Below are 144,179 nucleotides of genomic sequence, written 5' to 3'. Positions count from 1 at the left end.
GAGTTCAAGAGGATGCAGTCATGGTGAGCAAGAAATGACAGCAGTAAGTCAAGATGGCTGAATACACTGTCCTCACAGTCACAAAATAGAGTGCCACTGCTAAATTTACATACATGTTATTTTTAGTAAATAGATTAGTTACCATTATTAATGTTTTTTTTTAATCTCTGTGTTACTATTTTCTAGGACTTTATTTTCTCATATTGCATCTTTTTAAAAAAACTTGTGTATGTGCCTGGTGGCACTCAGAGGAAGGATAGCTGGCTACCAAGAAGAGACTTTATACCCTATGATCATATACAGGGGAAGAGGTTCCCCTCAGTCACAGTCATGGGGGAGAGGAGTAAAGGGAAAATGGGAGGGAGGGAAGAATGGGAGGATACAAGGGATGGGATAACAACTGAGATGTAATATGAATAAATTAATAAATATTTTTTTAAAAAAGAAACTTTAACATTGTCAGCCTCTGCAGCACTTTTTCACTAAAGTTTAGTCATTGATATACGAAATATTTTTTGTGTCGTTACTTTAGAAAAACCCTGATAACAGAAAGATACAAATTGGCAATAATGGGAGCAAGCAGTAAAAATGCCCAAGAGTAGTTAATGATTGCACTTTTGATATAATCTGTTCTTAGAATGTTCCCTTTCTGATCTCATGGTAGGATGATAATGATGATAGTCATGAGAACTGAGATCAACTAATTAATTATGATTTTTGTTTTTAGGACAAGAAGTACAAATCATACTTGAAAGACTATGTTTTGTCCTGAACATCACAGTAATGAAAGATTTTTTTCAGCAAAACAAATTGATAAATTCAGCCATTCAACTAATGGCTGAATCTATCTTTGTACATAAGAGAGAGGTTGTGATTTTCCATTTAAATATTTTCATTGAAAAAGTTAAAAATAATGAAGTAATTTTTAAAAATTACACTTTATTTTTTATATTATCCATTATAATATCCATTTTATATTATAATTTTTAGAGAGAACACACATATGTGGGGATTGCAGTATCATGCATTTAGTCTTATATCATTTTATCATATGTATTTAAGGTATAAGTCATGTTCTTAAATGAACATGCATAGAAAAATAAATTGAAAGATTACACACCAACCACTCTATGTGGTTACATGCATGTGAAAGAATACTTACGATCCATTTTCTTAACCAATTTTCAGTATTAATACTAAATTATCACCACAGTCCACATGGAAAATAGATCCTTAGGACTTATTCATCCACACAAGCAAAATCAGAACCCTTTGATTTCCTTTCTTCCAAAATTTCTTGAAGCATTTTCTACCATCTGTTTCCATTTCATTGGCTTTTCTTAAGAATCCATTTATATATTTAATCCAATCCATATTTCATCTGCTTATTAATAAACCTTTTATGTGGTTTAAAGCAAATTAAAGGCATCAGTGCCTATGCATGTCACAGTTAAGACCATTAAATGTTTATATTAACATAATAACCATGAATCCTGATAAGTGTATACATCCCTTTAACCCAAATATTTACATTTTGATTGCTAATGTTTGATTGCCTTTCCCTCTAAGAAATATAGCTTCTTATCTTATATATATATATATATTTCTATCCTTAAATATAGTTTAGAACTGGGCTGTAAATATTATTTTTCCTACTTGCAGATACAGCCCATGAAATAAGCCTTAGGATATAGGATAGAATTATGATACATGTTAAAGAAATAATCCAGTTTAAAAACAGGGTATAGAGCTAAAAAGAAAATTCTCAATGGAGCCGTCACAAGTGGCTGAGAAGGACTTAAAGAAATGCTTAACCAACATCCTTAGTCATCAGGAAAATGCAAGTCAAAACAATTCTGATAATCCATCTTATACCGATCAGAATGGCTAAGATCAAAACCTCAAATGACAGCACAAGCTGTGAGGATGTGGAGAAAGAGGAACACTCCTCCATTGCTGTTGGGAATGTAAACTTGTATAACCAATTTTGGAAATCAATCTGGATGTTTCTCAGGAAACTGGGAATAGCTCTACCTTAAGACCCAGCTATACCACTCCTGAGCATATACCCAAAAGTTGCTCCACCACACAACAAGAACATTTGCTTAATTATGTTCATAGCAGCTTTATTTGTAATAGTCAGAAACTGGAAACAACTTAGATGTCCCTCAACCAAAGAATGGATAAAGAAGCAGTGGTGCATTTTCACAATGGAATACTTCTTAACTACTAAGAACCAAGGAATCATTACATTTGCAGGCAATGGATAAAACTAGAAAAGATCATCCTGAGTGAGATGACCCAGTCCCAGAAAGATACACATGCTATGCACTCAGTTATAAGCAAATATAGCCATATAGTACAGGATAACCATACTATAATTCAGAGACCCAAAGAAGCTAAGTAACCCGGAGGGCTCAAGGGAGGATGCTTCAGTCTCACTGAGAAGGGGAAATAGAATAGACAGAGTATGAGCTCAAAGAGAGGGAACAGGATGAGAGAAGGGGTGCTGAGGGAAATGATGATGGGAACCAGATGTGGAGAGGGCTTGGGCAGGAGGACAGAGGGCTTGAAGAGAGAAGATAAACTGTGGTCAGGGACATCTCTGAGACAATATGGAGACCTGGGACAGGGTAGGGTGCTGGGAGAATATGGGGGTGACTTTAGCTGACATCCTTAATAGTGGGGGACAACATGGAGACTAAAGATGCCACCTTCTAACTAGACAGGACTCCTAGTGGAAGGAGGAAAACACCAACCCATTCACAAAAACTTAGGCCCCATATTGACCTTATCTACAAGATATGCAATGATAAATATAGAGCAGAGATTGAGGAAATGTCCACCAAATGCCTGGCCATACCATGAGAGACAGCAAACCCCTCACACTACTGACTGTATGCTCGCAGACAGGAGCCTTACATCGCTGTCCTCTGAGAGGCCACACTCGGCAATACATTGAAAAGCTGAGACTTTCAGCCAAATATTGGCCAGAGTGCAGAAAGTCTTGTAGAAGAGTCAGGGGAAGGATAGAAGGACCCTGAAGGGACAGGAGTTCCACTAGACCAATAGAATCATCTAACTAGAGTTGGGGGAGATGTGTGGATACTGAAGCACCAAGGATCATGCATGTACTGGACCTAGGCCCCCTACACATATGTAACCAATGGGCAGCTTGGTATTCATGTGGGTCCCCTAGTAAAGGGAACAGGGGCTGTCTCTGACAAGGACTTTCTTGAATGATTTTCAAGCATTTCCTTCTGCCAGGGCTCCCTTGTCAGGCCACTGTAGTAGAAGTTGTGCTCAGTCCTGATATGACTTGAAATATTGAGAAAGGTAGGTGGGATGGGGGGGGTCTCACCTTTTCTGAGGGATAAGGGAAGATACGAGGAAGAGGGAGGGAGGGTGGGACCAGGAGGGGAGGATAGAGGGGGTTATGATTGGGATGTAAAGTGAATGAATGAATTAATTAAACAAAAATCAGGACAAAATTACAAAATAAAGAGAAGGAAGCTAAAATGATTTGTCCAAGTCTAACCTGGAGTTTGACTAAATTTAGAAGTTCATGCCTATAATCCTAGCATTTTGGAGATTGAAAGCACATCAAAAAATAGACACATAACTTTATAATTTTACTTAAGTGTCATGATTCACATTGTGCTGCATTGACTGAAGGTTCACACAACTTTCACTGTATCACAAACTACATTTTATGTAGTTATATTTTATTTTCCAAGGGGATAATCTTTAGATATGGAATCACATACCTATATGCTTTTCTAGCATAACCTAAATAAATTCTTGGATCTTTATCTAGTCACTCATAACACTTTAGTCTGTCTACGTTTTCTTTGATTATTTTCATAATATCTTCCCTACACAAATATATTTGAGATCTTAATTGCACTCATGTATATACTTATTTAGTGGTTCTGGAAATAAACACAGGGCCTTGTACATGTCAGACTAGTGGTCTACCACTGAGTTAAAACTTCTGATCTTTAAGTCATACCAGTGACATTAACATTCATACTTAAAAACATATCTCGTACATCAAGGTCAAAGCCAAAGCCTGAACAATAACCACCATGCCATACAATTTGGGCTTATTACCTTCTCCCTGAGCAACCTGTTCTTTGTCTACTCAACAAAAATCTTTCTTAGCTCCAATGTATCAACTAGACAAACTAGGCACTCTTCAACCTCAAGGATTGTGACCTAGCATCTACCTTTGCTCTTCTTCAGGATGATTGCTAGAGTAATTCTCTCATCTCCATAATGTTCCACTGGCTACCACTCTTCCCTAAGAATTTTCATCCATATTAACAGATTCTACTTAATATCTTCCCTGTAGCATATATCACATTCCATCTTACTATATTTTTACTTACCATATTTATTGCTTGTACTTTTTATTTTATTTTTCCATTATTAAATGTCAATCCAATTAGCTATTGAAGAATTATTGCTTCTTCTTACCTCCATCCACAGATGTTATTGTAAGCAACTAGAACAAGGTCTAGTCCAGATTGGACACCCATGTCAAGGTTTTTAACAGAGTCAAAGTCCTTGCATTTAAGGAAATCTTGATATGTGTTAACTGAGATTTTCCTCAAGAAGGCATTATTTGTAAAAATCACATTCTAGTGCACATAAGTATTCAAGTGATTGGTTCCCAAGACTTCTGCACCAGTTTCTTAGACTGAAATGAACTTCTACATGGAGATGGTGGCCTCTTATAGAGCAGAGCTGCTATGCAGATTATAACTAAATTGCTGCAAGTCTTTGGATTCCTAACACTCGATACAGTTTTTCTATCCTACAATGAGATTCTCTTTTCCTTAAGAGATTTTTCACATATTTTTACTGAATAATCAGTATTTGTTAAATATTCACTGTTCAGTTTGAGCATTTCTTTACTTCAGAATGTCTCATGATGTTTCCAAAAAAATCAAATACCGTGTGTGCTTAAATATTATATAGTCCAAATACACTATTTCAAAGAGAGGTGAAAACAGTCTTCACAAAGAATGCAGGCTTCATTTTCTTTAAAGATTTATTTACTTAGTATACAATGTTCTGCCTGCATGTAACACCTGCAGGCCAGAAGAGGGCACCAGATTTCACTGTAGATGGTTGTGAACCATCAATGTGGTTGCTGGGAATTGAACTCAGGACGTTTGGAAGAGCAGGTAGTACTCTTAACCTCTGAGCCATCTCTCCAGCCCCACATTTCATTTTTATGTAAATTAACTTTCCTGAAATCAAGAAGCACCAACATCTTGTGGTCTAATATTTAAATAACATATTTTAGAATAACTTTAATATTCGCTTTATTATTGTCATGCAAATTCCAAAAGTGAAAAAGAGAGACACTTTTTGTAGGACTTCATTGTGGTGTATGGTGTATTTTAATAAGGAAAGCAAGATTTTGATTCAAATTAATGACTCCCATTCATTGTTCTTGGTTGTATCAGTTTGTTTTATTAATCTCAGACAAAAATGTAATCAATTCTGCAGAATTTGCTTTATTGACAGTCAAAAGAAATAGACATATTGACCTATGTAGGATACACATAGAATAAAAGTTGTGTTCTATTTTTTATGAATTTATGGTATTGCCAAAGAAAAGTAAAAGCAGAAATCAAAAATATAAGGATGAGAAGACAGGCAAGCTGGAACAAAACATTGGCTATAATTCAGCATTTCCCATGATGCTTCAGGTTGATCTTCCCAGAACTTTTCCTATTAAAAAGACAAATAAACATATACTTATTGCACTATCTTCAGTGCTTTTCAAAGGGTCAAGAGCAGTTTTAAATATGGTACCACCTATCCGGTTACTGGTTTTCTTGATATCTTTACTGCTACTCAGCAGAAGCTCATTGAATGCCCTCATCTATCTGTGAAGGGAGCAAATCTTAAACCAATCTCTGCTCTTAGTCCTTAGAGTTTTCAATACCTGTTACTCATTGTCAAATAGATTAAAGTAGATGGGAAGAATAATAGTGCCAATAAACGATAAGTCATAGTCCTGTTCTGGCAGGAAAATGGGCCAATCCTTCCATTCATTAAAATTTCATACTACTCCCTGGACTTCTGCTGAGAAAAAATGGCAATGAGCTGCATAGATAGGTCACGCATTAACATGTTGGTTACACATTAAAATCAGTATTGACACAATAAACTATTTTTTTACATAAGAGAAAGAGCTAGAAAGAGGGCTCAGTGTTTGAGCTGGCTGCTCTGAGCCCTCTTTCTAGCCCCAGAACCCATATGGCAGCTTTCAACCATCTGTAACTCCAGTGTCGGGTGGTCTGACACCCTTTCCTGAACTCCCTGGGCACCAGGCATGTACATGATGCCCAGAAATACACGCAGGCAAAACTCTTAAAGACACAGAATAAAAGTGAATAAATATTTAAGTAAAATAAAATGATGAAAAGTGTAAGAATTATTAAAGGTAAATTGTTCTATGCAAAATGCATTACAAAGAAATCCCCAAATGCATTATAATAGTTACAAAGTAGTTTAAATCTCTTGAAATAATTTCTATGCAATTTTATTTGCTTTTGAGACATTTATTTTTAATTCATTTTCTGAAGACTTTTTTCCCAGTCTCTGTAGGAGATATAGATAAAACATTCTAGGCTACCTCTTGAAAATATTAGTTTAACTTTGGAAGTTTATTCTCACAAGACACAGGTGTAGTAAGAACAAGACTTACGCCAATGCCTTGCAAAAGGCACATTTATTCCCATATGTCTGGCCATCAGAGCCACAGAGTGGGTCAGATTCCCGAGTGCAGAAGACCTTGGGGTCTTTGAACTCACCACAATTAATCTACAATGGAAAAAGAACATCATTAATATCCTGTCTAATAGACTAGTAATGTGAACAGGAGCTTAGCATAATGCCACGTAGCACATATTGTTTCACTGAGACCTTTTATTAAGATGTGTGAACTTGAGAAAAACATTATTACACTTACAGGTAAATTAATAAGGTCAAATGTTATAAGTTAAACTTTTTGCTCCAACATTAAATTGATCGTGTTGAGAGTAATTTTAGGTAATAGATGCCATTCTCTTATCACATGTACCATGTTAATATATTCTAGTAGAACTGCATACTGTCAAAACTTGGAATACAGGGGAGTTTCTAGACATTACATGGAGCTTGTTAGTTTTTTCTGTAGATGCAAAATTGTATATTTATTATATATTGAAAATGAAATTCTAATGTTTTTTACACTGACTTGCTCTAAGAATCTTTTTTTAGAATTTGGACTTTGATGAGTACTGCAGTAATTTATTCATGACCTCCTAAGCTGCTCTATTGAGAAGGATCCTAAAATTTCATTCAGTCTCATGAGAACAGTTGTTATGTCTAATTAAGAAGTCCTGTCACAGAAAATCAATGTAACACATCCTACTAATTACACTAATAAAAATAATTTGATTAGTAGCAGTAAAATCTTTGTCAATTTAAAAGTAATAGAATTGATATTTGGTGTACCTTTAGTTCCAGGATATTAATAATATGAAATCTTTGAACAAAACTCCTCCAAATATCAGCAAGGAATAATGGGGTGTTATTTTTATGTTAATAAAGAAAACTAGCTTTGATCTTGTTCTAGTTCCATTAAAGTAATATGCTCATGCTTTTCAATGTCTCCATAAAAGTTAATCACTTTCAAAGAGATTGTTTCAGCTGACCTAGTAATATCACTGAGAAGTATATTGACTTGTATTCGGCTGCAGGGATAAAAAAAAAAACTAGCTCACATCTGCAATTGAGTACCTCACCTGTGCTTGACACCTTACTTCTTAATTTTGGGTCCTGAATTTCCAATGATCTACTATAGTTGGATGATAATACATCTTTATTGACAGAATCATACTCAGTATCACTTTGAATCCTTGACTATACTTATAATCAGGACAAATTTCATTAACATAGCTTATCAATTCGAATGTTCAACATAAATACTATAGGTTCTACAATTGTATTGTATTGAGAATTCCAGATAACAGATTAAGTTGAACTGTTTATTACTACAAAACAAGCAATGCCTAACTGTGGGGTAATGAGTATATCAACTCTACTATGGTAACATTTTATTATATTTTATCTACATTACCCTATAAAACTGTGTTATATACCTTATACACAAATCTATAATTTTGAAATAGGATAGTAGTGAAATGTATGGGCCTTGGCAAGAGAAATCCCTTGTTTAAGATGACAGACACCATTATATGCTGACAAACTTGTACAGGTTTTGATTGGGAAAACCTTCAGTCATACAATTGTGTTTGAAAAATAAGCATGCACATGTTTAAGGCACCTAGGAGCATTAATTGTACATTATTGTTGAAATTTGGCATCTTACATTGTTGGGGTGAGGAAGTGCGGTGATGACCCCCTCTCTCTGTGCTAAAATATAAACTCATCCTCTATGCTTCTCCCATATAAATAATCTCTCTTTTAAGTTTTCAAATGGAGTTAAACCTAGAAAATCTGCAGGACAATATACATTCTGAACATGTTTTCCTCAGAACTTTATGCAATTTAATTCATTAATCATACATGTTCATAGATAGATCCTTGAGACCCAAAGGAATGTGAACTGCAGTGTTGTCTTTGATCTTTCATTTATTTGCCAAATGCTCAACGAGAAACAGAAACATAGAAGGCACAGCGATAGATGCTGCTCAGCCCGGGACCTGGTAGTGAACAGCATCTCAGGACGCATACCATCGCATCTTCATCAGAGAGGAGAGAAGAGCGAGGAGATGATGTAGTGGCAGCACGATGCATGACAAATGCTACAGCTGTGTGCAAGCTGCGCAAAAGGCACCTGGGTCTATAATCTCAGACACTGAGGGAAGTAAACAAGAAAGTCTCTTACTTGAAAGAGACGATGCCTTAAGACACCTTTCCCTCGCAATCGACCCTCTGATCTTGGGATCCAGCCTCTTCTGTCCTTTGGAAAGCAGATATAAAGACAGGCACTTGGGGAGAGCATTCACTGCCAGTGTTCTCATCCCCTCAGCCCTCCTCAAGCTCACTTCTCACCTTTTTCTGATCACTGGGAAAAAATTAGGAAGAACCAAGGGTTTTTAATAAACAAATTCACACTGATTAGCTAATATGCGAACAACAACAAGCCGCTTCAAACCAGCTTGCTGTTGAACCCATAAGGAATCTATTCTGAGTAATAGTGGGCTGCTTAAAGACCCCTGCAGAGAGCTGAGAATCCTGGTCTAGAACTTTCCCATTGTTGGTTTATTATCATAGGTGAAGCAATTCCTGTTTTTGTTTATTTTAATGAAGAAAGCACCGCTGAAACATCTGCTGTGCTTTGTTCTCAGGCCCAATGTGGAGACCAAATGTAGCATAGGATTTGCATAGGCATTGTGGAGTGTTTGAAATGGTCCTGGATTGGACTATAGAAAGAAGCTTCCTTATTGGAGGCCATTTCTCCTCCCCCCCACCAATATAATATTTTTATTAATTATTTGGGAATTTTGTATAATACACCTCGTTCACACCTGCTTTCCATCTATCCCAGGTCCACCCTCCCAACCTTTTGCCCTCCCCGCAAAACAAAACAAACAAACAAACAACCCAAAAAAACAGAAGTCAGACAACCCTCCAAGTCCAATTTGTGTTGCCCATATACACACTGGAGTATGGTAAAATTCCCAGTGGCTAGCCCCTTAAAACAAAACTAGGTCCCTGCTGTTTCCACTTATAGTCTTTCCCATGCAATAGGTACTTTCTAGTGCCTTTCTAGCTTGGATGGCCTGAGAAGTAACAATGACTTCTTTTGTTGAAATGGCTTAAATAAAGCATTTCTGTCTTTAGTTCTTCGGCTGGATGGGATATGTGGTCCTTCTTGCCTCAGTGCTTCTTCTATGTGTAGAAGAACCTCTGCATTAAACTGAAAAATCTGAGCAAGATCACAGCAGTCAGAAGACGAACCTGGGTGTTGCAGAGGCACAAAATGCCAGTGTAGTTACCAAACCAAACCAAACCAAACCCAACCCAACCAAACCTAACCAAACCCAACCAAACCAAACCCAACCCAACCAAACCAAACCAAACCAAACCAAAACAAAACAAAAGAACAGCTCCTTCTATAAGGCAGCTCGAGGGATAAAAGGATAGCTCCTACCACATGAAGAAAAATATTAAGTACTATTACTGGCATGGCTTTCAATCTGCCTGAATTTCTTCTTATATTTTGTAGACTCTTGAACGACATCCAAATAATGGGCTTCTTAGCGGAGTCAAAGCAGATCAAGACAGGGGGAGACAATAGGAGAATGGAAATGCCCTCTAATGAAGATGTCTCAAAAGAGCCATTTCAAGCTCCACATGGAAGAATGGGACCATAAACACCAGCCAGGTAAATTGTATCCCATCCCAGGATTTTGGTAATTTTAATAAGATTTATTTTTAATGCTGTTTGGGTTGTTTTCAGATTTAACAAGAAATTTAATTTTCTTTGATAGTCAAGACTTCTTTCAGGATCTTGAGTAGCAAACAGAGTATTGTCCTGAATCCTTGTGGTTCTTCAAAAACCTGTTGTCTCCTAAAATATTCCTAGAATGGCATGGCATTTAAGTCCTCAGATTAGTCGTATTTATTAATGAAGACAATAGAACCATCTACTTATACTGAAATTTGAGCACAAATGTACTTAAACTCAACTAAAAATGCAGGATGGTTAACATTTCAAGTTTATAAATCAAGCCGATGAAAATGTGCACATTCGCATACAAAGCACATGGACTCAAGATGGAAGATATCTTTTCCCCTGGTTAAAAAAAAATTCCCAGTCAATTCCAACTCCATCCTTTATCAATTCCAGTCTTCTCAATCCATCTCTGTTCTAGACTAGTGGTTCTCACGGCCCCTTTGGAGACTGAATGACCCTTTCACAGGAGTTGTCTCAGACTACCGGAAAACATACATATTTACATAACAGTAGGAAAATTACAGTTATGAAGTAGAAATGAAAGTAATTTTATGTTTGGGGATTACACAGCAGAAGGAACTTTGTAAATCATTGCAGCATTAGGAAGGTTGAGAACCACTGGTCTGGATTAGCCTCCCCTTTCATGTGCCTCTGTTCTCCTGGCAGTGCTCTCCAAAAATGATGCCTATGAGAATCAACATACCGGTTACCAATAAAACTTTTGCCAGCTTCTTATGATATATGCAACTCTTGATCACGCACATCGTTTAAAACTCCCAAATTGATAATGTGTCAGTTACCTTCTTCAGTTTTTGATTCTCCCCTCTTTAATAGTTGTTACTTTCAAAGTAGTTTTAAATATTTGACTTTCCTTAAGAATATGCAATTTCTCAAATAATCCTGTTCCATCCCAATATCAGTAACTCAGTCTGTAATTTTCATGTCAGAGGACGAGAAACCTGCAACCACCAGTTTAAGTCATAGCTAAGAATTACTTATTTCCCAAGCACATGCCCCTCTTTCCTCTGAACTAGCCTTCTAATCATTCCTTTTCATGGCAGCTCCACTCTTCAAATCCTCAGCCTGCTCTCTACTGACCTGGCCACTTCCTCCTTTGAACTGTTCTCTTTTCTTTCTTTTTTAACTTCACTTCTTTGCTAATTCCAATTTACTACCTGTAAAAGTCTTTAGTATTTCTTGTCTGGACCAATACCATAATTTCACTTCTATGTAAGAGATTTCCTACTGGTAGCAACCGTTCTACGTTTGGAGAAAGGTTATTTTCAACAATTGTTTTCATCATATTCTTTGCATAAGACAGGAAGACAGTAATCACCACATCCAATTTGTTAGAAAACTACTTCCTGAAACCTTTTACAGAGACAGCACTACAGCTGATTACAGCTAAGGCCATAGGGACTCAGCAGTCTACTCACTTTCTGCAGCGGGGGACTAGCTGCGTCCTATTCAGCAGTCTTTTGGGTTTTGTTCCATCTGGAGTTACACTGTGGATGCTGTCTAACACCTCCAAGCTGTCTAAATACTGTCAGTACATTAATTTTATGTAAAACCTAGGTAATTGTGAAGATCCAAGAATTTCAAACTCACCTTAGTACTGAGACACTGTTTTACAAATGTATTAAAATGAATCAGTCTTTATTTTTAAAAAACAATAGTTATACCAAAATGTTCTGCAGAAGAACCAGCTGCCGGGACCTTACATTTAAACTACCCTTCAAAGGGTATCACACCCAAACTTCAAGCCCTAGAAAGTGGCGATTAGGAAAGCAGAAAACACTCATTCTGTCTGGAGCCTAGGCTTGTCTGGTCTGGAATTCATTACGTCAACCAGGTTAGCCTTAACATTAAATGCTCCTCCTGCCTCAGCCTTCCCAGAGACAAGGTTATATGTGTGGGTGTGACCAAACACACCCGATACCTTGAAGAATGGTTGTAAAAGAATGTGAAATTTGAAAAAGGCCTATAATTAGGAACACACACTATAATCTCCAGGAAGATGTGTCACGGACAAAATTCCTGGCCTGAGAAGAATGACTTGATTGCTGGAATGCTGGAGGAAGCCTGACTTCCTTTTGTCTTGACTGGGTCTGACTTGAACTAGCATGTACATAACTTCAGTAATTCCTTCTGCCCCACTCTCCCTCTGACCAAGAAGAAGAAAGAGTAAGGCCGCTTGGGTGTGGTCTGGGAGGGCAAAACCTTTCTAGTACTTTATAGTTCCTAGGCGGCAGCTTTGGCAGTGCAGGCTTGGTTCATAACAATTCAAATATTTCGAGCAGGAAGAGGTGTTAGATCTCAGTGGACCTCAGCCTTCATCTTAAAGATGTGGAAACAAGGGTAATGAGAAGAGAAAAGGCACATGGCAAGTAACTGTGAATTAGATTTCCTTCACATTGTCTGACTTCAGAACCGATCAGTCCTTCACTGTCGAGTTTGGTTGCTGTTATTTTTTTTTAATTGCTAGATTTTGTTTTGTGTGGGTATCATCTGTGCAGTTGTTTAGAATGCAGATTCAAACTCCTTAACACTTCAACTTTTGCTCAACATCCTATACGAGGAACAGCGTATTTAGAAAATGTGTCAGCTGACCCTAAAACGAGCTGACCGTAAGACTTCAACCAATGTAAAGGAACAGGATAAACACATGATAGATAATACATGATCGATATGAAACAGAATTAAACTCTCAGAAATGAAAAAAAATCCCAAGAAAGGAAGTGACTTGTGTGGTTAAATTTCAAATCTTTTAGAATTATGTAGGTTTGTATGCAATGGTTCCATCATCTTATTTTACAATCTAATGGAGTATGAAACATTGCCTGAGTCGTAGGTCCTTTTGATTTGCTTCTAAATTTAGTATAAACTGTAGTATAAGACTTATTTGCAAAAACATACACATCTAGACAAGTTACAAGACACCATCAGTTTTAAGATACATCTTAATTTATGATATATTAAAATTAAAAACATAAACTTATGAATAATGCATACACAAGAATCGAAAAGTAGTTTTTAACTTTGTATGCCCAATCAGTTAGCAATACTGTCTGGGAATTTTGATGACAAGAGTTCTTGGACACTCTAAGATTTAAAAAGCTAGTATTCAGATCAACCTCAAATGCCCAACATAATAAGCATGACCAGCAAGGAAATTAGCTCTTGTTTATAAAAGTTTTCAATAGTTACATAAAAAAATAATACAGAAAAATGTTGCTGAATAAACCAAAGAACAACAACAAAAACAAAACAAACAAAAAACAAAACAAAACTCTTAATGAGTAAAATCTGAAGCTATTCTGATTTTATCCCCAACTTGCATTACATTTGGGTGTTGTAAACTCTGTTTCCTCCATACACAACATTTTGTTCATTTCTTACTTTTGTAAAAACAAACAAACAAACAAACGAATGAAACCAAAGACCTCTCTTCTAGCTCTATCAGAGGGAGTGAATTACATATTAGTAACTAATCCACATAAAATATTTACAGTTTTCCAAATGATTTTTCCTTGTTTGTGAATTTAATGATAAGTGCCAGTTCTACAGAGTCAACATTAGTACCTAGTTTAACAGCTGTGGCATTTTCAATCTTGAGGACGAAGTAATTTTTAGTTCAATAGCCTGGTTAAGTTAAGGCTAGGACACAAACTTTATTTCATATCCATCCTATATTTGTGTGTAATCACAAGACTCTGACAATATATAACAATGTAGGCTTGGACTCCTTTAAACTTAAAATTGTATAAAAGGAGAAACTGTAGTTTAAAAGCTGATTCTTTCCATTGATTTCTTGATTTGGCCTTTCTGTTCACACCCTGCCCCCCTTTTGTAGCATAGACAAACCTACTAGCCAAGGAAAAGCAGCCATATGCCACCTAGGCAGAAAAACAGAGACAAATCGGTACTAACCTGCCCTCCTTGACTGAAGACACCTGAAAAAAAAAAAAAAAAAAGCACAAATTCCAAACACTGTAATTTCTGAATGTGCAAAAAGTAAGACCTTCAAAATTGGCAGAAACATGCACACCTCCTCTGTTGGCCCTGCAGTGAAGCCTCAGAATGCCTCTTTTTTTATGTCTGCTCACTTCTTAGGGAGCAGTAGACCATGAAGGGATACTTTTGTTGAGGATTAACGATCAAGGTTCAAGATCTAGAGATTCATGTCACAGCCTTGGTCTCCCTTTTTGTTCATTATGGGAGTGGAGTTGGAAAGACTCTAACTAGAACCACAAGGTGCAGCCTTTGCCTTTTCCACGAAAAGCACAGGTGGTGGGCAGTGGGGAAACTTGCTGTTTACTGAACTCAGGATTGCTTTTCTGTCCTTTCTACGGAATCTCATTTTTAAAGATAGGATCCAAATATACATCCTTAGAGATCGATTCCTCCTCTTTCCAATGCCTCATTTTCTGTGTCCTTTCTATTTCTCTAAATGCCTGAAGATGGGTCCCTATGCAGTCTTACTTCTCTCATCCTCTTCTTTATTCTTAAAATTAACATTTGTGGTTTTTGATGTGGAGTGTGTTTTGTGCAGCTGTGAATGCACCAATAGCTTTCATGCATGTAAGCCCAAGGCTTCTTCAGCTGGGAAGTACAGATTGATGCTGCTTCCAATGTGGGCACTTTCAAGTGCAATGTATCAATGGATGTAGGAAAATTCTACAATTTTAATTTTCATAGGGGTCTTGTCATCTCTTCCAGAAGCTTTCCCAGCATCACTGACTCATAACTGACAGAAGAGGTGATTATGAGTACAGAGGCTTCTGCCATCTTCCTTGAAAGTCACACATTATGAAACTAGACAGTGCTGGGGAGTCTGTGTTTTTGTAAATACTCTCAATGATTTAATTATTTTAATTATAGCATTACTAGAAGACATTTTTTAAACAGGTATTGTGCCCTATCTACTATATTGGGCTCTTTATATGCATTTTTCTATATAATTGCCAATGTAGAAAACTTAAAAGGGTCATAGAGCTGAATGATGGAAATGCTAGGACTTAAATTCTTTTTTTTTTTTTTTTCAGTTTCAGCATTAACTACCTTGAGCACAACACTGCCATGAATGATATCTGATGCATTTATCTTGTTAATATAAAGCCATCTTACAAGGAAAAGCTACAAAGGATAACAACTGACCTCAGGGACTAAGTTTTAACATAAGTCTAACTTTATGCTATCTCAGGAAAAGATTTTGGAATAGTTTGTTTTTAACAGTCAAACTTACTTGACAACATTACAGGAATCTTTCATCTAATTTTAATGTGTATTTTAAAAGAATTGTTTCAGTAAATATGACTAACTATAGTGAAATTTCTCTATCAATTTAATGTCTAAGGTTTTTTTTAGATATGTCCATAATTTAAAAACCTTGAAACCAAAATGTTTGTCATCTACTGTTTCAGAAATTGATACAACACCCATGGAAGCACCTCCAGCTCCCTCAAGCTTAGTTTCGTCGCTCAACATTTACACGTGGAAAAAGTATCAAAAAAGATTGAGAAATTTCCTTAGGTGATTCAGGATTTTAGTTGGAAAGATGGAACTGTGCCGTGGGTCTATTTACTTCAGTGGACACGCTGCCCACCAACCAAAGGACTAAAAAAAAAAAAAAAAAAAAAAAAGACAGTAAATAGAAAAGGCTCTATTCATCAGGGGCTCCTTTGGCTTAGAAATGCAGCCTTTTCTTCTCCAGATGGATATTACTTTACATTGTGACTTTGAACCACCTTGGTTGAAGGATGTGTGCCTATTGCTCATTTAGAGTAAGTGGTCCAAGATATTGCCCATCTGAAGAATAATTTAACTTGTCTTTCTGGATATGCTTCTTCATTCTAAGGCTTAACTTCTTTTCAAAGCTCGACATTGAGTTTCTATCTCTCTTCCTGTTTCACTTTTGATTACTTCGGTCTCTTTGAAATAATAAAAAAGGGGACAGGAAAGTCTTTTTCCCCCTGAAAAGCCAAGATTAGTTGTAAGGCCAATTATTTGCCTTCTAGACTTGTTCTTACAAGTAAGCACAAACCTCAGTACAAATTCTAAATTCCACCCACTTCTTATAAGTAAGTTAGTGATTTTATTCTATGTATCTCAGTTTCATATATGAAGAGCAGGGATGCAAACCCCTTTCAAAAAACCGTGGATGATCTAAGACAACCCTTGGTACAAGCCTAGAGCAGAACACATGCTCAGTGAGTGACATTTCTTATCATCCTTACCAGCATCGTTGTCATCATCAGCACTACCATTGTCATGATGCATAATCTTTCCTAACTGCTCTTCACATAAAAATCATTAGAAGCTTTGAAAAGTGATGAAGATCTGCTCTTCTCCTCCTTTCCGATGTAACTATGGGAATACTAAGTTTAAGGGAAAACTCACCTGAGGAAAAGCATAGAAGAGCCAGGGAGAGGAGCAGAAAGACACCTGCTATTTTCATGGTGCCAGCTAGCTCACTCAGATCAGGCTGCTTTGCTCAGCTTAGGTGCTCTGTCAAGACACTTCCCAGAAACCCTAGAAAACACACACAGACACATATATATATAGAAGAGAGACATCATGAAGGTTGCTGGGATCTCCACCTTCTTTATAAAAATCTCCTTCTAAAACCATATGTAGCCCTATACACTTTGGGCATTTATGAGGATGTCACCAGCTTAAAGAAATGCCTCACGTGCCCCATCAGTCTTAAGAAGGAAAACAATTATGTGAGTCGCACCTTAAACCTTATTAATGGAGGATGTTATTTTCTTCTAGTAACCTACATTTTCCTAACAACCAATGCATCCCCTACTTTTTTCCCTCTAAGGCTCCACAACATAAAAGGGATGACTCACAGGTGGAGCTCTACTTTTCTGTATGTCTCTTTCAGACAAGCCCAACATGGCTGTGGTCCAGATGAGTAAGCACAGGAAAATGGAACTTCTGGGTGTACCTTGGATTGTCCAAGTCATCCAGAAGTACCTGAGGTAGAGCAGTGTTCTTCATTTTCACCAGAACTTCATCAGAATGAACATTTCAGGGCAAGAATGAGCTTTTTATTCATGCTGCAAATCTGTCACATATGTGTGTAGGGGGTCTTTATCCAGTTCATGTAGGCTTTTTGGTTAGTGGACCAGTCTCTGCTTTTAAAAATCACTAATGCAGTCAAAGGACAGTGATTTCTAACTTTTAAATAAAAAACAAGCTAATGTATTATTTTTATTTTGTTAAAAAATGAAAAGTCACTGAATTGAGAATTTGAAATATAGGATATTGAATAATTCCTTAATTCTACAAGCTAAAACTAAAGCTATACTACATAGTCTAAGTTTTAAATCTGGGAATATATCTTTGTATAAGTTAAATGAACCTACTAAGTATCGCGGGCAGTTTAAATGTAAGACACATCAAAGAGTGACATGTCATAGCTCATTGCATAGAACAGAAATAAGAACAAAGGGAAAGCTACAGTCATAGTAGGAAATTCTGTCTTGAAACATAATGTGGTATTTAAAGTGTACTGAAATAAACTGTAGCAAGTTAAAATAGAAGAAATCTGTGTCAAATATGCCCAATTAAACACAAGAGGTTAGTGTAATCACTTCATACGGTATGTGTTATATGCAAAATAAGTTGTTTTCTCTTCATCATTAAAAATGTATGTTCCAAATGTTTCATTTACCTCAAGACATTTGAATTCCTTTTGGAAATTACTTAAACTTTTAAATTGATTTACTTTAATAACTAGGATGATTTTATGTCTTTTAAAATGGTTGATGAGCTCTATTGGATTTGATAATCAGAATGTCATCATTTTGATCAAAAGGAATCATAATGTGACAAAAGTATTTAATTTAATAGATTTTCTGACAATTATAAGAAAAGAACAATGATGATGAAAAAATTAATATTTGGGCACAAATATTACCTTATATAAGCTTGACCTAAGTTATGTATTAGTGCTTCATCAAAAATGAAATAAAGCTGCTTGAATTATTTTTATTTTGAGACAAGGTCTCACTATGTAGTACTGGCTGGATGGGAACTCACTATGTAGATCAGGCTGGCCTCAACTCACAGAAATTCTCTGCCTCCTGAGTGTTAGGATTAAACTCACTATCATAAATTTCAATTTCTCCATTTTCCACTCAAAACAACCACACAGTGCTTTGCTTCTAGGTTGACCTGATTATGCACTCCTTTTCTGCTACCTCACTAAAAAGTCTCAAATTCATGATGCACCTTCCTCAGTCTCCTGAGGGCAAGGACACCAAGTGTACATTACAACACCTAGTCATACTCTTAATAACAGTGGGTTCCTGAGTCACATTCACGTGTCTTATGTTTCTTTATTGACTGACGTCAAAAGTGCCTGTAGGTGATTTTTTTTCTCTATTTTTTCATTTGGTCTCTTAATTTGTTTAGACTTGATCATAAGAAGTGATATTTCCTGTCTTTGTTTGAATTATTTATAGACACAACATCTTGGCCTTCATAAATGTCACTTCAGAAATATTGAATAATGACGGCTCCAGCAACCAATCTTCCAAATTACAGCATTGATATCAATATTCAATTTTTCTGGCATAGCAATAAGATTCTCACCTTTGATAAACAGAGTGAAGAGATATCTTTAATAAACAGTGCATGGATTGCCTAAGCTGCTGTGGTCATCGTTCTCAAGTGTCATAATGTCTTAGACTGCACACACTGCCCAAAATAAATGGCTTATTTCTCTTTCATTTCCATTACACTCTTATTCACCAACTTTGACTTTTAATCCTATTTTTCTGAGAATATTCTCAAGATATTTTTCTTTTCTTTTTTTTATTTATTTTTTTTTATTAATTTATTCTTGTTACATCTCAATGTTTATCCCATCCCTTGTAACCTCCCATTCCTCCCCCTCCCCCATTTTCCGATTATTCCCCTCTCCTATGACTGTTCCTGAGGGGGATTACGTCCCCTATATATTCTCATAGGGTATCAAGTCTCTTCTTGGCTACTTGCTGTCCTTCCTCTGAGTGCCACCAGGTCTCCCCCTCCAGGGGACATGGTCAAATGTGTGGCACCAGAGTACGTGAGAAAGTCGTATCACACTCTCCACTCAACTGTGGAGAATATTCTGACCATTGGCTAGATCTGGGAAGGGGTTTAAAGTTTACCTCCTGTATTGTCCTTGGCTGGTGCCTTAGTTTGAGCGGGACCCCTGGGCCCAAATCTGCCTATCATATTGTTCTACTTGTAGATTTCTAGGACCCTCTGTATCCTTTTATTTTGCTGTTCTCCCATTCGTCTCTCATTTAGAGTCCCAATAGGATGCCTTCCCCTCTGTCCCAGTTTCCTGGTAAGTGAAGGCTTTTGTGGCAAATCAAAACAACTCTGAGATTCCATCTTACACCCATCAGAATGGCTAAGATCAAAAATTCAAGCGACACCACATGCTGGCGAGGATGTGGGGAGAGAGGAACACTCCTTCATTGCTGGGGGGGAATGCAAACTAGTACAGCCACTTTGGAAATCTATCTGGTGCTATCTCAGAAAAATGGGAATAGGGCTTCCTCAAGACCCAGCTATTCTACTCCTTGGAATATACCCAGAAGATGCTACAGCACACAACAAGAAAATTTGCTCAACCATGTTCATAGCAGCATTATTCATAATAGCCAGAACATGGAAACAGCCTGTGTCCCTCAGTAGAAGATATTTTTCAAGACAGATTAAGTGACTCATTATATAGAAGAGTTAAATGACTTGCCACTGCTAAAGTGGTCAGATACCATCACAAGTGCTTACATAGTCAGATGAGAGCATTCTCAGTGGAGGTAAGAGAATTCAGCAGTATCTATCTATCTGTCTATCTATCTATCTATCTATCTATCTATCTATCTATCTATCTATCTAGACTACCTTCAATATATGTGTGTACATATACGTATATGTATATAATTCTTTGAGAATTCATACATTGCTTATTGTTCATGTTCAAACCCCTCTTCAAGCCTTTTCCAGCTCTACCTTCCCATTTCCAAGCAACCTAGCTTTGTGTCTTCATTAAAAAACAAAAACCAAAAAACATTAAGTTCAATTAGTGCTGCCTACATACTCTTGGGTGTGTGATCTGTCACTGATGGTGTTTGATGGGTTTGGGTCAAACCCTTATAAAAAACTAACTCTCTGCCAGCAGTTATCAATTACAAATAGCTCCTCAGCTAGAGGTGGGACTTGTCACCTTTGCACTCATGCTGAGATTTTGCCTAATTTGAGCTTGCCCAAGTCTTGTGACTGCTGCCACAGACTCTGTGCATTCGTATGTACAAGTTTCCTGTTGTGGCCGGAATACACTCGTTGTGCTCATCTCCTACCCCTGGCTCTTAGAGTATTTTTGTCAGCTCTTCCACAATGTTTCTGAAGGCTTTGGAGAAGTAGTGTGATGCAGAGGCTCCAGCCAGGACTGAGAATTCCACAGTCTATTATTGTTTGGCCCTTGGCTAGTTATGAGCCTCTGTGTTAATCTACATTAACTTCCAAAAGAAGTTTCTCTGAAGAGGTGTGAGAGATGCACGAATTTAAGAGCATAATCATGTTAATAAGAGGAAAAGTGACAGAAATGCTGATATGGATTTGAAGGAAAGAGAACAATTATTTATAAATGGTAGGGTTATAAACTCATGGAGCCACTGGGGAAATCAGTTTAGTGGTTCCTTAAATGTTAGAAATAGATCTATCACACAATCCCACTATCTGGTTTCTCAGCATACACTCCAAAGGCTCTATGTCCTACCATAGAGATACTTTCTCATGTCTATTCACTGTTACTCTATTTAAAATATCCACAAAGTGAAAACAGCTTAGATGCCCATAAATAGATGAGTAGATAATATAAATTTTGATATATTTTCATAATAGAATATTATTCAGCTGTTAAGAAAAACAAAATTATGAAATACACTGGTTAATGGATGGAGTGTGAAACTCAGAATTCATTAGTGTGTGTTAGCTTTGAGTATTTAGAGGTTAGGAAACCAGTAAGAGGCCATAATGGCAAAATTCAAGGGAAGGAAGATAGAAAAGAAAGACATGAGATGGTAAGAGGAGATAACGGAACGGGAGGGGTTCAGTGGGATGGGATGGGATAGCAGAGTGCTGGAGAGAAACCAAAGAGGGGTAAACAACACTAAGAGCCTTCAGAAAATGCCATGTGAAAAACATCTATGCAGAAACTTCCTAAACTATAAACCCAATACATGTATAAAATAAGTTGAACTGGAGTTACTCTAAGATAGGGAAACAATGTTACAACTAAACACCATAGGATCACAGATAAAGAGCCCAGTGCCAGTAACAGTAAACTGTATGGGGGTTATGGCCAGTGAGGTCCATCCCATAGATCCCCAAATATTCTTGGCTATAGCCATTGTTCTTGATTACTTTCCACAACTGATGGTAAGACCCTCATGTTGAACACATCACGTACCTGAGTCATAGAACAAGGGTTTCATTGCTACTGGCTAGGTTTCGTAGCTGCAATGTGCTATTCACACTTTCATAGGATAAAAGTAATCATCATTCTTATTCTGTGAGCTACAATAATGATTGGCCTAGCAAGATACACCCACTGATGCAACAGTAGCATGAATGTCAAGAGAATTAAACACCTTTTGATTGAAATTGAAACCCTCTCTAGAAGATGAAGCCCACACCCGGCACCATTATAGGGGCTGAGGTACTATTATTACATCATATGCCTAGGATTAAATCAATTGGCTGTACTATTCTTTACTTTAACCAATATGTGCCTAAGTTTCACACACTAAACAAACAGAAGTCCCTATTACAATACTTTCCTTAGAACCTTTATTTTCAAAGGCAAATATTCTAAGATGGTATCATGAAGCCTAACATTGGCTCAATATATCTCATTTTGCAACAAAATAGTTTTAAATGATTTTAAAGTGCTCTTTATTCTAGCACTTGGGAGGCAGAAACAAGCAGCTCTCTGGGAGTCTGAGGTCAGATAGGTTTACATAGCATGTTCCAAGACAGACAAGATTACAGAGTAAGACCTTGTTTTAAAGAGTATAGACCATGACTTAAAACTATATATATATATCACCTACAAATAAAACATAAGCATTTCTGAAACTACTGGCTTCTTTAACTGCAATAGCAATTCAGCTGGTTGTCCGGGCAACCTGCTGCACCTAAATCTGCTTTCATTCTGCTTGCTTGCCTTGTGTGTTGCAGGCTGCAGAAAGAGATTGAATTGACAACACCCACAAAAATGTGACTGATTCTAATGTGTGAATATGTAGACAATAAACGCCAAACTTGAAGGTCAGCTTTTTGCAATTCCCAGACTATCAAAGGACATTCTTTCCAAATCCAATTCATGTAACCTGTAGCGTTCATTTCCTTTCCTCTCCCACCTATCTTCTCTTTGGTCCTATCTCATAAAGATCAAGGTAGCTTATAGTCCATTATATTGCCTTAGCCTCAGTAAAAATCATATTACATCCTTCAGTTTTCTTTTTTTTTTTTTTTTACTGTTTTTATTATTTAATTGATTTATTTAGAGTACATCTCAATTGTTATCTCCTCACTTGTATCCTCCCATTCCTCCCTCTGTCCCTCTTCCACCTTGTTCCCCTCTCCTAGGTCTGTGACAGAAGGGGATCTCCTGCCCCACCATATGGTCACAGCCTGTTAAGTCTCATCCTGGTAGCCTGCTTATCCTTTTTCTGAGTGCCACCAGGCCTTCCCACCAAGGGGAAGTGGTCAAATATGGGGCACCAGAGTTCATGTCAGAGTCAGTCCCCGCTCTCCACTCAACTGTGGAAAATGTCCTGTCCATTGGCTAGTCTGAATAGGGGTTCAGTGTTTACTACATGTATTGTCCTTGGTTGGTGCAGTAGGTTGAGCAGACTCCACTGGGTCCAGATCTACCCATCATGAAGTTTTCCTTGTGGGTTTCTAGGACCCTCTGGATCCTTCTATTTCCCCATTCTCCCATATTTCCCTCACCTAGAGTCCCAATAGGAAGTCCCCACATCTATCCCAATCTCCTGGTAAGTAAAGACTTTCATGGGACATCCCTTTTGGGCTAGTGTCCAATTATAAGTTAGTATACACCATGTGAATCTTTCTGGGTCTGGGTTAGCTCACTCAGGAAGATAATTTCTAGTCCATTCATTTGCTCATAAACTTCAGGATTTCTTTTTTTTAAATAATTGAGTAGCATTCCATTGTGTAAATGTACCACAGTTTCTTTATCCATTATTCAACTGAGGGACATTTCGGTTGTTTCTAGGTTCTGGCTATTATGAATAATTGGCTGCTATGAACATAGTTGAGCATATGTCTTTGTTGTGTGGTGGAGCATCTTTTGGGTATACTCCAAGGAGTGGAATAGCAGGGTCTTGAGGAAGCCCTATTCCAAGTTTTCTGAGAAAGCACCAGATTGATTTCCAAAGTGGTTGTACAAGTTTGCACTCCCTCAGCAATGAAGGAGTGTTCCCCTTTCTCCCTATCTTCACCAGCATGTGCTGTCATTTGAGTTTTTGATCTTAGCCATTCTGATGGGTGTAATATGGAATCTCAGAGCCATTTTGATTTGCATTTCTCTGATGACTTAAGATGTTGAGCATTTCTTTAAGTGTTTCTCATCCATTTGCTATTCTTCTGTTGAGAATTCTCTGTTTAATTCTGAGCCTCATTTCTTAATTGGGTTATTGGGTTTGGCAGAGTTTAATTTCTTGAGCTCTTTATGTATTTTGGATATTAGACCTTTATCAGACGTAGGGTTGGTGAAGATCTTTTCCTAGTATGTAGGCTGTCACCTTGTTCTGTTGATAGTGATTTAAGAAGACATCAGAAGATGGAAAGATCTCCCTTGTTCATGGATCAGGAGAATTAACATAGTAAAAATGGCTATCTTACCAAAGGCAATTTACAGAGTCAATGCAATCCCTATCAAAATACCTACACAATGTTTTAAAGACATTGAAAGATCAATTTTCAATTCCATATGAAAAAACAAAAAACCCAGAATAGCTATAGCAATCCTGTACAATAAAATGTCCTCCTGGGCAATCTCTATTCCTGATGTCAAGCAACTATAGAGCAACAGTAATTAAAACAGCATGGTATTGGCATAGCAACAGGCTGGTTGACCAATGGAATTGAATTGAGGACACAGAAATAAATCCACACACTTTTGGACACTTGAGTTTTGATAAAGAAGCCAAATCTATTCAATGGAAAAAAGATAGCATCTTCAAGAAATGGTGATGGTCTAACAGGATGTCTACATGTAAAAAAATGCAAGTAGATCTAAATTTATCACCATGCAAAAATCTCAAGTCCAAGTGGATTAAAGATCCCTAAATAAAACCAGACACACTAAATCTGTTAGAAGAAAAAGTGGGGAAGAGCCTTGAACTCATTGGCACAGGAGACAACTTCCTGAACAGAACTCCAACAGCCAGGCTTTAAGGTCAATGATTAATAAATTGGACCTCATGAGCCTGAGAAGCTTCTGTAAGACATCCTGCAGTTTTCTACGTAGAAATTCTAGAAATTACTCAGTGACTTGAACTTGGTATAACATAAGAAAAAACATTCTATTTCATCAAAAACCATATTTTTGGGTCTCAACTTGATTTATACTTAAAATTTTTCTATTTATTCTTGAATTTGTTTATTTATTTACATAATTGAGAAAGAATTTCATTTAAGATTCATACCATGTAATAAAGCTTTATTTTATTTTCTCTATTCCTGTTTGTGGTTTTTGGAATCAAAAGTAGTATATTGTGCTCATCAGGCAAGCACTCAAGACTAAACTGTGTCTTCCACTTCTTTAGAATTTAAATTTTGTTTCATTGTTATTATTTTGCTTTACTGGGCATTGAACTCATGGTTTGAACGGGATAAACATATGCTCTATCATCATACTAAACCTCAGAGCATTTATTTATTTACTTATTTTTGACATATTAGGAATTGAATCTAGGACTTGTACATGCTATCCAGACACTCTATTTCCAAGCTACCAATTTATTTTTAGAAGTTTAATTTTATATGTGTTGTTCTATAGTAAAATATCCTTACATTTTTAGTTTTTAAATTCAAATATTTAAGTTTGGCATTAATTCAGAATCTATACAAAAATTTTGTTAGTATAGGCTTAAAAACATTACAAAAGAATTTCACAATCCTTAGCTATACTTAAAAAATACAGTAGTTCAACTCCTTCATTGCTGGTGGGAATGCAAACTAGTACAGCCACTTTGGAAATCTATCTGGTGCTATCTCAGAAAAATGGGAATAGGGCTTCCTCAAGACCCATCTATTCCACTCCTTGGAATATACCCAGAAGATGCTCCAGCACACAACAAGAAACTTTGCTCAACCATGTTCATAGCAGCCTTATTCATAATAGCCAGAACATGGAAACAGCCTAAGTGTCCATCAGTAGAAGAGTGGATAAAGAAACTGTGGTACATATACACTATGGAATACTACTCAGCTATTAAAAACAAGGAATTCCCGAAATTTGTGGATAAATGGATTGAGCTAGAAATTATCATCCTGAGTGAGTTAACCCAGACCCAGAAAGACTCAAATGGTATATACTCACTTATATCTGCCTACTAGCCCAAGAGGCATGTCCTACAAAAGCCTTCACTTACCAGGAAACTGGAACAGAGGGGAGGACATCCTATTGGGACTCTAAATGAGAGAAGCATGGGAGAATAGCAAAGTAGAAAGATCCAGAAGGTCCTAGAAACCTACAAGTAGAACATTATGATAGGCAGATTTGGGCCCAGGGGTCCCGCTCAAAGTAAGGCACCAGCCAAGGACAATACAGGAGGTAAACTTTAAACCCCTTCCCAGATCTAGCCAATGGTCAGAATATTCTCCACAGTTGAGTGGAGAGTGGGATATGACTTTCTCACGTACTCTGGTGCCTCACATTTGACCATGTCCCCTGGAGGGGGAGACGTGGTGGCACTCAGAGGAAGGACAGCAAGTTACCAAGAAAATACTTGATAACCTATGAGCATATACAGGGGGAGGTAATCCCCCTCAGGAACAGTCATAGGGGAGGGGAATAAGGGGAAAATGGGGGGGGGGGAGAATGGGAGGATACAAGGGATGGGATAAACATTGAGATGTAACAAGAATAAATTAATAAAAAAGATTAAAAAATACAGTAGTTCAAACTAAATTTCCCTCCCCCCCCCTTTTTTTTAGGTGAGCTAACTAGACAGGTCGACTTGTACAATATAATAGTTACAGTCTGGGCTTGACCGTGTGAAAGATTCCCATGATATAATTGTGAATGAGTAAAGATACACAAGGTAGCTGCCAGGAACACTGGGGGAATTACTCTATTCTTTACTGGAATAATGAATGAAACCTGAAGGAATAAACTTGTGAGGCAAGCAAATCTTTCATCATAGACCTTAATGAAGACATAAAGCACACATTAAAATCTGAGGGCATATCTCTACTTTTTCTTCTTTAAAAGTTTATTTCATTGACTTGCATGCATAGATCTTAGTTAAGATTTTTTTCTTCTTTTCGGGCAAACTCAGTACACAAAGGTCTTTTGTACTTGACATATAATCATACTTTTGAAGTTTCCATAAAATTTATCAATGAAATTATTCACGAACATGGAGGCAATGTCATCCACAAAGCTATAAAACAGTGGAGGTGGTCTTCTGGGAGCACACACAAGATTTGAAAATAGGATCTCACATATATATTTACACAACCATGCTCATGGCAGATTTAGTCACAAGTGTTCTTCAATGGATGAGTGGGTTAACAAACTGTATTGCATATCCTCCCCCCACACACTCACAAAGGACAAAAAGAAGCTATGCTATAATCCCACCTTATAAAGCATTTATAATACTCAAAGTATGAGTGATTTTCAGGCCTTGAGGAAAAAATGTCATGTCTTTCTGTTTGATGGGTATAGGATTTCAACTGTGAAATGTGGAATCTTTCCAGAGGTATGCTGTAGCAATGGCTATCCACACTACAAATATCTGTAATGACAGTGAACTGTTGAACTATACACTTAAAATGGTTAAGATGGTGTATTACATGTTAAAAATGTTTTTTTTTTTGCAGTCTTTTAAAAGTCCGTGTTGGGAGGTAAAGGTAATGTTCATGAGGATGTGGGGGTCTTATGGACACTGGGACTCCAACCAGGGCCCTGGGTGTCCTATGGAGACTGGGACTCCAGCCAGTGTCCATGCATGGACTGGACCTGCGTCTCCAGCACAGTTGTAGATGATGGGTAGCTCCATCATCGTGTGGGTACCCTAGTGAGGGAAGTAGGGACGTGCTCTGACATGGACTCTATTGCGTGCTTTTTAAAAATATAACATTCCCCTGGCAAGGCTGCCTTGGTGGGCCACAGGGGAAGGGCATGCCCTCAGTCCTGATGCTACTTGATATGCTAAGGTAGGGGGGTTTCCCTTTTCTGGAAAGTAGGTGGGGGGAAGACATGGGAAACAAGGAGAGAGGGTGGGACAGGGGAAGAGGAAGTAGGCGGTATGACCAGGATATAAAATGAATAGTAAATAAATAATTATATAACTACATAAATAGAATTAAAATTAAAAAGAGAATGTAACTGGTTCCACCTCCATGATCTTTCATTCACCTCTTCCTTTCTAGACCTTCCATCCCTGGTATCTGTAGAGGTTAGGACTGAACCACTGTTGCACTGTTTACTGCCTGTTTGGTAGCTTCACTCATACTAAGATTATACTAACATTTACAGTGAATTATGAGCTTATATTATTTTCTCTTAACTTCTATCAATATATCACGATAAGTTTATAACCATCATTGTTGTTGAAGCAACATGCAGTAGTTTACTATGTAGTAATTTGTTAATCTTTTGGTGAATGAATCTAAAATGTTCCTTAATTAAATATGCTTTTCTTTGAACGCTGAATGGTTTTATAGATTGGTCTGGGTTCTTTTCTTCAGTTTCATCACACCAGTTTGCACATATTTTGGTTGTTCTACTTATAACATTGAGCTATACTGTACTCAAGGATCTCATAGATTAGCAAATCAGGTATAGACAATATATACCAATAACAAGTGATGCTTTTCAGAAAAAATATTTTTAAAGATGTTATGCAGGCATAAAGAACTAATTATTTACTGTTAAAATTGGTGTCTGGATAGGAAGTTCTATTAGGAAATAAGTAAAACACACAGTGACACAATTGCCATTCTTGAAAGATATAAAGGTACCTTGGTGAAATGAGACTGGGGTAAGCAGTGGTGATAGGTGACACTGAAGAGAAGGGCAAACATGCAGGGGTAAGACTTAGCTAGAACCATGAGGAGGCGTTCAGATGTGTGAAGACTCTGGTTATGTGAACACCAAGTAGTTCAGTAGACTGGAATGTAAAATACTCAGCAACAATGGTTGAAAATTAAGCTGAAACCAGCCAGGATACATAGATAGATTCAGCATGCCATGTCATTCCCAGAGTGGGATATGGGCCCACAGTAAAAAACGAGAGACCTCATGTTACCTGACAACACTGGGAACTCCTGCTGGCATCCTGACCTGCCATCCTGAGCTGTAATAGCGAGTCAGTCTTTGGAAAGTTTGATGAGGACAAAGAAGAGTAAATTGCCATAGGTAACAATGGGGAGGGGGCGGGAAGGCAGCAGCCCATTTAAGTGGCTGGCTTTGCCCATTCCCTTTGAAGCTTAATTATAACCATCAGAGGAAGCCTCTTAAATGCTTGCTAGGACACAGCAATGTGAGGGGAAAGTTTGCCAAAGGATTTTAAAATCTACCTAAAGCAATGCTTCCCACGTCAGGTGATTCAGTTCAAACAACTTGTTATGAGGTTCTCCTTTCCTTCAGAAAAGAAAAAGAAGACACTATAAGAATTTTTATAGGTAAGATTTTCTAAATCCCATTATATTTTCCACACAAATATTCTCCTAAGTACATCAACGCTGGTCCAGCCCAGCTACCCCAGGGGACAGTGAGTGGGAATGCCTCTTTATGGCTTAGCAGAACAAGACGATGCGATGATGAGAGTTCCTACTTGAGAGTCAAGGCTGCACACTTTGAACCCAACCTCAGCCCACATTTCCTTCCAACACAGAGGCTCAAATAGGAGAATCCTGAGTAACCTGCATTTTTCTCTTCAGAAACTTTTACCCATTTAATATTTTTGCTCATCTAAAGTATACTTTATAATCCCTAACTGCCAGATTCTGACTCAGTTTCCTGTGTACATTATGCAAGGTGGGGAGAATCAACAACCTTGTGGACCTAACACACATTATAATTAACAGCAAATAGGAACTCTTAAGTTATTAGGTACAGTTAATCAATGGCGGTTGAGAGAGAGAGAGAGAGAGAGAGAGAGAGAGAGAGAGAGAGAGAGAGAGAGAGAGAGAGAGAGAGAGAGAGAGAGAGAAGATAGAGACAGAGAAAGAGAATATCAGGTCTCCCTAACCCCAATAATAAGTTTCCTAATAGGTTATCCAGCCCTTAACACATAGACATATGAGCAACATTAAATGAACTCAGTAGGTCTTACGTATATATATTTATGTATATGAGTGTGCATGTGTACGTGGAAACTCAAGTTTAATGTATAATGCAAAAGTAAGTGAAATATAACATAAGTATATGTAAATAATAATTAAAGACAACATCATGCATTTGAGAGGAAGTGGACGGCATTGGAGGAATTAGAATGGGGAAAGGGATTGAAATGATGTAAACACAATATTCATGTACGAAATTCTCAAGAAACAAACATATTAAGTAAAAATATTAAAAATAATTTAGATATGACTTCCAAAACAGTATTAGCAAATAGAATTAAATTGCAGGCAGAGATAGGAAGGGTTTGAGAAGAGTATATGCCATTCACAACCTTGGTTATACACAAACAAAAAACTAGGTTGCTCCCAGGAAATATACTAAGATTAAAAAAATGCATGCATAGAACTACCAACTCCTTATAAACTTCAGACAGATTTACTATCCTTCCTCAAAGACTTTTAGGACATAGAAAAGCATCTAAGCATTCTGAGAATGACATATAATCACTTTCTATCTAAAGAACTGGACATTTTATACCATGGCACCTGTTTGTGTTTTATTCTTTAAAAAAAGAGGAGGGAAATCATGCAAGCTACTGAACAAAGCTATTCAAAAACTGAAGAGTCAGACGGAGTCTTTGTTAAATTATCAGTATCATGGATGCAATCTTGAGAAGGCAACTGTTTTATTTTTTAAGAAAATAAATATGTGAGGACTTATAACAACTGGTTAATTTAATAATTTTACCGAATTGTAACAGGTATGCATTGCTTCTTAAAAAAAACTATATGCATTTTCTGAAGACTACAATGAAAAGTTTAATACAAACACACCTTATTTTGCACTTGTCACTGAATCTCTCGACCTGGCTAAATTTGCTTACTGACTTCCTTTTTAAAAATAGATTTCATCATATTTCATGCCTAGAACACCACGCTATCTTCAAGTAGAATTCTTACTACTATTTTTCTATTTTTACTACCTTTTTTCTTTTAAGACATTTTTTTTCTGTTCTCTTTTCTTCCTAGTCTCCTTGCTTTGGCTAGAATTTTTAGTCCAGTAATGAATGAAAACATGTACAAAGTGCTCAATTTACTGCTTTAGCCATCCTTATTAGTATTTTATATCTTTGTCTTATTTATGGTTGTTGAGACTAGATGGTTTTCAATTTCGCACCATTAAGTTTTATTTTATTGTATTTTTAAAAATATTTATTTTCTTTCCTATGTTTATTTTGGATTCATTTCCTCTTTCTTTTCCAGTTTCTTAAAATGAGATGTATGATCATGGGTTTGAGATTTTTCTTTCTTCTTACTCTATAATTTATTTAGAGATTTTTCTTTCTTCTTACTTTATAATTTATTTAGAATTGTTTTAGGGGGAATATTGTGTATCCAGACAGTCCTCTGACATCTTGAGGCTGGTCCTCAACTCCCAATTCTCCTATCTCTGCCTTTACGTGCGCTCCATAATGCCTGGTTGCATTTTGTTTTATTTTATTGTCTTATAGTCTCATGCCTGTGTGTAGCTCAGGCTGGAACTCATTATGTAGCCTAGGCTGCCCTGAAAGTTAAGGCAGTCACCTTCCCTTTGACTCCCAATTGCTTATGTTGTAGGTATAATCTACCAAGCCAAGCCAGGGGATCTTCTCCCTATTAACAAATGAAGACCTATTTGTCCTTAGTAGAAAGACAGAAATACTCTTCATAGTAATAGTGCATAATTAGATGTGGTGTGGGAGCCTACTACTGATCTTTCATGATTTATCCTCATGTCTCTTTTAAATAAGAAGTGTGTTTGAGAATGAGGGCTCTAAGTATTCTCTAACTTGAATCCAACTCTATAAGTAATGTTGAAGATCTCCACTTTGTTTCCCTTGTCCACTGGTGCATATTATTCTATATTCTGTTTTTTTATTTAACACTTTTAAAAAGTCATAGTATAGCTTTTGAGTAGTTCTCATTTTTTTGTAACAGGAGAGATTATAATGCTGTTTATTATGATGTTCATTGTGAGGGTAATAGCCGTTTTCTATGGGGAATTATTTAACCAGAAAATTTAGTTTATTTAGTTATTTATTCTCAGTTATCACAGAATAAAGCTTTGGATTTAATTTCTCATACAAGAGTTTTGTTTCAGTTCTCAGCCATCCCTTGGAGCACTCATGGGAAGGGGAGAAAGTAGAGCACCTGAATTCTTGCCCCTTTGTAAGTTGGCCCCCACCTCTTTATATGACTGTGTCTTTTGAGAACTACATTTGTTCTGGTATTTCTTGAATGTTAAATTAAGTGAGTGTTTATAAAGTAGCATTTCATTTTACATGTGAGAAAACTGATGCTGAGCAAGATAAATGAATCCTCAACAACTGTGCAGCAGTGGATCTAAGGAGCTAGAATAGGGTTCTGGTTCTGTATTATAAAGTAGTTGACTCTCACCTTTATAAATTGCTAATAAATAGGTATAAAATACATACTAGAATCAGTCCAAAGGGCGCCAAGATGACACAAGATCAGCAAGCAAAGAATTTACACTCCTATGTGGGAGACTAAGGATTAGTTACCTAATCAAATAGTTTCAGATGTGTCAGGGAGGTGGAGTACAATGTCTTCTCAGAGTACCAGGCAGTGATTTCTTCTCTTAGTCACAGGTCGTATTGTAACAGTGAGGTCTACGGGGGTTTGACTGAAAAGTGTCAAAGGTTTTGCTTCCAAGTTCAGATGCTATTCTGCAGTATGGACATTTCTTCTCTTAAAACTTGTCATGATGATAGCATGCCTTAATTTCCACTGAAACACTGAAGTGAGAATATTGAGTTAGTTTGCCTTCATAGCAGCTGTTATTATAATACACAATGCTTGCTTTTGACATACTCATTTCTCCTTCAGTAGCCTTCCATGTCCCATTCTCCTTGCTGAAAATTGTTCAGCAAGCTGAGGGTAATGAGCAGAGAAGTTGACAGTTCTGACTTAATTGTGTGCACATATATACACTGTCCATTTGATAGGTGTAGTGGATCCTCTTCCATACATTTACCTATTAATTGCTGCTGCTGCTGCTGTTACTTACTGATGATGATAATGAAGATGCTATTTTGGATATGACATAGTCCGCAAAGTGCTTGGTCCACATGCATGAGAACCTGAGTTCATATATCCAGCACCAAAGGAAAAAGCCAGGGTGTGCCAGGAAGGACCAGCAATCCCAGCCTCGGTAGAAAGAGACAGGAGAATCCTGGAGAGTTGCTAGCTATCCGATGCAGTCAATTCATGAGCTTTAAATTCAAGAGAGACCTGAGAACAACATTGTCCTCCACACATTCATACAGGTCCATGGACCCCCCTCCCCAAATAAACACATGTGCATGCAGCACACACACACATTCACATGCACACACACACACTCACACAAACAAAAATAATGTCATTATAGATCAATGCTCTTTATCGCTGAGTTCTATTAAATTAATATCTCTATAATTAATAGCCATTGCTAAGGCATAATCTTTCTTAGAAATACCTTAGATAAGGAACAATATTTATAAGATTGTTTTTGACAAACTCTGATGACCGTAATGAGATGTTTATTTATGAGGTCACAAAATATAGAATTAAAAATATATAATTTTTGATAGGATGTTTGCATGGAGTGTAAGATAAACTTCTGTTTCACCCTTTTTACTTTACTAAATCCAGTTTTGTCAGCTCAAAGAATAGGCTGTGATTCTCCATTTGGTTTTGGACTCTAGATCTGCCCTTTAAATATCATGATTTTCATGCCAGTGAAATACTGTTTGATAAAATAGCTTTGTAATATTACTTAAAGCCAATGTTACTTTATTCTTCTTGAAATTTCTTGACTCTCCAGAGTTTTTTTTTGTTTTCAAATTATATTCCTGTGAAGAATGCCACAGGGAGTTTTAAAATGTATTGAATCTTTACATTTGTTTGGGTATCTGGGCATGTTAACATAATTTTGTGATCCATAAACAATGTGGAACTTTCTCTTTATTTCAGTCTTTGATCTTTTTCTTGTTATTTGTTGTTGTTGTTTGACATTTTTACACATTCATCTAAACTTTAGTTGTTTGTTCTACCGACCCATTCTCATGCCCTTCTTTCCAACAACACATACTGCTTCTTTCAGGATATCTTTCTTATGTGACCCAGTGAGTTTCACGAGAGCTTCTTGCCCGAGTGAGGGTGGCAAGTTATTTACTGGAGCAAATTCAACTGATCAGTGCAGCACCAGTGAAGACAAGACATGTTCCCCCAACTCTCCGTTAAATGCCAGCAGTCCTTTTTAGGTTTTGATTTTTTCCATGGATACTATAGTTTTCACTGCAGAGATTATTTACCTCATTGGTTAATTTAATTTGAAATATTTTATTTTAATGACTTAACATTTTCTTTTCCAGTTTGTCTTTCAAAGGTTGTTGTTTTTGCAACCGAGTTTTCTATGTTGATTCTATATTCTGAAACATTACTGACTTCATTATTTATCTGGTTGTTTTTATGAGTGTTGGAGAGCCTTGTGCACAAGGGCATCAGAAGAGGGTGGTAGATTCTCTGGAACTGGGGTCACAGATGACTGTGATCACAATGTGGATGCTGGAAAGAAAACCCAGTTCAGTTGCAAGACAGCAAGTGCTCCTAGGCAACGAGCCCATTCAGGCAGCATTTTGTGGGATGTCATAGGTTTCGGGCATATAGACTATTTTACTTCTTCCTTCCTGATTTTCAACACCCCCCGTTTTTTAGATTGCCATTGCTAGTGTTTCTGGTGTGATGATGCTATGGTGACAATAAAAGCCTGCATTTTTGTCTTGTTCTGGATTAAGAAGGAAAGGCTCAGTATTTCTTTTCTTTTTTATACATTTATTTTAGTACAGATGGATAAAACAAACTACATACAGCAGGGAGAACCATGTGACAATCATGAGAATAATGAGTTCTCTACATGTTACATTCATAGTGACTTGGCCATCTGCATTCGTCCAGTTTGAAGTAAATGTGTTTCCTGTCTTGTTGGGTCTAAATATCCAAATGAAATTCAGTATCTATCCCATCTCAACTCTAATTAATAGCTTAACTTTTTTTTTTATCTTATTCTAAAATGATCTTATCCTCTAACCAACTAAACTTGGTTGTAAAACTATACTATCTTGTCTTCAGTATTTCTTTGCTGATTATGATGTTAGCTGTCAATTTTCTATAAATGGTATTTTTATGATAAACAACTTTTTGACTATTATTAAAATGTACTGAGATTTTTTTACAGAAAGAATGTTATGATTTGAAAATGCTTTTATTGCATCAGTGTACACATTTATTTGTAGTTTTTTCTTAGTATGGGAAATACAGTGGTGTAACAGTAAAGGCTTACTATAGGAGAAAAACAGCCATTTAGTCACAATGTATAATTTTTTGACATTTTGTTGAATTCTCTTCTTGTATTTTATTCAGTTCTTTTGCATCAATGTCAATCAGAGTTATTAACCTGTAATTTTTGTGTCTTTGGTCTCTGCCTGGATTTATTGTTACTTTACTATACTAATCTTCTATAATGTACTTAGGAACAACTCTTCTAGTTCTATTTGGGGAGAAGAATTTGAGAAGTATTAGTATTAACTGTTTTTGAATATTTGGTAGACTTCTGATTCGAAATGAGCTTTTCCTCTTAAGGAACCTTAATTCCTAATTTAACTTTTGCTTATTGGCTGAACTTTTCTAGGCCTTCATAGTTCAATATTGAAAGGTTGCATTTTTCTGTGAGTTTCATTGTATTTTAAATTTTTGTTGAATGGATATATTTTAGGTATTTTTGCCACACAAAAGTAATGAGTCATTCTGATTTGTTTTCCTTGCTTTTGTTTTGAACTGTGCCTTTTGACTCGTGATCTGTTCTGGGCATGCAGTCAAAGACTGAAATTGCTAACTCTTCAAGATACGTACTCCCATGCTTATTGTGATTTTTTAAAAATCCAAGTTATGAAAACAATCTAAGTGTCCACCCAATGACATAGCTAAGCAAACTATGTTAGAAATAAAATGGCATTCACAGTTCGCAACATGTATGATCTTGGAAGACACATATGCCAAGTGAAACAAGCCAGTAATTTAAGGAAAATATTGTACTGTCGGACATATAGGTGATTTAAAACAAAAGAAATTTCAAACATTAGAGCCAGAGAGACAATATACCAGTTGCCATGAGTAGGAGCGGGTGAAGGAAGTAAGAAGATGCAGACCAGAATAGCGGATACTGTAAAGCTTATTGCTGTGCACACCACACACTTGGGGCAGGAGACATGAGAAATTGAGCTGATGTTTACCTGGATGCTTCATTTCTACTGGCTAGCATTCATACTGCCAGAGGTTCTAGCCTTTGCTACTGATGGCAGAAAAGTCATCAAACATCTTACCTAGCTACGAGCACTATGAGCTACAACATGGCCTTGGAAGGATTATAAGCACAATGCATTGTATGTACATAGGGGATTCTCAAAGAAATTAAAGGAGACAAAATGTGGTACACATACACAATATACTACTCAACAATAAAAGTAAGATATCATCATTTAATATGCCAGTTCACCCAGGACTCATTACATTAGCTGTAACAATTCAGGCATAGAAAGAAATACTGCATGATACCCTGCAGATGTAGAGCTGACACACTAGAAAGGCTGATTCCGTGGGTGTTAGATAGGAAGAAAACATTCTCCTGCTTTCTATATAAATAGGCTAAATAGTTGCCCATGAGACTTGAACATGGAAACACAGAAAAATCACAGGAAAAGAGCTTCATGCTATTGATCTGGGCCATGATGCTTTTGAATGGGAGCTGAAAACACAGGTGGCAAAGCCAAATGAGAAGGGAAGATCTCGAGGGCTCCACAGTGACAAGGAAATACTCTGAATGGAGTAGTGCAGATGTGGATATATACTGAACACGCAGTGTCTAAGACTTACAAGAATGCTAGCTGTCTAAGGAGATAGAAGCAATCCTGTTGCTATATCATTAGTTAAAAGGGACACAGATGAAATCAACCTGAGAGCTTGTTCCCTGATGGACAAGTAAGCACTAAGCAATGGGCTATTGGTTTGCCTTTAAAAGGAATTTATTTTTTGCCATTGGCAACAGCATGAATAAGGCTATAGAAACGAGTAGGATTAGTTAGATAAAGACAAACAAAAGCTGCCAGATCTCACTTGTATGTCGAATTTAAGCAGGTCATACTCACAGAGGAAGAGAATAATATTTATGCTGGAGTTTAGAGGAAACATACATTAGTCAGAAGACACTCATTTTTAATTCCACAGGAAAAGAGTAAGTTTCTGAGATCAGTTGTACAGCAGCATAATTTCAATTACTGTCCCTTGAAACATAGGAGAATGGAATCCAAATATCTCACCACAAAACAGTAGTGTATACAATCATGAACTCTCAAAATGGTATGCGATAATATATAAGATACAGGAAATTAACTTCTGTGGTCATTTTTCTTGTGTCTTGTATGCTGCTTTAGCAACCGTGGATGCTTTTGTCTGTTTAAATTAGCCCAGGCTCTGTTATTCCTCAATCAAGTTTGGGAAATGCATGGGAAACTCAGGTCTGTGTCTGGAAATCAGCTTTCTAAACTTCTTGCTCACAGGCACCTAAAACTAAAAGGAACATCACAGAACTGAGGGAACAATATTGAGATTACTCACGCAAGTGCCATTTGTTAGAACATTCATATGTTAGAATAGTCTACTACAAATATTTCCCCAGTGCCTGATCCCCATTGCGAGACCTTGATGAAAGCTAAGCCTGATATATATCTGACACTCACTCCCTCCTGTGAGGAACTGGTCTGTGAAGTCATGAGAAGTCTGTAGATTATGGAGTGTGGACAACACTACCTGCTCCAAGCCACCTGTATTGGAATCAAGCAGATCCACTCCAAGTTGTCGGTCTGCAATGCAGTACTTCCCTGCCACCTGGTGGCCAAGTGGAGGTTGTTTCACATCCTTCAGTTGAAGGCTTTGATGGCTACCACACCAGAGCAAGTAATGTGTCTTACATGCTAGACAGCGATGCTAGTATGTGTTGTAATTCACAATGGGTAACGATTTATGCAATGTTAAAAGAATGATGGTTTGAAGAATAAGGCAGAGGCTGATATGCATAAGGATACCGTCAAAACTTAATAAAAGCACATTGGGTTGGATTAAATAAATGCTTGTAAGTAAAATTCTTGAAAGTTCATACCTATGATGATGTAAGAATATGGGGAAGTTTAGTTTTATTACTATGGATTTAGAAAGAATACTTAAATTAACTTCTATCATGTGAAATCAAGAAGATAAAATGACTTGTATGAAATGATTAAAGATTCCATATCTCAAAGAAATTAAGAAGTCTAGTGTCTGGTGCTTGGGTGATGGTGAGTTCTCATGATGTATATATTTAAGGCACATAAATGGTAGGATTACTATCAGTCAGAGGTTCTGGGATGGGCAATATTAGAATGGGAAAATCTGGAAGTAACTAGGAACTACTGTCCTACGCCTTTAATCCCAGATCTCAGGTAGGCAGAGGCAGGCAGATCTCTGTGAGTTTGAGGCCAGAGTGGTCTACGAAGCAAGTCCATGACTGCAAGGCTACACAGAAAAATCCTGTTTCAAAGAAAGAAGGGTTTGTTTCAAGCCCAGTAGTAGTGGCACACACCTTTAATCAAGCACTAAGAAGAGGCTGGTAAATCTCTGAGTTCAAGGCCAGCTTGGTCTACAGAATGAGGGCCAGGACATCCAAGGTTGAGACAGAAAAAATAAAAGAAAGAAAGAAAGAAAGAAGAAAGGAAGAAAGGAAAGGCTGTATTACTTAATAAAACACTTGGTCTCAGCCAAAAGATTGAGAAGTGATATATTTAAAGATTTCAAAAATGGTACCAAAAACGAAAGGTATTGTGGGCCCTTGTCTGCAGGCCGAGGAGATGCTCCCTCCTAGTAAGCTTCGTGCTGGGACATAGATGAGTGGAAACCACTGTTGATAACAACCCACCAGACCCAAATGTGTTAAAAAGATAGTTCCTTTATAGACCCTAACCCACACAAAAGGTGTCAAAAGCTGGCTCTTTGAAGAAAAATGTATAAAAGGTACCCTGGAGACAAGGCCCTGGAAGTTATCTTGGGGAATGTCTCCTCCTATTCAAGTACGCTTAGTCTAAAAACCCAGGGACTAGAAAGTTTGGCAGCACACTCCCCATTTCTCCCCCACAGGGCTCTCTCTCTCTCTCTCTCTCTCTCTCTCTCTCTCTCTCTCTCTCTCTCTCTCTCTCTCTCTCTCTCTCTCCTTTGTCTTTCTTTTATTATTAAGCTTAGTGAATTAAAATATAGTTTTTGGACTCTTGACTGTTTTTATTTTAATCAAGTGTGGTCTGGCCTTTCACAAGCCAGAGGCTCCCTTCCCCCTCTTGAAGGGATGCAGATTTCTATTTGCTGCCCTGCGCTCCCTACCTGCCCAGAAGGCCTTCTTCGTGACCCGGTTCTCAGGACGGAGCCTTCTTCAGCTAGCCTCCAGAAGGCTGAAGAAAACTCTGTGACCAGATTCTCAGCCCAATCTCTCAGAGAAAGGAACCCACAATTTATCATCTTAGCATAAGATGAGAGACAAGAAAGAACATGAGAAATGAAGGAGTGGCAGGGGGTGGGGCACGGGAAGACAAGAGGAGAAGGAAAAGAAAGGAGTAAATGTGAGAGGAGTGAAGAAAAGGCAGAGGGAGTGACTACTGGAGTTAATTCTAAAGACAGATTGCTTTCCGTGTTTCAAGGGTGAGGGATGTAGAGAGATCGTCTGTACGAATCACAAAAGACTGTATCACATTTAGGTGTGTGCTGGTCTCTCTTCCCTCTTCAGAAATGTCTACAGTCAAGTTCCAGAAAAAAATACTATCAAAGCCTTTTACCAGTTGAGTGTACCATATTTTATGTAAGTGTGTTACTGTTTTATAAAGTCACCTGTATTTTTATTTTTAAAAAGTCTTGTACTTTGGAATTTTTTTTTAATTTGTTTTTTTTTTAATTAATTTATTCTTGTTACATCTCAATGTTTATCCCATCCCTTGTATCCTCCCATTCCTCCCCCCCCCATTTTCCCATTATTCCCCTCCCCTATGACTGTGCCTGAGGGGCATTACCTCCCCCTGTATATTCTCATAGGGTATCAAGTCTCTTCTTGGTAACCTGCTGTCCTTCCTCTGAGTGCCACCAGGTCTCCCCCTCCAGGGGGACATGGTCAAATGTGAGGCACCAGAGTACGTGAGAAAGTGTACTTTGGAATTTTTAAGAAAAAGAATAATGTGTTCTAGTACAAACTTTAGTAGAGTATAGAGCAAAAGTAAGCACCGAGGCCCAATAAGGACATAATAGTAAAGTAATAGGAACTGTGGCATGAAAAGACACTTTCTTTTCATCTCTGACAATGTGTCCCAGAGAAACTATCTATGATGTGGTGTCTAAACAATTAACAAAGCATTAGACAAAGCCACACGAGACATCGAAGGATATTGGTTTTGGGTTTCAAGTGACCTGCATGGTTGGCCTGTGCCTGTACATAATGGGAGGTTCTAGGACTAAGAAAGAGTAACCGACACGGAAAAACCCTGAACTGAGATCACAGAGCTAAGAGGAAGGAGAGATTAAAATGGAACCATGATATGGAAATGTCTCAGTAGATTGCAGATTGCTCCCCGTGGAGGGGAGAAGCACACAAGCGGAAAGATAACAGAGCCCAGGTCTTACACAGACTTCTAATAGTGCCCGCTGAAGATTAAAATAAATTCACCATGTGACATTAATGTGAGATGAATATTTTTTACAAAAACAGATTCATGAATGTGATGTAAAATCAGTGGCATTTGGAAACAAACCCTCTCGCTCCCCAGAGTTCTCAGTGTTCCTGAACCAAGAACTTGAAGTAATGGGATTTGGCAGCTCTGAAGGCAGAATGGCTCCTTACCCCCAAGGCTCTCTGCTTTCAAATTCTAAAGATGAAAGATCCAAGGTGATTTCCTTTTCGTTAAAGCCCTTCATACCCCATCAACCCATCCCAGGCTCACAGAGCACTGACAAGTAAAAAAGTCACTTTTCCCCTAGACCAGATGCAACCATGGTACTGAAAGAAGACGGCACACATGATTGCATGTCAGTCTGCCGATCATATTAGAAAATACATTACAAGAGCATATGTAGATATAAGTGCACACAAATGAGGTGCTATAACAGGGAAAAACATATATTCCTATATGCTCTAGAGGATAAAATGTGTCTTTAGAATTTAAGAAGAATTACCAATGGTACATTCATATGTATGAACAAAGCAAGCTTCTTCTATGATAAAAGTAAGGCCAGTGAAGACACAGGGCCATGTTAGACTTGTATAGACGCCTCTGTATCAAGGCTCAGATCAGGAGGGTATACTGGGAACAGTGGCACACTCTGTTTATTGCAACTACTTGGGAGGCTAAGGCAGAAGGATTTCAAGTTTGAGGGCAGTTTGGACACACGGCTGACTGGGGCAATTCAGTAAGACTGCATATCAAAAAGATATACATAATCAAAGTACAAACATTTAACAAGAAACTTGCAAAAGCCAAGCCACAGGGATTTATCAGGAGGATCACAGTGTTCTACAATTTGATTATTATTATTATTATTATTTTTAAGGTCAGTCTATTCCTTTCTTTTTTTTGTTTGTTTTTTTCCTTTTTGTTATTAATTTATCCAAATTACATCTCAGTTGTTAGCCCATCCCTTGTATCCTCCCATTCCTCCCTCCCTCCCGCTTCCCCCCCTATCCCCTCCCCTATGTCTGTGACTGAGGGGGACCTCCTCCCCCTTTATATGCTCATAGGGTATCGAGTCTCTTCTTGGTGACCTATTATCCTTCCTCTGAGTGCCACCAGGCATCCTCATCCAAGGGACATGGTCAAATATGGGGCACCAGAGTTTGTGTGAAAGTCAAATCTCCTTCTCCACTTAATGGTGAAGAATGTCCTGTCCATTGGCTAGTCTGGGTAGGGGTTCGAAGTTTACTGCCTATATTTTCCTTGGCTGGTGCCATAGTTTGAGGAGGACCCCAGGGCCCAGACCCGCCTGTAGTTTTCCAGGACTCTCTGGATCCTTCTATTTCCTCATTCTCCCAGGCTTCTCACACCTAAAGTCTCAATAGGATGTCCTCCGCTCTGACCCACTTCCCTGGTAGGTAAAGGTTTTCATGGGGACGTACCCCTTGGACTAGTGTCTCGATATAAGTGAGTATATACCATTTAACTCTTTTTGCTTCTGGGTGAACTCACTCATTATGATAATTTCTAGTTCAATCCATTTGTCCACACATTTCGGGAATTCCTTGTTTTTAATAGCTGAGTAGTATTCCATAGTGTATATGTACCACAGTTTCTTTATCCATTTTTCTACTGAGGGACACATAGGCTGTTTCCATGTCCTGGCTATTATGAAGAAGGTAGCTATGAACATGGTTGAGCATATGTCCCTGTTGTGTGGTAGTGCATCTTCTGGGTATATTCCAAGTAGTGGAATAGCTGGGTCTTGAGGAAGCCCTATTGCCATTTTTCTGAGAAAGTGCCAGATAGCTTTCCAAAGTGGTTGTTCTAGTTTGCATTCCCACCAGCAATGAAGGAGTGTTCCTCTTTCTCCACATCCTCGCCAGCCTGTGGTGTCAGTTGAGTTATTGATCTTAGCCATTCTGATGGGTGTATTTTTTTTTAAATACCAAGGAAATAAAGAAGAATTTGAACTTGGGAAGCCATAGATGTTTACATAAATAAGGCCACTGTTGATAATGTTAGCGAGCTGATAAAATGTGCTGTTTGTCTTTGGCCTGTGGTTCAAACATTCAATTGGCTGTACTGCAAAGATATGAGACACAAGTCAAGATATTCAGAAAAGTTTCTTTATTTGTAGTGATCAAGATTCATCCCAAGTTCCTTCAACCTGAGGGATGGTGCTTTTCAAATGAGCTACATCTCCAGGCCAGAATAGTTTATATATTAAGGAAAACATAGAAGACCCCTCAAGCCATCAGCTTCTAATGGGCCTTTGTCACCAAGAATCTACAAGAGAAAAGGTAAAAGGAGAGAAAAGGCATAATAAGGAAGTGGCTGTGCTGGAAAGAATTGGAAGATATCTTCTTACACATCCAAATTTACTTACCTAGCACCTTCCATCGTGGTAAAACCGAATTCTTCCACGAGATTTCCTGCACGAAGGCATAATAAGTATCTCATTAAGACATTTTTCTTGGGGGAAATTAAGATACAGACTATAAAGCTATCTGCTTAGAGCAAAGGCCAGGCCATTTGCCACTGAAAATACCTATTATCTTTTTGGAAATAAAATCTCTCTGATTGGGCCTGAGTGTGTGATGTGTGGGGTTTAAGCACCATGAGCTATTCAGCCAACACTCTCCCTCTATGGCTGAATTAGTGATTAGAGGATAGACTCGGGGTTTATGCAGCCTCCTCTTTGCTCCTTGCACAAAATTACCAAAGGATTGCTAGAATAAGGCTTCCAATTTGACACCATGAGGGATGGTTTTCTTCATGTGAAATATAGTGCCTTGCATAGATAAAAGCTAAAATCACTGTGGCATTGCAATCTGGGTATCTAATGACTGATTTACTGTCACATAAAGCCAAAGGTCTGAGTGATCAATTGCAGGCCATGGACCAACATCTGTTATTACGGTGGCATAGGTCGAGGTTGTAGACCCAGAGACATCAGAAAATATCTAAGAGAAGATAAAAGTAAAATTTGTATTAAAAATCAAAGTGGTGGGGATTAAAAGTGTCTTAGAACTCCTTTGGGGATCCATTCACTTCATGGAATATTAGGACTAAGAGAAAGGACATAAGGGTCACCTGTCATGCTAATGAGTCTACCCTATATGCCAGTAGAACCTTCTGTTACTATGGCTCGTCTAAGGAGAGACTGATTGATTGCTGTCTCCACCAATGGGAGAGCAAGACTCATCTCATGGCTGCTGGGCTTGGCTAGGGTGTAGTGGACAGAAATCATAACCAAGAAGGTTAGTCTTAGCCTTCTTCTATCCCTCCCCCACACCCCAGAAGACTCACAAGCTCTCAAGACACAAAATGCAGGGATTCGCGTAGGTCACAAAATTGGTGCCACAGATGGGCTGTTTTACATTAGGGCAGGGGTCCACCGTTTTATTGAACCAACTCAAATATACTTTCTTATAAGGACATTTGATCTGAAATTGAGCAGAAAAAAATAAAGAGATAATTAGAACCATCCTCAAACAAAAGGTCACTTATGGATTGTATTAGAGGAATCTAAGCAAGACAAAATCATATTCCAGTATCCAAGGCTCTTCTAGTGTATCTAAATATAGAGCAATGGCACTAGAATCTATCTACACTGTTTGATAAGCATCATTTCCTGTGGTGAGGACCACTCAGAGTCCTGGTAAGCAACAGTGAGGGAAAAGAAAAAAAAATTAAAATTTTGAATTAAGCAAAGCTAAAGTCACAACACTTCTAAAACAAAAGAATTCTATGCAGTGAATCTATAAAAGCACAAAAGAAATAACCTGTAATTTATCCTTTATTTCACTCATCACATGTGTTGACCCCACAATATACACAAAGCTGAGCAGAATAAGAAAAAAAATCCCTCTGTTTTACTCACACAGGAATTGAACACATAAGTTGAGCCTCTGCTCAAAGATTCCTCCTTCCTTTACATTTTCCTGCTTCCAGAATCCAAGAGATTTCTGCTTTTCATATTTTCAACCTACAAGATTGTGTTCTGTCCACTCTCTCTACAAAAGTACAACTCCTTGAGAGCAGGAACTTTTTGAAGGCTCAAGGCTGTGGGTCCCTAAGAACCCCTCACACCTGTCAAATGCAAACTGTCATCATTCAGAAATGTAGTTTCCAAACAATAGTGTGTGTGTGTGTGTGTGTGTGTGTGTGTGTGTGTGTGTGTTCCCAGGTTCTATCACTCTATTGTAGACCCTAACCAACTGTGGGCTGTGTAACCCTCATGTGAATAGACCTTGGAGAATTTCATAAATTTTCTTGTTGTGGTAAACTTTTGAAATCATAAGTTTAAAAAACAATAAGACTCATTGGAGCATGAGTGCTCCATGTACATATGGGCAGCTAGTTTGAGTCTGTGGGTTCTGAAAAGAAAAAAATGAAGAAGATAGGAAATTGTTAGGGGAACATAGAGGAGTCTAATAGAAGTCAGAGAGGGGATAAGAATAGATGAAATGAAGATACTCCTGTATGAAATTCTCAAAGAAAAGATAAATAAAAAATTAAAATATTAGAATTAGAGCCTGGTGAGATGGCTTGATGCCTAAAAGCACTTGTTACTTTTGCAGAGGACCAGAGTTCTGTTCCCAGCACCCTCATGGAAGCTTGTAACAATTGGTCCCTCCAGTTCTAGAAAGATCAGCATTCTTTTCTGTCCTCCATGAGCACTCAGCACATATGTAGTATACTTACATACAAGCAGGCAATACACTCATACAATTTAAAAAAAGTCCTTTAGAAATTGGATTCAAATTGAGTACTGGAAAATGCAGTTGGCAGTTACCTTAATAATTCCATATGGTGGCCACCACTCTCGAGCATCTGGAACTGGAGAGTGCACAAATATGTTACAAAACTTAATTCCCGATAAACCTTAACCTAATCGTCTGACAAAAATCACAAAATCCTTAGTAAGTAACCTTGAAGTAATTGAAAACATTATTTCATTTATATATTTGTTCATCCCTTTAATAAATGTGAACCAACACTCCTGCCCCTCTAAATAATCAGCAGAGGGAATTTGTATCACCTCTAGGAGGCTGCCAGCCCAGAGTACCAAATGCTTCTGTTGATTAATAATGGCCAAGCTGGAAAGGATTCAGGGCTGATACCATAGGCCATAGGAAAGATGGGGGAAATGTCAGCACTTTAGGATCTTTTGGCTTGGACCTCATACTTTACAGGGAGGAAAACAACAACTTGCTATGTTGATATTCAGGAATTTTCAACAGGTGTGTGAAAAACTGAGAACTCTGTGATCTCTTCTCCAAAAAGTTCACAGAGACTCTGAGCCACCAGAGATCACTGTGGGGCAGGCATTTTTGAGTACTTTTGGGGTGTTCTCCAGATGAAGACGTACAGCTGGCCATTTTCACTAACTCCCTTGCTGAATGCTTTCTTCTGAGCATTAGGTCCCACAATCTGCATTTATATGAAACAAATTCCTATTGATTATTAAATAGCAAAACCAAAACTTTCTCTCTCAAGACCAGATTCCACTGTCTCTCCACGTATGGGTGGGCAAGCACGTATATAAATTGTCTGTACCTATATTCATACATATTTTTCACTCATATCACTTTTAATTTGAAGCATTCTCTTTACATTGCAATGTTAACATACACAAAACTTTGCATTCCTACATGAAAGCAAAATTACTCACCAGACAGGAGCACCAAATCGAGCATGATGAAGAACAAGAGTGACCATTGTACCTGGAGATATTTGACCATTTTTCCTTCTGATGTAGTTATGTCCTGAGATGCTGTCTCACATGACACCTTTTGATATAATTGCCCAAGGGCACATAATCAGAATGCTAAAACAGCTTTGGAAAGAATGGCCCACTCCACACTCCACTTTAAAAAGCCTATCCCACTCCCACTTCAAGAACAAATATCTATGAAAAGCTAAACTTTGACTAATCATCTAAGAGATTAAAATTATTGAGCTCCAGTGACAAATCTGTGAATACTCAGGAAACAGGCAAGGATCGAAGTTTCTACTCTATGTGCACATTTGCATTCTTTAGCATGGAGGTGCTTTACATTTCTTGAAAGGAAAACTCTTTACCCTAAATTCCATCCACATTTGTTTTTTTGCAAAGATACAAAATGAAAACAGAGCAACTGGAGGTTTCTAGGCATTACTGGAGCCATAGAGGAAAGGAAGTTTATATTTTTTTGAGATATAGGATTTAGAGATTGGATCTTTGAATCAAGACAAAGATCAGTGACACTACAGGCACACTTGACTGTGTTAGGAATCTTCTGAGTGAATATCAAACTCTTTGGGGGGGGTATTTTGGGATAGCGAGTAGAAAAAGAACCCCATCATGTCACAATCTCAAGGGAACCCAAGCTCTGTTATCCAAGAGATTATCCTGCCTCTGAAGAAGAGTACTCTTCATGAGTATTGAACACTTTTGATACAATATCCTGTCTTGCCTACTCTTGAGATAACCTTGGGCTCTGTAGTCTTGCTAAGCACACCACTATCTCATCCTACCATCTCCCCTAGATTCTTCAGGAATGGAGCAGCAACAATCAATCTCTAAGTCCAAACACATCAACTGAACTCCTATCCTTTCATGCTCCATGCCATGACTCACCCACCTTAGACAGAGGAGACAAAAGTTAGTGAGCTCCCTTTTAGCTGTTACTTCTTTAAAGCTCAACTGTTAGGGCCTCCTGAGAAGACAGTAGCTGCGTAGGAGAAGGCACTGGGGCATTGTGTGCTGCACTGAGCAGGTACTGGTAGGTCCCTCATGATTCTAGTTAGGTCAAGGTCAGACCTCAGCAGGGGATGTTGAAAAGGAATTGAGGAGAGTGAGAGCTGATAACTGAAAAGGTCAGCCAAGATAGCATGTGAGCATTCTTGATACAGTTGGAAAGAACATAGCCAGGCATAGTAAGTGCCTCCACAACAGTGTTCTGACTTCTCAGGCAGAATGAAAAAAACACAACGAAACATCTAAGGCAGAGAAGGCTGGAGCAGTGATTTGCAGTGGTGCGTGAGAGCCACAGATGCCATCTGCAGAGGGTACAGCCTTGTCCCTCAGGCAACCAGAGTCTTTGCATTGTTAACGGGGATGGAGTCAACAAGGAGCGCCTTCTCTTGCCTGAGTTTTCAGTTTTTCCTGGTTTTCTATAAAAATCTTTTTGTTTTCTTCTATGAAGGAAATGTATATCCACTTTGAAAATTTGCAAAATAGACTTTTAAATAAGGAAAAACACATGGAGTTCTTACAAGTCAGAGAGGAGGGTTAAAAATGTTGACTTAACAAATTTCAGCTTTAAATTAAATAGATGTATGAATAACACACAATACACTCTTTATTTCAATACTCAATCACATTTTTCCATATATATGTTTTTTTCTTTTTTTTATGACTTATCCAGATTATATCCCAATTGTTATTCCCTCATTTGTACCTTCCCATTCCTACCCTCCCTCCCTCTTTTACCCTATTCCCATCACCTAGACTTCTGACAGAAGAGGACCTCCTCCCCAACCTTATGGCCATAGCCTATCAGGTATCATCTGAATAGCCTGATTCCCCTTCCCTGTGTGCCCCCAGACCTCCCCACCAAGGACAAGTGATCAAATTGGTGACACCAGAATTCATGTCAGAAGCAGTCTCCACTCTCCTCACAACTGTGGAGAATGAGCTGTCCATTGGCTTGATCTAAACTGAGGGGGGGGTCCAAGTTTATTGCATGCATTGTCCTTGGTTGGTACAGCAGTTTGTGCAGACCCCCTGGGTCCAGATCTACCAGGTCTCCTTGTGAAGCTCCTGAACCCAGAGGGTTCTATTGCCCCATTCTTCCATACCACTCGCATCTGAAATCCAGCAGTGTGTCCCAGCATCTGTCCCAATCCCCAGCTGAGTGGAGACTCTCAGAGGACATCTATGTTGGGATAATATCCACTTATAAGTGAGTATATATTGTGCATGTCTTTCTGAGTCTGGATTACCTCACTCAGGATGATCATTTCTAGTTCCATCCATTTGTTTGCAAATTTCAAGATTTCCTTGTTTTTAATAGCTGAGTCCATTGTGTAAATGTACCACATTTTCTTTATCCATTCTTTGGTTGAGGAACATCTAGGTTGTTTCCAGGTTCTGGCTATTATGAATAAGGCTGCTATGAACAAAGTTGAGCAAATATCTTTTTTGTAAGGTGGAGCATCTTTCAGGTATCTACCCAGAAGCGATATAGTGGGTCCTGAGGTAACACTATTCCTAATTTTCCGAGAAAGCACCAGATTGAGTTCCAAAGTGGTTGTACAAGTTTTCACTCCCACCAGCAATGGAGGAGTGTTTCCTTTTCTTTACACCCTCACCAGCATGTGCTGTCACTTGAATTTTTCATCTTAGCCATTCAGAAGGGTGTAAGATGGGATCTCAGAGTTGTTTTGATTTGCATTTCCCTGATGAGTAAGGACATTGAGCATTTCTTTAAGTGTTTCTCAACCATCCCTCTGTTGAAAATTCTCTGTTTAGCTCTGAGCCCCATTTCTTAATTGGGTTACTTGTTTTGGTGATGTTTAATTTCTTGAGTACTTTGCATATTTAGGATACTGGTCCTTTGTCAAATGTAGGGTTGGTGAAGATCTTCTCTTAGTGTTATAACTGCATATCTACATGTAGAAAAAATACAAGTAGATCCATATTTATCACCCTGCACAAGCTAAAGTCTGAGTGGATTAAAGACCTCAACATAAAACCAGACACACTACATCTGTTAGAAGAAAAAGTGGGGAAGAGCCTTGAACTCATTGGCACAGGAGACAATTTCCTGAACAGAACAGTACTAGCTCAGGCTCTAAGATCAACAATTAATAAATGGGACCTCATAAAACTGAAAAACTTCTCTGTAAGGCAAAGGACACTGTCAACAGAACAAAATGATAGTTTTTGCTTTTTATCAACGAAAAATAAACTGCCACATTTTTAGTTATTAGTAGTCATTTAAAGCTCGCATTTATATCCTTTGGGCCGTAGCCCATCACATATGTGAATGAGAATTTATTAAATAGTTTTCCATTGTTGTTCATTACAGTGATTATTATTTTTACTTGTTATTAAAGTTCTGTAATAACAAATTTTATTTGCCTCCATTAATTTAACTCTTACTCCATTTTAATATTTAATAGGCTTATATATAAACATATTGGAGATTATGTAAAGAAGCTGGGCCATCTAAAACATGAGAGAGAATTCCATATCCACCAATCACTCACCAACTTGAGACACACCACATGGGAAGGAGCCAACCCTAACAATATCAACAATACTCTGCTATGTTTGCTGACAGGAGCCTAGCGTCACTGAATGTTGAGTGTCTTCATCCAGCAGCTGATGGAAACAGATGCAGAGACCCACAACCAAACAATAGGCAGAGCTCAAGGAGTCTTGTAGAAGAGTACAAGGAAGGATTGAGGGAGCTGGAAGGGTCAAAGACACCCTAAGAAGACCTACAGAGTAAACTAACCTGGGCCCATGGGCGTTCACAGAGACTGAAGTGCCAATCAAAGAGCATACATGGGCGGGGCCTAAGCCCCCGCACACATGAAGCAGATGGCGATCTTGTTCTTCATGTGGATCCTCTAACAATTAGCGCCTGAGGACTGTCTCTGACTCTGTTACCTGCCTTTGGATTCCTTTCTCATAGCTGGAATGATGTGATTTGATGTGCTAGGGTAGGCTGGTACCCATGGGGGTCCTCTCCTTTGAGGATAAGGAGATGGGAAAATAAAGGAAGAAGTGTGAAGTTGGGTCTGGGAAGGTCAGAGGGAGGGGCTTCGATCAGGCTGTAAAGTGAATAAAAATAAAAGATAAAAAAAAGAAAGACAGGAAAACACAGTGAGAATTATTCGGGGTGAGAAATGAGACTAGCAAGAAGGTGATGAGGGAAGACAATAGAAGAAATGTGTCTGATGCAAACAGATTACAAGCCGTGTTTTATTACCTGGGACAACAAATTCTGCTTCTAGAATGTCTTAAAGGAAGGGCTTTGCCAGGGTACAGAAGAGGCTCTGCTCTCTGCACTGTTCTGAGGTGCATGAATTGACGCATGCCTGCTTCTGTCACTGTTGGACCTGATGTGCAAATCTGAGCACACAGTCACAGACCTATTCACACTTGCTAACATGAAATACTTGTGTTAAGACTGAATAGTGGAAAAGTTAGTTTTAACCTGTAATCCTAATCATTTAGGGAGCTGAAAATTTTGTTTTATTTTTCCACTATCATTAAAAAAATTCAAAGAAAACAAAGAAATAGAAAAGAATAAAATTATGGTGCAGCTGGAATTGTGAAATATATATATATATATATATGTTGCTGTTACTTTGTGATTCTAGAATCAGGTCATACAACATTCCAGAAAGTAGAATAAGTACCTCCCTCCCCATGCCCCAGACCGAGCAAAGGAGCTGCATGCTTGTTTGTTTGTTTTAGCCGTGCAACACAGAAAAGTGATTCAGAAAAGTTTTAAAGTCCTAAGTTAAATAAGCTTATTTGTAAAGGAGAAAACTCCTCTCTTTGCAAGATAAGCATCTCATCTTATTTTCATTCCTAGACCAAACCTTCAAGTCTGACATCTGTCTACTGTTTCAAAAGTGAAAATTAGCTTGTTTTCTTTAAATTTTTCATATAAGTCCTTATTGATGTAAGGATACATTTCTCTTTCTTTCTCTTTTCCTTTTGTTCATTCTTACACACACACACACACACACACACACACACACACTTACTAATTTATTTATATTACATCTAAATTGTTATCCTGTCCTTTGTATCTTCTCATTCCTTCCTCCCTCCTGCTTTCCCTCTACTCCCCTCCCCTATGACTGTGACTGAGAGGGCCCTCCTCCCCCTCATAGGGTATCAAGTCTCTTGGTAGCCTGCTATCCTTCCTCTGAGTGCCACCAGGACTCTCCATCCAGGGGACGTGGTCAAATATGGGGCACCAGAGTTCATGTGAAATTCAGTCTCCACTCATCACTCGACTGTGGAGAATGTCCTGTCCATTAGCTAGATCTGGGTAGGGGTTCGAAGTTTACTGCATGTATTGTCCTTGGCTGGTGCCATATTTTGAGCAGGATGACTGGGCCCAGATCTGCCCATAATGATGTTCTTCTTGAAGGTTTCTAGGACCCTCTAGATCCTTTTATTTCCATATTCTTCCATGGTTTTCTCACCTAGAGTCCCAGTAGGATGTCCCCCCTCTGTCCCACTTTCCTGGTAAGTGAAGACTTTCATGGGACATAGCCCTTGGGCAAGTGTACAGATGTAAGTGAGTATATGCCATGTGAGTCTTCCTGCTTCTTGGTTAACACACTCATTATGGTAATTTCTACTTCAATCCATTTGTCCACAAATTTCGGGAATTCCTTGTTTTTAATAGCTGAGTAGTATTCCACAGTGTAAATATACCACAGTTAGTTTATCCATTCTTCTACTGATGGACACCTAGGCTGTTTCCATGTTCTGGCTATTATGAATAAGGTCACTATGAACATGGTTGAGCATATGTCCTTCTTGTGTGCTGGAGCATCTTCTGGGTATATTCCAAGGAGTGGAATAGCTGGGTCTTGAGGAAGCTTTATTCCCAGTATTATGAGATAGCGCCAGATAGATTTCCAAAGTGGTTGTACTAGTTTGCATTCCCACCAGCAATGAAAGTGTGTTCCTCTCTCTCCACATCCTTGCCAGCATGTGGTGCCATTTGAATTTTTGATCTTAGCCATTCTGATGGGTGTAAGATGGAATCTCAGAGTTGTTTTGATTTGCATTTCCCTGATGACTAAGGAGGTTGAGCATTTCTTTAAGTGTTTCTCAGCCATTTGATATTCCTCTGTTGAGAATTCTCTGTTTAGTTCCAAGCCCCATTTCTCAATTGGGTTATTTAGTTTGGTGGTGTTTAATTTCTTGAGTTCTTTCTATATTTTGGATATTAGACCTTTGTCAGATGTAGGGTTGGTGAAGATCTTTTCCCAGTCTGTAGGCTGTCGCTTTGTCCCCTGCCTTACAGAAGCTTCTCAGCCTCATGAGGTCCCATTTATTAGTTGTTGACCTTAAGACTTGGGCTGTTGGTGTTCTGTTTAGGAAGTTGTCTCTTGTGCCAATGTGTTCCAGGCTCTTTCCCACTTTTTCTTCTAACCAATTTAGCATCTCCGGTTTTATATTGAGGTCTTTGATCCACTTGGACTTGAGTTTTGTGCGTGGTGACAAATATGGGTCTAATTGCATTTTTGTACATGTAGGCATCCTGTTAGACCAGCACCATTTGTTGAAGGTGCTATCTTTTTTCCATTGAATATATTTGGCTTCTTTGTCAAAAAATCAAGTGACTATATGTGTGTGGATTCATTTCTGGATCTTTGATTCAATTCCATTGATTAACCAGCTATTGCTGTGCCAGTACTGTGCAGTTTTAATTACTATTGCTCTATAATATATCTTGAGATTGGGTATGGAGATTCCTCCTGAGGATCTTTTATTGTATAATATTATTTTAGCTATTCTAGGTTTTTTGTTTTTCCATATAAAGTTGAGAATTGATCTTTCAATGTCTTTTAAAAAATTGAGTAGATTTTTTGATAGAGATTGTATTGATTCTGTAAATTGCTTTTGGTAAGATGGCCATTTTCACTATGTTAATTCTCCCAATCCATAAACAAGGGAAACTCTTCCACCTTCTCATGTCATCTTCAAACTCTTTCTTTAGAGTTTTGAAATTTTTTCAAACAAGTCCTTTACTTGCTTTGTTAGAGTAACTCCTAGATATTTTATATCACTCGTAGCTAATGTGAAGGGTGTAGTTTTCCTATTTTCTTCCTCTGCATGATTGACATTTGTATATAGGAAGGCTACTGACCTTTGTGAGTTAATTTTGTAGAGAGTTGTTTAGTTTCCATGTATGTGTAGGCTTTTTGTTATTTCTGTTGTTGTTCAAGTGCAGCCTAAGACCATGGTGATACGATATGATACAAGGTATTGTTTCAATCCTCTTGTATCTGTTGAGGCTTGCTTTGTGACCTACTATGTGATGAATTTTGGAGAAGATTCCATGGGGTGCAGAGAAGAAGGTTTATTCCTTTTTGTTGGGATGAAAAATTCTGTAGATATCTGTTAGATCCATTTGATTCATGGCATTGGTTAATGATGTTATTTCTCAGCTTAGTTTCTGTTTCAATGACCTATCCTTCAGTGATACTGGGGTGTTGAAGTCTCCCACTAGTATTGTGTGGGGATCAACGTGTGGTTTATGCTTCATTAATAGTTCTTTTACAAATGTGGGTGCCCTTGTATTGGGAGCATAGATGTTCATAATTGTGATGTCATCGTGGTTGACTTTACGTTTGATGAGCATGAAGTGTCCTTCTTCATCCCTTTTGATTAATTTTGGTTGAAAGTCTATTTTATTAGATATTAATATGGCTACACCCGCTTGCTTCTTGTGACCATTTGCTTGGAATATTTTTTCAAAGCCTTTACCCTGAGGTAATGTCTATCTTTATGGGTGAGATGTGCTTCGTGAATGCAGAAGAATGTTGGATATTGTTTATGCATCCATTCAGTTAGTCTGTGTCTTTTTTATTGGAGAATTGAGATCATTGATGTTGAGAGATATTAATGACCAGTGACTGTTAAGAGTCTTAATTTTGGTGTTGATTTCAGTAGAAAGTGTGTGTGGTTGTGTGTTTGTGATGGTTTGGTTAGCTATTTCCTGTGTAATTTTGTGTGTAGCTTGTCCCTTTGGATTGGAGTTTTCCTTCTAGTACCTTCTGTAAAGTTGGATTTGTGGATAGGTACTGTTTGAATTTGTTTTTGTCACGGACTATTTTGTTTTCTCCATCAATGGTTATTGATAGTTTCACTGGGTAAAGTAGTCTGGCCTGGCATCTGTGGTCAGTTAAAGTTTGCAGGACTTCTGTCCAGACGCTTCTGGCTTTTATGGTCTCTGTTGAAAAGTCAGGTGTAATTCTTATAGGTTTGCCATTAAATGTTATTTGGCCCTTGCAGCTTTTAATATTCTTTCTTTGTTCTGTATAATTTGTGTTTTGGTTATTATGTGACAGGAAGTTTTTCTTTTCTGGTCTATTCTCTTTGGTGTTCTGTAGACCTCTTGTATGTTTATAGGCATCTCTTTTAGATTGGGGAAGTTCTCTTCAATGATTTTGTTGAAAATATTTTCTAGGCCTTTGAGTCTGGCATCTTCTCTTTCTTCAATGCCTATTATCCTCAGATTACTTCTTTTCATGGTGTCCTTGATTTCTCAAATGTTTTGTGTGAGGATTTTTCCAGATTTAGCATAATCTTTAATGGTTGCTACATGATCTATGATTGTATCTTCTAGAACTGAGATTCGTTCCTCCATCTCTTGGATTCTGTTAGAAAAGCCTGCCTCTGTGTTGCTCACATTCCCGTTTTTCTTCTGTTGTGTGTTCATCATTATATCCATTTTCATCTTTAGATCTTGAACTGTTTCTTTGATTTCTTTCATCTGATTGTTTGTAAATTCCTGAGTTTCTTCCGTTACCTCTATAGATCTTCAGAGATTGAACAGTTTCCTTTTTTAGGTCCATAGTATTTGGTTTTACCTAGGCTATCTAGTCTCAGGTTCTTGGTCACCCAAGCAATATTAGGTATGGGTTCCATCTCATGAAGTGGGCTTTAAGTCAAATCAGTTGTTATTGGTTGGGTACCCCCAAAAGCTTTGTGCCACTATTGCCCAAGCCTATCATGCAGGCAGAACTCCATTGTAGATCAAAGGGTTTGATGTTTATGTGTCTCTTTTGATAGCATGTAGTACCTTCTTCTACCATACATGTTGCAATGTAGGAGTGAAGGTTTTATAAAGGTACTGGCTAGACATCTCCATGTTCAATGACAATATGATAGAATATATTTAAATTTAAAAACAGTTATGAATAACAAAAATTAAAGGTATATGATTCAAAAGGAACAACTAAGTTTTTAAAAGACACAGTTGAAATTCTTTCCTCTATAACTTAACTGTCACACATTTTCACAATAGAAAACTACTAAGCTATTAAAAGCAAAGAAATCTTCGAATCTCCAGGCAAATGGATGGAACTAGAAAAGATCAAATTATCGTGTGTGAAGCAACACAGGCCCAGAAAGACACAGATGATATATGCTCACTCATAAGTGGGTATTAGCTAATACAGGATAACCACACTACAATACACAGACCAAAAGAAAATAAATAACAAGGAGTACTCTAGGGAGAATGCTTAATTCTCATTAAGAAGGACAAATAGAGTTGACATTGGAAGCAATTGAAGAGAAAGAACAGGAAACTAACCTACCACAGAAGTCCTCTGAAATACTCCACCAAGCAAGGGATCAGAGCAGCAGATGCTGAGACACACAGCCAAACTTCAGGGTGTAGGGCAGGAAGTCTTATGGAAGAGTTGGGCAATAGAAAGACCTGAAGGGGCCAGGAGCTCCACAGGGAGACCAATGGAGCCAACAAATCTGAGTAGAGGAGGAGGTTGTTGCTGCAGAGACTAATGCACCAACCAAGGACCTTGCATGGTGAGGATCCAGACCCTCTGCTCAGATGTAGTAGACAGGCAGCACAGCCTCCTTGTGGGTCCCATAATATGGGGAATAGGGAGGGGGTAACTCTGAAATGGACTCTGATCCCTACCTGTCGATCACTTCTCCCTGGTGGGGTGTTCTTGCCAGGACACAGAGGAAAAGGATACAGGCAGTCCAGATGAGACTTGATAGGCTGAGGTCAGATGTTAAGGAGGAGGGCTTCTCTTGTTTGAGGACTAGGAGAGGGAGGGATGGGAATGAGGGAGAGAGGGAGGGTGGGACTGGGAGACAATGAGGAAAGGGGCTACAACCAGGACTTAAATAAACAAACAAAAAACAAAACACTTTAAAGATGTGTTGAATAAAAAATTCAGACTTAAACTTTGTTGTTTGGTGAAATAAACATTTTTCAGACAAATCTTAAACCCCTTGCTTTATTGGTAATGTGGGTAACAAACAAGCACTTAAGGTGTCTTTAGCTCCAAGCTTTGGCACATTTCTCTCTTCTCTTTTTTTATAATTTTAATTTAAAAATTTTTATGTGTATTGGTGTTTGGTCTGCATGTATATCTGTGTGAAGTTTGGGTCTTCTGGAACTGGAGTTACAGATAACTGTGAGCCACCATATGGGTGCTAGGAATTGAACCTTGGTCCTCTACTGAGCCACTTCTCCAGCCCCAAGCAGAGAATTTTAGTTTAGTTTTGCTTGCTTCATTTGTTTGTTTGAGACAGGGTTTCTCTCTGTAATCTTGGCTATCCTGGACCTCACTCTGTAGACCAGGCTGGGTTCAGAGATCAACCCGCCTCTGCCTCCCAAGTGCTGAGATTAAAGGTGTGCACCACCATTGGCCAGGTCAGCTCTTTTGGTGCATTTTTATTGATGGGGTTTCATACTAATCTTCGTTGAAAGATAGAGGCAGTAATCCAGCATTGCCTCAGCCCTCACTGCTCCAACCCAGCCCCAGAAGTGGAACATTCATTCTTTCCCCATTCTTCTAGAATCTGTACCTTTTCCTTTTATGTGAGACCTAATTTGGGGGTATGCAGTCCCCAAGAGCTGTCCTTTAGTAAGTCGATGTTAGGTGCTCATCTGGCTTCAGACGCCGCAAACATAAATGAAGGAGTGGGGTATTATTGGAATATTAAAAAGTAACTAAACACTCACATTCATACTTGCAAAAAAGAATTCCAGAGTAAAGAGGTAGGAAAACCAACTCAGAGTTGGGAAACATTGAATTTTGAAAGATGGAAGAAGAAAAGGAGGGAGCAGACTGGGCTGTCCAGTGGTCTCCAGCGTTGGGGAGGTAGCCCAGGGGAGCAGCACGGGCACACAGGGGTCTGGCTTCTCTAGCACAATAAAAACTTCTCTCTAGGAAGAGACACCATTTAGTAACAAACTGAAGGAAATTATGTCCCCACAACACAGAAGGAGTAAAGTGCAAGAGTCCAGTAAGGCTTAAGGCAAATAGAAACTTTCTTGCTAGGAAGATTCGGAGTTCATCTTGAAAGTTATAGAAGCCACTTGCTTTACCGTAATACCTACATATCACTGACCAGCTTGCTCTGCTTGGAGGTCATGCTTGAAGACTTATTTACAACAACATGTTATGCAAATAAAACTTCCACCTCAGTACTGGAAGGAAGAAGGCATCTCTGTGCCAGAAAGTATGAGGGAAAGGGCAGGGTATCTCTTCCTTTTGAAAAGTGTGAGAAACCTGAGGTCACATCTGTAATATAACTGGGAAAGTCATGAGAGTCACCTTAGTCAAAGGCAACTGAAGGTCACATAATGGAAAGAACAAAATGATATATCATTGCTATATGTGGGTAAAAGGCAGGGTTTACTCTCTGAATAAGACCAGTAATAACTTATAACCAACTCTCAATGAAAATAAACCTCTGTAGCCCAAGTGAACAACCAAAAACCCAACCCCTTAAGGGAAATGGGACATTGTTCTCAAAATTTCTTCCAGCTGATTTGGAGTGAATAATACCTTTGAAGGGGCCCAAATGCAATTGGGGAAAGTGGTTAAACAAGCTAGGAATAGCATTTGTGGTCCAGTTTCTAAATGTTAAGAAATTCTAGGCTTAGTAGAAGTCCTGTGTGACAGTATGAAATGCTGGACCAATTGGGATCGGAAGCTTTCTTCGAAGCTCTCCTGGGAGCTGTCCTGTTCTGATGAGGAACAACAACTGAAGGTCTTGGGACTGGAACATGAAGGATGCAGGATGTCAGCGACTAGCATGCTGAGAGGAATGAATCCTGTCAGTGTCTGGTTCTTTTGTTCTGAAAACATATAATTTGTCACAAGCATTATACAGTCCTAAAATTATAAATGTATGAGGGATGCAGAATGCACAGAAAAATTAAGGGTAGTTTTCTGCTCTTTGTATGAGCAGAAGAAAGACATCTGAAATCTTCATTCATGTCATACAGAGAATGGCATCTAATAATAGGTCACAGGGATTCTGTGACCAACAAGGAACAAGCAGCCACTGGTCAGAACGTCCTCATTTCACCCACACACAGAATTCTGCCTAAAAATTGGCAAGCGTGGATGCAGGCAAAGTCGATGGCCAAACCCTGCCAAAACAGGGTAAGCAAGTCCTCAACAGTTCCTGCCTCACAAATATGTCTGTCAGATATATTGGGACAGAAGGCTGAATATGATGCTCCAACATTAAAGAGAGTTTTGTGTGACTGTTTAGGCAGCAAACTATCTCTTTCATTTTTTCATTTTGGAAGCTGCTAACCTGCACTTCCAGTTTACTCAGGTAATTAATTTTTATTCCTTCTTAAGTCTCAAGATGGGGTTGAAGACCAGATAGTTTAGTTTTACAATTAAGCTTAGTTGTTTAAGGGTTAAGATGTTTTTAGGTCTAGATAGATGTTTTAAGTTGATAGAAATGAGATATGATAGATATTGATTTACATTCAGAATTTTAGACTCACCAAGATAGAAAAGATGTTTTCTTCAAGGTTGTCAAATTTAAATATCCAAAGCACTAAGAATGTAACATTTATATAATTCCTGATTATGTCATGGTTCTTCTTGCTGTATGTAGTTATTGTACTTACGTGTAATAAGATAAATATATATGTAAAAAATAAAAATAATAATAAAAAGGGTTTACTTTGTCATGCTTTTAGAAGCAGACCATTCAAGAAGATGGCACCTCAGCCTGTAGATTCTGAGAGAATACAGCAGAATTCATGATACACCTTGCCAGCACCGTCTGTATACTCAAGCCCTTACAGCTACTTTTCTCAGTTTCAAGCAATTGTCAAGTATTCATAAATTTTGTACTTTATTGTTTCCTATTATAGATTGCAAATAATCACAGTTCTGACTCATATTAAATGGAATCAAGGGGGCCAAAGAGAACATAGGCTACAAACAGAGAGTAAGGGGAAGGTGCTTGTCCACTTCCGGGTTGATCTATACCAGGGCTTTACTCTGCCTTACCATCTAAATTTGGGCAACCTTCTACTGATGTAAATACAGGTTGTAGCCTATCTGTCTATCTACCTATCTATCTGTCTATCTATCTATCTAAAGCTTGGGAACAGAGTGTTTTGGATTTTTATTTTTGTTAGCATTTGGATCATTTATATATATAATAAGACATCTTGGTGGTTAAGATTTATGTTTAAAAGTTAAACTCATCTGTGCCTCATACGCATATGTACTTATAGGCCAAAAGTAGCTTCATACAATATTTTTAATGAATTTGAACATAAAAAAGGTTTCATGAGTATAAAAATTAGCTAAGTCAAGGAGTTTTCATGAATATTGTATTTATTATGGAATATAAAGGTGTTTTTATTAGCCATCAACATATTACTAAATATGACATGACAAACATGCTTCTAGATTTCCTAAATATGAGCAAGAAGGAATAATCTCTGACTCTCTCCTGTACAAAACAGAATTTCCAGGAAAATATTCCCAATAATGTCTGACAAATGGTTTTTGAAGATTGATTCTTCTTCCTTGACAACACAAAAAAAGTACAGATGGGGAATGATTAATTTTCATTCAGTTACAAAGGACAACAATCATAGAGTCATATTATATTTGTCTTAGTGGAGATTTATTTATAAAAACAATAGAGCAAAGAGAAAATACAAAATTAGCTTCCTAGATCCAGGTTGGTCAGTCTCACTCTGGAGGTTTTTTGTTTTTTTTTTGTTTGTTTGTTTTTCTGTAGCTGAGGACAGCTGGAGGGATGCAAGCTTCTCTGTGTGCTTTCTGCAGTTTCTTCTACCTCAGCCCAGAATCTTGGAGAGAATCTGGCACCTACCAAGACCATGGAACACCCGCAGCTAGATCCTGAGAATAGCAGAGTTTCAGCAGAAAACCTGGAGCCATAAGTGGTTTGGTGCCATCCATATCTAGTATGCCCATTCTGTCTCAGATTCCCCGTGCCTGTTATTGCATCCTCTTCCACTGCAGCACCTCCAGCTACATGTGGTCAATGAACCCTTGAAATATGACTGGTCCAAAAGTACTAATAGTGGAAAATATGGGTCAGTAACAAAGATTTATTAAATAAAACATTTGTATAAGTTGAATTAGTGAGTGATATATTGGGCTTGATAAAGTAGTTAGAATTAATTTTACCTAGTTTTGTTAACTACTAAAAATTTAAATTATATATACAACAGAAATATATATATATATGGCTCATACAACATTTCTGTTGGAAATTGCCACTCTAGAAATATATATATATAGTGGATTAATTTTCTTAGTCTTTCCATGACTGTAAATAGAAATCCATAATATCAAAAAATTTAAAAAGCAATTATCAAGAGATAAATAATTATATATGAGAAATTAGTAGATTGTGTTAATTAAGGAACTTATATAATGAATATATGGTGTTTATGGAAATATAGATGCTAGGTAAGGGTCTGATATGATAATAGGTAGCTTCATACCTGTATTGGCTGCCTGAGAGTCCATATTACCCCACTTATCCAACAATGGCAGTAACTTGTCTACCAGTATGCTTAGCAACACAATGGGTACCATATATTCAGCTTCCATTTAAAAAAATATCCCTATTATCTAGCAGTGATAAACAAATCCCCAGAAGGATTTCTGCTGAGTTTCTACTTTTATTAAGCAGGCAGTTGGACAGACAACATTGTGATCAGATTCTCAGCGCTTAGATTGGGTGGAGATTTCTCCACATCATCAGACCACTGAGTCTAGAAGGAAAGAGATAGAAAGACTGAAAACCAGTGCGTCCAATACCAACAGCTCTGCATCATTTTCTATAGTAAAAAGATGAGTTTGAAGAATTCTTTATATACACAGATGGTGAAGGCAGGCAGTTTAGAATCAAGGCACAGCTTTTCCCTTGTAACTTTCACCAATCACTTCATCATTTTTCCTGGAAAAGAAGAGGGGTAAGTTAGAGATGCCAGAACTCACTGAAACTACCAGGATATGGCTGCACTGCAAAACAATTGATTAACTATGCCACAGCCTAACAATATTAAATCATGCTCACATTCTATATGATGCGATGATTATTAACTAAGCACCTACTATACACCAATTATTGAGGTGGACACAAACCCAACATGGCTTAACTCCGCTATTGATTGTGTGTTCCCTCATGATAATAAACATGTTAGGTCATGCCTCTGGCACAGTCCTTTATTACTTAAAGAAATCTATTTTTGTATAATCTACAGCTAAGTTTCACAAGAAGTAGTTCTGTCAAGTCACCTACACAGGATGAGAATTATAGGGAAATGTGGTCCAAGCTTATTCCATTAAATTGAACTTTCAGAAAATTACTGAGATCATTTTGTCCTCAGATATGTATTTAAGTTAGATTATGAAGAAAAAGAAGAGTGTATTCTTCCAATAAAATAGGAAGTAAGCCACTAAGAATTTGTAGGCAAAACAATAGCAAACAATAATAAATTAGATTAAATCCTTTCTTAAGCAGGTGTATTAAGGCCTAGAATCACTAAACTAGTTGCAAGTTCACATGGGAAGGATACAGAGGGTTCCAGCTCTTAGTCAATTACATTGTGTCCTTTCGTTGAGGATCTGAGACCAGACATCACCCAACCTGTATTTTCCCACACCAGGCAACAAAGTGTTCATTAAGATTTGCAAATCAAGTGGAGTATTTATCAATTTTTTTACTGCCTAAGTTTCTTGTGACAACATAATGGAGTATAATAACTAATATTTCTAGTGACTATCAGTATTAAAATAGTATTTATTAGATACTGATAAGTGATTTTCTTGAAATACTATTAGCTAAACTAATTTAATTTATTCAAATTAAATAGTAACTGTGTCCACATTTTTCCTTCTAAGTCCATTCTTTAGAATTTCTCTTAAATTCTTCTTTTGGGTTGATACAGATGATGATGAATATAATAATAATAATAATAATAATAATAATAATAATAATAATAATAATAAAACAACAATAATAGGCTCCATTAATTTTTGACACTGTGACAAATGTATTAAAGTCGGTGTATATTAAATGTTTTCAATAATTCATTGAGATATTAAGAGAATGTAGGTGATTCACTAGAAATATCCTATATGAAAAACATAAAAAAATCAGAAATCAAACCCAAGACTATCTTATTTTGATTTAGATGTTTCTATATTATCAAATTCTATCTCATCTACCCTGGGAAAGGGCATTCTCCAGAGAGAATTCCAAAGCAAATAGTGCATGCTCAAATATCTTATTAGGCATTTAAACACAAAGCACCAAGGACCATTAAATTCTTTGTAATATGCAAAGACTTGAGTATTACAAACAAATGGTTTCAATCTGGCAGTTAGCACCTGTCTCTCTTGTCCTCCCTTTCATTTTATTATTGGTATATGCTTATTACCACATGCTTCAATGATTACTTAATGATCTTGCTAGTAATGTGGTCAATTCCGCAGTCACATGACCTACTAGTGTGACTACCCTGGCCAGACAAATTCCCATTTCCCAGTGTAGGAGAACAAAGACAGGACCCAAAGCAGCTATCACCACCTTAACCACAAGAGCCTGTGCACTCACAGATGCAGGTGGGGTAACAGGTACTGCTTCCGGGTTGCTGCTCTCTTCACATTCCCCTTGACTACGTATGTGCGTATTAGTCTGACGCATCCTAAAAAAAGGAGAGATGTTCCAATGATGGAAAAATACTCAGATATAGCAAGAAACAAATGTGTGTAGTATTTGAGTACAAAACCAAACTGAAATTAGTGTAAAAGTGTAGGATATTCAAAGAGCTATTTTTCAGTTACTACCATCTAGGTTTAGTCTCTTGTCCTCTGCTCCTCACTTATCTCGTAGTTCTGAGTATATTTCATCACATTTCTAACAAGACAGAGTCACTAGGTTCTTAATCTAAAGCTTTTTCACAAATGTTAACATCAGAAAGAGAAAGAGAGAGAAAGAGAGAGGGAGAGAGAGAGAGAGAATTTTATGTGTACCTTTCTGTGTTTGTGTGTATGTGTGTGTGAGAGAGAGACAGAGAGAGAGAGAGAGAGAGAGAGAGAGAGAGAGAGAGAGAGAGAGAGAGAGAGAGAGAGAGAGAGAGAGAGAGAAAGAGGCGGGGCAGAGAGAGACTTATGAGCACTGGAACTCATGAACATGGCACAGATGAACAACTTTTGGGAACCACTTTGCTGCTTTACTGTGGGTGCTGGGGATTGACTTTAGGTAGACAGAAACAGCCAGCTCCTTCACTGGCAGAACCATCTCACTAGCCACATGATTGTATTCTGTAGTTGGGAAAATTAGGTCCCAGAGATAAGTTTGACTAGATCAAGTATCTATAATATAACTTTAAGGATAAATAATAGAACAAAATACAATAATACAGGGTTACTTCTAGAACATGAAAATAATATTTGAGAGAATTTCAAGACCTTTAACTTAAGAAGGGGGAAAAAAAAAGAATTATTGTAAAGGAAGAACCCATTTTTCATCTGTGGTGATGGGGAAGAATTCATTGTCTATCACAGAAGCGTAATTTGGTTTTGGACATTATTTAATTTGAAGTTGCTCTCTTTAGCTTCATCTAGCTCCTCAGAAAATATTGGTTTCCTTGAAGACGCCTATGGGGATTATCCTGATTACTTTAATCGATGCATGAAGACCCATGTACTGTAGTTAGCTAGCATTATTCCCTGACTAGTATCCTGGTCCATGTAAGTGAAGACAGGGGCTGAGAAGCAGGAGTAATATATCCATTGCTAGTTGTTCCTGGTCATAGGTGCGATTTGACCAGCTGCTCCAATGTCTTGAAGCCTTCATTTCCCCACCATAATGGACTGTACCTTGAACTGTGTGTAAAAATAAATCCTTCAGCCTTACATTATAACAAACAAACAAACAAACAAACAAAGCCTGAGTCTTCTCTATGAAGACTAGTCCTCAAGATACATTAACCTTCCATTACTTGAGTTTCTGTTTATGAAATTTTCTTGATTAGAGGGTCACTGTAGCCTGGCATAGTTAATGAAAAGTTTGATTAAATAAGATCAATGATAGAGTTCCTCAGGTTTATAATAAAATGAGTTGAAGTATATAGGGGTGAAAGACATGGTGTATATACAGTAACTGAATTCCTGGAAAGGTTAATTCACTCCTTAAGAACTCATTTAAAGTCCACTGATATATTCAGGATACTCATAAGCTCATAGACGTTAAATTCACAGGCTGTGCCACATTTTTATATTATCAAAGGAATTTCTAGTCTCAAAAATGGTAGTAGAATTACTGCATTGGAGATCACAACAGTATAGTATGGAGATCACCAATTATTTAGACCCAGAAAAAGTATGGGTAAGATATTTCCTAATGTTTATGAGTTTTATTACATTTAATGAATCATTTAACTCTTTGTCAGGCTCACTAATGTACTAAGACAATAACAGCAATATACATCAGGCTATGAAATCTTGAAGATGAGATTGGAAAATGACTTATCACCATGTTGTATGTACAGGTACAATGGCTGTAAGTGCAACCTTCATAGTTCACACTTTTAATTATGAAGCATTGTCATTATACTTCCAAGGAAAGTGGGTCACAGGGAGGTTGGGAGAAGGTCAGTGATGTGCACAGGGACAATGAGAAGTTATTGCAAAATCAGTATTTGAGAAGAAAATCAACAAAGCTAAAACAGTCAGTGAAAAAATTAAACAGTGCTTTGTACCTCACCAGCATCTTAATATCAAAGTTCTCTGTAACCAGTGAACTTAGCATCCTAAGGAATCGTCTCCAATTTCTTCAGTGAAGAAATTGAGACTTCAAGGGATGAGACAATTGTCCTAAATGTACATACAGCAATAAAGCTAAGAACAGACATCATATATGACATTTATCCTAGTATACTTTCTATTGCACTAATTCCATCAAGAGAAAGGCTTAGAGATGATGGGAAACCAATGACTGTCTTACAGTCATTGTAGATATTGGTAGATATTGTACGTGGTAGAGACACCCACATATGGTAGTTCTCAACTGCTTTCTTCTCCTCTATGCCAGATGGATGATGGTTACAACTCTCGTGAATCTACCTGCGTCTGCACAGGATTATCTGTTCTTCAATCACTGTGCTCTCACATCTACCCGTTTTCATCTACTACTACTCTAAAGTATAAAGTAGTAGAAACAAACAACTATATTAAAGGGGCCCTTTTTATATGGTTTCTGTTTTAAACATAGGAAAGATAACTCACAAAGTTTGAATGATGGGCTGGTGACTAATAGAAAATTTTAAATAGATGTAGTTAGTATCAGTGCACAATCGTAGGAAACATTACAGTTGTAAATTTCCACACTGGAAGATGACATGGTGCAGGATGGATACTCACAGGTTTTCATGACAGAGCATGCAAGGGTTGGCATATGTTTGGCCATCATCACCACAGACAGGCTGTAAATTCTTTGGGCAAAGATAACCCATCTTGGGCAATATTCGGTAGTGTTTGCACATGTCAGAGTCCTGTACAAGTAAAGCAGAGAGCAGAGTTGCTTAAGAACTTTCAAGTGGTTGCATGGGATTGGAAAACCTTTGCTTTTCCTAACTGCATCTGAGTTGAGATTAAGAAAAGGACTGTGATACACATTATTCAATTGCACATATTGTTTCCTATAATATTCGGTGGACATAACTTCCTAGCTTTGGCTTCTTTTAAGTAAAGGATATCAGTGTGCAAAATGAAACCAAGAATGAAGCAGCCGAAGGACTCTAACAATATGATGCTTAGTAAGCTTGGACATGGTTGTACGAAGTGTTCTAGAATAATAATCATGCTAGAAACGATATGCATCTTTAAAACATGAACTCCCTTTACAATGAACAATTGTGTGGGCCTGCTGCTTTGAGATACTGATCATTCTAAGAGATCAGATTCCAGTATGAAAGATTCAGGCCATCCCTTCCCTGCTAGCTCTGGTCTCTAACTTCTCAGGACCTACTCTGGTCTTTATTTGCTGTGGTGACAAAAGAAATATGTAAAAAGTGTGCTTCTTTATCTCTGTCACTTCATCTTCTATGCATATGGCAGAGACTTGCAAACAAACGTTCTCACTGTGACACTCTAATCAAACAACTATGATGCCTACCCCTCCTCAACCCCTGGAGGACAAAGAACACCCAACCTGAGAAATCCAGGGAGAAACTTCTTACCAGAGAGGCGGTGGAAAATTCTGGACCACCTTCTTCCTTAGTAGACTTAATGGGTGATGACTCTTCTTCAGACCCTGACCTTTCCAACACTTCCTTTTCACTAGAAGAAGAGAGAAAAAATAATATTTAAAAAGGATATTCACAATGATTACCTCTGTAACTTCTCATGGAAAGATAGACAGTCCTAGGAAAAGATGAAGGAACATTTCATGTGGATTTGATCATAATGATGTATTTTATTTTATTTTTTATTATTTTTTTTTTATAATGATGTATTTTAAAAACACACAAATATGACTGATACTGAGTGACACAGATAATCCACCCGTACCTCAAAAAATATTCTCTGAAAAACTAAGAAGTATTGATGTTGTCTTCCTGAGTTCTTTTAACTTGTTGCCTTTGGCCATATTTTTGATCCCCTTGAACTTATAGCATGTACATTTATTCAATCAGCAATTTCCTTTTGGTTTTTTGAGATAGGGTTTCTCTGTGTTATCTTGGCTGTCCTGGACTTGCTTTTGTAGACCAGGCTGGCCTCAAACTCACAGTGATCTGCCTGCCTCTGCCTCCCAAGTGCTGGGATTAAAGGCATGCACCACCACTCCCAGGTTCAATCAGCAATTTGTAAGAATGTGTGTTCCCTGCTGGCTAACTCTGAGCACGAGGATCTTACTCACAGTGCACTCCTGCACATGTGACATTTGTTCAGATAGACAGTTCCATCAGCACCACGCACTGGGTCATCCACTTGTGTACAGAAAAGTTTGCCATTTGTCATAAGATCTCGAAACTCACTGCACTCATCCTGGAAAACGAGAAAGAGGAGGTGAGCAGGGCTTTCCCTTTGTTGATGGTTTTCTCAAAGTCAGCTTTAAGAGATATCTTTGGACTGGTACTCACTTCATTTATGACAGCAACGGAGAGCAAAGAACTCCTTGCCTGCCTGGGTTTTGCAACTTCTTCTAGGTCTTGAGCATTTCCACACTGGTTGTGAAGGATAGGGAAGCATTAGAAAAGACTTGATAAACACTCCTCATCTCAACTGATTTCCCCCACCAACCATCCCTCCTCTCTCATCTCCACATTTTTAAGCCAAGGAGAATCTTGAGGTACTCTTTGCTACAAATGTGATGGTCATTGTGAAATGACCAAATGAAGATGTCTGACTTCTTTTGAGAAACAAAGATAAAAAGTATTGTAATACATGAATAGCATTGAGTCATAGATCCCAAGAAAATTGTTTGGAGAAAACAGGAAAAGACGTCAAAGACAAGCTGACCAGAAAGCTTGAGATATCTAACAAAAGGATCATTACAGTCAACATCAACAAGCTAACCAAAGCCTCGTTTCACATTTAAAGTGTCAAAGATAAGCATGCAGTTGGGGTAAAGAAAGCTATGTCGTCTGGCTTTTTACAAATGTGAATCTTCTGAAGCAGAAAGATAACAATTGACAGACACTATAGGAGAATTCTATAAGAAAAAATTTAAAGGATTAACTCCCCATATATATGTTTATGTATATATATATCTTGTATTATGACAGAAAGTTATATTGTCAAAACAAAAAATTAAATGAAATGTTAATGTCTTTCTTATTTAAAGACTACATGGAAGACTATACTTTCAAGGATCATTTCTATAGGTCATTAAAGACTACATGGAAAAGGTAATATTCTAAGGATGAGTGGTAAAGCCAATATTTTGGTATTAGTTAAAACACAACCTTTGCATCATTTGCAGGCTGGGAACTTGAGGTTTCTTCGTCCTTTATTTTTCTTTCACTAACTTCTCGCTCACTGCAGAATTAAAAAAAGAAAACCAATAGAGTAATATTTCTAGGATTATGTTGAATTACCTTTAACCAACCATTTTTTCTGATACAAAACATTAACAAATCTAACAGTACTGTGTCAAACCTTAGCAATATCTCGACATACATTTTTATCTGTCGTCTCTGATGGCTGGAATGCTCATATTTTATTGTGCCAACATGCTCAACAAATCCTGATTCTGTTGGCTTACTATCATCCCGAATCAAAGGATTCTAAAGTGGGGTTGCTTCTTAAGAGAATATGATTATTTTACTCTTTTCTAGACAATAGCTTCATTTCTCCTTTTTGGTATGTTTATAGCTGCATTCTGTTTAAACTAACAGGTTTGTTTGTTCTTCACATAGTTACAATGCTTTAAAGTTTACCAACATTTTAGAAAATGCTCTCTCTTTGACTCTCCACCAAAACCATATGTGTGGTCATTTCATATGCAAGATGAAGTGTGGTTCTGTGAAATGCAGGGCTCTCATCAGTGCCTGAGCTTTTCCTCTACAAGACACTGACTTGTAAATGGGTTACGATTATTTCCCACCTTAGAAGCCCCAGTCATGATTATTCTTCTTGTCATTTAAAAGAACAATTTCTTATCAGGTGCTATGAACACTAGCTGTACTCTTCACAAATGAAGACTGTTTACTTATAATGTATGAAAGCAAGTGTCATGTTTTTAAACAACGGAAATTCTTTTCTGGTGTACAAACATGATTTATCAAACTTGTCGATAAACCTCTCCACTTACAAAATGCTCTGACACATGGCACATTTGTTAACATGCGTCTTCCCATCTGGGCCTCGAATGGGATCATTTTCTCTGGTGCAGATCAGCCTTCCATCCAGCTGCATGCTCCGGAATTCATGGCATTGATCCTGACAGGAGGACAGGGGCACATATTACTACATTTGTCACCCAAAGGCACCAGGATAGCTAGAGGGGAAGAAGCGCATCACTGCTTTACTCTAGACATTTACGAGCGGAAAGCACACGGTGGCTAGGCACAGCCGCACAACACTTGGAGGAAAACAGAGAAAATGAGATTTCAGAGGACTTTGATTTAATGATACTTTGTTGAATTTGTCTTCTCCAGTGGATTCCCTTGCTGCCCCAGGCAGCTCATCTCATTTGTATGAAGTTTTCTGAGGAGATGTGTCTCAAATCTGTATGTCCCCAACTGTTCTCACCATTCTACATGTAAAAATGTCTAGTTCAAAAATAAAGAATGAGGCAAGGCAGTGGTGGTGCACACCTTTAATCCCAGCACTCTGGAGGCAGAGGCAGGCGATCTCTGTGTGTTCGAGTCTAACCTGGTCTACAGAGTGAGTTCCAGATCAGACAGGACTACACAAAGAAACTGTGTCCCCAAAAGAAAACAAAACCACAAACAAACAAACAAAAAAAAAGCAAGCAAACAAATAAAAACAAAAATACAGAATGAACTGAAAATATTCCCCTGGCAAAACAGTCAAGCATGTAACCTCACAGCTCTGTTCCTCACCTCAAGGAGAGTTTTGCATGTATTGGTTGTGTGTTCATGTACATCTGTGTGGGCACCCATATCATGGCACATATGTGGATCAGGGGACCTGTAGAGAAATTGGTTCTCTTATTCTACTATGTGGAGTCCAGGGATCAAATTCAGAGTTTCAGGAGTGGAGAAAAGTGCCCATACCTTCTGAGCCAGCTTGCCCACACAATAACATCTTTTTAAAAAGTATTTTTTTTATCATGTGCATTACACGTTGGCTCATATGATGTGCATGCCTTATCCTCATCTTACATTTTAGAAAAGATTCAGAAATATTAAATAATCAAAGTAAACGATGGAGTTGTGGCAGGACCCTACTATCAGAGCAGTTCCTCCTGTTCACTTCTTTGCTTTTACATGACAGAGGAAAAGTTATTAACTTATATAAAAAAAAAGAGCTGGAATTTTTCTATCAATTAAAAAAATCAACCTTAAAACAGTGCCAAAGGAACTGATCCCATGGTATTTTACCTTGAATTTCTTTTAACTCCAAAGAGACTTTTGGAGACACTATCTTAAAATTACTAGCAGTGACTACTTATTTTTGCCCACAGACAATCTTTTACTCATTGAGTTCTTAAACTTGTTTCTGGAAGTGAACATCTTATCATGGTATTAAACGTCTCACAACCATCATTTCCAGAAGTTGCTAGAGTTATTTTCTTTTTGTGTTGTACATGTACACACACACATAGCAGCACTCCTTTTTTTTTTAAATCATAGTGCCAGCTTTCAGGATTTGATCCCCTAATCTACATATTGTTTGCATGTGGCTTCTGTCTCTTAAACTTTTCTTAGTTGTAGAATTAGACAAAATCCTTCCTCTGAGTGCCACTAGGTCTCCCCCTCCAGGGGACATGGTCAAATATGAGGCACCAGAGTACATGTGGCACTCCGAGGAAGGATAGCAGGTTACCAAGAAGAGACTTGATATCCTATGTGCATATACAGGGGGAGGAAATTCCCCTCAGGAACAGTCATAGGGGAGGGGAATAAGGGGAAAATGGGAGGGAGGGAAGAATGGGAGGATACAAGGGATGAGATAACCATTGAGATGTAACAAGAATAAATTTAAAAAAATTAAAAAAAAAACAAAAAAATTAGACAAAATCACAATATAGATTTTTTTTTGGACTGTTTAGATGAAAGAGTTTTCAAATTTTATTTTGATTTGCACACACCCACACCTACACACACATATATATGTCTCTTTTGACATACTGAAGAGCAGTATTTTATATATATGGCCAATTACAATTTTGCCTTTATAAGTGGATTTCATAGGTAGGTGCGATGTGCTATATAATGGCGAATATCTGTGCTGCCATTGTGAAAATGTGGGCACTACTTGCAAAGCCTCAAACTGAGATCTAGGTGGCAGTCAAGTGACATCTGGAGAAGTTACCATTCAAGCTCCAAATATATGTTTTCCTGATTGAAATTTCTGGGGCTTCCCTTTTCGTACCCCACCCTCAAGCCCAGCCCGTATCCCAGGCCCAACTGCTTTTTGAAATGTCCCATGGAATTCACTGAGTGGATAAGTCACAACACTTTGATAACTGTTGCTGGTGCTGTAGACATTTAGAAACTGCAGTAGAGTTGTTTTAGGGCATAGAGTGACAAACTGTGCTCTTAATAGAACTAGCTGTATCTTTTTTTTGTTTGTTTACTATCATAGCCTTGAGAGAGAATGGGCATTTCAAAAAATTAGTTAAATTAATTCTCTTTAGAATGAACTTTTGGGTGGGCGTATGTCTTTAAAATAGTCATCACTCTAAGTCTTAATAGTCTAAGAGACCAGAGACCAGCCTTAAAGAATCAGGCCACTCCTTCGCTGCTAGATCTGGTCTCTACCTTCTCTTGAGTTACTGCAGTCTTTATCTATTGCGGAGGCAAAATAAATTTGTAAAAAAAATGTGCTTCTTTATTTCTGCATGCTGTCTCTTATGCATACACAACAAGAACTTGTACATAAATGCTCTTATCTGCATCACTCTAACCAGAAACTCTGATGCCCTCCTGGAACTGGATTTGAGATATTGCCAGGTTCCCTAAACCCTAGAGCTCTCTCTACCTCTCTGTATCTCATGGCCTCTTTCTTACTCCTTCCTTCAGCCGGATATCACTCCCATATTGTCCGATGTAGATTTTTCTTTCTATGCTAACTTTCTTAATGTTTTCTAGAATGTCTACAATGTTCTCCCATTCACAGTCTTATCATGGTGCTTGTGACATGAGGCCTCATTCCTCAGAATACCCAACTACTTCATCATGTCCCAACCATGGCTCCCATGGGTGGATCTCTCTTAATAAAGCTCATGTTCCAGACAGGATGCTGCCTAAAAAACGAGCAAGCTTGGATGCAGGCAAAGTTGAGGGAAAACTCTGCCAAAGCAAGGTAAGCAAGTCCTTAATAGTTCCTGTCTCACAAATACATCTCTCAGATATATTGGGCCAGAAGGCTAAAGATGCTCCGACATATTAGAGAGTTTTGGGTGACTATTCAGGTAGCAAACTGTCTCTGTCATCTTCTCATTTGGAAAGCTACTAACCTGCACTCCCTGCATACCCAGGTAATCAAGTTTATTCCTCCTCAAGTCTCTGATAGAGTTGAAGACCAGGTATCTTAGTTTTATAATAAAGCTAAATTGTTTAAGGGTTAAGATATTTTTAGGTGTAGATAGATGTTGTAAGCTGATAGTAACAAGATGTGAATTTTAAAGGCACCAAGATAGGACACATGTTTTCTTCAAGCCTCCCAAATATAAATAGCCAAAATACTAAGAATATACATTTATATAATTCCTGATTGTGTCATGGTTTTTCTTGCTACAGGTAGTTTATTGTATATATGTGTAATCATATAAATGTATCTGTAAAAATAAATAAAAATATAAAGCTTGTGTTCTGAAAGATAATTTCATTCCAGCTCCCAAGTCATCACCTGCCCCTTCATAACATAAACCAGCTAGCTTCACATATTAATGTGTCTGACATATTACCTCCTTATTGTTCTTGTTTGCCCCTGTGTTTCTTTTTTCTTCATCCTCTTTCTTCTTCTTTTCAGCAGCCTCTTTTTCCCTGAGAGAAAGGATCAGAAGAAACATTTGTTCTAAAGCAAATAAACATCTCATTAGTCATAGGACTCACTTCTAAGACAGATGCTATTCTGCTCAAACTGCTGCAGTGTGATTGTGATACGATATAGACCCCCAGCCAAACCCTTGTTTCAGATAACACTTACAGTTTCTCCTTGCACATGGCACACTTATTGCCATGAGTCTTGCCATCGGGACCCCGGGTAGGGTCACTTTCCCGTGTGCAGAGGAGTTTCCCATTTTTCATTTGGCTTCTAAATTGATCACATACATCCTAAAAATAAACAAGGAAAGATAATCAGAAATGCTGTGTTTATATAGTGTTTTATTTGGTTTGAAAAATCAGAACTTTTCCAATTAAAAATCTGGGAGCCACTTAACCTTGCTGAGGTAGGCTGGACTATGCCATAAGGACATTCATGTCTTAAGTTCCGGGGTCTGTAACTATGTTGCTCTTTCAGTTGTGGCTAATGCAGAACTAACTGTACCAGCCAGTTGTATTTGAAGTGGGGAAATTATTTTGGAGTAGTGGTGAAGAATCATTGTAATCACAAGGGCTCATGTTCAAGCAGAGGAATCAATGTCAAAAGGATAGAGAATCAGACTTGAGTAAGCGTGCTGGCTGAAAGGTGGCCACAGACCAACGAAGGCAGGTAGTTCCTGGAGGCCAGAGACAGCAAAGAAGCATCCTAACCTAGAACTTCCATAAACTTCACCAACACCTTGGCTTTAGTGCGGTCATTTAAAACTTCTGAGCTCTAGGAATGTAGGCAATAATTATGAGCCAGTGTCTGTAGTAACTTTATAGCAGCAACATAAAACCCAGCATCAGCTCTGTTACTCACACAGGCAACCTCCCCACATTTAAACCAGAAAGTCCTGTCCAAACCTCGGCAATTACTTACCATTTTTGTTGTTGATCCAGTCGTATTTGATCTCGAGGCGGAATTTTTGTTTTTTTCCTCTATTTCTCTCTGCCTATGAGAGAAGGAGTGGATAGGCATCTTGTTGGCACAAATGCAAAGATGAAAGGGCCTGCGTTCTGAACCTTCCCTTTCATGGTGTCTTCAATCCTTGAAAGCCACAGCCTGTTCTGTTACTAAGATTCCAGGGTAAGAAGCCTCCTCACCAAAAAGTACATTATCAAATCACTGGGTTACATTCTGCACAATTAGTATCCAAACTCATCTCCAGTCTTTGTTAACATACCAGATGCATGGCCCACAATTTTGAGGTTAAGAAATATCCTTATATATTATTTCTTAGAGCATGGTCCCAAATAGATATTTTTATTTTATTTTATTTTTATTAATTTATTCATATTACATCTCGATTGTTAGCCCTTCCCCTGTTTCCTCCCATTCTTCCCTCCCTCCCATTTCTCCCCTCCCCTATGTCTGTGACTGAGGGAGACCTCCTCCCCCTATATATGCTCTTAGAATATCAAGTCTCTTCTTGGTAACTAGCTATCCTTCCTCTGAGTGCCACCAGGTCTCCCCATCCAGGGAACATGGTCAGAAAAGGGGCACCAGAGTTCGTGTGAGAGTCAGATCTCACTCTCCACTCAATGGTGGAGAGTATCATGTTCGTCGGCTAGGTCTTGGTAGGGGTTCGAATCTTACTGCCTATATTCTCCTTGGCTGGTGCCTTAGTTTGAAGAGCCTGGGACACATAGGCACAGGAAACAACTTCCTGAACAGTACACCAACAGCCCAGGTCTTAATGTCGACATTTTAAAAAGAGCAATGAAGAAATAATTCAAAAACACAGTCATATCATAATTTTTTAGCCAAGTTAATTGTTGAAAAAAGAGGGTGCCTATAATGCCACATCATGGCAAGATTCTAACAGTAGTCATACCTCCAGTCAGAAACTTCTAGCAATTGCCTGGAAAGATAGCTCACAAACATGTAGACCAGAGTTCAAATTCCCAGCATCCATATCAAAAGCAGAGGTTGATAGAAGATAGTTATAATCTCAGCAATAGAGAGTCAGAGACAGAAAGGTCTTTGAAGGCCACTGTCAAACCAGCTCCAAATCCTTTATCCACATTATATAATAAGTGATAATAATACAAAGTAAACTCTAGGCTGGTGCAGAGAAGACCTAGATTGTAGTGAGAGCCCAACAAGTCCATTCTTCATGAGACCTTTAAGAATACCAATTTCATTTTCTCACTAGTAGACTACCTACACTTGGATGAGAGTTCATCAGATAGCCTTCAGAAACATGAAGAATGAATGAATAGAACTTTGTGGGTGGGAGGTGGACATTACATATTTGCTAATCATATAACAATTAAATGCCACAACTAAAAGCATCCATAAATGTTCAGGGCTACCTAGGAGTATCTCAGTTCATAAGTGGAACTAGCAATCATTGTGTTCCTGACCCTAACATCATGAATCACGGTGGCTGAACTACGCCATGAAACACTCTAATACCATTCACCAAAGGAAAATAAATAGACTCAATAACTCCTGTTTCTGTAGTTAGGTATGCTTCATATACCTGGTATTAAACCATCTCTCTTAAACACTGGTCAGCTATTCCAAATGGCCATCATTAAATCTCATTAGGTAAAAGCAACGAATAACTTCCTATCCTGATGACATTTAGAGGTCACAGAATTATAGTGGCAAACAGGATAATCAGCCACTTGATTAAATGCCCCCTTTGGGCTTATGTTCCTTAGGAACTAGAAGAGGGGAAAGACCATTGGAATTAATGAAAAGAATATTTGTAGAAGGAGCCACGGAAAAGGAGATATGCCACCAGTTCAGGAGACAAACTTGCTATGAGAAGCACTTACAGTAGCTCTTTACACATGACACATTTGTTGTTGTATGGTTTCCCGTCAGCACCACGTACAGGGTCACTCTCCCGAGTACAGCTGATTTCTCCACTTTTCATGCCTTCCCAATATTGAGCGCATTCATCCTGAAAAGGGAGGAAACATAGTTACTTACTCTATGGTATTATTACTAAGTTCATGAAGCAATCAGCAACACTCTTTCATTTTGCCCTCACAAATATTTTGTCATGTAGGGTTCTGTCCACAGAGAAAGGGAGTAGGGCTAGATTCATCCATATTCTGATTATGGGGGGGTCAGTTTTCATAGCTTTTAATGTTGTTGTTTAAATATTTATACAGGGAAATTATAAAGTGGCTAAGGTCTGATAGCACATTCAAGGATCAGAAATGTGTATACTAAAGACCAAGTCTACATTTTTGCTTGTTCAGATATGTAATGCTTCAATCAAATAGCATTCCATTTTTGAAAATTTAGGTAGAATAAGGCAGCTTCCACTATCTGGAGAGGGTAGACAACCTGAGCATGTCTATGTCCTAAGAGTGACAATTTATGATCCAAAAGCAGAAGCTAGGGGAAAAACAGAAAAGACAGATTTTATCACCGATAGTAAATTTGGGAGGAAAGAGATGGCCTTGGTCTCCCCAAGGGCATGGAAAGGTGAAGGGGTGGCAGGAATCTTGTGAAATGGTGCTGCACACCATGCAATAGTGTCATGCTAACGCTGTGGAATGTTTCAAATGTGCTCAACCATGCCGAAATTATTTTCCTCTCTCAAGGTAAGAGAGATGAGGTAATTTGTTCAAAGGCTGGAAAGTCCGTATTCGTAAGGCGGCAATTGTATAGACTCCATAGTCTGTTCTCTTTTATTATACTGTCCTGCCTTGCTGGGTAGAAAGGATAAATCAAAGACTTAGCCTCATCCACAGTCACCAAAAATAGGGAAAGAAAGTGAAGAATGGATATTGTCAAAGGACTAGAGTGCTAACAAAGGGTCTGGAGACTGGGTAGGTTCACTGTCTTTAATTATTTCCAATATAAAGAAGCCAAAAATTCGCAGCAGCAGAAATTGCTAATGCCTTGCCCTACAAGCTGAACTGGAAGACTGAGTTCTTTCAAGGATTTGTTTGGCCTCAGAGCTCCCTGCCTTTCCCTTTTCCTCATGCTCAGGTACAATCCCACTGGCAATGAGTTCTGTTCACTCTGGCTGTAGAAGTTAGGGTTTACTCTTACCTTAGACTTCTGGTTCCCACCACTGGAACCATGACCTGAACTGATTCTCTGATTTTCCTCTTCTTTCTTTTTTCTTTCTTCATTTTCTTTCTCACTGAAAGTTAGGGAGTGGAAGGAACAATAGTTTACCAAAGGAAGAACACATTTCTATAAATCTATCAAACATTGAATCTAGACAAAAATGTATTGGTGTTTATTTAACACATATGTTATAGGCAGAGTCTTATGCTTGGCAAAGTTTTTATCATACTTAGAAAAAAAACAAAACATATATTTATCTACCAGCTAATTTTAGTGTTTCCTAAACATTTGATCAAGACTTTGAGCTTTGTTTCTTAAATGCTTTTCATGTACAAGTGGACTAAAAACCAGTCATTTTTAACAAGCACAATCTTTCTCATATATTGTTTGCTTTTCAAAAACAAAACAATGGCATCAACTTCAACTGGATTCCTTCTTCCAGTTTGCATAGATGTTGCTCTTTAACATTTCTCTATCATCACTGGCCTTCACCTGGACCACTTGTGTCTTTCCTTCTTCTTCTAGCTGTCCCTCACTGGATACCAGTCCCCTCACACCAGCAGCATTCAGAATATTAGACTCTCCCAATGGGTCATATTTCTACCACTTCATCTCCAAACTGAAACATTTCTGCAGCTCCTATGACACGTAGAACTGACATAAAAATCCTTGGTTTAATATTGAAACTTAGTAAAGTTCCTATGTTCTAATTGTTTGCTCCTTACATACCCCAGATTTCTTAATTTAGATCTTATGAGGGTCTGTTCTCTTTATGGCCATGTCATTTATATATCTTACCCAACTTGTAGCATCCAGGTCTATTTCTACCTAAATTTCTCTAATTGATGCTCCTTCTCTGAATTGCCAAAGCCACCTATGAGCACTGTTTTTTTTTAAACAAGCCCTCCTTTGTATTTCATTAACCTTAAATCCAGGCAGGAGCCATAGGGGTTAAGTAAGTGAATGTGGGTGATAAAAACTTTGGTAACATCAAAGGCTTCTGAATGTGTGGTGATCAAAAATTAATTCCCAATGAAATATGCAGCAAATCCCCATCACTGCCCACATTGCCTCATGGGACTTCACTGAAGCATTTGTTTTGAACACACAATATGTACACTTCCCACTGTGCGGCTTGTCAGCCACTCCATGCCATAGGGAAATTGCCCAATATCTCAGTTCAGGTTCAAAACCATTACAGGCTACAAACTGAAGTGTTTTGTTTCTCTGTACATTAAAAATTTTATATTTCTACAGGATGATAATTACTTAATTATGGGAACTAAAGACTTTCAATTATCTCCTCCCGTTATCCTTCAGTATAGATAAAGCAAAGTAGTTCAGCTTTTGATTGCATTATATTAGAATGTTTGATTGTAGAAATTATTCTATCAGTTGTTGACTTGTATTTCATAAAATAATTTCAAATATATTTTGTCTTCAAATTAGCATAGGATTTCCAATCATTTCTGAATTGACTTATGCCACTTAATGTTATGTATTTATGCAAAATTGCATTATTACATTGATAATTAAAAACATCAAAATATTAATCAACTTTTAAAAAATTTAAGATGGTTTGTGTTTTACAGTATGAAATATTCAGCCAAGATTTAATTTTTAATATACAACTGAATGATACCACTTGTTCATATGATTTTTTTCTAATTAAATATATAGTAAATAATTGTCTTATTTGAAGTTCTTTATGATAGTTATAAGTATTTGTTTAGTGTATTTATTTTATATATTGAGATGTGCAATAGAACTTTCTCAGTGAAAATGGGCTGTGAGTAGCAAAGGCTTAAAGAATCCAGAATTATATGATCTCTGAGAAGAATCCATTTTACTCATCTTTGTTTAATCATCATGAACAATGATTACTGCAGGTGCTCAGTAAATGTCTCTTGAATGACTTGCATATTTCAGATGTACTTCTAAGCTTTGTGTGAGGCATTACTCATGTTTATTTCCTGGAATATAACATTTCTAAAAATACAGTACAGAGTGACCAGTAAAACCTATGTACTTTCATCCTAATTGCAATTCTAAGATAAAGCATAGATTTGACAGTGGATACATCATTTATCAGGAAAGATGAAATTATTTACTGTGAGTAGTAATAAAAGTGCAGCAGTCTAGTAGTATCCTGTTTATAGAATTATAAATATTGGAGATGAAGAGTAGAAAGCCATTTGAACATACTTTACATGTGATCATTTATTTCTTTCACATGTAAGTAATGCCATGTACAATATTATATGTGCAATATTGTATGTACAATATTATATGTACAATATTATAATATTATATGTATAATATTTTATATGTGCAGTTTGCCTGGATTATTGGCTTTCTCATTTTCCTGACACATACTGCTGAGATATTGGAACTGTATACTGTGTCTCATGATATTATATATGTGTAAGTCTCCTTGTTGTTTCTACCGCTCTCCTGACTCACAGTAGGAACCACATTGTGTGTCTGTCATATACAATATTATATATGTGTGTAAGTCAGCAGGCTTGTTGCCCCTCTCAGTCTCCTGATTCACAATAGGAATAGCATTGTGTGTCTAGTACTCACAAGACAGCCTTGCACATGGCACACTTGTTGCCATGGGTCTTGCCATCTGGGCCACGCACAGGGTCATTTTCTCGTGTGCAGAAAAGCTCTCCACCTCTTAAAAGACTCTGAAACTCACTGCAGTCAACCTAAAAAAGAAGAGAATTGGAAAGATCTAAATGTTTTCTTTGATATCACTTTATTGGCTTTTTATTTGGCACTTTCTGGGAGAGGAAAAAAATGACCAAAGGATTTTCCCCACCTCTGGTGGCTTTATCATCCAATTCTTACCAAGCTCTCTGGACATATGAAAGGCTTTGTGGTTCATTCACTTTGGAATTGAGCTCTCAATCGACATGCATGTAAGAATCTCTTAATACCATGGATATTCCTTTACATATTTTTTACATGTATGTGTATTTCCATGTACCATGACTCATAAATAGAAATCAGAGGACAACTTACAGGATTCAGTTCTCCTGTTCTACCATGTAAAACCTTGGAATTGGATTCATATTACCAGGCTTGGTGGCAAGCCTTTTACTGCATGAGCATCTCACTGCCCTTAGGCTCCATTTTTTGAGAATTGGCAGTAATCCTTGATCAGGGGTTTATTGGTTATCTTTATTCTCTCCTGATGCAATAAAATAGCATGCATATCATAAAATCAAAGACCTTCATAGTCTAAAGAAAACCTCAGAGTTCATCTGTCATACATACTTTCATGATCCCTTTAACATAATACATGACAAGAATATTTTACAACTTCTAATATTTTTTTTAATTTTGCTAAAATGTGATATTAAAATGAATATATATACTTTTTTCTTTATTAATTTATTCTTGTTACATCTCAATGTTTATCCCATCCTTTGTATCTTCCCATTCCTCCCCCCCCCATTATCCCATTATTTCCCTCCCCTATGACTGTTCCTGAGGGGGATTACCTCCCCCTATATATTCTCATAGGGTATCAAGTCTCTTCTTGGCTACCTGCTGTCCTTCCTCTGAGTGCCACCAGGTCTCCCCCTCTAGGGGACATGGTCAAATGTGAGGCACCATAGTACGTGAGAAAGTCATATCACACTCTCCACTCAACTGTGGAGAATATTCTGACCATTGACTAGATCAGGGAAGGGGTTTAAAGTTTACCTCCTGTATTGTCCTTGGCTGGTGCCTTAGTTTGAGCGGGACCCCTAGGCCCAAATCTGCCTATCATTTTACAGAGGGTCCTAGAAATCTACAAGTAGAACAACTTCTAATATTTTAAGACCTGCCTTTCAGATGGTTCATCCCTAAATGAAATTTCAAACAGATACTTCCAACAAGTAAGCTACAGAGTTACTTTGAGGGGTATTTGAAAAGAACCCTAACAAAGCTTATAAGATTCAACATTTAAGGGTTCTTTCCTAAATTCATAAAATATGATGAGTATGCTCCTTGAGACCAGTAAATAAAATATTTCATGTCCTTTAGAAAAGTCAGGAATATTTTTCTTCTTCCAAATTGATTTCTTTTATTAGTTGAAAAATAACAGCTCTCCTTTCCCCCTCAAAAACTGTTTAACAGAATTTAGTAAAATATAATTGACATTGGCAACCTCCACTTCTGGCTCAGCACTGGCAGATGTAATCTGCTATCCACCCACTTAACCACCTCAGAAGGACTATGTAAGGCAAGGAGTTGTGTGTCTATTCTCATCTGGAAACAACTCCATGTCTTAGACACGCCCCCCCCCAACAAGTTGTTTCCTTATAGTGATTCTCAGTGTCTTAGTGGGCCTTCCAGCTAGGCCTTCCCCTTCAGATTCTTTTCCTTTGAGCATCTCCTCAAATCAGCACAGATCTTCTGCAGAAACTTTCCACTGAGGTGGGAGAGCATAATTGGAATTTGGTGAATGCCCATATTTGTTCTGCAAGTTTCTTTTTGATATAGCTACAGAGATGTTTCTTGACTGATGTGATGTGTTCCTGGCTGAGTCAATAGTGCTAAATCAGACAGGAGTTCTTTGGAACAGAACTCCAAAGCACCCACAACTGTGTCTTAGAAAAGCTGGGTCTCCTATGCTTCCCCATATTCTTTCTCAAGTGCCATATATGCCCAGACAATGCAGTGTTTCTGTTTATCACATGATTTCTACATGATCTGTTGTTCTTGATTCTCTTCCTTTCCTGGGAGGTGTAGAATGCTTTCCAAAGTGTGGCCTGGCAAGCACTGCTTTATGTTCATGGTTATGTCATATTCTTATAATCCCAATTTCCTACCACAAAAGCTTAAATGAATATTCTTGCAACTTTTTGCTCAAATTGCCTCATCTGATACTCAAGGAAATTCCTCTAAAGTTGGGGACCAGACAAGGCTGTCCACTTTCTCCATATCTCTTCAACATAGTTCTTGAAGTTCTAGCCAGAGCAATAAGAAAACAAGAGAAGATCAAGTGGATACAAATGGGAAAGGAGGAATTCAAATTATCCCTATTTGCAGATGATATGATAGGGTACATAAGTGACCCCCAAAATTCCACCAGAGAACTCCTAAATCGATAAACACCTTCAGCATGTCGGCTGGATACAAAATTACCTCAAAAAAGTCAGTAGTCTTCCTATATAGAAATGACAATCATGCAGAGAAAGAAATTAGGAAAACTACACCCTTCAATTAGCCACAAGCGATATAAAATATCTAGGAGTTACCCTAACCAAGCAAGTGAAGGACTTGTTTGAAAAAAAATTCAAAACTCTGAAGAAAGACATTGAAGATGACATGAGAAGATGGAAGGATCTCCCTTGTTCATGGATTGGGAGAATTAACAGTAAAATGACCATCTTACCAAAAGTGATTTACAGATTCAATGCAATCCTTATCAAAAAACCTACAAAACTTTTAAAGACATTGAAAGATCAATTCTCAACTTCACTTGGAAAAACAAAAAAAAACCTAGAATAGCTAAAACAATCTTATACAATAAAAGATCCTCAGGAGGAATCTCCATACCCAATCTCAAGCTCTACTATAGAGCAACAGTAGCTAAAACTGCATAGTACTGTTACAGCAATAGGCTGGTTGATCAATGGAATCGAATCAAAGACCCAGAAATGAATCCACACACATATAGTCACTTGATTTTTGACAAAGAAGCCAAATCTATTCAATGGAAAAAGGATAGCATCTTCAACAAATGGTGCTGGTATAACTGGATGTCTATGTGTAAAAAAATGCAACTGGACCCATATATGTCACCACCACAAAACTCAAATCCAACTGGATCAAATACGTCAACATAAAACCAGAAACACTAAATCGGTTAGAAGAAAAAGTGGGGAGGAGCCTGGAACACATTGGCACAGGAGACAGCTTCCTGAACAGAACATCAACAGCCCAGGCCTTAAGGTCAACAATTAATAAATAGGACCTCATGAGGCTGAGAAGCTTCTGTAAGGCAGGAGAGACTGTCAACAGAACAAAATGACAGCCTACAGACTGGAAAAAGTTCTTCACCAACCCTACATCTGACAAAGGTCTAATATCCAAAGCATATAAAAAACTCAAGAAATTAAACACCACAAAACCAAATAACCCAATTGAAAAATGGGGCTCAGAACTAAACAGAGAATTCTCAAGAGAGGAATATCGAATGGCTGAGAAACACTTAAAGAAATGCTCAACATCTTTAGTCATCAGAGATACTCAAGGAAATTCCTCTAAAATCGGGAACAAGACAAGGCTGCCCACTCTCTCCATATCTCTTCAATATAGTACTCGAAGTTCTAGCCAGAGCAATAAGACAACAAAAGGAGATCAAGGGTATCCAAATGGGAAAGGAGGAAGTCAAATTATCCCTCTTTGCAGATGATATGATAGTGTACATAAGTGACCCTCAAAACTCCACCAGAGAACTCCTAAAGCTGATAAACACCTTCAGAAAATTGGCTGGATACAAAATTAACTCAAAAAAGTCTGTAGCCTTCCTATACACAAATGACAAGCTTGCAGAGGAAGAAATTAGGAAAACCACACCCTTCACATTAGCCACAAGCAATATAAAATATCTAGGAGTTACCCTAACTAAGCAAGTGAAGGACTTGTATGAAAAAAATTTCAAAACTCTGAAGAAAGAGATTGAAGATGACCTGAGAAGATGGCGTGATCTTCCTTGCTCATGGATCGGGAGAATTAACATAGTAAAAATGGCCATCCTACCAAAAGCAATCTACAGATTCAATGCAATCCCTATCAAAATACCTACACAATATTTTAAAGACATTGAAAGTTCAATTCTGAACTTCATATGGAAAAACAAAAAACATCAGAGAAATGTAAATCAAAATGACTCTGAGATCCCATCTTACAGCTATCAGAATGGTTAAGATCAAAAATTCAAGTGACTCCACATGTTGGCAAGGATGTGGAGAAAGAGGAACACTCCTTCATTGCTGGTGGGAATGCAAACTAGTACAACCACTTTGGAAATCTATCTGATGCTTTCTTAGAAAACTGGGAAGAGGGCTTCCTCAAGACCCAGCTATTCCACTCCTTGGAATATATCCAGAAAATGCTCCACCACACAACAAGGGCATATGCTCAGCCATGCTCATAACAGCCTTATTCATAATAGCCAGAACCTGGAAACAACCTAAATGTCCCCCAGTTGCAGAATGTATAAAGAAACTGTGATACATTTACACTGTAGAATACTACTCAGCTATTAAAAACAAGGAATTCCCAAAATGTGTTGACAAATGGATGGAACTAGAAATCATCATACTGAGTGAGTTAACTGAGAAGCAGAAGACTCACTAGTGCAGTGGACACTAGCCCAAAAGACATGTCTCATGATAGTCTTCACTTACCAGGAGATTGGGATAGATGTGAGGACATCCCTCTGGGACTCTAGGTAAGAGAAATATAGGAGATGGGGAAATAGAAGGACCCAGAGGGTCCTAGAAACCTACAAGAAGAACATCATGATGGGTGGATTGGGGCCCAGGGGGCTCTGCTTAAACTATTGCTCTAACCAAGGACAATACAAGGAGTAAACATCGAACCCATAGTCTAATTTACTCAATGGTCAGGACATTCTCTACAGTTCTGTGGAGAGCGGGGACTGACTCTGACATAAACTCTGGTTCCCCATATTGAACCACTTTCTCTGGGTGAGGAGGCTCAGGGCACTCAAAGAAAGAATAAGCAGGCTACGAAGATGAGACTTAGTAGGCTGTGACCATATAGAGGGGGAGGAAGTCCCCCTCAGTCATAGACCTAGGGGAGCGGAATAGGGTGAAAGTGGAAGGGAGGGAGGAATGGGAGGATAGAAGTGATGGGATAACAATTTAGTTGGAATCTGAATAAATTAATAAAAAAAAAAAACCAAATTGCCTCATCTATAAAATGGAAATGAGAATGCCACTTATGATTTAAATAATGGTTAATGCGCAGTCAATATTTGTAAATGCAGAGTCACTAACATCTAGAAAGTGCCCAGTAGATGCTAGCCTTGAAATATGAAGAGACAAATGAATTTTTAAAAATCACTTGATATCACTGGTGGCCATTAGGAGTGATTTTTCCATTTCTCCTAAAAGTCTCATCCCAAGGTAAAATTTAGTAAAGATAAGAGAATATATTTCCCACCAAGCTTTTCTCTTCATTGTTCATGGCCAGATCCCTTAACTGACCATAATTAGAAACAAAATAGACACTATATTTTGTCTGATGAAGCTAGTGTGTAGGTGGGAACTGATTATACTGAAGGACTTTCTCTTGAAGACATTGGAAACCTAAATCATTCATTTAGTTTTCAAGTTTGGATTCACATTTGCTTGCAATTTAACTGTAAGCAAGCAATCCTAGAGGTTCAAACTCAGTGGTTCTTCAGAGATTTGATTTCAATGCTCATGGGCTTTGATATATGTAGAGAAATCACCACGCACTGCAGTAAGTTACCTTGAGTTAGTCATTCTGAACTACCAAAATATTTCTTGGGTATGCTGCATTTAAAAAATTTATTTCCCCACAAGTGACAACCAAAAAATATTTTAGAAAGAATGTTGGGTTTCTGGGGGAAGGAGTCAGGAATTCTACATTTAAATTCTGTGTCCTCTCTCTCTCTCTCTCCTACCCTGTAAGAACTTTGAAATATGGATGCTAATACCAATAAAACACTAATTTTGCAGTCAAATTCTTCCTTCTTTATAGATTTAAATTTTTACTGCACAATCTGATAATGAAGTAAATATGAAGCTGTGTACAGTGATCAAAGTTTGGCCACCTGTTGCCCATGACCCAGATATTTATGAATAAAGACACAAGAGAATATAGGCACACCCATGTGTTTGTAATTCTATGGCTGTATTATAGTCATGGCTGTAGAGTTGGTAGTAATGGCAGAGGCTCCATGGACACAAAATGAAATAATATATTTTCTGCTTATTAAGAACAGAACTTGGTGGCTAGATGGTTAACTAAAACTTAAATTGCACAATTAAAGTCTTATGGGAACCTACTGCTTGGTAAGCTAATGAAAAAATACAATTAGGAGAAAACTCTTGTCAAACTCTGGACTATACGACCCCCAAGTTTCCTCCCAGCTAGGGTCTTCAATAATGCTGTGTGATGTTTACAGCAAAATAGGCACATTGGACATTTCCGTTGTGGTTTGAACATCGCAGGACAACTACCTTAATTTCTCTCTTAGCCCGTGCTCTGGAGCCAGCTTCATTTTCCTTTACTTCTTGCTGGCTACAAGAAACAGGTGGGAAAGAATTATTTCTAACACCAATGCATAGCGTCATACATAGAAAGAAATCTCATAGACTATTTTATTACTTCTCTACAAGCTTATCTTGGCAACTGAAAGGTAAGTGAATACCCTTTCCTGTGTTGCTGTTCTTCCTTTCAGCATTGCTTAAAAATTCAAGCATAAATGTCATCACAAGCCAGCAGACATATCTCCCACTATATTTTGATGAATAAGAAGTTATCTTTCTTCCCAGAAAGCAACTAGAAAAATGTTGAAGTATTAACAAATTTTCAGCTTGTTGTCATCTAATGATTCCACTTTGTATTATAGTAGTGACCTATCAACATGGAGAAATCAAGACCCAGCACTTTTCCATCATCAACTTTGTGGAGATCTGGTATTGGCACATGGCCCTACCATGGCAGTACTTCAAATGCTCTTCAGAACACTGAAGAAGTAGAAAGAAAGCGCTGTCAGCATGTGGCTTGATGATAATATATCCCCAAACTCAGCACAAAGAAAGACAGGCTTCATTTATCAGTGTTCTGGAGTAGGTTGGCAGGCAATGCCATGCCCACATCTGACAGTCAACAGTAGTGGCCGCAGCTGTACTCACAAGAAGGCTTCACACATGGAGCAGATGTTTTCAGGGATCGTCCCATCCAAGCCCTCAATTGGGTCATTCATTTTGGTGCAGTGGAGCCGGCCATTTTTTAACTGGGGACGATATTTACTACATAGCTCCTGTCAAAGGAAGTAGATTTGAGAGCCCCATCAATAAACACTGCAAAAACTTCCCCCACCTCCTTCCCTTCGAAAACTGTGATGTCATGCAACACAACAGCACAAAGTGATCTCAGATTCCAGCTTTACCTGACACTCTGTTCACAGGCTTAAGTAACACATTGCTTGAAACGTAAGGTTGTTGTTATTAAAATGATTAGAAAATATTCAACTTAAACACTATTTTTATGTGGTAACTTTGAGAGACAAAAGGAATAATTATTTAGTGTCTTGGATGGGTAAAGGAATTGATGGAATGCAGAATAATAGCTACTTTTTATCCATAGCTCTCACAAAATATGTTGAGCATATCTGTGTGTGCCTGTAACTCCAGTATTGTGGGAAGGGGGACAGACTGATCCCCAGGACTTTATGTCCAGCTAGCCTACCTAGATGAAAGGAAAAGCTTTCAGGAAAGTTAAAGAGCCTGTCAAAGAGCAGTGGAAGTGATAACTGTCCTACTCTGGCCTCCACTTTGCATACAGGAGTTGTATAACCACGCATGCATGGGAATGCACTCCACACACATATACACACACATGTACACAGACACACAAACATACCAATACATACATACACATACAGAGAGAGAGAGAGAGAGAGAGAGAGAGAGAGAGAGAGAGAGAGAGAGAGAGAGAGAAAGAGGGCTGCCACCATCACCACCACCATCAATACCACATACACAAAGGAGATCCTCCAAATAAAGAAACACTAGAGGAAAGGAGTATATGAAAGCTTGAAGTCCAGCTTGTTGAACATTAGCAAATGAGATAAGAATAAATACATGTAATATGGAAGACATAGAGTATTTTAGAAATGAGGACAAATATATGTTTCCATTTGGCAATGCCATTCAGGCTTCTGAAACTAGCAATTTGGCCAAGAGGAATGCTGACTGTGGCTGTGTGCAGCCTGATGACCCAAAGCACATACCTGTATTGCTTCTCTCTTCAACTTTCCAACCTTCTCATTCTTTTTCTTCTCTTCTTCCTCTAGTAGGCTACGATAGAAGACACAAACTAAGTTCAATTCTCCAATAACTCTGATATATTTCCAGAAGAAATAGAGTGTCCCATCCAGTTCCTGGAAGCCTTCTGGGTAATTGGGTCAGGGAGATGACTCATCAGGTAAAGTGCTTTCTGTGCAAACCTGATGACTTGAGCGCAACCCCTGGAACCCATCATGGAAGAAAAGAATAACTCCAGAAAGTTGTCTTTTGAGATCTATATGTGCACTGTGGTGCACATGCACACACATACACACACACACACAAATGATGATGAAGAAGAAGAAGAAAATGAATATATAAAAGTTTTCAGGGAAAAAGGATTTGTCTTACAAGGTGTGATTATTTTGGACAAGATACAAAGAAAACTTCGCAAAAAGTAATAACAAAGACAAAAGCACATTTTTTGTTTTGTTTTGGTTTTGGTATTTCAAGACAGGGTTTCTCTGTGTAGCCTTGGCTGACTTCGAAATCATAGACACCTGCTTGCCTCTGCGTCCTGAGTGGTGGGATTAAAGGTGTTCACCACCATGCCTGGCTTTTAAGCCTGTATCTGAGTATATTCACAGAATCACAGACTATCAGAGTTGGAGAGAAGACAAAGAAAACACCTGATCCCATATGAGCCTTGTACTCTCTCTTTGTTGTAAACGAAGACAGTCAAGCACTATAAACATTTCGTGCTGAGTCTAGGCACTTGACATAATTAGAAGATAGAAGGATAAGAGAATAGAAAATAATGTCACTTTCGTATTCAATATTGCTTAATATTATGTCCATCTCCTTTAAAGATTTTCCTAGCATACAATCCATGGTGCATCTTGGAATCTCAAAGCCAGGGAAGAGTAATGGTGAAGATACGAGGGTGATTACTCACAACACACTTGCACACATGGCACACTTGTTTGCATGCATTTTTCCATCTGGGCCAACAACAGGGTCATTTTCCCTGGTGCACATGAGCATTCCGTCCTTTGCTTTGTCCTGGAACTCACCGCACATTTTCTGCAAAATGGAAGAGATGCATTGTAAAGTAGTTACTACTTTCCCTACATCTTTATTGTACCATGAGTAATAATGTTCAGTGATTCAGAAAATTTTAAAGAGAAATAATAATGTAATAAATCACAAAGAATGAAGTGCTTATCGAGAGCTCATAAAAACAATGTTTTATTCAGCTGTAAAGGAAACTGAAACCAGGAGGGTAACTGAAGGAATGGAAAAATTTAGACTGAATGAGGTAACTTGGGGCCTCAAAGACAAATGCTGTATGTACTCTCTCATACGTGGGTCATAGGTTTCAATATATTGTTTTGCATGTGTGATTAAATTGGATCAAAGAAGAAAGCAGGTAAACAGAAAAGGACCTTTGGCATGAGTACACAGTGAGGGAGAGAGACAATAGATTGTAGATGCAGCAGAAGTAGAGTTATTGCATACTGAGGGTGAAAAGCCTTTATCAGGAAAGAGCACAGGTGTATATGGGACACCAGGGAATACGGGGAGGGATAAACCATGTACAAGCCTACTACTTCACAATCCAATTAAACGTACAATTGGAGGGATAGTAGAATGCATGCAGCGTGACAGAAGAGGATGGATTACCATGGTGTTAAAGAATTAAGCAGGCTTGGGGCCTGAGAACGAGGTTGGGGAATGGGAGATATAACATGTAGATTAAGTACAACTAAATGTGCAGGAGAAAGCTTTACAGAAACCCACTAGTGAGTAAGCTAGTTTCAAAATACAACTTTATACAAGAATAATTGGAACAAAAATACCCTTGACGGATACACAATGTTGTCTCTAATATTAAATAAATAATGCAGTACAAAGCACGGGATATATCTCTATAAGTTACTGGTTATGGAGGTCATAGAAATGTCTAAAGCAATATAGGCTATTGCTGTAACTACATGGCAAGACTTCTGTTAAAGACACCACAAACTTTGGCTACAAGAAATAGAAAATGAGTCTCGAACTGACTTGGAAATTCCTTCCTGATGCCTAGCTTTCATAGTACCAAAGGATGTTATCTAAGTTTCTGGAGGAAAGAAGTCTTACTCAGTGCTCAAATCACATGCTAGGATACCCACCTGCCAGACAAGATGAATGCACTGGTGCAAGAGTGGCACAGCTGTTATGGAATAACTAACTTCTTTCTGATAGGACTTGAAGCTCTCTAAACACAAGGGAATTTTATGCCTGATGCTTTAATTCTGTCCAAAAGCCTATGGCTAAGGAAGATACAGGACCTAAGGTATAACCCGATTTTGTTATTTCAATAAGTGTCCGTGTTATCAAACTGTCCTCTAAATAGTTATGTTTATACCCATGGACTCAAACCGACTTCAACTTTGGTAAGAGACTTTTACACTAGGCATACATAACTGACCAAAATGCCTACAATAAGAGACTGATCTTCAGCTTTAAATGGAATACCTTCATCAATTAACTTCCTCCCTGCCAATGTTAGGGGCACATCACTGAATAGGAGGTGGAAAACTGATAAGACCTGGAGAGTGGGAAGGACTAAGATAAAATGCTGTCTGCTGGATATGGTATGAACTTATCTATGAGTATCATCTGTGAACTTAGAGCATCTGTGGCTGGCTGCACAAGATACAACCAGCCACATTCCAGTAGAGCTTGGCAAGGTTGTCCTAGGCTCCACCCTTATTAAAGAGCAGTTACTGACAGTGAATAGTTCACAAGGGAGAGATAGTCATTCTTCTTTCACTGGTATAGCCACTGGTATGCTCCATGTTCCTGTGAATGGTCCCATATTCATGCATATATATTGACAGCTCTAACTGGATTTAGTCGGTTATCAGAAAAGTAAAAGGACTGACATGAAGCTGCAAGGGGGATGTGTTAGCATACAGGGGAAGGTAGAAGGATAAATAGAGGATGGATAAGATCACATTTCATTGCACACTATATGAAATTCTCAAAACAAAGTTAGTTATATTTAAGGAAAGGAGTTAGAGATGGGCCTGGCATTTGTAGAAGTATAAACATGGTCATTAGTGGGGATCTTTAAAATTGGGCTTCAGAATAAGGCAAAATATTTTAGTAGACACCAATAGATACATCTGTACTTGTGTTGTGCTGCATGTTGCAGTATGTAAAACCTACGAAATATCCCGGGGTAAGAAATCGAGTGAGCCCCAGGAAGAAGCTTCCCAGAGGACCTGGAGTTATTTCTGAGCTATCACTTCTGTCCAATATTCCAAGAAAGAAGGGGACAAACATGATCAGATGAGAAATAATTAATGTTTGTTTAAGAAGCAGAGAACAAGTCTGATGCCTGGAGAGTGCGACATATCTTCAGGAGGGGGTGCTCATCTGGGCACAGAGCATGAGCACATGAACTAGAGAAACACAATCAGAGAGAAGAGAAGCAGAAGGGTATTAAGAGTGATGGGTTCAATAACTAACCAAATACAATGCATAGTCAACATTTTAGACCTAAATTATAATGAAAAGATAGTTCCAGCTAACAAAATATGATTTTTCTAATGAGTCACTTTAAAGGTGAACTTTTAGACATATCACATTTCCCCCAAATAATGATTAAGTTTATACATTCGAGGATTCTCAAAATACACATTGGGTAAATCTTGTAAATTGTTATCAAGTGGAACTAATCTGTCATCTATACATAGACATATTTGTCTTTCTGATCTATGAAATAGTAAAATTGGAAAATCAAGGAAGAAGACTAAGAGTGATTGGAAGTCAAAATGAGTAATAATGGTAACTGGGGCTAAGAAAGCTAGGACTTCTCCCACAACAAATATGATAACACAGATGCCTGATCCTGTTAAGTTGGAATGATTGCAATCTTGTCCTGTCCACCTGGTGTGCTTTAAAGGTTTGGATTACGTACATTAATCTTTGTAAACAGCACATGTTAAGTACTAATAATCTGTGCCTAACAAACTGAATCTAATAAAATCAAAATTCATGGAAAAATCCCTTACAAAGTTATAAGCCTCAAAATATTTAGCAACAATGAAGTAAAGCTGGAACTTTGCAAGCATCTAGTCATGATCATTTTTGCGTTAGGATCTCTCTTTTCCTTGGCACACTCTTCCTCTCCCACTCCCACCCACTAGCCACTGGCCTTACTTGTTTCTCAGGCTGGTCTTGAACTTCTGGGCTTAAATGAGCCTCCTGAGAAGCTGGACTGGAATGTGTGTTAATGTTAAAAGTCCTGTTTGTTTCCATCGGGCATGAAGTTTAAACAGCAACCACTTATGTTAGTGAGAAAACTAGAACACCATGCTATTGGGGAGTCCAAAAGTTGGGGTACAGCAGCAATAGATCAGAGAAAATTACCTTTGCAGCTTCTCTTTTAACCTTCGCTCTCACTTTGTCTTCTTGGATGCTGTGAGAGAAGTGGGGGAAAGAGATGATATGGAAACAAATATTATTACTCCCTTAGCAAGGATGCTTTATACTCATGGGCTCATTGTTTTGACTATCCTCAGGTAGACCAGAAGCCCTGTACATCAAGCTTGCCATTAGTTTTCTTTTTAGTGAATGGATTAGGAAAGCTTCATTCTCTCAAGAACTTGATATGAAAGAGGAGCTTTTCCTGCCCAACTACAGCTATATCCTTCACCCAGCATCTCATTCATACTGTAAACCTCCCACTTCTCCAGCCACTGTGAACCACTATTTTCCTTCTTTCTACCATTTGGATTTTTGGAAAAATCTCCATGTAAGTGAGCTCATGTATTGCTTCTTTTTGTGTGTTTCCTGGCTACTCTACACTGTTTCTGTCAAAAGTCATAATCTGAAAGCTCTCAATTTGTTTTGTTGTTGTTGTTGTTGTTGCTTCTCCTTAGCAAGTTAAATGTGACCTTCCATGCTGAAAGACCCCTAACATTTCTAAGAAGTTTCATGGCATGTATTTAGGTAACCTTATAGGTGTTTGTGGTTGTGTATAGTAGGTTTGTTTGATTGTGAGCAACTTAACTCTGTTCAGTCCTAGTGCTGGACTCTAACCATGTCAGAGATGCCTATATGCTCATGCATGGAACTTCAGATATTTATACAGGTTCATTTGGTAACTAGGCTGCAGATTCAAGAAATAGAAAGTCATAGAAACCAAGGCATATTAAAGTAAGTAATTGGAAGCACTAACCACCAGCTCTGTACTAGCTCTGTACTACTAACATTGTCCCTGTAGCTTACTCAACTGCCTTAAATATTTTGATTCTGTTTCCCCTACAAATGAAACAAAGCAAACCCTGTTATGTCATGTGTAAATGTCTTCTTTTTTGTCACCTCAAAACTCCATACTCACAAGAAAGCTTGGCACATGGAACATGCATTGTTTTATCCACTTAGAGGCCTCCCCAAATCTCCCCATGATAGTTTCCAAGACCCAGACCTTTCATAATTCCATAGGTTCCTGTTGTACTTACAACAAAGCCTGGCACATGGAGCATGTGTTGCCATGGATTTTCCCATCAGGGCCCCTGATTGGGTCATTCTCTCTGGTACAATACAGTTGTCCATTCCTTCTGAACTTGCGATATCCATCACATAGTTTCTGCATGATAAAGGAGAAAGTTGGAGGCAATGAACACATGTTTTGTCAGGTGATAAAAATCATTGAAATGTGGATATTTAATAGTGTCTTTAGTTTTAGGATATGTAGCGACTTGCCCTAGAGTAGTTCCAAAATTTGAAATAAGCATAAACATTGGTAAGTGATGAAACTAGAAGGAAGGTGAGAATATTTAAATAGGGGAGGGCAGAGAAAGAGAGAGAGAGAGAGAGAGAGAGAGAGAGAGAGAGAGAGAGAGAGAGAGAGAGAGAGAGAGAGGGTGAAGGTCTCAAGGCACACATTCTAGAGGCCAAAGGAAGCATTCAGAAGTTGGTTCTTGCCTTCTGTCCACCTTGTCCAGATCAGTTTGCTCTTAGATTTGGTTTTGGCACCACTGTGTACTCTATGCCATCTGGTAAATAAGCTTCCAAGCAAATTTCCTGTCTCCCCCTTCCAATCTGCTATAGAAGTGCTGAGATTGCAAGGGACTACATCCTGCTTTATTTTTTAAATGAAGTTTCCTTGATTGAACTCAAGGTGTCAAGGTTGGCGTCAGCACCTGTTCCCTGTGAGTCACCTCCCCAGCCCCAATGTGTGGGTTCTAAGCAAGACAGCATTACACAAGTAGTTTCTATATTATCTCTATGACAGTGTGAGGGAAAGGACAGTCTAGAAGACAACTAAGAAACTTTGATCATCAAAACAGCAGGTGACGATAAGACATGCAAGTCTCCGGAAATGAGTATAACAATATTTCAGACTTAAAAAAAATCATGCTTTCTGACCTGAGAGAACCTAAGTGGGTAAAGGCGGTTGTCACCATGCCTGATGACCTGAGTTCAATTCCCATAACTCACATGGTAGAATGAGAGAACCAACTCTTTCACATTGTCCTCTGATCTCCACTTTCGCTCCTAGGTCCCTGTGCATCCACACATACATAGGCATATTCATGAATGCACAACCCACAGACAGACAGATGGATGGATGGATGGATGGACACATGTGCTCGTGTGCGTGCACACACACACACACACACACACACACACACAGAGTAAGCGCTAAGCTTTCTTTTAAATCAAACATTCATGGAATATTGTCTTTTTAATTAACTCAAGTTAATTAACTCAAGTTAATTAGTTTCAAGAATCCATCACAACAAGGATACATGGGGAAAGTCCCTGGAAAGTGGTTTGCAAAGACTAAAACCTTTTTATTGGAAGCAGGAGTAAAGCTCAACACCTCCCATGATAGCAATTTCTTTTCACTTTACATTGTTTGTCTCATCACAGGAAGAGTGTATCGGTTTCATATGGTGTTCATTTCAACGTCATCCCAGACAGAAGGATTATGACGTTCTGCCAGGCTCTTGCAGATGTCCAGTTACAGTGGCAAACAGGGTTAAAGGTGGATCTCACTCACTGCATATGATTCTGACTTTTCAGACCCTCTTCTGCTTCTGGCTCCAGCTTCATCCTTCTTTTCTTCAGCTTCTGTTTTGCTGAATTAAAAAAAGAAAAAGAAAAAAGATCCGCTGATTTCTGCAACTTTCTCATCTCATCTTCATTCTCAGGCTGGGGGTGAAGGATTTGCTCCTTCCTCACTACACAGGAACAGGAAATAAGGATACTGTTTCCCTTATGCCATCATCCTGGAAATAAGGATACTGCTTCCCTTATGCCATCATCCTACAATATCTTCAGAGTTTCTCCCTTCAGGAGAAAGATGGCAGTAGTAAGTCTATAAACTTGCTTTCTATTAACTATGTTTCTGTTTGTGGTGAGAAAAAAAAAGAAGGCCAATATTCACCAAAGAAGTATCAGAACTGAAATCATGGTGACCTCATATCTAGAGGCTGAGAAAGACTTTAAGAAAGCACACTGACACCTTTTTTGTTTGTTTGTTTTCAAGACAGCATTTGTCTGTGTAGCCCTGGCTGTCCTAGACTCAATTTGTAGACCAGGCTGGCCAACTCACAGATACGACTGCCTCTGCCTCCCTGAGTGCTGAGATTAAAGGTGTGTACCTCCACACTGGCTTGACACATCTAAATTATTAGGGAAGATGAGAGGCAGAAGTGCCTTTGATATGATGTAAGATCAGACTACAACACTGCCTCTGCCTGTGATTCTGGCCTATCTCCTATATCGTTTACCTCTTGCCTTCATTTACACTTAAATATAGTGCTCACATATGGCTGCTTTGTCTAAAGGACAAAAATGAGATAGAAGGATATAGTCCAATGATTCCATACACTAATAAACTAAAAGAACTGAAATTTGCCTCATAAAGCAAAGTTATATTGTATCTTCAGTGAATTGATAATGCTATAAACATGTATGGTTGTCAATGAAAACAAAAAGTTAAATTATTTTAACATTATAAATAGTGTCAAATACTTAATTTGAGTTCAGCAAAATAATATTACGTATGTTATTCTAAATTGTGAAAGAAGGGCAGTAACTAACTTTTCTAAGAAGTTTCACGGCATGTAAAGTCCCATATAAGGTAATCTTATAGGTGTTTGTGGTTGTGTATGGTAGGTTTGCTTGTGAGCAACTTAACTCTGTTCAGTCCTAGTGTTGGACTCTAACCATGTCAGAGATGCTTATATGCTCATGCATGGAACTTCAGATATTTATACAGGTTCATTTTGTAACAGGGCTGCAGATTCAAGAAATGGAAAATCATAGAAAACAAGGCATATTAAAGCAAGTAATCGGAAGCACTAACCACCAGCTCTGTACTAGCTCTGAACTACTAACATTGTCCCTGTAGCTTACTCAACTGCCTTAATTATTTTGAGTCAGTTTCCCCCACAAATGAAACAAAGCAAACCCTACTAGGTCATGTGTAAATGTCTTCTTTTTTGTCACCTCAAAACTCCATACTCACAAGAAAGCTTGGCACATGGAACACAAGTTGCCATGTGTTTTTCCATCCAGACCACGAATAGGGTCATTTTCTCTGGTACAGAAAAGCGTTCCATTCTTTGCACGATCCTTGAATTCACTACAGCGTTTCTGAACAAGGAAAGTGCAGTGTTTTAGGTGCAAGACTATGTTGTACATCTGTAACTCTCAGCATTGCTCACAAATAAAATTTGGCAAGGAGAATCAAAGATAAGCAACAATACTTTAAAGATCTAGGACTATTAAAAACATTATAACTCTATCCTTGTTCTTATGTCATTAGTGTGGTGTGTTCATAGTTACACAGTTCAACAAATATATTTATAGTTATCTATATGAATATGTTTTAGTTTTCTATGTTAGACAATCAAGATGAATAAAAAATTGTCACATACAAATTTAAGGGGTATAGATGGGTCTGAATTAAGTACATGTTAGTACAAAGAAAAGATATAGGGGGAGGAGGTCCCCCTCAGTCACAGTCATAGGATAGGGGAGTAAGGGGAAAATGGGAGGGAGGGAGGAATGGGAGGATACAAGGGATGGGATAACAATTGAGATGTAATATGAATAAATTAAATAAAATATATTTTTAAAAAGAGTGTTTTAGAAGTTCCAAGAACTTTTGATTAAGTTCTATTCTGAGGTTATATTCAGAAAAATCATATGGCAAAAAAAAAAAAAATCTTCCAGAAGTAATTGCCATTGTCACAGCCATAGAGGCAGTGGCTAGCATATATTCTTGAGAAAATCTAATATTTCAATGAATGTTGCATTTAAGAATTAGTTGGGTAGGAGAGAAAGATTTTGAAAGTGATTTTTAAAAAGGTGGCTTTGAAAACCAGTCATAATGCACAAACATTGAGGGGACTTTAGGCTTGTACTTGAGAAATGGGAGCACAACTAATATTTATAATAAAGAATAACAGAATCAAATCTTTGTCACTGACAACCAAGTCTGTGGGGATTTGGGTGAACAGAGATTAAATTTAATGAAATTAATTAGATTATTAAACTAGAATGGGGGAGTAAGGGAAGAAGAAAGGAATGTAGGGAGAAAATATAAGTGAAAATAAAAGAATGGTTCAAATACACTTAAATGGGAATGTTAGAAGAATTTGGTAATCTAGTTTTAAGAGCAAAACACAAGGTGAAAATTGAACTAAGCGGTTAGTTACACAGAGATGGACGGCATCTTCACGTAGTGCTTCGCTTTGTATAACTGCAATCTATGATGATGATGCACCATAACCAAAAACAACTTGGGGAGCAAAGGAATTACTTCCATTTATGGCTCTCAGGTCATATCCCACCACTGACGGAAGTCGGGGCAGGGATTCCTGGCAGGACGTGAAGCAAAGCCCTGCTTATGAGGTAGTACCCTGTAGCTTCCACAGATTAGTTTCTTATGGTACACGGGACCACCAGCCCAAGGGTAGCACCATCTACAGAAGAGCTGAGCCTACTCGCATCAGTCTAGAACAAGCCCCATAAACTTGCCCACAGCCAATGTGGTGGAGGAATTTTCTCAATCGAGGTTCCCTTTCCCCAAATGCCTCTAAATTGTGTCAGACTGATATAAAACTATCTAGCATAGATAGACTTAAGAATGTGTAATTAATTTACTAATATGACCGAGTGTTTTCCTCCAAATGGATTCAGAAACTTTAACTTTGTTATTTTGTCCTAAGTGCAGAACAATAGCTATGATCATGTTCTCAGTATTGGGGCTAATATTAGCCAATATTGAGAGTGCATTTGAAGTGCTATGCTTGCACACATCACAGTCCATGAGAGTCACAGCTAGGTTGGTTAGCAAATCCTCACCTCAATTTCCGTTTTAGCTTTAGCCCGTTCTTCAGCATCTTTCTGTTTTATCTCTGCTTTACTCTTTTCTTCTGTAAAATGTCTCATGCTGAAGAAAAAAATGAAGAGATATATTTTGAATCTTCATGTTGCATAATATTCATTAGGCACAGGTGGAGCATGTATGTTAGCATGTATGTTTTCTTGGTGCTTTTAAATACCTCCTATTTCCTGGAGGGCCCTTTCATTTTGAATGTATATACATACATATGCACACACATTACATACTTATGTACATAAATGTCATGCTATTTTTCTTTTAAATCTTCTCATTTTAAATCATATTGTATAAAGGAGACATTCCAGACTCTAAATAGAAATAAGCTTTATATTTGCCAGTGTTTTTATTGCTGAATATTTTTCCTTACTGAATAGTTCTTTTTTTCCATTTTATTATTTTATTCACATTACATCTCGATTGTTAGCCCTTCCCCTGTTTCCTCCCATTCTTCCCTCCCTCCCACTTCCCCCCTTCTCCCCTCCCCTATGTCTATGATTGAGGGAGACCTCCTCCCCCTATATATGATCTTAGAATATCGAGTCTCTTCTTGGTAACTTGCTATCCTTCCTCTGAGTGCCGCCAGGCCTCTTATTCTGCTTTGCAGTATGTAGATATGTGTGCACAGACTCGTATGTTGCTTCGTTGGTAGGTCTAAGCTTAAGATAAGCCACGCCTTCACTCATGTACACATTTACTCACTCGCTCATCATTCAGCTACTACCTACTTTTTGGGCCAGCAATGCACTCAGCCTGGTAGGACATTAGAAAATGACATAAACCTCTGCATTCTCCTCACAGAATTTATAGCCTTGGAGACAACAGTAATTGTCAACTAATGACCATAGAAATAACTATATAATTGCCAATTGTGATGATGGTTATGAAAGACCATAACTAAGGATTATGAAGATTGATTTTCAACTAGAATGCTGGAGGCTTTATCCAAGGAAGACAAACTTACCATAAAATCTACAAGAAGAAGGGACATTAACTGACCGAAATCCAGAGACGCTTGCATTAGGACAACACACAGGAAGAGTTTGTGGGAATTCAGTCCAATGCAAATGCTTACACTGGTAAGTCAGGCATTTTGGAGGCTAAGGCTGGAGGCTTGCCACAGGTTTGAAAGTAATCTGAGCTAGGTAATAAGTTACAGTCGAGCCTGGGCTTCAGTGTGTGACTCATCTCAAAAAAGCAAGCAGCAAAACACAAGTTTCTTACTCAAAGGGTCTGACGGCATAGCGAGGCTTGTCTGGTTTGCGTCACAAGCTCAGCTTTTCTCTATGACTTGTATTGCCAGATGATAGCATGAATGAAAAGAACTTTTGAACATTTCCTATCAACTGTGCCAGAATGAGTTAATTACGGAAGATAGTCTTTCCTCATTTTGTTCTGTGACTAGTTCATTAAAATTTCACAAAGGCATAGGACTCACAAGTGTCATGAAGGGTGTTGTAAGCCTGCTTTCCAATGGGAAACTGAATTTAGCTTTTATTGAGACACATGCCACTTACTAGATGGACTTATGTTTTTCAGGGCACATTAATCTGTTCAAATACACAACAGTGGCAAGAGCCTCACTCACAGTTGCTGTCACCCACCCATCAGTGTGCATCATCTACTCACAATATGTCCGCACACAAGGCACACTTGTTCCCATGAATCTTTCCATCAGGGCCACGGATTGGGTCACTTTCCCGGGTACAAAAAAGTCTTCCACTTCTCACTTGGCTTTCAAATTCCTTGCAAAGTTCCTTTGGGGGGAAAAACCCAAGCAATTGTATTTGTCATTTTCCAGTCTTTAATCTTGGCACTTACCATACTAGATTCATAATCACAGAATCATGGAATGATAGTAAGCACAAACAATGTCTAAGTGAGAGTTACCTAAGCTCTGAGGTTTTACCATGTTACTTGGCACATTAGCATCCGTGTGGTGTAGTTGTTGAAGAAGCTGAGGAAATGGTAAGGCTTAGCAAGCATGTCCTAAAAACTAAATGTAGTTCTTCTTATTTTTCAGATACTCAAGAAGAAAAGGGTATTCATGATATTCCTACATAAGACCAACATCATGAAAATATTGAGCTTATGGAAATAATTGTTTTAATGCTACTTGTTATGGGTCAATGTAATCTCATTTGGAAAAAGACAGGAGCAAGGTGGTATCCAGCCATCATATGCACTCCACTTCTATTGGCTATATTCATTTCTGACTTTGTAGATGAAAAACCTTAGAGAGAGTGAATGTAACCCCCTTTCTCCTGACCTATGCAAACTATACTTATCTAGACATTATTAAAAATTATTTTTAAAAGTTACAGAGATTTGGCACCAGGCTTCTTGATAAATTGGTTCCAGACTTTAAATTCTAGTATTTAGTAAATAATAAAGTTCACACACACACACACACATTACTAGGCTTGAGGACCTCTATATGAACAAACATATACTGGCTTACTACAGCTGAATCTGAAAAAACAACCATCAACTATGTGACATTAATCTTTTCACTTCAGCAAAGACAATATACACAGCAGGAGGAGAGCAGGAGTCACGAGGCCCTGGACCTTTGGAACCTTGGTGTTACTACCTATACAGTGAGACTTTTCTAAAGTATTTTGCTTTGTATTTGAAGTTAAAATTTATTCCCAAGATATTTTTAAAACAGAAACCTTTCTGCATTGTAAATAAGAAGATCCTAGTTTTGAATTGAGGAGTAGGCAGGTGCTACAATTTCTGGATAACTAACTTGGAGTAAGAAGTAGAAAGCAGACACCTAATAATCATAACATGGTCATAAAAAGCAATGCTCCATGATTTCCAGAACAGCAACAATGATAATTTCAGTCTAAAGCCTGTGACTCATCCAAGAAGATTCTGAAGAAGCACTTTTGTGAGCAACCTACTGACAGGTTAATTACAGGGCACACATTGAGCCATCATTGAGAAGCAGTCCTGCTCAGCCCAGTGGTGTCTAATGACCCTAGTCACCAAGATGAAGAAGCGAGGGTGCTTGGGGCCTGTGGAAAACAGCCCCGTTTACATGTAATAGATGGGACATACAATAGGCTAGCCCAGAGTGTCAGGCTGAAATATACAAATCCCACAAAAGGCTTTATTTTCCATCCTTGGTTGGTGTTGACTTGTCTGTGGAGGATTGTGGGTATTTTGTTTGTTCAAGTCTAAGCTCAGGGTACTCGAGTTTGAAAATTTTGTTTCATTGTATAGAATTGTTTTGTTTTGTTCTCAAGAGAGTTTCTCTGTGTAGTCTTGGCTGTCCTGGACTAGTTTTGTAGACCAGGATGGCCTTGAACTCACAGAAATCTACCTGCCTCTACATCCCAGAGTACTGGGATTACAGGCATGTCCCACCTTGACCCACTTATTATATAGAATAGTAAGGGGAAAGTCAACATTGATTACCAAAAAGTGAGTCTTTCTTTCCCATAGGAAAGTGTCACCTTACAATTCACAAACTGTGTGTCTGTATTAGTTTGAAAGAGCATTAGAGGTGAAAACACAGTACAACAAGAAGGTAAGATTGAGATCTTTTATCCAATGTCCTCATTTTCTTGACATGAATATTCAGGCCCGTGAAAGAGATATTTTGCTCATTCTCAATATACACAACATGACTGGATAGAGACCAAAATCTAGGTGTCTTTGCTTCCTAACAAAAGACCAACCTTTTGTCTAAGTTACTTTTATTCTTCTCACTGAAATAAGGGCTTAGTAATTAGTGCTTTAAGAAGCCAAGGCTGCATACTTACTTCAATATAAGAAAGAAATTCTTGTAATAAACTGAAATTTTATAGGATCCAATAAACATGACAAAATTTAATTTGAAGAATATTTAAAGCTACCATCTCAATATTGGAGGCCTTCACTTAAGAAGAAGTAAGAATATTTTAAAGAAGGGTCTTACAGAGTAAAATGGCCACATGGAAAAGTGAATACCTCCAATTCTACTAACAGAGGTTTAGAATAAAGTACCGTTAGATACACTACTTAAGAGACTGATTTAGAAATGTTCCTGTCTAGTTTATACAACGCTGAAAGTTTAAAAAATGTTTTCAAAGCAACTGAGCTCACCATGTGAGAGAAGGCTGATAGAAATGGGCAGAATGACCCAAACCAAACCACAATAGTACATATATATGAATATATATATAGTACTATTGGTACATATATATAATAGTACATATACATATACATATATATATATATATATAAATAGTACATCGATATGAGGAAGCCACCATGCAACCCATTTCTTTGTAAGTGAACCTGAAAAAAATTAACAAATGGAAAGGAAACCAAGAGAATTTTGTGTGCATAAAATGTCTTTTTCTCTTTAATTTGTGAGGGAAAGAAAACCAAGGATAGGAATGATATGTTTTGAACCTTAGATATGAAAGGTGGTTTCAGATGACTCTACTGATAAGGACACTAGGACTAGTATATTTGAGGAATTTTAAGTAATATGAAATGCAGGTAATGCTGGGCATGGTGGCACACCCCTGTAATTCTAGCACTATGGGAGGCAGAGGCATGTGGGTATCTGTGAGTTCCAGGACAACCTGGTCTACAGAGAGAGTTCAGGAAAGCCAAGGATACATAGAGAAACCCTATCTTGAAAAATGAAAAAAAAAAAAATAACTACATGTAGTAGTTTGGGACAATGACATTATTGAGTTCCTGTAAAGGTGCCAGTGTGCTTTTTGTCCATGAATATAGGCCCAACTCCTACCCAGTGGCATTGTGTTACCTTCTCAGTATCTCTCCGAATTCTGCTTTCTCTGTCCCGTGTGGCATTTTCTTGAGCTTCTTTTAAACTGTCAAGGAAACAGAGTCCACATGGTCCAAGTCATATATTCAGTGTCCACCCTATTCTAAGCATTAAACTCTTTCCTAGCCTTTACAACAACCTGTTGAAGCTGATCCACTTGCAGGAGACAAGCACTTCCCTGTCTTGAATGCTAGAGACCAAGACATTGCCAGTGATAAGGAAGGGTGTGAAACTGACTCACTGCCAGTCAATTAGAAGCTTTGTTCTGCAGAGCCAGATGGGTGTGCCACCTTGAGTGACAAACAGAAGATTGCCAGGAAAATTCCCTCTAACAGGCAGAACCAAGAGCCTTGAAACAATGCTATGACAAGGGTGAAACCAAGCTGAGCCTTTCAGGTGTTGCCACACACAACCTTCTGTGCAACTTTTGAAGCCGTGTAAGACGCTGGCTTGCCTTCACATCGAAGCAGGCTTATTCCTAAAAGATAAATCTGAACCGAACTTCTGAACCTCATCTGTGACCCAATTGTAGCCTCATCTTCATGTCTCAGGATCATCCTTCAGGAAATCAATTTATAAAAGTCAGAGTCCCCTTTTTTGTCAGGACATTAAAAAAATGAATAAGTAAAGCTGAAAACCTACAGAAAAATGCAGCCATTTGAACAGTGAGAACTCATGCCTCCTTGATAGGAAAGTGCCATACTGGGAAAAAGATAAGGAAAACGTGAAGCCAGTAGTTCTCCCTTTAAATGACACTCACCTTCTACTAAGAATGAGTCCAGGAATCATATTATCTTCATTAATCCTCATTATCCTTGTTATTGCTTTTTACCACTATTTAAAATTAGGTTTCATTACTCAGAGAGGGTCCCTTATATGTACCCAAAGAAAGCACTGCATGCCACATGACCAGTTTTGATGATTCAATGTTTAAGTGCCTTCTTGGTCTTTATTATTTTTAAATAGCATATAAGGCATTGTATATGAATCCAGTATTTTTTCAAAGTATATTTTACTCATTTTTCTTCCTTCTCTTTATCTGCTCCAAACTATGCCCCCAAGTCTTTAAAGTATTATATTATAAAACCCTGCATTTTTTGAGGCATTATACATTTTTAAAGGCCGGTTCAAGTTTTTCTTTTAGAAATAGTGTAGTAAACTGAAGAAAAAGACAAGAAGGGCATCTTCTGGCTAGGCCTTTCTCGCATTATAAAGACAAAAGGTCACACACATCATGAGGAGGACTTTATCACTCTAGGGCTCTCAGGGTGGGAAAGAAAGGCAGCTTCATTAGTTCCCCTGGGGATGCTACTTACAAGAGCTCAGCACACATGGCACACCTATTTCCATGTGTCCTCCCATCAGGACCACGGATTGGATCATTTTCCCTTGTACATCCGAGTCTTCCATTTTGCACATAGGCCCGAAAGTCACTGCACACATCCTAAAGAACAGGGAAAGGAGTATGGCACACAGTGGCATGACTGGATGCTTTCAGCAACACTTTGAGAATGTGTTGGTCATGCAGAAACAGCTTTGTGAGTCTATGTAGCTCATGTTTAAGTATAGAACTATTTACTTCCTCATGTGTGTATTTGAAAAACAGTGATAATTATGCTAGCACTGGAGTGGATCACTGTCCTTGCTCTCAACCTCTTCAGAATGTCCTGGGTGATGTAGACAAAGAGATCCCTAAAACAGCATGTTAAAAGCCTAGGTGGAGGCTGGCAACTTCAGAGACAGCATCAAGCCATGAAAATTATCAGGACTGGTGTTCAACTAGAAATTTAAGTGTACCATGCGTGATGTTTCCTGTCTTTCCCTAACGTCAACATTTCACAGAACCACAGATAGAAAATTACAACTTAGTCTAAATCTCATTTTCTTAAGTGATTCGTTCAAGCCTTCCTAACTAGCGAGTGCCCAAGCTGAGGTTTCCCTCTGACGCAATGGTTCTCAAGTGAGTTCTTTCATTTTTATTTATTTGTTTTCTTAATAGCAGAAATCAAGCCCGATGTTCTTACTATCAAAATAAACTGATCTGGATTTAAGAACTCAGCTGTTTTGTTTTTTGTTTTTTTTTTTGGTTCCATGTCACTAGAAAGGATGCAGAATTTGAGTAAAGTGCAGATTATACCTTCCAAGCATCCCACCCTAAAGGGGAGAAGCCCAGTGGTTCTCAATCTGTGGGTCACGACCCCTGTGGCATCATAGTATCCTGAATATCAAACATGTACATTACGACTCATAATGGTAGCAAAAGCATAGCTATAAAGCAGCAACAAAATGATGTTATGGTTAGCATCACCACATGAACTGTATTAAAGGGTCTCAGCATCTGGACGGTTGGGAGCCACTGCTCAACCTTGACACCATGGACCCCACACTGGCACTCATCCTTACCTCCTCTAGACTGCTGGCGCCACATTCACCTTCATTTTTTATGTCAACTTGGTTCTTTCTTCTCCTGGAATCAAAAGGTTCATGGACACAGAAATGAATAGGCTAGAACTGCCTGTCCTATGAATGTTTTCATTGTTTTCTAATTGCTTCTGTACCTGAAAACGGTGTTACACTTTATTCCTATCCTTAGCTTATATAGTGAAAGGCCTACTTTATAACTTTACAACATAACAAAGAAATAGAATCATGTTGGAGGGCTAAGTTTCAGGCCCGTAGAGGATGCTTAGTACATTCCAAGAATTTCCTTGTTTGAGATTGCAAGTGTTAATTTTTAAAATTTTTATTTAATTAATTTATTCAGATTACAGCTTGTTAATTTTTATAAAAGGTTCAACATGAATTTGTCTATTTTTTTTAATGCAAGATTCTCCCATGCTAACTTATATTTTATTGTCTAGCAAAAAGACATAAACTCTTATGCTCAATCTGGTAGAGCTTTAAAAAATAATGAAAACAGAACATACATGTAAAATGTAAGACAGAACATATATGCAAAATAATTTTTACTTTCTATAGAAGCAGCTTATAAGTCAGCATGTGTATATCAATAAAAACACAAAGCAAAACAAAACTAAGAATGAGAGAATAACAGGAAAAACTGATTTTCAAGATACACAGGCTGGCAGAAAATAAACTGGAACATTGTGTAGAGTGTTTCAGAAGTCAGAACAGGAAACAGCATAACAAGTCATATGATATTCTGGGAGAAAATATCAAGTGGATCAGAGTAACTCTCATTTATGGTATAGTAAGAATCAAGTGTTCAAAATGTTTAAAGCAGTATTATAAAGTACATGACTTAGAAACTTGGAATATTCTTTATTTGCCTATTTCTCTTTTCTATTTCAAAATTGTACTGCATTATTTATTTTTTCTTTCTTATTTGGTGCGAGGTGTAAGAAGTGGGTGCTTGGTGGCCACCTCACTTGTCCTGGGATTTCTATTTTTGAATATTCACTCATTCTACTGAGAGCAGTCTGAAATACATTCATGAATAGATTAAAAAGGCTAATTGCAAAGTGAGACCTGTATTAGAAGAAAGGACAACAACACAAGGTCCAGTGAAGCTCCGGAACAACCCAGGCTGATGGTTCAACAGAGGGTCGCCCTCTCAGAACTAACAGTGGAGATGCCTAACTGAGGACAGATTACCCTCAGCTCATTAAACAGAGAGAGGTGAAGCTGGTGTGGGCTTGGAGACTTCTCCCCTGCCTTCTTATATCTTTGGTGTGAAAAGGTATTCTGTCTGCAGCCTACAAAAAAAGGAAGGCAAGACACCAACCCAGCCACAAACCCCTTAACCTACAATCTGTCCTGCCTGAAGATGTGCTGGGGCAATTGTGGTGCAGAACTTGTGGGGGTGGCCAATCAATGTCTGATTTAACTTGAGATCCAGTCTACAAGAGGATGCCCATGCCCTATGCTGCCTGGATGGCTAAGATACAGAGAGTAAATATAGCTACCCCAGAGTCCTAGGGTAGAACTAAGCACAACTGGCCTAAAGAATTCAGTGAAATGATCTCTAGTAATATTTTGCTATACTCATTCATCACTGCCAGTCCACTGGCAACATATGAGAATGAGTGTGGAGACCCACAGCCAGAAATTATGGAGAGAGAGAGAGAGAGAGAGAGAGAGAGAGAGAGAGAGAGAGAGAGAGAGAGAGAGAACATCTAAATTGAAGGTCTCCATCCATTCCTTCCCCTTGGAGATTCAAGAATCCTGCAGAAGAGAGAGGAGGAGAGACTGAAGGAGTCAAAGGAGTTGAGGACACTAGGAGAATATGGCCCACCAAATCAGCTAAGCAGGGCTTGCATGAGCTCACAGAGACTCAAAGGAGAACCATGGAGCCTGCATGGGTCTGCACCAGGTCCTCTGCATAAATGATTATGGCTGTTAGCTTAGTGGTTTTGTGGGACTCCTAACAGTAGGAGCTGGTATATTACTGACTCTTTTGCCTGCTCTTGGGACTCTTTTCATCCTATTGGGTTGCCTTGTGCAGCTTTGATAGGAGGGATTTTGCCTTATCTTAACCTATCTTTTTTTGTCCTGCTTCACAGTTGTCTCTTGGAGACCTGAGATTTTCTAACAAGGAAATGGTGGGGGGGGGGGGAGTGAATCTGAGGGAGAAAAAAGGTATGGGAGGGGGAGCTACGAGGAGAGGAACCTGTGGTTGCGATGTATTGTATGAAAAAAGAATTTTGAAAAAGTTCAGAATCCCAAAGAGTAACTGTTGCCTTACTAGCCTTCTCAAACATTGAGTATTATGTTTCTAGAAACAAAAGTGTGGCTCATTCAAGTTTAAAGTCCTAAGCAGAGGCTGCAATGCAGATGCGCATCTTGTCGGTATATGAAAATTAATAACCAGAACAAGCACTGAGGGTGGAGGAAGAACACAGGAAACAATGTAGGCCAGTGAGTTGTGATATCTATTTGGCAAAGAAGTTCAATATTCAAATTTTCATTTACATACTATAAAATATTCTAATTTCCTGGGCACTTAAATAATATTTGATGATGATGACACTCTATGTGTTAAAGAATATAATCCAAGATTAACACATTGATAGAGGAGAGGCAATAGATAAATATGCTTCTGTGTGCGTAGAATCTACTTATGTGCATACATTTATATTTGCATTTCCAGTTTACCTCACAGAGACCATGATAAGTGCCCAAACAATTGCACTCAGTAGTGCTTTGTAACATACAGAATGTTTTACTATATACATCTTCCCCCAAAATTAGGGAAAGAAGCAGTGCACACTTTGTTGGCGATTAACACATAGCAAACGAATTATCAATGCTACAGGGAGGAAAACCCATCACTTAGCCACGCAGACGCCATGTCTGCTCTATAGGGCACTCACTTGTTCTCAGCACACAGCTCACACCTGCTGCGGTATGTTCTCCCATCTGTGCCACACACTGCAGAGGCCGCAGAGGTACACACGAAATCCCCAGCGTTCCCTCCTTGCCTGAAATCCTCACAATTCAACTGCAAGAGATAGAACCAAAGGATGCTGAAAAATCAGAATACCCCTTAGGAAAAATAAAAGGGTTAGTATTTCAAACCCAGAATATAACTCACTGCAGGAAAAATAAATGTAAGGATTGGTGAGCTAATAAAAATCATGGGCAATGAAACGTGGTCTGAAGGCAGAGGTAGGTTTAGATCTGAAAAGAAAAGGTTTGGGTATGGTTTTGACCACCTGCTATCAGGGTGAGCTAGGCTGAGACTTCCTTAATGAAATTAAGCACACTGTCTCGGCGAGATTCTGCCTGTAGTGGTCGTAGAATGATAATGAGACCCAGCTGATAATAGACAAGAAACTCCCTGCGAATTATGAACTATAAAAAATGTTTCATTATGATACATTAGGGCAGCGATGAAGCCAGATTTCCAGGCTCCTAATTTTACTGCTACCACTGTGTGATTTGAGCAGGTAATTTAATCTATCTTTACAGAAATGTCCTTGTTGCAAAATGGGTTTGATTTCATTAACTACTGATGCCACAGGGATATTTAAGTTGCTAATGTAGGTGCAGTCATTAAAACAGTTGGAACACAAAATGGTTTGTGATATTGCTGTTATTTTCTCAGGCTGGAGAGATGGATTGGCGTTAAGACTGGCTGCTCTTCCAGGGGATTGGCATTCAATTCCATTAGATTTCTGACTCCTTCACATAGATACACATGCAGGCAAAACATCAATGTACATAAATATGCCTTCTCTACTGACAACCAGGACAAGAGGATTAACTATCTTTCAAGGACGATGGCAGTAGTCTCCAGGTCATTGCCGTAATAGCATGACATATATTTAACCTGTATGGTGAGAAAACAGCAGCTATTTCCAACAGTAACTCAAGATCAATGTTGGAACCTGGGACCTGCTGCCCACTCACTTCACCTCTCTGAACCTCACTTTCTTCATATGAAAAATGGGAATTCACACCCGGTCCACATTTCAATTCATGGGAAGGATCAAAGAAGCACTTATGAAACATGATTTGGCAATAATTATTGTGACATAAGCAAACAAAGAATATGTAGAGAGAAATTGGAGTTTAACTTCCATCTAAAACCAAAAACATTTAACTAGTGCCCCTCTTTTCAACATCACATTGAAAATCAAAGTTTGGTGGCTTTAAAATATTTCAGCAATGTATGTAGAACATATGTATGTGTCAGTAATGACTTAGTATGTCACAAGCATAAAAAAAGAATAAAACATATAGAGCTATACAGTAAATTTATCAGTCAAAGGACTAGACTGGAGAACTGTTCTAGAGAGAAAAGAATTAAAGTGGTAAGAAAAATTACACCATTGCCTAATCAGCTCTACCATGTATTTCAGAAGAAATTACAGAATGCAAATAAAGTAACATGTTATTTCATTCATTTTTAATTTTTGTTTATCCTAGAGATTCACAACATATTTGTAAGACATAGGGCAGTCTTCTATTATGCAATATTGCATTGTAAACAGAGCTAGAATACTGTGCTAAAATGCCTATATGCTAACAGGAAGATCAAACATATACAAGTTTTAGATCATGATTAGAGCAACAGAAACAAGCCGCATACTGCGACACTTCACTGTAATGCACTTCATTAAAATATCAATGTGCCAGAAACATCTTTCTGCCAAGATAATCTTGTGGTGAACTGGTGTTAGTGAGAAGGAGTCAACCATCAGACTTTAGAAAAGAGATGAAATGCTAAAAAATTTCTGGTAGCTACATGGTGCTTTTCGAGCAGCAGGAGAAAAAAAAAAGTGTGGTTGTGACATAAAGAAAAAGCAGGTGAGCTGCTGTCTTTCTTTAAGATGCCTTTTTAGAAGGTGTAGCGATATCCCTAGGAAATTGTAGATCAAAATGAACAATAATGAATGGCTATTGCCCTTCACCTCAAAGACCAAAGGCAGCATACTAGGTCACAGGTGTTGACTGGGGAATGGCAAGATGAATCAAGAGACTGGGAGGTGACGGAACAGGTGCAGGCATTTACGATGCCACCTTCTTGTCCTCCAGACTCCAAGGATAATGACACAACCTACAGAAAACACGTCTTCTTAATGCTGGTGATTAAGAGCTCACAGATGGATCCTGACCTGGAAGAAAGGCAGGAAGCAGAGCTAGGTTCTAGAACTTTCAGCTCTTGCCCACATTCCTTGTCCTGGCAATCCAGTCACCAGAAGCTTGATCTTGAACACGGGTTAACTCATTGAAGGAGGAAAAAGGCCAGGACTTCTGTGGAATTTAACATTTAAAATATGTGCATATCTCAGAACTAAAACAACAGCAAAAAAATACTATCTTCTGAAAAGCATGAATCAACTGAAGAGGAAACTGTCAGGATGAAGAGAAGAATAATTTCTCAAAAGTGTGAATATTCTCCTGAAAAATAAAAGATACCTTCAATATGAAACAAGATATTAGAATTCATTCACAATATATGATAGGATGTTCAGACTTAGGACAAATATGTAAATTGTAACAAATATAACAGTATAAAGAATAAAAGTGAGATGGGTACAAATAGATAATGAAATTTGAACTGGAGGTTCAGGTCAAATGAACCTCTTAAAAGGAGATAGCATTAGGAACTTTAAAACATAGAAGCCAAAGAAAAACAAAGACTAGTAATTTCACAAAATAAGAGAAAGAAGTACAAATGTCTGACTAAGTAAGGAAAATTCATAGTTTCCATGATAAAGTGAAAGAAAGAAATAGCCATAACAACAGAAAGCTAAAATGTAGTTAATCTCTAAATTGTGGAGATGTAGCATAGTTTCAGAATATAAACTGAAAAAAAGTTTACAGTATGAATGAAGACAGACCTCAGTAATAGAGACAAATATTAGCTATAATTGTAAATATTTGAATGTATGGATTTTGGCTTAGTGGCAATGGTAATAACATCAAAGGTGAGTATGTTACATTTGAATAACCACCACTGGAAAATTGAAAACAATAAACTATTTTGAAAATAATTTAAAAAACTGAAGATAATAATTAAGATGACAAAACCAAGTTGTACAGCAGCAGAGATAACAGAGAAGGTAAATGAATAAACCTACAAAACAAAAGACACAGTGATCGAGTCATTTAAAAGTAACATCAAACCCCATAATGACCTAGAGGAAAAACGAAAAGGTTGATTATGACCAAACTCAGTGTGTTACTAAACAGCAAAAGTGTAGAAATGTGAGGAAGCAGAGGTAAACATGGGTGAGAGAGAATGGTGTGGGTGGAGATCAGAGAGAAAGGAGTGGGTGGAGGCGAGAGAATGCATTACATATACAAAGACTGAGTTCAATAAAAACTAAAATTATAAAAAGGGTTTTGCTGGTAGGCTGATTCATTAGATATCTATTATAAAAATCAAACACATAAATCAGTTTCATGTTCCTTTTGCAAAATTAAGTAAATAAAAAAGATAAATAAAGATATAAAAATGAATAAGGTATACAAATATTTAAAATTAAAGTAAGAAAGATATGCAGGTAAATAGGAATAGACAGAGAGTAGATACTCCATTTTTATTTTAGGTTTTTTAGACAAGGCTTCACTGTGTAGTGTTGGCTTTCCTGGACTCCCTTTGTAGACCAGGCTAGCCTTGAACTCACAGAGATTTGCTTGCCTTTACCTTCCTGGGTGCTGGGATTATAGGTATGAACAACTGTTCCCTGGTGATGCAACAATCTTAATACTTAGAGAGTAAACCACAGTCGGTGTGTATCATTAGTGATGAATTAGATCATTGTATAAAACAGAATTAGGAGATAAATATGTGTACACTCACCTAACATAGATCCCCATTCTCCCAAATAATTCACAATAGCTAATAACTTTATATAAACCAATAACTAGAATGATAGACTTTAACAAAGACTAAGAAAACTATTTATTACAAAAAAATTAAATGATTAGTCTTGTGGATTTTTGAAGAAAACTATATATCAGAAACAAAACCATTATGTAACATATGAAGCAATTATCAAAGTAAATTCTACTTTAGATCACAAAGAAATGTCAATAATTCTTAAGCAGACAATATCATATGATCTGTATTTTCTAACCAAATTTTATTAAAGTTTAAACCTAATATAAAAGCATTCTATGAAAGTAAAATAATGAAGTATAGCACATTACTATAGTAGTAAAATAATGAAGTGCTATATTACTGTATAGTGAAATAATGAAGTGCTATATTACTGTATAGTGAAATAATGAAGTGCTATATTACTGTATAGTGAAATAATGAAGTGCTATATTACTGTATAGTGAAATAATGAAGTGCTATATTACTGTATAGTGAAATAATGTAGTGCTGTATTACTGTATAGTGAAATAATGAAGTGCTATATTACTGTATAGTGAAATAATGACGCCTATATTACTTTGAAGTAAAGAAAATTATGGACTATTTAGTTAATGGCAAAATGAAATGCCTGAGGTAAGTTCCTGAGACAGTTGATCACTAATATTTTATATATACTTGTCTGTCAACAAATTCTAGCAAAATTAGAGGAACATTTTTTACGTTACTGGTGGAATGTAAATTGATGCAACTATTATGGAATTCATGGTGTACGTTTCTCTAAAAACTAAAAATAGGGTACCATATAGACCAGCTTCAACTACTCATGCTCATATACCTGAAGGACTGCAACTCAACATACAATGGGAATACTTGTACAGCCATGATTATTGTATCACAATTCACAGTAGTTAAGAAATGGAATCATCCTAGATGTTTATCAACATATGAATAGGTAAAGAAAATGTAGTAAACAAGCAGAATGCAATTTTATTAAGCTGTAAGAATGAGATAATCACATTGACAAAAATATAAGGATGCAACTAGGAACCATTATGTTAAGTGCTGTGTATGTTAAGTGCTGTGTGTGTGTGTGTGTGTGTGTGTGTGTGTGCACCTCTGTGTGTGTAGGTCTATATATATGCAGTTGTATGTGTGTATATGTATGTATCTGTGTATGTTTCTCTGTGTATATATGTGTCTGTGTGTTGGTGTATATCTGTCTGTGTGTGCATCTCTCTGGGTGTAGGTATGTTTGTGTGCATGTCTGTGTCTGTGTGTGTGTGTCTCTGTGTATGCATGTGTCTGTGCATGTGTATGTCTGCCTGCATATATGTCTTTATGTTGTGTGTATCTCTGTGTGTGTGTGTCTGCATTTGTTTCTATGTAGGTGTGTGTGTCTCTGTGTGTTTGTCTTAATTGGTATGTGTCTTTGTGTATCTGTGTGTGATGAAAGTAGGAAGAAGATGTGGGAGACAATTGAGACAGCACAAAGGATAGAAAAGGAAAGTCCAAAAATGTATAACATAAAGTCATGATAATGGCACAAATGACACAAAGGTAGAAGGTAAAGTTTGAGTAGGAAGAACTATTAGGGAAAAGGTAAGAAAGAACAAAGCAAAACATCATATATGTTTGAAAATATATTATTTCATACGATAACTTACAGTTTTTGGAAAAATAGCAATTGATATAATTGTCTGAAAACAAAATATTAAGTGAGAGAGGAGCAGGGATAAAGCATCAGTGAATGCCATTTAAGGAATAAACAATACAGAACACCAATGAAGAATTGGTATTTCTAGTATGAACACTAAAACAGGTGAAAAATATGAAAATATAATAGGAAATAACTATAAAAAATTAAGGTCGAAATATAATGAAGGCATATTGAATCTATATGCCAATACATATGAAAACTAAAATGAATGTGTAACTACATAAATATCAAAGAGTTATAATGATTAAGTAAACAATGCATGAATACATAAATAAGTCTTATTCTAATTATATATTATTCTGTGATAATCTCCCTACAATGACTAAGACTAAGTAGTTTTACAATGGAATTTTCTCAATTTGCAGAACACTTTGTGTGACATAATTTATAAACTACTACAAGAATGAAAAATTTATCTTTTTTGAGGTATTATTTATATACTTTCTTTTTTTATTTTATTTATTATTTATTTATTTATTTTTATTTTTTTCCTTTTTTTTATTAATTTATTCTTGTTACATCTCAATGTTTATCCCATCCCTTGTATCCTCCCATTCCTCCCTCCCCCCCATTTTCCCATTATTCCCCTCCCCTATGACTGTTCCTGAGGGGGATTACCTCCCCCTGTATATACTCATAGGGTATGAAGTCTCTTCTTGGTAACCTGCTATCCTTCCTCTGAGTGCCACCAGGCCTCCCCCTCCAGGGGACATGGTCAAATGTGAGGCACAGAACATTCTCCACAGTTGAGTGGAGAGTGGAATATGACTTTCTATCCCACTTCTTAATTATGTACATTCCATCCTTCTATCCATGAGTTCACATGTTGAGCACATCATTTTATCATAAAGGTATCAATACAAAGTTTCAGTCTGTGATATTGATTAACCTTGTGTTGTTTGACACTATAGCTTTATAATTAAAATTTAATTTATGTATTAAACACTTCAATCCTTTCATATGACTTCCTGTATCAACTGGAAATTTTCCATGTTAAAATAACCATGTCTATATTTTGACATGATATATGTTGAATTTGTGAATTATTTTTTAAAAAACTGATATCATGACAATATTGACTTTTCCAAATAATGAGAATGGGTTATCTCACCTTCAACCTTCATAGCAACATATCACTTAATTATGGAGTCATGTACTGAGAAATATATTATTTGGGTGATTTTATCATTGTAAAAGCATCAAAGTGTGACCACAGATAAGTATGGCTTGCTACTCACCTATGTTAAACCATAACACACACACACACACACACACACACACACACACACACACTTTTTGACAGACCATTAAAATAAGTAAATAAGCTGATATAATCAAGAATCACAATGGATTATATGTGTGAGTCTGCGGCTTCTGTCACATGCCACTCTTTTACACTAAACTATTTTTGTAAGTAGAAGTATCCCTAAAATATTTATGAAAAGTAACACATATTAAGCATGTGAACTAACATCATTTATCTAAAAAGGATGGTGAAGTGCACACAATTGCATACAGTTCACTTTTATCATGACTGATAATGTGGTAGACTTGTTTATACTAGTATCACTACAAATGTGAATACAATACTGAGATGCAGTGCTAGGGTGACTATGAGGTCCCTAGATAATGGATTCAGCTCTATTATAATCTTGTAGATCAGTGTAGTTCCTGAATCCACATAGTACATGACTGTGCTTAAGTATTCCATTTCTCTTTGCAATGTTTTGTAGTACAATCCACACACTTATTTTTAAACATTTTATGTTATAGTTGAGTATAATCAATTACTTAATTGCTGAATTATTCATCAATAGTGCATAGAAGTTCAGTTGGCTTTTACAACTGAGAACTACACTGATACAATTCTAGACCCACTCACTAGTCCTGGTGTTTTTCCCTCTGTGGTAACTTAGTAATTTACATGCACATGTAACATACTATAATTTTGAGAGTATGGATATGTTTTTCCTTGACAACGACTGTGTATTTACTTAAATAAATTTATCTAATCATGACTAGAAGTTCCAGCTTAATGTTGATTAAAATATTAAGAAGAAACCACTCTTTTCTCTCATTAATTTTAAGGACAAGCTATTCTTTGATTTCTAAATATAATGCCATCTGTTTTTATAGTTGTTTTCCATCTGGGAACCTTTACTTACACACAGTTATTCTCTCAGTTACTGGGTTTTGCTAAGTCCCCTTCAATGCCTGTTACATCGTTTTGTTTTCTGTTCTACCACCATGGTATGGTAGACTAATAAGGTTTGTTGTTGTCGTAACATGAACTTTGAGTTTTCATCTAGTTGCTAATTGCTGATTGTTTTGATCTTTCTAAATTTGTGGTTTACACTTGCTACAATTTTGTTACGGTTTCTGGTTCCCATTTAACATGCCAATAGCTTCCTGATTATGATCTCTTCTGGATATTGTTTCAAATAATGCTGACCTGGCAGAACGAGGTGGGAACTGGTCCTCTCTTTTCTGAGTGTCTGTAGAAGACGGGGATTTTTTTCCCCTGTTAGTTAATACCCAACAGAGTCTCCTGCATCTGGACTTGTCTTTGATTAGCTTTCTACTTCTCTGGAGATAGTTTTATTTTATTGTACATGAATGGATATTTTGCCTGCATGTATATCTATGAATCATGTGCATGCCTGGTACCCATAGGGCCAAGAAAGAATTATCAGGTCCCCTGGAAATGACATTACAGATGCTGTGAACCACTATGTGGGTGCTGGGAATAGAATCACTGATCCATCTCTCTAGCCCCTCTTTGAGTCTTCTGATTCCAGTTTCAACTGACCTACACCTGCTTTAACTATTTGTTTATTTGTTTGTGTGCTTATTTATTATTATCTTTCTGTGTATGAGATGTGATATATAATGTGTGTGAAGACATGTGTGAATGCATGCACACATCTGAAAGTCAGAGGACTTTTATGAGACATTTAATGTCTCAGTACTTCCAAGAATATTTTTCTTTCTTTCTTTATTTTTGTTTTGTTTTTATACTGGCATTCTGATTATACTTCTCTTATCCCTGACAGCCTATAATCATTCCCATTTTTGAATTGGTTTTCTCCTTGTTTCCACTATTTTATTCCTTTATAATTCAAGAACTAATTTTCTCTTGTAATCCTCTATTTATATTTTTAAGTAGGTCCTCACATACTAAAATTTTTATTTAAAAATATAATTTATTTGTAGCTAAATTGCTTGTTCATTTTTATTCTTTCTGTTAAAGTCCTAACATGATTATTTGAATATTTTATACACATTTTAAATGACTACTTCAATTATTTTTGTGCTCAACAGAGCAACTGTATACACACAGAAACCTTTTATTCATATTCTTCCTATATATTAAACTTATATCCTTCATCATTCAGAGTTTTAAAGCTGTACATAGTATACAATATACTAGGTGTGTGTCTGTTATTCTCTCCTAAGGTTTACATTTACTCCACTTTATCTTACTCTGATTGTACTAAAATTTTGAAATCTTGCTTTGTGTGATTTGTAGTGGTTGATATGTCTGCTTTGAAAATGCAGATCACTCTTATTTGCTAGCCTAATCATCAAGCTAAGAAAATTAACAGACAGAATTCAATCATTTTCTAATCTTAAGCTTCCCACTCAAAATATAGTAAATTTCAATTTACATCTATAAACACACAAGTCAAACAGATTTGTTAATATTAGTGTGTGTTTGACTATATTTTTGGGATTTTTTTTTTTTTGTCATTTACTTGTGTTTTATACTTTTGGGACTGTTGGTTGACATTGGAGTTTTACTCAGGAAAACAAAAAGAACAGAAGAAAAGGTATCTCAGAGTGGCCTTGTCTCCAAAGAGAAACTTGGATTTTAAAGTAACAACCAAAGCCTTCCAGCCTTCCTAGCTTAAACAGTAGTCCCTTTAATTATAGACAAAGGAATTGCAGGCATTGGCTGGCTGAATGCCTGGCCTGGTACTGTTAAAAGTGAGACTGAGCCCAGGAGAAGAATTTAGTTAACTCTGTTTCTTGCGGAGGCTGAAGTTCTCAGACATTCCTGGCCTGTATTGCCAAGGAAGATGGTAGCTGGGCTAGACCATGAATGATACAAGTAATTAGGGTGTGTCTACCTTGACTGATCATTTTAATTATATGTCAGGACCAAAGGAGGAGGAAAAGAAAAATTAAAGAAAAAGCAACATAGGGGAACTGGAGGTGATGTGGTTGTCAGGTCAGCTGGTAAGAGCCCAAGGTTTGTCAACTAAAATTGTGAGATTTTTGTAAGATAGATGTTTCTATCAATAGGGACATGTTTTAATTTAATTTCTAGTTATTTTAAATTTTTGTTTTTGGATTTTTTAAAATAATAAAATACATTGATTCAGTGAAATGGTCGTGTGATGCTCCTTATCTGTCCAGTGGCCACCCCTCCTTTTTTATGAGTCATTATTCTTTTAACCAATGGACACTTAACTCATGCAAAATATTAACTTGAATCTCACCCTGAACATTCCAGGTGTTATGCAAGAGAAATCAGAAGGAATAAATCCGGGGAAAAAAGGTAAAAAGAATAGATCCAATGCTTATTGATTAAATACCTGTGTTAAACATCATGGCTAGCTTTTATAAATGTAGTTGCTAAAATAACGACACCCAGAAATATACAGATTGCCCAAATCACACAGACAGTCCACGTTCTGAAGTGTGCTATTATCTCTGTGGTCCAAGAAAGGTTCTTACAGAAACCAGACAGGCAGGAGGTAAGAGAAACAGTCCCAGGAAGCTCACACCATCTAGTGTGCTCCACCTCTCAGCACCTGACAGTGTTTTCAGAGTTGGGTCATGGGTTGGGCCTACGGACAAGCTGTTCCAGATACTTAGCCCACCCTTGGACTAAGTCACATTCCCTCCCTTCTAAGTGGTTGGCTTCACAACAGGTAATTAGGAAACAAACAGATAATTCTAAACAGAGTCCAGCATCATCTCGGAAACAAACACGATTGGTTGACTCTAGATAGTCTCACCTTTGCTGGGGCTGTGGCCCTGGTGGCTCTTGACAAATGCCTCCTGCTCATTTTGGACGTTACTTCATGTTCTCTGAGCAAGAGAAAGGAATAATATAATTTGAAGTTAAAACTGCTTGCCAACTTTTAGGAATAAAAACGGAGGTGATAAAGGTCACTTTGGCTGTTTTTCCTGAGCCTAGTCTGACATGTCAGAGGGAAAAAAGTCCTTTAAATGAGCAAGCTTGTACAGCTATCCCCACAATGCTGAAAAAAAAGGCCTCAAATATGGAATAGAAGAGGCAAGAAAGGCAAGAACCCTGCTGGTTAAGCACATAGCTGACCTTAAATACCTCCTGCAGCAAGATGAGTATCTTGCTGCTTTAAACACTGTCTATGTCATTATTTGCAACATTTAAAAGACTACTTAAGACTGAATTAGACAGCCCATTACTAGTGGAAAGGTGACTATCTCATAGTCTGTAGTCCCCTTCTTCCCACTTAAGCCAACTACTTTATTACACAGAAAAAAAAAAAAAAAAAAAAAAGCCGGGCGTGGTGGTGCACGCCTTTAATCCCAGCACTCGGGAGGCAGAGGCAGGCAGATCGCTGTGAGTTCGAGGCCAGCCTGGTCTACAAAGTGAGTCTAGGATGGTCAAGGCTACACAGAGAAACCCTGTCTCGAAAAACCAAAAAACAATTAACAAGCAACTCTAGTAATAAACTATCTTGTAAGTCTTACAGCATTTTCTTCTTATTTAAAATTATTTATCCGTACTACTACTCAATTCCTTGGTTTGATTCCACATATATGACAAGGAAGACTGTTGTAAATCAAACATTTCCTGGTTCAAACGAGTGAGAAAATGTTATTCTACATTGATGGGCTCTCCTCACCCAAGGTCTTGCCTCATCACTTTTCTTGGTCCTTCAGTCTCTTCAGTAGACACAAAACACATTCAGTTCTTCATTATATCAATATTATTGGATATGTCACGTTAAAACCTTGACATATACAATCTTGACTTTTGAAAACCCAATTAAAGTATAATTGTTTTAAATGGATAAGCTTAACCTTATCTTGGTCAGTGTTAAAGTCTTGACGATATTCAGAAACTGAGGATGGGGCCCCTGTTTAAAATAACATATTAGAGGCCTGCAGGTGTATGTCAGGGGAACAGTCCTTGCTAGCATTTGAGAAGTCCCAGGATTAACAGGATTAATCCCTAACACTAGAGGAAATATCCAAAACCGTCTGGTTTGAGGATTTAGAATTGATAACTCAAACCTTCTACTGCATTCTGCTTGTCACCGATGAGAAAGAAATCAAGTTAAGGAGCACTGGACAGATGCTGAAACACTGAGTGACATCCTGGTAAATTTCCAGTATACTATTTCTGAGCAGGGCAGTGAAAGCTGCAGTCAAATCTTTAGTCCACCGCACCCTCATGTGATCCCAGCAGACTCTCCCCTGGCACCTTAAGGAGTCTAAATGCATTCTGCATAAATCTCTCTGCTGTCTGGCAAGCCACCAGGCAAGTCTGGTTTCTTCTTCTGGAATCTTCTCTGCCTCTCAGCTACAGCAGAGTCAAGTCTTAACAGGCCCACGGAATTTGACTTTCTTAAGTTCTTTTTAATCTTAGAAGCAGGAAGCACAGAGTGGAACCATATCTCCCACAGGACTTCAGAGTGCTGGCTGTATGAAAGGCCCTTGAAATCCCATTAAAAATCTTTCTAAGTGGGTGGCAAATAATCAAGTTTCATCTGATGGGAGGTGTCACAATGGCCTTCTCAGCTTGTGTATTAACTCGTTTAGGTTTAGAAAAAAATGAACTGAAAGAGAAATTAAAAACAGACCACCATGCCCTCCCTCATTGTTTCAGAGAGCAGCTGGTCGTTTGAATGTAAGGAAGGAGAAGGATTTTACTCACAGTATTGTTTTGCACATGCTGCACTTATTTTGGAAATAGATGTCACTGAGGCGCTCAGGTTTGTTGCCTTGGGAACAAAACAGCTTCCCATCTTTCATCAATGCTCGAAATTCACTGCATGAGTCCTGGAAAGGATACAGTTGTATCATTTAAGCACTTTCTCAAAGAGAACAAATAGCATTATGCCCATGTAAAGAAGCTGTTCAGTCAGTTCAAACAATGCAAAATTAATGACTCTGGCTTGTCTTTTAGAGATAGCAAGCTCACCTAACAAGAACTTATCTAATGGAATTGATTAAACAGAATAAAGAATGGCAACAAAGGATCCTTGCTGATCTTCTAGGGTGACACTAGTGACCTCAAAGAATCCTTGACATGTTATAACTGCTTACTCAATGAGTAAAATCTCTTCCTTTATTACTGTGGTTATGGTGACAGTGGATATAACAGCAACACCAATATACTAAGCCGATACACTAAATATTAGCACATAGTGAAATAATAGTAATAGCTAGTAGAATGAGAGAGGATTGCTAGAGGTCTGAGAGTAGGTGGATGAGCACTGGGCACTGCCAAGGGACCCTGACATACACTCTCGTAGCAATGTTAGCAGCTATTAATTTTTGAAAATGCTCAGTCATATTTGGAAAACACTTCTCTAATGATTCCTTCTCTGGACAAATTCCAGATCCTTTGGCACACCATTGGCCTTATTTCAGAGGCTGACTTCCTTCAGAGCTAATGAAGTTGAAGACTTAGGACTTTTTCTCCAAGGCTCAGGACAGGCCAAGACACTTTAAATTCCACTTTAACCTTTGGCACAGTCTCTAGTACTGCTATTATCTGTGCAACATCCTACAAGATATATTATTATCTTCTAGATTTGGACTTCATTTTGGTAAATGCCAGTGACTCCCTTTTACGAAGTGTAAAAAAGGGTGTGAAGAACATTTGAAATATTTGATCAACAGGAAAGGATATTGGAGCAGTCTCTGAAGTGAAAAGAATGTGTTTTTATTCCTATGCTCAGCATGTTTTACTGGTAACCAGCTCTCTGCAGCACTCTGCCTTTCCTGGGACTGAAGTGCATCTGAAGATCAACAGCGCATCTGTGCTGTCAAAGAGGGCAAGGATTCAAAATGCTATCTTCACTCCCAACTGAGAAACGTTTACTAGGCCCTTAGATCAATCCTGCCAAATCTAAGGCCAATGCTTTCTTTTTGATCTTGCCAAAAAACCAAATCCCATTTCTGGATGCTTCGATCAGAAGATAAGTAATAAAGCTTTTGTTCCAAATATCAAATACACCTCTCCCAAGGATTTGACCATTGAAGTGTGTGGACTCTTTAAAAAACTATATAATTCAGTCTGTCAACAATCATTCATCAGTGGAAAGATGCTTGTTTGAGTAGCTCTCACAGACTAATGAGTATCATTATATCAAATCCATCTGCTTAAATATATCTGGAAGTTAGAACTACCTACAGAATAATTAGTGAGGAGTAAAAAGGAGTACCAGGGGCCGGGCCTTTGCATGGAAATCATGCTAAGGATGATTTGCTAAAACGTCTTTGTTCTCACTGTCCAGTGATCGGTAAGAGAGAAGACGTAGCAGTTTAAGGTAACACACTGCCATCTGGCTATCTTGAGATCTGGTTGTCTTGTTCTTTAATGTTTTTGGCAATTTGGAAACTTATTTCCTAGATTAATGTAAGTAGTGGTTCCACATTAAATGGTTCTAAATATAAATGGTTCTATAGAGCTTTCAAAACCTTCTAACAGAGAGGCTAACTAGTCTAGGATTTTTTGTGATAAATAATATAATCCTTGTGAAATAGATATTGGACAATGTGTTTAGAAACACGAGTCATGATAATATTAGAATTAAACTGAATCATTTTAATAGTTAAATTATAAAAGGATAACATCAATCCAGAGCAATGTTGACTAAACTCAGTAATGTCGCAGTTGAATTCCATAATTTCACAATTGTATGTAATTCCTTAAGAGATCCAGTTTAAAAACAACAAACAAAAGCCAAATATGCACCAATGATTTAGAGAGTGAGTTTAAAAACCTGCTTACAGTACTCAGTGTGCTCAGACATAGGTCACTGGCATTTTTCTGAGGTTTAAATAACCTGGCATAGCTTCCTGAGATGCAATGAAAGACCACACAAAATAAAAGCATCAGATGTGTTTCTCTTTGGGGAAAATGGAGTGCCCCTGAAATTACCAAAATACAGGAGGCTGACACAGGAGCAGATCTAGACTGAGACATCGTCCCCCAGAGACATGGGAAAAGAGTCTCTCTTCAGCATAACCCCAAGTTGACAACTTGCTTTTGCTTCATATGGTTGCTCTCCTTGCTTTGATCAGGCCAAGTACTCCTTAGCCCCCTGGATGAGGTCCTGCTGTTGTCTTCTGTCCATCCACACATCTTTCAATAGGAGGTGACGCTGTTCCCATTTTTGTATTAGAGTGCTAACAAATTTCTTTGGTCTTTCTAATGACCCGTCTGTAGTAACAAATCTCAGCCTAAATGTAAGATCCTTTCTGGTGGCAACAGTTGCTAGCCCATGGTGTTCTGGCTCATGTTTAAAACATTCAACAGGATGCTATGGTGCTAGGAAGACCTGCAGCTAGTGGATTTTCTGAAGATGAACAAACATTCATGATTCACCTTCTTTTGGGGGACAATATCCAAAATTACTCTAGAAACCTTTCCAGAGTGATGACTATTTTCTTGGGTCCGTCTTGTCTTTCATGCCAATATAACAACGTACCTAAACTTGTGTTATTCAAGAAAATTTTGGGGTACAATAGAATTTAACAGTATGAAAGAAATTCAGTGCAAAATTTTGAGCCACTGCCTGTGCTCTGAGATTTCTACATGTATCCATTTCTCTGAAGCCCAGACTCTACTATATTCCCTTGAATTATCATTCATTAGTCAAAATTGGGTTAAATAATAAAGGCTATGGAAAAATACTCTAGAATATTTACATAACAGTGTTTTTTTAAAGTTACAATAAAATACAATAAGAAAAATCTTTAACATCTTTTAAAGAAGCTTGGCCTAAAAGCTACTTCATTTCTTTATCTAATGTTCATAGCCTTTGGAAGATGCTGCAAATTTTTTACATATTAAATATTATTTTAAATTGTACACATAGCAGCCTGTGGGCAAAATAAAATATGTACATGACACAGACATGGCCTTTTAAATCATCCTTCGTGTGTGTGTGTGTGTCTGTGTGTCTGTGTGAGTGTATAAATATATATGAAACTCAGTGCTTATCCCATTTAGAAATGGAGACCACCTTTAGCTCCTGCAATATTCTGCATCTTATTCTTTTTCTTCCTGGCACTATTATTTAATGTGTCATATATTTATGTAATTTACCTATCTATTCCTTTATTAACAGCCACAAAAAATAACACTTCAGATAGGCATGGGTTTCATGTCTTCTGTTTACTTTAGAATGTTCTGTCACTTCAAAATAAGATTAGAAATTTATTTAAGTGTGTGTGTGTGTGTGTGTGTGTGTGTGTGTGTGTGTGTGTGTGTACTATGTATTATCTACAGACACATCTTTCTTTGTATAGTAATTACCAGAAAATATATGTCCTGGCTTTTCAGCTGCTGAGTGGAACAATAGTAATTTTTAGTTTGTATTTTATGTTTCTCTATGGTGTTTTAAAGCACTATTTTAGTAATAATATGTTGAGAGAGAGAGAGAGAGAAAGAGAGAGAGAGAGAGAGAGAGAGAGAGAGAGAGAGAGAGAGAGAGAGAAATACTTAAAAATTAACTCATATTTCGTCTATAAAGTCTTGTTAATTTGTTTTTAACGGAAGCTATTAATGCCTGTCAGTATTCTGTCTGGGTTATTAACATGAATGTGTTGCCACAAATAATTTTTGTTTACAGAATTGGAATGAATTCAATAAGGAAAAGCATGACTGACCTGATTCTCTTTCCCACTGGCAGCATCTGGGACAAAAATGCAGAGACCATAGTTAAGAGAGATTTACTTAAGAAAGGCATATTATTGCTTTACTCACAATGTATTTGAAAACAACAAATTATCTTGAATGTATTAAGATTTATGATGGCAAATCAAGTGAGGGCAGTGTACCAGGAGACAGTCACCAAGGCCCAATCACTTAGGAAGGGTCATCTACCTTGTAAAATAATACTGACATGGTTCCTACTCCTACCAAATTATCTGCTTCCCCCAAAACTCATTGCAGAGTAAGACATCCCATTCTCCCTTAATAGATAATAGCATAGCGCACATGCCAAATACATCATACTAAATTGAATACAGCTTTAAACATTCGGTCGTGAGTCTACTTTCTTATTTCAGATGCAAATATCAAAGATCTCCCTGAAATTAAGATTAACGAAAATCACAGACTATTACACTTTTTTTTTAAACTTACTTTTTTATACCTATATATTTAGTTTTGGAAACTGGGCATCATCTGTATATAATGATCTCAAAAGCTTTATATTTGAGGTTCTGTGTTTTAAAATGCACTTTTCAGACATGATAAATCCATGTAGCCCATGTCACCTCAACAATCAAACACAAAACTAGAAAATTTATTTTTCTAGCTCTCAAAAAAGTACTTCATCCTTCAGGTACAATATTTTTAATTCATTTTCTAGAAATGTAAGATATTTAGATATTTAAGAATATTAAGATAAAATAAACATATAAGGTGATGTTGCTGCAAAACAGGAACAATCAATATAATTTATTTTTATATTTCATTAATTTATTTTTATATTCATTTATACATGTATTATCAACATGCCAGTTGTAAGTGACTCGTATATGTAAGTAATAAACACTCTATGCTTGGTGAAGGGAAAATACAGAATAATCTATTGACTTTTTAGTATACAATTGTACTTCTCAGAGATAAAAGTTCAATTGTTTTTAAACCCCTTTCTGTTTTTAAAGATGGATCAACACACACACACACACACACACACACACACACACACACACACACACTTTCTACATGGAATTTTGGGACAAAAGTCCTTTCCCCAGGCTTTGAGAGCAAGAGATTTTGGTTGTATGAAAATTGCTCACCTTGTGTGAGATAAAGAGCCAGGGTCAGAAGCATTGGCACCGAGGCCACCTTCATGCTGAAGAGAGATGATGTCAGTCACTACAGGTCTGCTCTGAGCATTGCTCAGCTGGTGCTCTAAGACTGAACTCGTGAGGTGCAGCTCACTTTTATACAAACTGGTGACACATACTCAGAACCAGTTGTTCAGGCTCAAGCTAGACTCCTTAGAAGACAACCAGCTTAGTTTCCATCTTGTGAGATCCTGACAAGGTATCAGATTTCAGCAGACAACACTTATTTCTAAAACAATAATTCATGATACCCATCCCCGAAGGCTAGGGAAAGGACCCTACCTACAGCTGATAATTTCTAATCCTATGTGAGTTCCTCTGTGATACCGAGTATGCTACCTACTAGCCAAACGTGCCTCTCTCTAATTGACCTCCCTTCCTAAGTGAGAGGGGCAGGGAAAAGTAGGCAGATTTGTTGTTCTACCAATCAGAAAAGAAGATTTCCACATCCGGGAAAACTTGTGAGTAATGAGATATTCACAGATATTCTGAAGTGTGTGGCTTAGTTGCCACATTGTGACTACAAAGTTGACATTCTTTTCACTGCATACACAGGTAAGAGCATAAAACATTCTGAAAATATGTCTTGTACATAAAAAATTTTCTCTTAGGGCTGAAGATATAGTGCAGTGGTGACGCACTTGCTTAACATGGGTGAGACACTGAACTTCATTCCTACCTAAAAGCACAAAAATAAATGTTGATCAAAAGAATATTTTATCCTAACCAAATGCCACACTCCTCCCAAACTCTAGGAATTCAAGATTGCATGTTCCATAGTTCATTATATCCAAATTACACTGCCTCTGCTAAATTAAATTTATTCCTTTATTACTCTGTCTTCCTGCAAGGGAAAAATTATTATTAAAAAAGTTATTAAAGATTATGAATACATGACAATGACCATTTTCTAGTATGTTGTTTGTTTCATTCTACAAGTAGTAAGTATATTATATATGCCAACACATCTGTCACTGTTGGCTTAGGCCTCCTAGCTATAGGACATTTTAAAAAATAACTGAAGCCAAAACCAAATAGTTTGATTTCATCAATTCTCAGGGTTCTTACATACACAGAAAAAAGATCCTGAGATCACAGACCTTTTTATAATTTTGGCACTATCAAAATCCTTAAAGTCAGATTTTTCTCCCTTTTCTTTTCTCTCAGGAAATAATTTATTACGTAGCAAATAGCAATTGACTTCTAACTTTGTAAGATTTATCACACTTCCACTGTTCATTAAAAGGAGTGAGCATGGAGAGCAAAGTGTATGAATTACTGTCATAGGTTAGAAAACTAACGTCTGTCATAACTTAGTGGAAGAAAAACGGAGCAGGGAGTCAGGCAGTCTGCTTCTATTCCTGTCTGTGTGACTACAGCATAATGGAAATGAACCAGCTTTGGAACAAGATTTCCCTGAGTCCAAAACTTGACTCACCAATTGTTCTCCTGCCTTGGGCAAGTCACCTCTTTCCTCTGGGACTGTTTTCCTAACATGAAAAGCAGCCTGAATAATGTGTGCACTATACAGTCGTTATAAGACTCAAATGTTACCCATGGATTGTGACTGTGTGTTCACATAGCTTCATTACACTTAGCAGTATTAGAATACGTGGTGAGCTTTTCAGCTAATGACAGCTGCTCTCCCAGTAGTGTGCTTGGAGTAGATAATGTAGGTTTCCAAGAACCTACATCTTCCAAGCCAACTTGCTTGAGCCTGGATCTCCACAACAGTTATGAGCTAACTGAACACCTATATTCCAATGTTAAATTAAAACCAAGCATCTCCTTTTTATTTTGTAACTGTGTTCATAAGAACATTCTTGTCCCCATAAAAGCCTTTTAAATACTGATGGACAAATACTATATATTTCATTTTGTATCTTCCAAGTCAGGCCACGCAAAACCTTCTGAATTTGCTGGTAGGCAAGTTAATACTCCACAATAACATCAGTGACTGTGTAAAAATGTCCAGATGATCCCAACAGCAGACCTGATGAATACTATTCCCAGGGGTGGATATCAAGTCAGGGAGGAACAAAAGAGGCAACAGGTGAGTCTCTCTTTAAAGAATCTCTGCTATGAGGAAACCTGAAGGAGGTGGCTTCCTCCCTCCTGGCAGAGTGTTCCCTATTGACAGCCAGGGCTTCCACTCCGGGGGGGGGGGGCGGGAAGAACACCAGTTCCCCAAATACTGAAAGATCCTATTAGCTTCCCCTGCCACCAGGGCTTTCTCTCCAGTTCACTTCAGGAATCTTGCAAACCTGCGGAGGATTAATCACATGTGCTGCCAATCAGGACTTGTTTCTTATAAACACAGTTATTAAGTTCACATGAATGAGATGGAAACCAGGCTTAGATCACTGCTAGGCTAACATGGACTATTCCTCAGATTCACAAGTCCATCCCTGAATTCTGAATGTTCATTTTACTCATGAGATACATAGAACTAGTTCTTCTTTAGAGAAAGGGAAAGGATTGGGTGATAAAAGCTATGAACTTTCCAGTCCTGTTCAATTGTCAGCCAGATTCAAATCTGAACCCACATGACAGCTACTGACAAGAAGAGGCAGAGGAATAGAATAAGCAGCATGTTTATAGACAGGCAATGCCCCCCAAAACAAAGGACACCTCTAAACATCAAATATAGTTTTCTCTTTTTCTATGCATTGAGCTCCTTGATGGTTTGAGGGATTAAGTAATAGCTCTGATTTCTTATAACTTCCTAGATCCTTTCACAATGCTCTTCTGTTTAATACTCTGTTGGTTTGATTTCTTTGTTGATTCTCTGTCCCTGTCTCTGTCTCTCTGTCTCTGCTGTCTCTGTCTCTCTCTGTCTCTGTCTCTCTCTCTCTCTCTCTCTCTCTCTCTTTCTCCTCCCCCCCCCCACATACACGAACACAGTATTATATGTTTCAATAGTCAAATAGAAAATGATGATTTGCTTTCTCTTGCTATGAGAAAACACTGAGATCATAATCGACTTGGACAAGAAAGGAGTTTATTCAGGTGAAATGCACCATCACTGACCACTGTGGAGGAAAGTCAGAGTTCGAATGTGGAAGGAGGAGCTAAAGCCGAGGCAATGGAAGAACACCGCTCACCGACTTGTCCAAAGCTTCCTTAACTTGCTTTCGTATATAACCCTGGACCACCTATCTGGGAGTGGCACTGTCCACAGTGGATCACAGACACATATACCCATCACTCATTAACCAAACAAGAAGAGTCTATAGACAATCTGATGGAAGCATGCCTCAATTAAGTTTCCTTTTTCCCCCAGATGAGTATAGCATCTATCAGGTAGCCAAAAGGAAAAAAAAAACCAAGCCAAACCAAACCAAACCAAATCAAACCAACAATCAGTATGTGTAAAGGTCTTCCTTCAACTTGAGTTTTTACTTGCAGTTTTTGACTGTAGAACAGACTCTAATCCTACAGTCACTCGGCTTTCACTTGCAGTGCATTACTTAACACACTACTGGGGGTACTCACAGCTTCGTTGTCAAATAGGTTTGCTGTTAGATTAGTTTTCATGACACTGTAATAAAGAACTCAGAGCACATTTAAGATGGGCTAGGCTAGTGATATCCCGTAGGTTAGAAGTATTAAATACATGTTTGGTGGTAAGATATGCATAACAAAATTTACTAGGCACTGTGAGTGTTAAGTGACAGGGACCTGCATACTGTTATAAAATCTTTTTTTTTTTACATTTTTTATTAACTTATTCATATTACATCTCGATTGTTAGCCCTTCCCCTGTTTCCTCCCATTCTTCCCTCCCTCCCACTCCCCCCCTTCTCCCCTCCCCTATGTCTGTGATTGAGGGAGACCTCCTCCCCCTATATATGCTCTTAGAATATCGAGTCTCTTCTTGGTAACTTGCTATCCTTCCTCTGAGTGCCGCCAGGCCTCCCCGTCCAGGGGACGTGGTATAAAATCTTTACCACTTTCTATCTTCTGTGTTTTAAAAATGATCTTTTTTTCCTTAATTCTTTGAGAATTTGAAACAATGTATTTTGATCATATTCATCCCTTCCCCCAACTCCTCCCACATCCTTTCCACCTCTTCACCCACCTGCCTTCATGCCAGCCACCCCATCTCTTTCTCTTTTTAAAGCACATTGGGTCCAATTACTTCTAGGCATGTGGCCTGCCCTGCAGTGTGGTCCATATACCAGATGTGTCATCACTAATGAAAACTGACTCTCCTTCTCTGAACAGCTATCAAATGTGTCACAGTTATTTTGATAGGGGTGGGAATTCTTTCCCACTCCCCTCCTCCACGCTGGGATTCTATTTGGTTTGAATCTGTGCAGGTCCTGTGCATGCTGTCACAATCCCTGTGAGTTCATATGCGCATTTGCCCTGTTGTGTCTGGGAGACATTGTTTCCTTGAAGTCACCCAGAACCTTTGGCTTTAATAATTTTTGTACTGTCTCTTTTGCACAGATCCCTGAGCATTAAGGGTGTGGTGTTGTGCAGACATCTCACTTATATCTGAACTTCCACGTCTCTTATTATCTGAAAATTGTCTAGTTGTCAGTCTCTTCATTACTCTCCATTCACTGGGGCAGCAGGGGGTGGGGTGGGGGTGGGTAGCTTCTCTAATGAGGGTTGATCAATGGACTAATATATGGTATAGTGACACATCATCAGAAACTGTTTTAATGCTATGTCCCGTCCATCAAAAGAAGACTAATATAAGTTCTTTTCTAGGGCCCATGGTGGATCTCATCAGAGGTTCTTGGCTTTCTTGACAGTCTTTGTGTAAGTTCCATTTTTGAAGTACAGTATTTATAACTTTTTATGGATTTATTGGGACCCCAAAAGTTATTAGCTGAGGAGCATTTACATTTCTTAATAGATCTTAGAAGGTAAAAGAAAATACTTATTCTCTTACTTCTTAATTCCTTTCTCCTATAATTCTATTATTCACTCTATTGGTTTTATGTCTTGACACTTCTTTGGGAAAGCCTCCAACTGGAAGACAGCCTTTACTGGACGTCTTATCTCAGAATGCTTAATTAGCAATCCACTTCACTCCCTTTTTAAAATTCCTTTCTGTTTACCTGGAAAGACTAAGAATGAAAGAGATAAGAATCTATTTGTAGCTAAGAATAGAATGAGAAGGGCATTGTTTGTTTAGTGAGTATATAGACTGCTATTTATAGATATAATTATTGCTTTTATTAGATTAGGGTTAAGAAAACAGGAAAGATTCAATGTTTATTTTTTAATGTGAGAAATATATATGTGAGGTTGCAAAGTTTTGCTCTTAAATACGACATCCAACCTTTACTTACAGTTACTACTTCTTGAATCCCCTCAGTTTCCACCAGGTGAAGATTTCATAAATTCCAATGAATCCTAGGATTTGTTCCAACAATCTAGACACAAAGGTTTGTGGAGATATCCTCCTTAAGACAAACAGCACCCACAAAACATAATACATTAATTCTGAAATATATATATATATATAATTTTAACACTATATATAATATATATATTATATGTAGTTTGTGTGTGTGTGCTGACAGCAAGAATAAAAACACAGTTACAAACAATATTATGGAGACTGGACAGTAGTAAGAGTACTGGCTGCTTATATAGTTTTGTTCTTTTCACAGGGAATTGTGGCTTGATATGGTCCTATAACTTTCCCAAGGTCATTCAATTTATAAGTAGCTACGTTTATACATGGCTAGCCTCAAGTCGTTTCTGGCTAAATGGGTTGGTGCTACATCCACTTAACAAATGAAGATGGAAACTGGATTTTAAAACAATACAAAACATAAATCCTACAATGTATAGTAAACATTACCACAACTTCATGGATGGAGACCTTCAGTGCTTTGAACTGAATTGCATTCCTCTCTCTGATTAAATCACACATTGAAGCACTGTGTGCTGGCGTCTTCAAATTAGGTCAAAGTGAGGCTGTTAAAGTGGGCCTTAAGCAAAACTTACTGGCAAGTTGAACCAATGACAGACAACAGGTGTGCACAGAGGGGGAAAAAGCACACAAAAACACAGTGGGGAGGAAGCCATCAGAAACTCAGGCGTGAGGCTAAAAGCAAACCTGTATACACCGTGATCTTGGTATACTAGTGTTCAGAAGCATGGGAATTGAAGTTTCTCAGTTTATGGGGGTGGTGATTGTGGTGGTGGTGGTGGTGGTGGTGGTGTGTGAATTCTTTGACAAACGATGACTTCCCCTAAGCATTAACAGAGCCCACACACTGCTTATGTAAGAAAACAAGCACAGTGGGAAACTGTCCTTTGCACTGAAGTTATGAAGCTGCAGAACAGTCTCAGGGGAACAGGGCTCTGCATTTGTTGAAACCGGAAGATACAGTTTCTTGGCTGAGAACACTCTTTGTCCTCATGCTGGGGATCAAGCCAGGCTGCTGCCCCTGAGCTGCACCCCAATCTCAGCCAGGAGATGTCCTACTATTTTACTTTTTTTTAATTTTTAATTTTTTATTTTTTGCAGGGCAGAGATTTAAACCTGAGCCTCACAAACGCAAGACAATTTTTCTATCACTTAAGACTCAGAGGGTATGCTAAGGGAGCAGTAAAGGGAGGTTGGTAATTGCCTTTAAGCTGGTTGTGTTTACTAACTGGCACTTAGGGAGGATAGTCTACCTTCCCAGAGACATAGTAAGACAAAAACACATCCTTCTTTTTTAATGCACTAATCATAAAAAATAATGTGTTTCATTGTAACATTTTGTGTGGTTTTAGTAGTTTTGTTGTGAACAGTATTTTTCTGAAGAACAGTTAATTTAACAATTTTGTTTAGTCTTTTAAAATTACTTTTTGAGATTATGCTTAATTTATATTACTCCTACCTTTCCATTCTTGCCCTCAAACCCACTCATATACCCCTCATTGCTTTCTTGCATATTCCTGGTCTCCCTTTTCTTTGAATATCTAAGTACAACCAGTTCACTTTTATTATGTTACTTATATGAATGATTTCAGGGCTGATTATTTGGTATCGGACAACTAGTTGTTGTGCTCTTCCCTGGAAAAGATGGCTTCTCTCATTCTCAGGATTCTTCAGTGACAGTCAAACATGTATGTGAAGTGCTTTGCAAAAATTATATTCATCTCCTCATTATCTTATATTATATCCTTCCTCCCTTCTTGTAAAAAAATTAAATAAATAAAAGTTGAAACTATCCTGAAAATTAAGTTCAGCTTTATAATAACATCTACAAGTAATAGTTTATTTGGTCTCGATTGCTTTCAGAAAGAAGGCCAGGTGTGTTGATGCACAATTATGAATCAAGGGGTCAGAACGAGGGTCATATGTCTGAGAACCATCTGGGGCTATACATTGTGGGTCAGTGAAATGTTATCTCAAAACTTAATAAGAATAATATAAAATATAAACTAGCCTAAAAGAAATGTGGTTCTGTGAGTAGTGACTGATAATATCTGTGTGGCTCATTTGTGGTCAATGTGAAGTTCGTTCATAGAACTTAAGACTTTAAAATTAAGAATGAGGGGCGGTAATTACGGATTATGCCAGTTTAATGAGCTGATGATTACAGGTTCTCCTCCAAGTTCCGTGACTTCACCAGTCCTGGGGCATGATTTCCTTCTTGTGGAATGGGTTTCAAGGCCAATTACAGAGTTGTTGGATACAAACAATATATAAGTGACACTACTGCACCTTTAGGGTTATCTTGATGTGCTGGTCATTGGTGTAGTTCATAGGCATCATAGCCAGGTAGGATCTTGACTGTTTCCCTTCTTTGGAAGTTTACATGGAACCTTGTGGTACCTTGAAGGCTGATCCTAAGGAAGAGGACGTTCAGGTCAATTCCAACGCAGGGTTCTACAGGCCCTTTGTCTAAAGTGCATGGCATCTTCAACAACAGGAACCTAATTTCCATTGTTTGGGGCAACCAAGGATGATATCAAGAGACTATAGTGTTTTGAGGCTCTTTGGATAAACCTGACCAACAATGTAAAAGCAGACATGTTGTTGGGGCTTTTGTCAGATGTGCTTTACCTTTCTGAAGAAGCATTGTCAACCCAGATGGGAAATTTTCATTTCAACTATATATGCATATTAAATGGCTTATTTACATCTATTATGTGTGTTTTAGGTAAATACCTAATAGCATTATTTCTTAAGAGGCTTTCAGATATCTTTACTAAGATTCACAACTCTCGCATTTTAAAAACTTTTATTGATTCTTTGTGAGTGTCACATCATGCAACCCAGTACGACTCCTTCTCTTCATCTCTTCATATCCACCCTTTGACCTTGCAACCTCACCCCAAAATAACACACACACACACACACACACACACACACACACAGACACACACACACATCCACACGCACCTGCCCACGCATGCACGCACACACACAAAATGAAAACATAGAAAACATCTGAACATGGAATCTGTAGTATGTCACAGTATTTTCCTCTCCCTACACATCTTTGCTTGCAAATGTTCATTGAAGTGAGTCATGGGTCTGGTTCAAGATGCATCAATATTGGATATTAATGGGGATCTCCACCCCACCCCACCCCCACTGGTTATCCTGTTGTTACCTTGTGCCATAGAGGTCCTGAAGCATTGGAACAGCAGAACTGGCTTTTTCATTTATCCCAACCACTTTCAGATGTTACAGATTTGGCAGGAGTGGGTCATCTCAGGACCCTAGATCTGTGCCTGATGGTAGCAGAGCTTGTCAGCCCTACTCACTCTTCCTTATCTGTACTACCAGAGTGAGCGCTCCTGCAGTGCTCTGGCTAGGCCGCCCAATGCTACCATCAGCAGGAGGCAGGGTCAGCTCTCCTGCTCTCATGCCCTGGGGGCGAGCTCACCAACACCCATGCCTCCGGAGCTAGCTCCACTGTGCTGCCCAGTCAAGACATGAGGCCCACTCTTCCAAGTGCTGCAGTTTGTGAAGGCCTGGGCCAGCTCTTACACCCTCAGGGCTGACTCACTCTTGCCTTCACCATCTGGGTCAGTTGTATGTTTCTCAGGCCAGGTGCAGGGTCCACTCTCCTGAACACTGTCATGACCTTGGGGCCAGCTCTCCTGACAACCACAGATGGTGAAAGGGGATAAAGGAGGACATCATCCCCACCCCCAAACCACCTCATGGAAGATGAGTAACAGGGCCTGCTCTTCTGTGCTCTTATTCCAGGGCTGGCTCACTAGCGCCCCCTTGACCAATGCCATCACTATTGTGCTGCCCAGGAGAGGCACAGGACCCATTCTCCTGAGTGCCGCAGTCAGCAAGGGGCAGAATCAGCTCTCCTGGTCATCCCAAGGTGGGCAGCTTGCTCAACTGCTGCAGGTGGGGAGGTGGGGAGGAGGCATCACCGCCCCACCCCATGCCCCACACCCAGGCCTCCTCAGGGTGTTAGAGTGGTAGGGCCAACTCTCTTGAGCTCTTGCCCCTGGAACTGGCTCACCTGCATCCCTACCACCAGGATGGCTCAGCTGTGATGCCCAGGTGAGGTGCAGAGCCTGTAGCTGGTGACAAATCTACATTTTAATTGTGCCTTTTGTAATAGTCTATTTCTACATTTGTTGCAAAGAGAAGTTTCATTGACTGGTGAGTACTACACTAAACTGTGTATATAAAGGTGTCATTGCTGGGTCTTTATACAGGGTGGGGGAGCAATAGGGAGAAAAACAGCACTCCCTCCATAATTAGAGCCCCCTTTTTTCCATTTCCCTCTTCAAATCACCTGTACAGTGCTATTTCTTTTTCTCTTTGCAACATGTGTAAACTATTCCAGAAAAATCACAAAAAAGTTGGTTTCAGTCCCACTTATCCCTCTGCAATTCATTACTGTCTCTAATGCTCAGGGACCATTGCACGGAAGAGAAGCAGAAAAATTGTAAGACCCAGAGAAGCAGGGTATTTGCTGTGAGACAGTATCTCCTAGGAATGTCAGAAGTGACACCTATAAAGTCTCATCAACGTGTATTCAAGAAAGCTCAAGTCTCAACTCTGCACAAAGAAGTACAGGAAACCAGGAAATGCTGAGATCAGGAGAAATAATTTTCCCCAGAGAACACATCAACTAATTATCAGATACCAAATGATCGGGCCTGACCTATCTAAGTGATATGATATGAACAGAATGATGCATATGAGTAACATTATACAGACTGAGCAGGCTGTATTTATGTATTCAGAAATACAAACACATACACACATACACACACACACATATGTGCATGCGCACACAATAAAAATTTAAAGTTTATGTGCAACAAGAACTGATGAAAAAATTCCCGTGAATTTGAAAGAGAGCAAAAAAGATTATATGAGGGGTGAAATGGAAAGGAGCAATGATACAACTAAATTATAATCTCAAAAATAAATAAATAAATAAATAAAATATTTTTTCATTTGCATATTTCTTTTTTTTAAATTTTTTAAATTTTATTAATTTATTCGTGTTACATCTCAATGGTTCCCCCATCCCTTGTACCCTCCCATTCTTCCCTCCCTCCCATTTTCCCATTATTCCCCTCCCCTATGACAGTTCCTAGGGGTATTAACTCCCCTTGTATATGCTCATAGGGTATCAAGTCTCTTATTGGTAAGCTGCTGTCCTTCCTCTGAGTGCCACCAGGTCTCCCCCTCTAGGGGACATGGTCAAATATGAGGCACCAGAGTACGTGTGAAAGTCAGACCCCACTCTCCACTCAACTGTGGAGAATGTTCTGCCCATTGGCTAGATTTGGGTAGGGGTTTAAAGTCTACGGCCTGTATTGTCCTTGGCTGGTGCCTTAGTTTGAGTGGGACTCCTGGGCCCAAATCTGCCTATCATAATGTTCTACTTGTAGGTTTCTAGGACCCTCTGGATCCTTCTACTTTGCTATTCTCCCATGTTTCTCTCATTTAGAGTCCCAATAGGATGTCCTCCCCTCTGTCCCAGTTTCCTGGTAAGTGAAGGCTTTCGTGGGACATGCCCCTTGGGCTAGTATGCAGATATAAGTGAGTATATACCATTTGAGTCTTTCTGCTTCTGGGTTAACTCACTCATTATGATCATTTCTAGCTCAATCCATTTATCCACTAATTTTGGGAATTCCTTGTTTTTAATAGCTGAGTAATATTCCATAGTGTATATGTACCACAGTTTCTTTATCCATTCTTCTACTGATGGACACTTAGGCTCTTTCCATGTTCTGGCTATTATGAATAAGGCTGCTATGAACATGGTTGAGCAAATTTCCTTGTTGTGTGCTGGAGCATCTTCTGGGTATATTCCAAGGAGTGGAATAGCTGGGTCTTGAGGAAGCCCTATTCCCATTTTTCTGAGATAGCACCAGATAGATTTCCAAAGTGGCTGCACTAGTTTGCATTCCCACCAGCAATGAAGGAGTGTTCTTCTCTCTCCACATCCTTGCCAGCATGGGGTGTCGCTTGAATTTTTGATCTTAGCCATTCTGATGGGTGTAAGATGGAATCTCAGAGTTGTTTTGATTTGCATTTCCCTGATGACTAAGGAGGTTGAGCATTTCTTTAAGTGTTTCTCACCCATTTGATATTCCTCTGTTGAGAATTCTCTGTTTAGTTCCAAGCCCCATTTCTCAATTGGGTTATTTGGTTTGGTGGTGTTTAATTTCTTGAGTTCTTCATATATTTTGGATATTAGACCTTTGTCAGATATAGGGTTGGTGAAGATCTTTTCCCAGCCTGTAGGCTGTCACTTTGTTCTCTTAACAGTATCTCCTGCCTTACAGAAGCTTCTCAGCCTCATGAGGTCCCATTTATTAATGGTTGACATTAAGGCCTGGGCTGTTGGTGTTCTGTTCAGGAAGTTGTCTCCTATGCCAATATGTTCCAGGCTCTTTCCCACTTTTTATTCAAAGTGACTTAATGTCTCTGGTTTTATGTTGCAGTCTTTAATCCACTTGGATTTGAGTTTCGTGCAAGGTGACAAATATGGGTCCAGTTGCATTTTTTTACACATAGACCTCCAGTTAGACCAGCACCATTTGTTGAAGATGTTATTCTTTTTCCATTGAATGGATTTGGCTTCTTTGTCAAAAATCAAGTGACCATATGTGTGTGGATTCATATCTGGGTCTTCGATTCGATTCTACTGATCAACCAGCCTGTTGCTGTGCCACTACCATGCTGTTTTAATTACTATTGCTTTATAGTACAGTTTGAGATCAGGTATGGAGATTCCTCCGGAGCACCTTTTATTGTACAAGATTGTTTTAGCTATTCTGTGTTACCTGTTTTTCCATATGAAGTTCAGAATTGAACTTTCAATGTCTTTTAAAAATTGTGTAGGTATTTTGATAGGGATTGCATTGAATCTGTAGATTGCTTTTGGTAGGATGGCCATTTTTACTATGTTAATTCTCCCGATCCATGAGCAAGGAAGATCATTTCATCTTCTCAGGTCATCTTCAATCTCTTTCTTCAGAGTTTTGAAATTTTTCTCAAACAAGTCCTTCACTTGCTTAGTTAGAGTAACTCCTAGATATTTTATATTGCTTGTGGCTAATGTGAAGGGTGTGGTTTTCCTGATTTCTTTCTCTGCAAGCTTGTCATTTGTGTATAGGAAGGCTACAGACTTTTGTATCCAGCCAATTTGCTGAAGGTGTTTATCAGCTGTAGGAGTTCTCTGGTGGAATTTTGAGGGTCACTTATGTACACTATCATATCATCTGCAAATAGGGATAATTTGACTTCCTCCTTTCCCATTTGGATACCCTTGATCTCCTTTTGTTGTCTTATTGCTCTGGCTAGAACTTCGAGTACTATATTGAAGAGATATTGAGAGAGTGGGCAGCCTTGCCTTGTTCCCGATTTTAGAGGAATTTCCTTGAGTATCTCACAGTTTACTTTGATTTTGGCTATTGGCTTGCTGTATATAGCCTTTATTATGTTGAGGAAAGTGCCTTGTATCCCTAGGGAGACTTTTTAAAAGAAGATTTTGTTTTGGTTTGGTTTAACTTAAAGTAGCAAAAAAACAAAAACAAAAAACAACAACAACAAAAAAAACAGAGCGAAGAGATCGTTCTATTGGTCTCATTTGGTGAACTGATGAGTATAAAGTGGTTACTTACATCACATGGATGAGGGGCTTCATACAGGAGAGTGGGTGACCTGTGTAATTCTATGCCACTGAAGAACCCACTCCAGGATGGGTCCCAGTTCAGGAAGGATCTGTCACTGGGGTTCACCGTACAGCTCATAGGCAGCTCCAGTGCCTATTCTCTTCTTCTATCGCAAAGGCATACTGCTTATGTAACTTTGGGGAGAGACTCAAGAGTCTTCAATGCTCCTAAGTTTTGTGAGCCTGAGAAGTTGTCTTTTTCCCCTCTGGGAGAGAACGTTTCAATTTGGGGGAATGCACCACATAGCACTTTCCGGCTCCTCCATTTTCTGTGCCATTTTTTCATGTTGCCTCGGGTTTGGAAAGTGTGATATAGATATAGGTAGACAATCATTTTCTTCACCTTATGGTGAGACATCAGGTTACTGTGCCACAGTATAGTCACTTATCCTTGACAGTTCTAGGTGTGATCTCCTATAAGGAGCACCAACTACCCTAAATAAAAATTTCTCTCTGTGACCAACGTTGATAGAAACAGTGACCTATGGGCACAAGCATGAACAATTACAAGGCATTTTGATGGACAATGGCAAAAGCTTGTTTACTATTGTCTATGATTCTTCCAGCTGCAGATTTTTGTCCTGTTACAATACCAAATATGAGTGAGTCCCCATCGTGGAATTATATTCCCTAACCCTGCACTCAACAGGTACTAAAGAGACAGGAAGAACAGCAGCAGCAACAACAACAGCAACAACAAATAAATAAATAGCCAAAAGGATGAGAAGGTTGAAAACTGTCATCAAAGTATGCACACTGGTCTCTTGAGATGAAGAGCTGTATTGTCTAAATTTCAGGATAAACAATACAGAGTCCTAATAGTGCTCCAGCCTTATGGCTTGACAATATTTCTTAGCTTCAGGGTGTGAAGGAAAAACCCAAGGACAGATACACAGAACAAGCTTAGGAAAAGCCTAGCTTTCAAGAAGAATAAGGTATCGAGAAGTGAGAATTCCCAGGACAAGAGAGACCTAAAGAAAGTAACAACCCCAGAGACATAAGTGTCACCCAAGTATTCAGTAGCTTGATTATTATTTACTTTGGGGGGCATGTCTGGAGAGATAGTTTGGCTGCTAAAAGCTCTGGCTGTTCTTCTACTAGACTGAGGTTCAACCCCTCACACTGACCTGGTGTCTTACAACAATTTGTAACCCCAGTTCTGTGGAAATTCAATACCGTCTTCTGGACCCTGATGACACCAGTCGCTAAGAATGTGCATAGATACATAGGTAGGAAAAACACTCATACAAACAAAATATATAAAAACTTTTAAAGAATATATGGGGGAGCAAGTTGAGATTAAGAAAAGAACTGTCCTATTTGAAAAGACAGAGAAAACAGTGTTTGGGGTTCTCACAGTGTCCGGAAATGGTGCTTTCCTTACCACTCAGGGTGAACTTCCTGACAATTGGAATACCTTGGATCTAAGTATTCAAAGGGGCTTTGCTGCAGTAGAGGATGAGAAGTTGCCATCAACTGATAATTTATCCCTCTCATTCTACCCAACAGAACTTAATAATAAACAATAAACTCATTACTGGGCCCTGGAGGATAAAATGTACAACACACACATACACACACACACACACATGCACACTCCCATACACACACATGCACACATACAAGTATACACACACACACAGATATCTACATGCACATATGCATGTGAATTTCATCAACCATGAATGTATTAATAATGGCTAGCATTGATCTAAGTTTCTAAAGGCCTGCTAACAAACAAGAACCTATGACCCAAGAGTAATAAAGATCAATAAGAATCTGTACAAACCTGTTGTACGGCTGTTATATGTGCTAGAATTCTGAGAAAAGGAAATTAAAACACCTGCTAGAAATATGTTTTACATGTTCAAAATGTAACATGAATACTCGAAAGGTAAAAAATGAATACATATTTGGTTAGCAATGAATTTGACCATGTTCTTTAAAAGGTGTAGTGAACTTGAAAGCACACAATATGAAGTTGGCAAAATAAAAAGAAAACAAAGTAAATATAGAACATTAATAGCTGAAGCAGAACTAGAACAGGCTAACTTAATGCAACTGTGCTTTCCCTGGGTAGGACTTGGGAAATGGGGAAAAAGCACAGGATCTAGGCCCCCTCTACATATGTGACAGATGGGCAGTTTCATCTTCATGTAGGTCCCCTAGTAAGTTGAGCAGGTGCTGTCTATGACATGGACTATGTTGCCTGCTTTTGATCCCTTCACTGTAACAGGGCTGCCTTGCCTGGTCTCAGTGGATGAGGATGAGCTCAGTCCTGATGAGACTTGATGTGCTGGGTGGGTTGGGGAGGCTTCTCTTTTCTGAAAAGAAGGGGGGGGGGAATATGGGGGAAAGAGTGGGAGGGCGGGACCGGGAGAAGAGGAGGGAGGGGGCTATGATTGGGGTGTAAACTGAATAAATAAATTAAAAATAAAAAGTTTAAAGTAAAAAAAAAAAAAAAAAAAAAAAAAGGCTGAAGCAGCATCAGCATCACAAGTGTTTCCAGACTGGCAGATCTGTGAGAAGCTATGAAGCTATAGCAAGTCTCTGTTACCATAAAATCAGAAATTTCCAGATTACTCTTTGGAAGTAAGGTCATTAGAGAGGCAGTTCAGAATCTCCCTTAAAAGCACAAAAGAAAAAACTGTCAACTCAGATAGTGAAGGTTAAATAAAAATATTTGGGAAATATTAACATAGGGAATTTAAAAGAATATGTTAACTGCAGAAGATCTGCACTAAAGGAAAGGTTGAGATTTTCGGGCAGAAGAAAATGTATACCATATAGGAGTACAAATCTCCACAAAGAAAAAAAAATGGTAGAAAGGGAAACCTCATGGGTAAAGATATAAAAGATTATTATTTTAATGTATTTTTAAATGAATAAACTATTTTAAAGTAATAGCAATCAAAGACAACAATTTACCGCTAGTAATCAAATAGACGGTATGCTACACTAAAGCCTGTGATTCATCAAATGGAAAAAAAATGAAACAGAAGAAATAGAAGAAAGATCGTTCTTGCTTAAAACTTGGGAAGCACTTTTTAGTGAATTGCAAAATAACTGTTTTGTGGTCAATTAAGACAGGAACCCAGATTTCAAAATGATTCATAAACATGTTATCAAGCATAGCCACATTTGCAATGTCTATAAGATGGACCATTTTTATTAATTTTGTTGACAATTTCATACTTGTGTATAAACTATTTTAATTACTCTCCCACCACACACATCTTTATGTATTTTCCCTCCCATTCCTATCAACTCCCCACCCCTGACTCCCACCACTGTCTTCTCTATCAGCCCCATTCCCAGATTCCTGACTCTTGGTTTTGTTTGTATCTCATTTAGGTTTTTTTAATCAGAAGGAGAGCTGTAACATTTTTAAAATGTACTTATTTATTCACTTTACATCCTGATCCAGCCCCTTCCCTCTTTTCCTCCTGATCACATCCTCTCACCCTCTTTCTCCTTTCTGCCCTCCCCTTCTCCTCAGAAATGGAAGGCACCTCTTCACTATGGAACATCAAGTTGAAAAAGGACTGAGCACATCCTCTTCCCCTGAAGTCAGGTAGGGCAGGCAGCCCAACTAGGGCAGTGTTTGAAATGTAGACAACAGAATCTATGTCTGAGATATGCCAGGTCCACATGCTAGGGGACCCATATGAAGACCAACCTGCGCATCAGGTATATATTTGTATGGGGCCTAGGTCCAGTCCATGAATGCTCTTTGGCTTGTGTTTCAGTCCTGTAAACCCCAATGGGCCTAGGTCAGCTGACTTTGTTGGTCTTCTTATGGAGTTCTTAGCCCCCTCTGGGTACCTCTATCCTTTCCCCCATTCTTTTACAAGACTCTCCGCCTAACATTTGGCTGTGAGTCACAGCATCTGTTTCGATTTGCTGCTGGGTAGAGCCTCTCAGAGGGCAACTCTGCTAGAATCCTGTCTGCAAGCATAT

At 38.1% G+C, this 144,179-nt stretch overlaps 3 protein-coding genes across 4 annotated transcripts; all 3 read right to left on the bottom strand.

Moving 5' to 3' along the window:
* Positions 1 to 5,584: 5,584 nt before the first annotated feature.
* On the bottom strand, positions 5,585 to 17,096 carry LOC127204700 (serine protease inhibitor Kazal-type 6). 2 transcript variants are annotated; one of them, XM_051163941.1, is made up of 5 exons: positions 16,889 to 17,096; positions 14,420 to 14,442; positions 8,915 to 8,989; positions 6,728 to 6,843; positions 5,585 to 5,745 (listed from the first exon to the last, which is right to left on the bottom strand). In XM_051163941.1, exons 1-5 carry the CDS (start codon positions 16,944 to 16,946, stop codon positions 5,700 to 5,702), a joined length of 318 nt encoding a protein of 105 aa, XP_051019898.1. In that variant the 5' UTR covers positions 16,947 to 17,096; the 3' UTR covers positions 5,585 to 5,699. The 2 variants fall into 2 exon arrangements, with proteins under 2 accessions (XP_051019898.1, XP_051019897.1); XM_051163940.1 differs by lacking the exon at positions 8,915 to 8,989.
* A 26,228-nt stretch (positions 17,097 to 43,324) lies between these two features.
* Positions 43,325 to 46,685, bottom strand: Spink14 (serine peptidase inhibitor Kazal type 14 (putative)). Its single transcript, XM_051163944.1, has 4 exons — positions 46,616 to 46,685; positions 45,737 to 45,780; positions 44,248 to 44,384; positions 43,325 to 43,370 (listed from the first exon to the last, which is right to left on the bottom strand). Exons 1-4 carry the CDS (start codon positions 46,683 to 46,685, stop codon positions 43,325 to 43,327), a joined length of 297 nt encoding a protein of 98 aa, XP_051019901.1.
* Positions 46,686 to 63,415: 16,730 nt separating this feature from the next.
* On the bottom strand, positions 63,416 to 127,169 carry Spink5 (serine peptidase inhibitor Kazal type 5). The gene is made up of 31 exons (XM_051163946.1): positions 127,030 to 127,169; positions 125,890 to 125,915; positions 121,922 to 122,046; positions 120,012 to 120,084; positions 109,309 to 109,436; positions 106,379 to 106,442; positions 105,292 to 105,419; positions 103,955 to 104,021; positions 100,813 to 100,940; positions 99,147 to 99,234; positions 97,303 to 97,430; positions 95,830 to 95,908; positions 94,283 to 94,410; positions 93,189 to 93,237; positions 89,722 to 89,849; positions 88,772 to 88,838; positions 87,672 to 87,799; positions 86,994 to 87,054; positions 80,338 to 80,465; positions 77,731 to 77,824; positions 76,497 to 76,624; positions 74,590 to 74,662; positions 73,831 to 73,958; positions 73,589 to 73,667; positions 69,803 to 69,930; positions 68,955 to 69,027; positions 68,130 to 68,213; positions 67,907 to 68,034; positions 67,227 to 67,326; positions 66,409 to 66,539; positions 63,416 to 63,689 (listed from the first exon to the last, which is right to left on the bottom strand). Exons 1-31 carry the CDS (start codon positions 127,082 to 127,084, stop codon positions 63,431 to 63,433), a joined length of 3,183 nt encoding a protein of 1,060 aa, XP_051019903.1. The 5' UTR covers positions 127,085 to 127,169; the 3' UTR covers positions 63,416 to 63,430.
* Between the last annotated feature and the right edge of the window lie 17,010 nt (positions 127,170 to 144,179).

Source organism: Acomys russatus, chromosome 20, assembly GCF_903995435.1.
Source record: "Acomys russatus chromosome 20, mAcoRus1.1, whole genome shotgun sequence".
NCBI lineage: Eukaryota > Metazoa > Chordata > Mammalia > Rodentia > Muridae > Acomys > Acomys russatus.
The sequence above is the reverse complement of the archived record's forward strand: the minus strand, read 5'-3'. Positions and strand labels throughout refer to the sequence as shown.

Excerpts from the sequence above, each read along its gene's own strand:
- LOC127204700 (XM_051163941.1), bottom strand. The coding sequence starts at position 16,946 with ATGAAAATAGCAGGTGTCTTTCTGCTCCTCTCCCTGGCTCTTCTATGC. Across the intron at positions 6,844-8,914 it reads TAAGGCATCGTCTCTTTCAA|ATTAATTGTGGTGAGTTCAA; the intron begins GTAAGAGACTTT and ends TTTCCATTGTAG. Across the intron at positions 5,746-6,727 it reads GCCTTTTGCAAGGCATTGGC|GAAAAGTTCTGGGAAGATCA; the intron begins GTAAGTCTTGTT and ends TCTTTTTAATAG.
- Spink14 (XM_051163944.1), bottom strand. The coding sequence starts at position 46,685 with ATGGTCAAATATCTCCAGGTACAATGGTCACTCTTGTTCTTCATCATG. Across the intron at positions 45,781-46,615 it reads CGATTTGGTGCTCCTGTCTG|TTCCAGATGCTCGAGAGTGG; the intron begins GTGAGTAATTTT and ends TGCACTCTCCAG. Across the intron at positions 43,371-44,247 it reads ATTTTGTGTCTTGAGAGCTT|GAAATCTCGTGGAAGAATTC; the intron begins GTGAGTCTTCTG and ends GCCTTCGTGCAG.
- Spink5 (XM_051163946.1), bottom strand. The coding sequence starts at position 127,084 with ATGAAGGTGGCCTCGGTGCCAATGCTTCTGACCCTGGCTCTTTATCTC. Across the intron at positions 69,931-73,588 it reads CAAACAAGAACAATAAGGAG|GATCAATGCCATGAATTCCG; the intron begins GTAATATGTCAG and ends TCCTCCTGTCAG. Across the intron at positions 68,035-68,129 it reads CCGTTGCTGTCATAAATGAA|GATGAGTGCAGTGAGTTTCG; the intron begins GTGAGTACCAGT and ends CTCGTTTTCCAG.